The sequence below is a fragment of the Schistocerca cancellata genome, chromosome 11 (assembly GCF_023864275.1).
Source record: "Schistocerca cancellata isolate TAMUIC-IGC-003103 chromosome 11, iqSchCanc2.1, whole genome shotgun sequence".
NCBI classification, from domain to species: Eukaryota; Metazoa; Arthropoda; class Insecta; order Orthoptera; family Acrididae; genus Schistocerca; species Schistocerca cancellata.
In genome coordinates, this window is record NC_064636.1 from 83,766,995 (window position 1) to 83,911,173 (window position 144,179).

The 144,179-nt window shown below is 40.8% G+C and overlaps 1 protein-coding gene across 2 annotated transcripts; it reads left to right on the forward strand.

Moving 5' to 3' along the window:
- Positions 1-14,021: 14,021 nt before the first annotated feature.
- Positions 14,022-73,845, forward strand: LOC126108774 (zinc finger protein 391-like). Of its 2 annotated transcripts, XM_049914126.1 has the most exons (7): positions 14,022-14,662; positions 15,852-16,009; positions 37,616-37,696; positions 45,212-45,286; positions 45,368-45,442; positions 58,462-58,499; positions 72,391-73,845. In XM_049914126.1, the coding sequence occupies exons 2-7, from the start codon at positions 15,998-16,000 to the stop codon at positions 73,634-73,636; spliced, it is 1,527 nt and encodes a 508-aa protein (XP_049770083.1). In that variant the 5' UTR covers positions 14,022-14,662; positions 15,852-15,997; the 3' UTR covers positions 73,637-73,845. The 2 variants fall into 2 exon arrangements, with proteins under 2 accessions (XP_049770083.1, XP_049770082.1); XM_049914125.1 differs by lacking the exon at positions 15,852-16,009.
- Positions 73,846-144,179: the final 70,334 nt, after the last annotated feature.

A 144,179-nucleotide genomic window follows, 5' to 3' on the forward strand; every position in this document is an offset into this window, starting at 1 on the left:
AGGTATTAAAATCCATGGAAAACAAATAAAAGCTTTGAGGTTCGCCGATGACATTGTAATTCTGTCAGAGATAGCAAAGGACTTGGAAGAGCAGTTGAACGGGATCGATAGTGTCTTGAAGGGAGGATATAAGATGAACATGAACAAAAGCAAAACGAGGATAATGGAATGTAGTCGAATTAAGTCGAGTGATGCTGAGGGAATTAGATTAGGAAATGAGACACTTAAAGTAGTAAAGGAGTTTTGATATTTGCGGAGCAAAATAACTGATGATATAAAATGTAGACTGGCAATGGCAAGGAAACCATGTCTGAAGAAGAGAAATTTGTTAACATCGAGTATAGATTTAAGTGGCAGGAAGTCGTTTCTCAAAGTATTTGTATGGAGTGTAGCCATGTGTGGAAGTGAAACATGGACGATCAATAGTTTGGACAAGAAGAGAATAGAAGCCTTCGAAATGTGGTGCTACAGAAGAATGCTGAAGATTAGATGGGTAGATCATGTAACTAATGAGGAAGTATTGAATAGGATTGGGGAGAAGAGAAGTTTGTGGCACAACTTGACTAGAAGAAGGGATGGGTTGGCAGGACATGTTCTGAGGCATCAAGGTATCACCAATTTAGTATTGGATGGCAGCGTGGAGGGTAAAAATCAAAGAGGGAGACCAAGAGATGAATACAGTAAGCAGATTCAGAAGGATGTAGGTTGCAGTAGGTACTGGGAGATGAAGAAGCTTGCACACGATAGAGTAGCATGGAGAGCTGCATCAAACCAGTCTCAGAACTCAAGACCACAACAACAACATGGAATACTTAAAGGAGGCTTTGGGAGTAGACATGGTGGCAACCATTCAATTTTTGCAAATGTCTGGTCTTCTTACTGATTACGTTCGATGTCGTGAGTGCAGCGAACATGTGCGCCTGGTAAGTGTATCTGCTCGTCGTACTCAAGATTTATGCATATGGAGGTGTAGGAACGATCGACTATAGCGCTGAATTAGACGAAGAACATGGTTTGAGGAATCGAAGCTGCACTTGAGGGCTATAATAAAAATCACATAATATTGGTGTTTGAGGTATCCTGGTTTTGTGTGCATGAATGTCGTGTGAGTGAGCGTACCGTTTCAGACTGGTAGCGGGATGAAAGCAGAGCTCTCCATCTGCAACATCGTCGACAGGACTGACTGTGGACCTTTGGTACAGAGCCGAGTGGAGGGTCTGAATGCCGGCCGTGGTGGCCGTGCGGTTCTAGGCGCTTCAGTCCGAAACCGTGGGACTTCTATGGTCGCTGATTCGAATCCTGCCTCGGGCGTGGATGTGTGTGATGTCCTTAGGTTAGTTAGTTTTAAGTAGTTCTAATGTCTAGGGTACTGATGACCTTAGATGTTACGTCCCATAGTGCTCAGAGCCGTTTGAACCATTTGAGGGTCTGCGTCAGAGGCTGAGACGGTTCTGCGACTGTGTGGACTGCTGGATAGGTCAGGAGTCCACTACACACAGCAGGCGGCTACACGAGTAGCAGGGGTTGTGTGGCGTGGACTGGGCCGTTTTTTTTTTTCTTTTTTTTTTAAGTTAGATGGCCTCGGGCATGTACAGAAAGGGCAACAGCCTCAAAGGATGCGGGGCAAAATCAAGACATGCGGGGACCAAGCAGCAATCGGTATTGTAATTGTAAACTGTCGAAGCTGCATTGGTAAAGTACCGGAACTTCAAGTGCTGATAGAAAGCAGCGAAGCTTAAATCGTTATAGGGACGGAAAGATGGCTCAAGCCAGAATAAATTCTGCCGAAATTTGTAAAAAGGCACAGACGGTATTTACAAAGGATAAATTGCTGCAACCGGTGGTGGCGTGTTTGTCGCTGTTAGTAGTAGTTTATCCTGTAGTGAGATAGAAGTGGATAGTTCCTGTGAATTATTATGGGTGGAGGTTACACTCAACAACCGAGCTAGGTTAATAATTGGCTCCTTTTACCGACCTCCCGACTCAGCAGCATTAGTGGCAGAACAACTGAGAGAAAATCTGGAATACATTTCACATAAATTTCCTCAGCATGTTATAGTCTTAGGCGGAGATACCAGTTTACCAGATATAGATTGGGACACTCAGATGTTTAGGACGGGTGGTAGGGACAGAGCATCGAGTGACATTACACTGAGTGCACTATCCAAAAATTACCTCGAGCAATTAAACAGAGAACCGGCTCGTGGAGATAACGTCTTGGACCTACTGTTAACAAACCTGAACTTTTCGACTCTGTAAGCGCAGAAGAGGATATCAGTGATCATAAGGCCGTTGCAGCATCCCTGAATATGGAAGTAAATAGGAATATAAAAAAAGGGAGGAAGGTTTATCTGTTTAGCAAGAGTAATAGGAGGCAGGTTTCAGACTACCTAACAGATCAAAACGAAAATTTATGTTCCGACACTGACAATTTTGAGTGTTTATGGAAAAAGTTCAAGGCAATCGTAACATGCGTTTTAGACAGGTACGTGTCGAGTAAAATTGTGAGGGACGGGAAGAACCCACCATGGTTCAACAACAAAGTTAGGAAACTACTGCGAAAGCAAAGAGATCTTCACTCCAAGTTTAAACGCGGCCAAAACCTCTCAGACAAACAGAAGCTAAACGATGACAAAGTTAGCGTACAGAGGGCTATACGTGAAGCGTTCAGTGAATTCGGAAGTAAGTTTCTATGTACCGACTTGACAGAAAATCCTAGGAAGTTCTGGTCTTACGTTAAATCAGTAAGTGGATCGAAACAGCATATCCAGACACTCTGGGATGATGATGGCATTGAAACAGACGATGACACGCGTAAGGCTGAAATACTAAACACCTTTTTTCCGAAGCTGTTTCACAGAGGAAGACAGCACTGCAGTTCCTTCTCTAAAAACTCGCACGAACGAAAAAATGGCTGACATCTAAATAAGTGTCCAAGGAATAGAAAAGCAACTGAAATCACTCAACAGAAGAAAGTCCACTAGATCTGACGGGATACCAATTCGATTCTACACAGAGTACACGAAAGAATTTGCCCCCCTTCTAACAGCCATGTACCGCAAGTCTCTAGAGGAAAGGAAGGTTCCAAATGATTGGAAAAGAGCACAGGTAGTTCCAATTTTCAAGAAGGGTCGTCACCCGATGTGCAAAACTATAGGCCTATATCTGACATCGATCTGTTGTAGAAATTTAGAACATATTTTTTGCTCGCGTATCATGTCATTTCTGGAAACCCAGAATCTACTTTGTAGGAATCAACACGGATTACGGAAATAGCGATCGTGTGAGACCCAACTCGCTTTATTTGTTCATGAGACCCAGAAAATATTAGATACAGGCTCTCAGGTAGATGCAATTTTCCTTGACTTCCGGAAGGCGTTCGATACAGTTCCGCACTGTCGCCTGATAAACACAGTAAGAGCCTACAGAATATCAGACCAGCTGTGTGGCTGGATTGAAGAGTTTTTAGCAAACAGAACACAGCATGTTGTTCTTAATGGAGAGACATCTATAGACGTTAAAGTAACCTCTGGCGTGCCACAGGGGAGAGTTATGGGACTATTGCTTTTCATAATTTATATAAATGACCTAGTAGATAGTGTCGGAAGTTCCGTGCGGCTTTTCGCGGATGATGCTGTAGTATACAGAGAAGTTGCAGCATTAAAAAATTGCAGCGAAATGCAGGAAGATCTGCAGCGGATAGGCACTTGGTACAGGGAGTGGCAACTGACCCTTAACATAGACAAGTGTAATGTATTGATAACACATAAAAAGAAGGATCCTTTATTGTATGAATATATGATTGCGGAACAAACACTGGTAGCAGTTACGTCTGTAAAATATCTGGGAGTATGCGTACGGAACGATTTGAAGTGGAATGATCATGTAAAATTAATTGTTGGTAAGGCAGGTGCCAGGTTGAGATTTATTAGTGAGAGTCCTTAGAAAAATGTAGTGCATCAACAAAGGAGGTGGCTTACAAAACACTCGTTCGACCTATACTTGAGTATTGCTCATCAGTGTGGGATCCGTACCAGATCGGGTTGACGGAGGAGATAGAGAAGATCCAAAGAAGAGCGGCGCGTTTCGTCACAGGGTCATTCGGTAAGCGTGATAGCGTTACGGAGATATTTAGCAGAGTGGCAGACTCTGCAAGAGAGGCGCTCTGCATCGCGGTGTAGCTTGCTGTCCAGGTTTCGAGAGGGTGCTTTTCTGAATGAGGTATTGAATACATTGCTTCCCCCTACTTATACCTCCCGAGAAGATCACGAATGTAAAATTAGAGAGATTCGAGCGCGCACGGAGGCTTTCCGCCAATCGTTCTTCCCGCGAACCATACGCGACTGGAACAGGAAAGGGAAGTAATGACAGTGGCACGTAAAGTGCCCTCCGTCACACACCGTTGGGTGGCTTGCAGAGTATAAATGTAGATGTAGATGTTTTGTAGGGGAATTTGTGGGGAATATATAAAGTGTGGGAGCCCTTTGGGGGGGGGGGGGGGCGGATTTTATAGTCGAAATCGATGAGTCTCATTTTGGCAAAGCCAAGTACAACAGAGGGGAACCTGCGGTGGGATTATGGGTTTGGGGGTCTGTAGTTGCAGATCCAGAATGTGATGGTGCAGTTTTTAATGTAGTTCCTAATCGAAGAGAGTGTTGGTGAAATAAATTGAAGGTCATGTTGCAGAGGGTACTTTAGTTATTTCCGATGGTTTTTCTTCATATATGGATTTGAGGTATATGGGTTTTCAGCATCTTGTCGTCAATCATAATATTGAATTCAGATCTTCAACAACTGGGGCTTATACTAATAGTATAGAAGATTGTTGGTCAGCCATAAGATCTGTTGTAGGGAGGGGGAAACGACATGTTACGACATTACAGAGTCATTTAGATGAATATTCATGGAGGTGTCGAGTTCCCGATACATATTCCCGTTTAAGTGTTTCCTTAAACGTGTTGCGCAAATGTATCCTCCAAAATTTGTTAGTTAATTTCAGGTTGGGACGGTGGTTGGGGGGGGGGAGGGGTGGATTGATAATTAAGGAAAAGCGTGGGTTTGGTCGGGATTGTTAAAATATTGATTTGGATTTTTTGGGGTTGACCCATCATTCATCATTTTCTTACGTTAAGTATTTTTCTTCTGTGAATATTTTTTGATTAATTTTAGTTCATTTCGTTGATGTAAACTTCTGCGTTTATATATTTGTATGTATCTACATCCATACTCGGCAAGCCACTTGACGGTTTGTGGCGGAGGGTACCTTGAGTACCTCTATCGGTTCTCCCTTCTATTCCAGTCTCGTATTATTCGTGGAAAGAAAGATTGTCGGTATGCCTCTGTGTGGGCTCTAATCTCTCTGATTTTGTCTTCATGGTCACTTCGCGAGACATATGTAGGAGGGAACAATATACTGCTCGACTCCTCGGTGGAGATATGTTCTCAAAGCTTCAACAAAAGCCCGTAGCGAGCTACTGAGCGTCTCTCTTGCCAATGTTTGTGCGTATGTGGGTTTTTTGTGATGTTGTGTTTCTTGTGTATGTGGATGTGTGATTTTTCTTGGCTTCTTTAAATGCGAGCTTTGATTTTTTGCGGAGGAGTTGGTGTATGGTAAGTTTAGTCTTTTATTTTTATGTTGTACTGAATTGGTCTATTTTGATGTAGTTTTTTGTCGTAGTATATTGTTCTGCCTTAAGTACGGGTTTGTCAGCTGCAGTACGGAATACAAATTTTGCAGTTATTGTTCTTTTCCCCTTTCCTAGTACTAGGATCACTACGATTTTTTCGAGTCTATACTAGCACTACTGATACATCAAATTTCTATCTCGAACTTCGGTCGATATATACAGGTCAACTGAAGTACGGGATACTGGTGCTAGCTAGACGAAAAAAGCGACATACGTAACATTGGTATAATTTACCTACACAGATCAACTGAAGAACAGGATACAAATGTTATGTATGTCGTTATTTTTCGCCTACGCTAGCACTAGTATCCTGTTCTTCTGTTGACCCCTATAGTTCAACTGAAGAAAGGGATACAAAATTTACTGTTGTCGACAGCAAGACCATCATAGGTTTCAGTCCATAGTATTAGTATCGAAAGCAAAAAAGTTCTATCCCATACTTCACTTTACCTATAGAGTTAAAATGAAGTATGGGATACAAATTCTATGTCTGTCTTTTTCTTCGCCTTTGCGTAGTACAACTGAGGTACAGGACGCCAATATTTTGTACGTCGATTTCTTCGTTTTCGTTAGCACTAGTTTCCTAGTCTTCAGTTGACTATATAGGTCAACTGAAGTACGGGATACAAATATTATGTATGTAAATCTTTTCGCATTCGCTAGTAACAATATCTATATAACAATATCTATATAAGAACAGAATGGTGGTAGTAACAGAGGCCAAAAAAGCAACAGCTGTAACAGTTGTATCCCGTACTTCATTTGACCAATATAGGTCGACTGAAGGATAGGATACCAATACTAATGAAAACGAAGAAATCTACGTACGTTAAATGTGTATCCTTTACTGCAGCTAATCTATACAGATCGACTGCAGTTCAAGATACAACTCATTTAAATATCATCTGAACTGTTACATGCTAACGTTACCTCTATCCCTTTTTTTCTTTATTTTTTACAGAAGTATTAGGCCGGCCGGTGTGGCCGTGCGGTTCTATATAGGCGCTACAGTCTGGAACCGCGAGACCGCTACGGTCGCAGGTTCGAATCCTGCCTCGGGCATGGATGTGTGTGATGTCCTTAGGTTAGTTAGGTTGAAGTTCTTCTAAGTTCTAGGGGACTGATGACCTCAGATGTTAAGTCCCATAGTGCTCAGAGCCATTTGAACCATTTTTTGAACAGAAGTATTAGGACTCAAACAAGCGATATACCTAACATTATGTTCGAAATATTAAAGCATGTTGAATATGTCTACCATCTTTTTTCTCTGTCCTGCATTCCTTTGTTTACGAACACTCGTCTTTGCTGTTAAATCTGTGTAATAAATCATGTCTGGAAAAGTATGACTTCATTGGTCAAAGCTGACGTGTTTTATCCCATTCTTCAGTAGTCCCCGAAGATTTATAGATTCTGTTTCAAAGATTGGCAGTGTTGTTTTGCATCTCTTGATGATATACTCATATTTTCAGAGAGCCCAGAAGAACACAAACAGCACCTGCTTGAGGCATTTAAACGCCTTGACGAATACGGAGTAGTGTTGAACACCTCAAAGTGTGTTTTTGGCCACACAGAGGTTACCTTTTTAGGCCACCGGATTTCGTCAAAGGGGTCATTGCCGTTACTGGAGAAAGTAGACGCTATATTGAATATTCCACAGCCAGAAACTGCTAAAGAAGTGCGACGATTCTCGGGAGTCCTTAACTTCTACCATCATCATCTACCTCGTGCGGCACAATTCCAAGACCCTCTTACCGCAGTTTTCAAATGGTTACAATGGCTCTGAACAGTATGGGACTTAACTTCTTAGCTCATCAGTCCCCTAGAACTTAGAACTACTTGAACCTAACTAACCTAAGGACATCACACACATCCATGCCCGAGGCAGGATTCGAACATGCGACCGTAGCGGTCACCCAGTTCCAGACTGAAGCGCCTAGAACCGCTCGGCCACACCGACCGGCACCCCAGCTTTAGCTGATCCTAAGGTTAAAGGCCAAATGCCGGTATTGTGGACAGAGTCGATGGAAAACGTGTTCAGAGGGGCCAAGAAAAGTATAGCAGACACAGCCTTTCTTGCAAAATGTTCAAATGTATGCGAGTTCTTATGGGACCAAATTGCAGTGGTCATCGGTCCCTAGACTTAGACACTACGGGGTGCATTCAAGTTCTAAGGCCTCCGATTTTTTTTCTCTGGACTGGAAAGACATAGAAACATGCGCATTGTTTTAAAATGAGGCCGTGTTCATTGTCAATACGTCCCAGAGATGGCAGCACCGTACGGCAGATGGAATTTTACCGCCAGCGGCGAGAATGAGAATTGTTTTAAATACATAAAATGGCGACGTTTTCCTTACTTGAACAGCGTGCAATTATTCGTTTTCTGAATTTGCGTGGTGTGAAACCAATTGAAATTCATCGACAGTTGAAGGAGACATGTGGTGATGGAGTTACTGATGTGTCGAAAGTGCGTTCGTGGGTGCGACAGTTTAATGAAGGCAGAACATCATGTGACAACAAACCGAAACAACCTCGGGCTCACACAAGCCGGTCTGACGACACGATCGAGAAAGTGAAGAGAATTGTTTTGGGGGATCACCGAATGACTGTCAAACAGATCGCCTCCAGAGTTGGCATTTCTGTGGGTTCTGTGCACACAATCCTGCACGACGACCTGAAAATGCGAAAAGTGTCATCCAGGTGGGTGCCACGAATGCTGACGGACAACCACACGGCTGCCAGTGTGGTATGTTGCCAAGCAATGTTGACGCGCAACGGCAGCATGAATGGGACTTTCTTTTCGTCGGTTGTGACAATGGATGAGACGTGGATGCCATTCTTCAATCCAGAAACAAAGCGCCAGTCAGCTCAATGGAAGCACACAGATTCACCGCCACCAAAAAAATTACGGGTAACCGCCAGTGCTGAAAACATGATGGTGTCCATGTTCTGGGACAGCGAGGGCGTAATCCTTACCCATTGCGTTCCAAAGGGCACTACGGTAACAGGTGCATCCTACGAAAATGTTTTGAAGAACAAATTCCTTCCTGCACTACAACAAAAACGTCCGGGAAGGGCTGCGCGTGTGCTGTTTCACCAAGACAATGCACCCATACATCAAGCTAACATTACGCAACAGTTTCTTCGTGATAACAACTTTGAAGTGATTCCTCATGCTCCCTACTCACCTGACCTGGCTCCTAGTGACTTTTGGCTTTTTCCAACAATGAAAGACACTCTACTTGGCCGCACATTCACCAGCCGTGCTGCTATTGCCTCAGCGATTTTCCAGTGGTCAAAACAGACTGCTAAAGAAGCCTTCGCCACTGCCATGGAATCATGGCGTCAGCATTGTGAAAAATGTGTACGTCTGCAGGGCGATTACGTCGAGAAGTAACGCCAGTTTCATCGATTTCGGGTGAGTAGTTAATTAGAAAAAAAAATCGGAGGCCTTAGAACTTGAATGCACCTCGTATTTAAACTAACGTAAACTAACCTATGATAAGAACAACACACACACCAATGCCCGAGGGAGGACTCGAACCTCCGGTGGGAGGGGCCGCGCAGTCAGTGCCTCTAACCGCGCAGTCACTCCGCAGCCAAACGGCACTCGTTGCTGCCTTCCAACACCAATGCCCGATGGAGGAATCGAACCTCCAGCGTGAGGGGCCGCGTAGTCAGTGACATGGCGCCTCTACCCATGTGGCCACTCCGCGTGGCCCCTTCTTGCACATTCGGCTTCGGAAGCACCTCTCGCGCTGGTAGTAGACGCTAGCCAGACGGCAATCGGTGTTGCCTTGCAACAATATGTAGACAGAGCCTGGCAGCCTCTCGCATTCGTTTCACGAAAGCTATCTCCTATTCAGCAACAATGGACTGCAGCCGACCATCAATTGTTAGCTGTTTATGCGTCCATTAAATATTTCTGTCCACAGCTGGAAACTAGAGTTTTTGTCACTTTTACAGACCATCAACCCCTCACCTGTGCCTTTCGGTAAAATAGGCAAATGTTCTCCGCGACAATATAATCAAATGGAGTTCATTGCACAATTCACTACAGATGTACGACATATACCGAAAATTGACAGTGTCGTTGCAGATTGTCTATGCCAGGTGAGCAGTATCACGAAGACTGCAGATTTCGCACAGCTAGCCCGAGCACAGGAGTCTGACCTGGAACTTCGAGACTGTTTACAAGATGCCAAGTATGGCCTTCAACTTCAGCAAATTGACGTTCCTACTACAAACACAAAGCTATATTGTGACGTTCTAACTGGGAAAACTCGTCCATTCGTTCCTACCGCACTATGCAAGCAAACCCTCGAAAGACTACATAGTTTTTGTCACCCTGGCCTGAAGGCAAAGTTAGACTAATAGCTACCCATTTTGTGAGGCCCGGAATAAAAAAAGACTGTCGCACAAGTGTACAGTGCCAGTGCAGCAAGATTTCTCGCCATGTTTGTGCGCCGGTGGGAAAATTTCCAGGCACGAGAGCACAGTTTGCCCATATTCATATTGATGTAGTAGGTCCGCTTCCCCTTCAGAAGGACAGTGTTACCTACTGACAGTAATAGACCGATTCACACGCTGTCCAGAAGCTATTCCGGTAGATAACATTTCTATTGAGACGCTAGCCACTGTATTTGTGTCACACTTTATCACCCGTTTTGGTTGTCTGCTTCATATAACCATGGACAAAGGGCAGCAGTTCGAATCTGACCTATCTGCCCAACTTCGTAAATTTTGCGGCGCTGTGCATCAGACAACAGCAAGTTACCATTCTGCCAGTAATGTCATGACTGAATGTTGGCATCGATTGCTTAAAGCTGCCTTAATGTGTTTTGAATCACAATGAACCTCTGCATTACCACTGGTTTCGCTCGGCCTACGTAAAATGTATAAAGCCGATCTAGAAGCCTCACTGGCAGAACTGGTATATAGAGAAGTCCTGCGACTTCCCGGTGAGTTCGTGGACCCACACGCAATTTCACTGGATCATGATAATTCACCAGTATTTGTCACCCACCACAGGGGAAGGCTGACATAGATCCAACCGCGACAACCATCACGCCACGGTACATCGCAAACATTCGTACCCTGTGAGTTACGATCCTATACACACGTAATGTTGCAAGTAGAGATCATCAACCCACCACTCACACTGCCGTATAATGGTCCACATCATGTCGTCAGTAGAGGTGACAAAACATTTTATATCATTGACAATGGCAAGATGCATACCATTTCTGCTGATAGAGTGAAACCAGCGTTCGTCCTACTAGACTCTTCACATCTTCTACGCTCTCCATATCTGCGACACGATTAGGCGAAACCTCCGGCCATCACCCAGCAATCTCCACGGGTCAACAGAAACCTTCGATCTTACTCGTCGGCTTTGACCCGTGACGTAAGCGTGTTGTGGTGTGTGACGTCATTACGGCGCGGAGTTTGTTTTGCGATTGTGGCGTGTTTGTAGATGTCTTGTTTCTGTTTGTGGTGCTCTCTGGTGGTGTGTTCATGGTTTTCGTTTGTTTTAATTTAATGCTCATTGCTGTACGTCGGGTGAGTTTGTTATTGAGTGTATTTGGTTGTGGTTTTTTGTTTAGGAATGGATATGAAAGACCGCCTTAATAGTGTTCGGTTGAGGGCGATGATGGGCGACACAGCGTTAGAACTTATCAAGTTCTTACAACTATTCGGTTTAATCGCCGAAGTTGTTAAGTGTTCTCTTTGCCTTGAGGCGATGAAATTGGTTAAAGTTCCGGCCTCTCGGACCAGCGACGGATACATGTGGTGTTGCCGGAAAGATGGCGTATGGCGTTCTATAAGGCGTGGTACCTGGTTCGAGAAGTCTAGATTGGGCATGCGTGAGATTGTGCTTATTACATATTATTTTTGTTATAGATGCCCACAGAGTTTTTGCGCGTTTGAGACTGGTGTGAGTGAGAGGACTGTTTTAGACTGGTATTCCTTTTGTCGTGAAGTGTGTTCGGAATTTATTAAGTACAGGGGTAAGTTGGGTGGGCATGGGGTGCTTGTGGAGGTGGACGAGTCGCAGTTTGGTAAAAGGAAGTATGGGAGGGGGAAGTCTGTGGCTGGTCTTTGGGTGTGGGGGGCTGTTGTTCACGGGGGTGGGGGTACTGAATGTGTTTTTAGGGTTGTGGAGGGGAGGTCGAAGGCTGAATTAGTGGGGTTAATTGAGGAGTATGTAGAGCCCGGGTCCACAATAGTTTCTGATGCTTTTTCTTCTTATAGGGGGTTGGGTGACAGGGGATTTAATCATTTAGTAGTGAACCACAGTCTAGAATTTAAGAATTATGATACTGGGGCTTGCACTAACACAATTGAGGGGATGTGGGGGGCGGTTAAGTCAGTTCTTGGGAGGGGGAAGAGGCGCTCTTCCAACCTTCAGTCTCATTTAGATGAGTACTGTTGGCGGAAGAGTGTCCCAGAGGCCTATTGCATTTTTCGGGTTTTTTTAAGGGCTGTGGGTAAAATGTATAGGCCGAAAGTGGTTAGTTAGGGTGCATTTGTGTGTGATTGTGGTGGCCAATCTAGTTTCTGGGGCTGGAACTTTTTTGAGGTAAGTTCCGTTTTTTTTTGTTTTTAATGTATGTTTTGTGTCAACAGAAATACCTGATCTCACGCGTCGGCTTTGACCCGTGACGTTAGGGACCTACACATTGATCTGTAGCGTAGCACTGAATACGAGGTTAGGTTGGGAGTTTTTTTTTTTTGGCGGGGGGGGTCAGGAGGGGGGCGCAGCCCCCCCCCCCCCGCCTTGCCTCGAGTACCACTTGTTTATTATTATCTTTGTTTGCTATCAATGTTAGCAGATTGTTCTTGTGAAACCTTTGTGTCGTTTATGGTCAGGTCAACGGAATTGTTCGATCGTAATTTATGTGATCGCAAGCTGTTGTAGATGTATGTAGGTGTAAGGGAAGTGTTGGTTTTTTAGGTTGGTGTTGGGGGATGTGATCGGTAGGTTCTGTTGAGCTATATAGGTCAATGGAAGTGTTCGATCGTAATTTATGTGATCGGGAGCTGTTGTAGATGTATGTAGGTGTAAGGGAAGTGTTGGTTTTTAAGTTTTGTATTGGGGGATGTGATCGGTAGGTTGTGTTGAGCTACATAGGTCAACGGAAGTGTTCGATCGTAATTTATGTGATCGGGAGCTGTTGTAGATGTATGTAGGTGTAAGGGAAGTGTTGGTTTTTTAGTTTTGTATTGGGGGATGTGATCGGTAGGTTCTGTTGAGCTATATAGGTCAAGGGAAGTGTCCGATTCTGGATAGGAATGTGTTTTTTTGTATTTGGTCAGTTTTGTAATGTTGATTTATTTCGTTGTATTGCGTGGTTTTGTATGGCGGTCGGTGGCTACATTTGTGTATATTTAGTTTGTCCCCACCCAAAAACCCCTAATTTCCCACGGTTGTCCCGTTAGAGTCATTAGGCTTTTTGTGAAACTTGTGTATTTCAGTGTTTATAATACGTATGCGATGTTTTTATATCCGCCATATTGGAATTGTTGTTTATGGTCGTTTCCGCTACATTTGTGACGTCAAGGGTCAAAGCCGACGGGTAAGATCGGACGCTTCTGTATTTCCATCTCCACCGGAACCATCACCGGCTCCGATTGAACGGCAAACGCGTTCCAAACTACGGGTTCACTTCCCGGCACACTTCAGAGACGTCACTTCCAGTATCGTCCAAGGGCGCTCCGCTTTCCCGAAGGGGGCTGGTGTAGCGACGTCGGGCGTCAGCCGAAACAGATGTCAAACAGCTGATCGGCTTGCGTATGTCAACAGGGTTCACAAGCTGACCGCCAGGAGCGCTGATAGACGCTTTCTCCTTGCTGCAGCGCGCGCTCCATGAATTTCATAATTTGTTTTGACTTTTTAGGTTCCATGAATTTAATAATTTGCTTGGACTTTTTTAGTATTCTTGTTACTGTTACCGTTTCCTTACTTAGTTACCAAAAAACTGGTAATATTCGTGGCACTGGAAATGTTTGGTAATGTTTTTCCTGCTGTTATGTGAGCTAAAAATACCCTCTTGTCTAATATTTACGGACCCATACAGCCCAGTCATGGCTACAAAAATTTCAATTTTTGCTCGCCATTACAATTTCTATGTAGTGGCACAGCGAAAAAAAAACAAGATGCGTTGCCAATGTCGGAAAGCCGAATCATTGAGCATCAAGCGTTGTGTCGTGCGTCATAGCAAACCATTAAACAATATATTTCAGATGGTAGTTATTATACTTATTTATCGACGGAAACAGACATCTATGTTACATACTTAAAACGAATTAAACAGAGCTGACGTCTCCATTCATATTACTGACAATGTTTCTTCGCTTCAGACGTTGGCTATGCATGTTTGGGTTCAGAATACGTAGGCTTAGCCTAGGCCAGAAAACAGTTGAATGTAGCATAGCGTTGTAGAGTTTTGTAAATTATTCGAAACGAGTTGAGTTTTGTGTATCTCTAGTGCTGGTGAGTCGTCGTCGCTATTTGATAATCCGTGGGCTAGGTATAGATTAAAGTATATACTGCAATAACATATTTAATGTTGCAAAACCTCAACAAGTGCTTCACAACAGACGCAGACGTGTAGAAAATACTAAGCTTATCGTTGGCTTGACAATATTTTAGGGCGTAGATGCGTGTGTGGCTGTTCTCGGTAAAATTCAAAATTAAATCGTGACTTTTACGCGTCTACTGGCAATTCATAGTTACAGCAATTGCGTGAACTGGTGTGAATCCGAGAGTGATTAATCATATCAGGCTAATCAATGCGTGTGTGTGTGTGTCTTGCTGCAAGTGCAGTTGTTTGTCTCCGTTATCAACAGTGCCTGGGAACACGAACCGAATCAAGGAACTTGATGCCCGAGATTTCTGGTCGTCGGCCGATGTGTCACTTTGTAGTATTGCCATGAAGGAAGAACCTATGAACTCCTCCTCGCCGGACGACGAGGTGAGAATGGACCCCAATTCTTTTCTTTCTTTCATTTATCTATCACGTTCCGTAGATCCCTCAAGGAGAACTTTCAGGTACGTGGAACAAGCCGATGTATGATGATAAAAGAGACAAGGAACTCGTGGAAACATACTGTGTACCTATATTAATACCAAACTAGCCATACTGGTTTGGACACATGTGCGTTCCTGTTAGTTAATTTGCAACATATGTGAATAATATGTCACAAAATACTCGCAGGAGACCTGTCGATTGCCTGATATAGATTTTCTAAATTTACCCCGCAGTTTTAGTATTTCCGACTAAAAGTGAGTTAAATAGTGCAAAATGCGTTTAATAAGTCGCGTAGGGAAATATTAGACTATGCTACAGACCAGTCTGGTACCACAACCAGTAATCTGCATTTACAGTCGTGCGCTTCTCCACATTACAGCCATATTATCACCGTCAGATGTAATCTAGACATTGCTTTACACTAAGTGTCAGTCGGTATTGCACAACCAGTATTCTGCGTTTACATTCGTAGGCTTCTCCACATTACAGCCATATTATCACCATCCAACCAAACCTGGACATTGGTCTACACGAAATGTCAGTCGTTATCATACTCTAGCTCAATACTGCTAAATGCATATTCACGCATATGGCATCTCAGTTCAGCTGAGTAAATTAGAAAGTAGACCTTTCTTTGAGAAAGAACCTGCACATTCCTGAAACATACTAAGTAGTTCCTGTATATCTTCTATTGGTAATTTAACATTTACTTGACTACACTGGTATGTTTCGAAGTATATAGTTGTTTTAAATACAGAATCCCGTATACTGTACATTACCAACACTACTTCAGCCATTCTCTTAGGTGAAGTATGTTAAATCAGTAACTGGACTTCCATAGTGTATCAGGACGTAGGATGCCACCTCCCTCACAACTTCAAGAATTTTTATTAGTCAGTACATCAGTTTGATGTGGATAGTTAACTATCATTTGTTTCTCACTTGTGTGACTCAAATATACCTTTCTCTGTGCAGTAACTTCTGCTGGTAATTCTATGTATTTTAACAGAGAAAATGTGAAAGTTCACATGAAAAACTATAAACTTTCTAGACTTTTGGAAATAAGGTGACAGAAATACCATGCTGGGTAGTATCCGCCAGAATACAGTTTTGAAATGTCTCGGTGTTTCAGCATTGCCACTCACCTGAAAGCCTGGAGCTCTTTGTGTCTGTATAATATGCCATGGAAGTCTGCATCCATACTCTACAAACCACGAGTGCATGGCAGAGGGTACTTCCCATTGTACCTGCTACTAGAGTCTATCCCAATCCATTCACATGTGGAATGTGGTAAGAATTCCTGTTTAAACACCACTGTGCATGCTGTAATTAGCTTGATATTTTCTTCCAGTTCTCAATGGCACTGGTACATAGGGAGCTGTCATCGATTCCTAACTTTCTGATAGCTCATTGTGAGACCTTTAACAGGTTTGAGTGTGCCTCGCTCATACTTATTTCCTCCATTTGACTTTTTTTGTGTAACTAATGAATGAAATGAGATATGATCCATCATCTTTTTGTCGTAAGAAGGCAATGACTAGGAACTTAACACAGTACAGTCAGTAGCTGCACATAATGAACTTAATCCAATGTTATTGATAATGTTCTTGAAAACAAACCTGAAGAAGCAAGCCAAATGACTACAGTAGCCTAACCATTAAACATATAGACCAAAAGGGAAATTGTGCATTTAGCAGTAGTAGTTTTATTCATCGGCATTACAGATACGTATGATTCCACTTGTCTGCTTTCATCCATGACATCATCTGTATACCGGAAACTGCTAGTTCCAGTGTATACAGTATGGCGACAATGGCATAACTATATTTCCCACACAAAGAAACACGAGCAAAAATAAAAGTGACACAATGTTTCACTCCAAGGGTTAACGGAAACATCTGATTCCACCCATCTGCTTTTACCAGTGACGTCACTATAAATCTCAAAACTTTCACCACCACCACACTTAATCCTTCAACAAAAAAAAGGGTGCCTAGAAAATCATAATTGGAATTGAACGCTTCTCTTGACCTGTTATCCTCACGACATCTCCACATATAGCCGTCCCTGGTCTGAGACATCGGAACTTTAGGAAGCCTCGTTTCTTCATGACACACTGTACACTTCACGACTTCATCCAACAATCCGAATAGTAGAAGAAATTTTATTAGAGACAACGCACTATCCCCCATCATCGCCGACAACCGTGAACTGTTATCCTTGTCAGTCATATCCATACCTGCCAAAGACATAAACAAAGCAATTTACCAAAATTCACACACAACAAACAGAAAAGAACTACAAGAACGTCGACATAACGAAACCAAAATCGTTAACGCACTGAAAAATATTCCACTGAAAGCACAGTCACTACCGATACCACACATGTGCAATGCTACCACGCAAATGAACCCCATACGCCACGTAACGCACTACCCATAAACACACCACCAGACAGAACCACTGACCGCAACAATACACCACCTATGAGCACTCCACACACACAAACTAAACCAAAACCATCACACAACACAAACACACCACCAGAGAGCACCACCAATCACATCAAAAAGACACCTACAAATACGCCACTCTCACATACTAAATTCCATGCCTCATGATGTCACACATCACAACAGCCTTATGTCACAGGTAAAAGCCCATGGGTGGAATCGGATGCTTCCGTTGACCACACTCCCAAAAATAAAATTAAACTAATGATACAACCATGGAAAATTGGGGGTTTATGGTGGGGACAGCTAAATACACAACAATAAAAGAAACACTGTACCATCCTAAAACAAAAAAATTAAATTACTTCATTCTGCTACACCAGCAAAACCACAGTAATGGACATTTGTTGACCTAGATAGCTCAACCACAACTATCCATACCAAAAAACAATATGTACAATTTTGCGGTGGACACACAGTGTGTAGTGGGGCAATCACTCTGTTGTAGAAATAATTCAAAAGCCAAGATCGCTTTACTGGATAACTGGTTTCAACACACTAAAGGTGCCATTGTCAGGTCTGAATGTAGATTAACATCTGTAATCCATTTGGATATAATGATACATGAGGCAGATCAGCTGATGTAAAATCATTGTCACAAAATAATTAAGAAACAACTGCTCTCCTGGTCATTCGTCATTCTTTTACATATCTCATGGAAAAAGTGACCAGGAGAACAGTTTTTCTTAATTTTTGTGACAATGATTTTATATCAGCTGATCTGCCTCATGTATCGTTATATCCAAATGGTTTATAAATGTTAATCTACATTCAGATCCCATGATGGCACCTTTAGTGTGTTGAAACCGGTTACCCAGTTTAAGTGATCGTGGCTTTTGAATTATTTCTAATACCTACAATGTTGAAAAGTGGAATCGGAAATTTCCCTTGACTTATATAGTTCGACTGCAGCTACTGATACCAAAAAACTAACACAGACAACACCAAAAAGTGGAACCAAAACTGCACCAGCTCAAAAACCCAAATGCTCCACACCCACTTCATGAATTGAAACAGAACCGACCTAGAATAAAAAATACTACAGAGAAAACAGAATGATTATAGAGTAAAACGGAAACAAAAGTTACTTGCCAACAAAAGCCTCTGGCAATAACACTTAGGTTGCCCACAGTGTGCACACATGGACAGGCGCATGTGGCCCTGCATCCCCCCCCACAGCATGTGCATGCATGGACACACGCGTGCCCCCCCTCTGCCCCCCCCCCCTCCCCTCCACATACTCAGAGCTAAAAAGGTCTCCTAAAACACCCACTTGTGAACATCATTGCCATATCCATTTCTAACTAAAAAACAATAAAAAAATTTAAGACTTCTTTCCACACAACAAACACTGCACTAAACAGACCTAACAGAAACACCAAACACGTACATAAACAACCTTAGTTCAACTCACTGGAAACACTTACGCGACCCATGTTACTGCACCAACTACCTAAACTCAAAGCCACGTTAGCATAATGACAATCAAAATTCAAATGAACCCAATACCACATGTTAAACTGAGTACTTCCACATCCACCAGCAGAGGGCACCATCAAATACAACAATATGACATCTACAAACACAACCAACTCGGAAACACCGCATAGTAGTGATGTCACAAATCGCCCCACCATTACGTCACGGCTCAAAGCAGCGAGGTAGATTCGGACGCTTCCATTGACTCTATTCATCTGTGTGCCACTGTTGCAAGGATATTGGATGTGGCATAGTAATACAATTTAGGAACATCAAAAATAAGGTAATCCATATAAACAGGCGTGTATGTACTTACAGGTGTATTTTGACAGGGGTTTGAGACGTAATTGGCCACTGTCCTGTCATTTACTTGGAAGTAATTTCATGAAATGACAGAATACCTAAACCTGGATGAGGAGATGGAGATCAGAGCATCCACCCTCCCAAAAGCAAGGCAATCCTCTTTAAAAGAGCATGACCTCACGTGGTTCTTCCTTAGAGTACAATGTTGCTTTGCAAAAAAGTTAAGTAATAAGACTAGTGCCCTACTGCTCATATATTATTCAGTACCAGTCATGAACACATTACTCATACAGTGTTTCATAGTGTAACACTAGACACGCTATCAACTGCCATCAGGACCTCAATGAGAATGTTTTGTTTTGATTTTGTTTGTCACTACTTGCCATTTTGTGTACTGAAAAAATTGAGCCAGCATGCATCTGTAATGAGTGAGATTTTAAGTTCAGAAAGGGGATAAGGTGTTGGTATTACATATTGCATAGGTTTGGAAGTAAGTTTTTTCAGAAAAGAAAATGAAACCAAAGACAGTGCAAAAGCATTATCTGAAATGATAGATGTTTGTTTATTGTCATCTGAACGTTGTGATTCCAACCATCTGCTTCAACTGTGTTATGTCACGTGACTTCATGATCGCACAGTCTTTTTGAGTGGGGTCATGTTAGTCGATAGCCTGTTGTTGTATGGTGAGCCACATTCTTGGGTTGGATCTTTGTTTCAAAGTTGTTTTTTAGGGATCTCAGCCAGTGATTTGATGTTATTAGTTAAGTGTGGGAGGTTATCATTGAAAGAGTTTGTGCTCTTTTGCCAGTGAGTTACATTTATTTTCTATGTTACAGGTGATTCGGTATTATTAGTGCTGTCTGTTTCTTAGGGTCGGAAATTTAATAGTGTTTTTTGCCTTTTTTGTGAGTAATGGGTAAGACAAAGAAATTTATAAGGAGGTCTGTGTTCATTACAGTGGTTGAAGATATGTTGTCCTTAATCAAGTAGCAATAGATGCTTGTGTTGCTAGTGGGCGATTTTGTTTTGTTTTGTTTTGTTTTGTTTTGTTTCATAGGCTTTTGTACGATGTGATTTTATTTTGTCTTTATTCCAGTGTGAATGGTAGTGTGCTTGTTACAGCTGTTTGGGTATATCGAAATTGATTATGATGCAAGTACTCGTGAATGTTGGGGTCTTTCTTATTAGTGTTTGGTAAATGTGGTCAGGCTGTGGTTGATAGGTACTATGGATTTTGATTTACCATTGTTCATTAGGTTACATTTCTGATATTAGATATAAAATTAAGTTTTGGTTTGTTATACTGTGGACTTTGTTTTAGGTAGGTAGGAAAGTGAAGGTTTGGACAGTGGATTTGACTGTTTGAAAGTATTGCTTTTTGAGACTGCAGGCTTTATTTTAGCTGCCATATAGGCCAATGAAATTATCGTTAGGGTCAGGTGGGGTAATTGGAAACAGTTTTGAGAAGTCCTCACTATGATTTGAAGTAATTACTAAGTTTAAACTGCTTACTTTTGTAATTTGGAGACATAATAGGTTGAAATACGAACTCTACTCTTGGATTAATCAATTTATTGATTCTAACTGACATCATTATAAGTTTACATTTACTGTTTGTCTCACAAAGTGTGGGATGGGTATGCATTTGCCAGCTGGGTTAACTTCAGAGCAACATTGCTCTATGAGTTATGAACATTTTCCTGAGTGATTAAAACTGTGTTACAATTTCCCCAACCAACAAATACTAAAAATTATAAAATTAACCATTTTTCAAAGAAATTTATTAAACATTTCAAAATAAGCAATGTCTTAAAGAAATTTATCAAATAGCATTAAAACTGAGGTGGTAAGTAATGTACTCATTGTCAGCATATATAAACAGAACACACAAACACAAAAATGTATGGCTATGCTTTTCCTCCCCATTTGGTTGTAACAGAACCAAACACAAATTTGTCAAGAGTTTATAGTCTGTCAGGTAAACGACTCAGCTGAATGTTATCTCTTACAGCCATTTCCACTAATCTTAAACTGACATGGCTATTGTGCCCATTAGAAATCAAAACAGCATTTTGGTTGGGTATTTAGTGATCTGCGTGGCATTTTTGTATATGAGGAATAAAAGCTGTAGTGAACCACTGACAAAACTTAGGCTCCTTCTTCCATCCAGTTTTTGAAGCAACCAAGTGTCCCCGGACAGGTATTACCCAAAGTCCACCGAGTCTCAACTGTGTATAAATGATCAGTTGTGGCAAGTGTCATCTGCAGCAACACGGGCCAATATAGTTGTCGATATCTTATCCAGTGGAAGAATATATATTTTGTCTTCCCCGAGAGCTTTTATCCTTATTGGGTCACTCCCAAACCAAGACTCATCACAACTGTAAGCAAAGCATTAGTTCACATTGTTTTGGCCTACAAATTTAATGCAAATTATTCATTCAGTGTAGAATGTATAAACTACAGATAGATCTCTAGGATTCTGTTGGGACTTTTGACAGAGCTCAGGTTTCTTCAGAGACATATAGTGATTGCGTTTTGTAAAGGCCTGATACCCATCCTAACCAGGATGACCATCTTTACTTGGAGTTCTGTTTAACATATTGTTGTACCAATGACCTAAGTTCCTCTCTATCCTATTCCCATTTCTGCGTGAGCAAATAAACAGTTGGCCAGTGTAGTTTCGGTATATCTAGAAAAATTTTGATGTCGCCTGAGGTCTAATTTATCCAGTGATACCCTCGGATCTAAAGAAGTAGGTAGAATAATATCATGTAAATCCTGTGTAAAGGGTCAGATTTAACGTCTTTTTATTCTTTTATTCTGGGCTCGCAGAAAAATATCAATTTCACCCTTTTATTGGGTGGCATATGACTAATTTTTGGACAGCAAAGGCTGCTTCTGCTTTTCTAAATGTAACTTTATTTATAACATCTTGTATAGCCCAAAACTTCATATGGAAGAACGCCATCCTATTTCTTTGCAATCTCCATTCAGTCTCTGTACCCAATTACCCCACTTTGTAAATTTTTAGGGGTAAATGTAAACAAGCAGTGGTTATTATTTGACTTGAAATTAAGTAATTTCGTTATTATAATCTCATTTGAGAATGATAAAATAACTTAATAAACCATAAATATGCTCGATTTACAGATAGGGGAATAAATATAACTTTCTTTCTTCCCAAATCTGAAGCTAACAAACTACTAGACACATCAACATAAAGAGCTCAACAACTGACAAAATTTAACAATAAAAAAAAGAGAGCAAAATGATGTCAGAATAAAAAGAGGTTGGCTGAAAACAATGCTGCCTACAATTACACCAAATGTGTCTCCAGCAAAATTTTATACCTGCACTTTCCAGTTACGCATAGTTTACAAATACCCCACCTGATCCTGTCTGGTTTTAGAGTTGTGTGTACGCATTTCTTGGTACTGAGGCTTTTCTTACGAGGTATATGGGATAAGAGCAACTGGCAGTACACTGTTTTTGTAGGTGGGTTCCTGGCACTGAAGGCTGCATTTGGGCTACATAGGTCAAGTGAAATTTGGAGTACCAGATTTTTTGAGCTTACTGGCACATTTTAATTTGCTATATTTTAATGGACCAAGCTTCAAGTTTACTTTTTCATATTCCTTTTAGTTCTTTCACAGATTCAAATTATCCAGTAATTATGGCAAAAAGTATAATTATTTTATAAAAAAAAGTGAGGCGAGTTTGTGAACAATTTCACATGTAACTAACTTTTCTGTGGAAAAATTGAAGTGCACAGTGGAACAAGTATTCAGCCAGGTAACCTACTAAATGTTCATTGTGAGGCAGTGAAAATTATAATAGCGTCATCCTGTATCTGGTGGAATTTGTGTTTCTAATATGAAAATATGCAGTGTACATGTTTTCACATGTCAAAGATCTTTCCAAAACTTCCCCCCCCCCCCTCCCCCACAGAAGTGCTGGGACATTCTACATCTACATCCATACTCCACAAGCCACCTGACGGTGTGTGGCGGAGGGTACCCTGAGTACCTCTATCGGTTCTCCTTTCTATTCCAGTCTCGTATTGTTCGTGGAAAGAAGGATTGTCGGTACGCTTCTGTGTGGGCTCTAATCTCTCTGATTTTATCCTCACGGTCTCTTCGTGAGATGTACGTAGGAGGGAGCAATATACTGCTCGACTCTTCGGTGAAGGTATGTTCTTGAAACTTTCACAAAAGCCCATACCGAGCTACTGAGCGTCTCTCCTGCAGAGTCTTCCACTGGAGTTTGTCTATCATCTCCGTAACGCTTTCGCGATTACTAAATGATCCTGTAACGAAGCGCGCTGCTCTCCGTTGGATCTTCTCTATCTCTTCTATCGACCCTATCTGGTACGGATCCCACACTGCTGAGCAGTATTCGAGCAGTGGGCGAACAAGTGTACAGTAACCTACTTCCTTTGTTTTCGGATTGCATTTCCTTAGGATTCTTCCAATGAATCTCAGTCTGGCATCTGCTTTACCGACAATCAACTTTATATGATCATTCCATTTTAAATCACTCCTAATGCGTACTGCCAGATAATTTATGGAATTAACTGCTTCCAGTTGCTGACCTGCTATTTTGTAGCAGGTAGTGTTATGGGTCCTCTGCTGTTTCTTATCTATATAAACAATTTAGGAGACCATCTGAGCAGCCGTCATAGGTTGTTTGCATGTGATGCTGTCATTTATCATCTAGTAAAGTCGTCATAAGACGAAAACAAATTGCAACACAAATTATAAAAGATATCTGTGTGGTGTGAAAATTGGCAATTGAGCCTAAATAATGAAAAGTGTGAGCTCATCCACATTAACGCGAAAAGGAATCCATGAATCTTTGAGTACATGATAAATAAGTCAAATCTAAACACTATATATACAACTAAATACCAAGGAATTACATTTACTTAAATTGGAAAGAGCACACAGAAAATGTTGAAGGGAAGGCAAACCAAAGGGTGCGTTTTATTAGCAGAAAACTTAGAAGATGCAACAGATCTACTAAAGAGGCTGCCTACATTAGGCTTCTCCATCCTCTTTTGGAGATCCTTACCAGATAGGGTTAACGGAGTATATCGAAGAAAATTCAAAGAAGAGCAGCACATTTTGTATTATCGAGAAATAAGGGAGACAGTGCCTCTGACATGATACAGGATTTAGGGTGGATATAATTAAAACAAAGGAGTTTCTCATTGCGGTGGGGTTTTCTCGAGAAATTTGAATACCCAACTTCCTCCTCCGAATACAAAAATATTTTGTTGACACCAGCCTACAAAGGGAGAAACGATCATCATAATAAAATAAGAGAAATCAGAGTTCGCACAGAAAATATGGATGTTCATTCCCCGCGCAGTGTTAGAGAGTGGAATAATACAGAATTGTCGTGAAGGTGGCTCGATGAATGCCCTGCTAGGCACTTAAGTGTGATTTGCAGAGTGGCCACGTAGATGTAGATGTAGATGAGGAGTATTTCCGGGAGAGGAGGGTCATACCCAGTGGGTGCTGTTGTGGGGAGTGGAAGTCTCCAAATAACATCGTGAGACATTTTCCAGAGTATGACATTGGAAGTTCACCGAGGCTTTTTGCGGGTGATGCTGTGGTATATCGAGGGATTGTAACAATGGAAAATTGTACTGAAATGCAGGAGGATCTGCAGCGAATTGACGCATGGTGCAGGGAATGGCAATTGAATCTCAATGTAGACAAGTGTAATGGGCTGCGAATACATAGAAAGATAGATCCCTTATCATTTAGTTACAAAATAGCAGGTCAGCAACTGGAAGCAGTTAATTTCATAAATTATCTGGGAGTACGCATTAGGAGTGATTTAAAATTGAATGAGCATATAAAGTTGATCGTCGGTAAAGCAGATGCCAGACTGAGATTCATTGGAAGAATCCTAAGGAAATGCAATCCGAAAACAAAGGAAGTAGGTTACACTACGCTTGTTCGCCCACTGCTCGAATACTGCTCAGCAGTGTGGGATCCGTACCAGATAGGGTTGATAGAAGAGATAGAGAAGATCCAACGAAGAGCAGCGCGCTTCGTTACAGGATCATTTAGTAATCGCGAAAGAGTTACGGAGATGATAGACAAACTCCAGTGGAAGACTCTGCAGGAGAGACGCTCAGTAGCTCGGTACGCGCTTTTGTCAAAGTTTCGAGAACATACCTTCACAAAGGAGTCAAGCAGTATATTGCTCCCTCCTACGTATATCTCGCGAAGAGACCATGAGGATACAATCAGAGAGATTAGAGCCCACTCAGAGGCATATCGACAATCCTTTTTTTCCGCGAACAATACGAGACTGGAATAGAAGGGAGAACCGATAGAGGTACTCGGGGTACCCTCCGCCACACACCGTCAGGTGGCTTGCAGAGTAAGGATGTAGATGTAGATGTAGATTTTGCCACAGTAACCGCCAATGCCCATCAAGATGCAGCTTTCTGGTGCCACAGAGTGGCTGCTGACGGAAGCAGTTGGGACTTAAGTTCGATCACTGATGATGAAACCAACTGCCTGTTTCCATGTGGGAGCTAGATTCTGCACTGCCTGCAGCTCACGACATGTCCCCTCGCCACAATTGGATCTATTATATTATCCTACTATACCTCTTGGGGCGAAGCAAAGAAATTCTCCTCGTCGTTTTAAGTGTCATTTTGGCATCGGGTCACTTTCCCCACTTGCAGCAAGTGGTAGTTTTAATTCCTCTTTAAAACCTGGGAATGACCACTCTTACCTAATGTAAGGCCGCTTCATTCACCTGTCCTAATATCTTTTGGGTAGGACAACATTTTGGCACTAGTCCTCTGCCTAGAGTATCTAAATTTGGCCAAAGCGAAGAAGGAGTTGCTGAATCAATCGTGCTTAGCTTTATTATGTTTAAGTATTGATGATAATCTCTCAGGTTGCTTCTTCTTCTTCTTCTTCTTCTTCTTCTTCTACTTCTTCTACTTCTACTTGTGTACGCTTGTAAGAATATGTTCTTGTAGCAGTTTTATGTTTGATGTTTGTCTTTATATAAATAGTCTTGGGCATGATGTCATTTTCTGCCAGGCGAACTTAATTCCAGATTTTCATACACTTTCACAACAGATTCCAATATTCATGTAATACTAGTGATGACAACAGTTTATAGAACAACCGTTAACACACATTTGCTTCCTAGCATCCCTGACAACCAAGTGCGTCATCTGCATCGATATGTCAAAGACCTCGTAAACCTCCAGCTTCAGGCTAGAGTCATTTTTCTGATTTTAGTTTACACACTTTTGAGACAGGTTAGTGGCATTACAAAAACTAGAAAAATGTGGAACCTGAAGGTTGAGAATAACTCTAACAGTAACTATTGGTAATTATTTATGGCCGTATGATGTTTTTATTGTGTTAACAATGGTATATTTAATTTGGTATGGGTGTGTTTTCCACACTAATTGTCAGACAGGTGTTTGGAATTTTATGTTCTTCTACGAATAGGTTACATCTGTTTTATGTTCCCTATCAGGATTTACAAATAATAAAAGTAATTTTGGAGTGGACCTTTCTGCGAATCAACTATGCTTTTGAATTAAAATTTTCTGATGCAATTTTCATATTTCAAATTTGCCTATTTTCTATTTGGTGTAGAACTGACAAAATCTAAGAAGCATTTCAGTGTCTCTATCTCCTAAGTTTTTGGATGAGTCATAAAGTTCCAAAATGTGACTTAATTAATAATGTAATATTATTGCATCAGTTGTAACATTTGTCTTTTGGTTTGTTACTGAAATTAACATTGCTATTTCTGTGATGTTAATGCTTAGAGGTTTGTTTACATGTACTGAGAATTTTTTGTGGTTCAAAATGCGTTTTTTCTTAAAAATCGTGTAGTTGAAAATTTGGTTGTAATCCTACATTGAAGCTAATTTTTGATAATCTTTAACATCCATGTTATATTTCTTGTATATAGAATTTATAGGGGGGCAACAGATGTTATCTGTTGAAATATTGTTTGAACAGATTAAGTGGGAAGACCTACCTCTCCTGAAGATCATGAAGATGAACTATAAAGCTTTAATGAATCTACCAATACCATATCCATAACGTTATACTGGGTAGTTATTGTAGTGTTGCCCTCACTAGCTGTGTGGGGAATAACTCGTAGCAGACAGTCAATCTCTGCCTTGTCTTGATGTTGGAATACAGGTAGCTCCTTAGTCACTTTCAGTGTGGGTTCAGCATGTATCATTCCACTTTTGATAACCTGGCCTTTGTGGAAGTAGCTATACAACAGGCGTCATCTTCTGGGTATATTTTTTGACATTGTGGAGCCCTACAGTACTACTCGGAGGCTTCTTGTCTTCAGGCAGCTCCACAAATGGGGTTTTCAGGGATATTTTCATTCAGTCCTTCCTGTTGCCACAGTATTTTCGATGTCGAGTCCTCTCTGACTGCTTTGAGAAGCAGACTGGTATCCCTCCAGGTGGTGTTTTAAGTGTGACTGTCTTTGCTGTATCTGTCAATAGTATTAAGTCAGTTGTTGAATGCCCTGTCCACTGCTCCTTGTTTGTGGATGATTCCTCTGTTGTTATTCCTCTTTAGGGTCTGCAACAACATCATGTCAGTTGCAACTATCTCTTAGATGGTTGGGCAGAGAACAGACATTATAAGTATTCAACTGATAAGTCTGTGTGCGCTCTTTTTAACTGTTCCCATTCTGTTTTAAACTTCCCCGAGTCGAGAATGAGAAATACTGTTCTCGATTTTAAAGACTGTTCTCTATTTTAAAGACACTGTGAAGTGTCTGGTAAAGTGTTTTTCGACCCTCTTTTCATGTGCTTGGTGCTGAGTCAGTACACTGGCATTTGATCTATCATCCGATGTATCGTGTGTCAATTTACCTTTAATGTAACTCTGTCGCTGTTACTTATCTTCTTTATGTGGAGGTCCTGCAAAGAAGTATCTCTGTAGAGTCATGCGTAGCCCTTGAAAGACTTGAACTCTTCTTATTTATAGCTGGTATTGGTGGAAGGAAAAACAAGAACTAATCTGAAACTTTCTGGCAGATTAAAACTGTGTGCCGGACCGAGACTTGAACTCGGGACCTTTGCCTTTCGCGGGCAAGCGCTCTACCGACTGAGCTGCCCAAGCACGACTCACGCCCCATCCTCACAGCTTTACTTCTGCCAGTACCTTGTCTCCTACTTTCCAAACTTTACAGAAGCTTCTGTCTTGTGTGTGTGTGTGTGTGTGTGTGTGTGTGTGTGTGTGTGTGTGTGTGTGTGTGTGTGTGTGTGTGTGTGTCATATTATATATATATATATATATCTCAGAGAGAAGAATTTCTGCTCATCAAGAGTCGAGACACTGCCGAGCTGTGATGTAAAAGGCCTTGCCCACACCAGGTGAAGACTCTTACTCGCCATCACACCTTGCCAATTACTCGAACCCCACACCTCTCTGTTCAACTCCTCACAAACTTGAAACAAAGCGACAGTGCACAGTATGTCTTTTGCGATTTACTCCCCACCTAATACTACTGAACTACTGTTTCATCAGTCATCTTTCCGTGTCATAAACACGGAGTGGGAAATGCCATTTGTTCGACAGCATGTAACACCTCACTGGATCCCACATTTGACATGAAGATTATATGGTTGTCACACCTTAAGGACCGGAAAAGATGGTCCGTCAAAGCACTGAGTATTTTAAAATGATTTAGCCACAATTCACAAGGGCAGACAAGACTTGTCTGCTCTGATTTTTCAGTGTCTTTGTGCGATCTCGGCTCAATTAGGGATGCCCGGTGCACGGGTCTGCGAGACCGTCACGTGTCGGACGAGGTGCACCGTACCGAGTGTCTGCACTGAGAATGCTGAGCTGCCACTTCACATTGGGAGACAGCTGCTCATTGTGTGCCAAGGATATAAAACACTGCCCACACCATGTATGCCTGCATAACAAAATGAAACACATGCAGCCATCCTTTTGATGTTATTTATTACATAGCTACCAGTTTCAGTGATTTGATTCAGCATCTTCAGGCCTTAACTGATGCTGAGAGAGTGAACTGCAATCGTATACACGATCCCATTACTGGTCAACATCTATGAACTGAACTGGTTTCTGTAACTACTGTAACATTGATGATGTGTCTGCATCTGCCAACTGCCTGTTAGAGATGGGTATGGCTGGTTGTAACATTTTACAGCAAGGTTGGAGCAGATCTCCCAACTTGGCTCCTATAGAGACTCGTAATTATTTTTGATTTGACAAATTGTACGAAAGTTTGCACTCCCAATTTTACATTTCAATCTGTGTCTTTAACTCGGTTGACGGTTGTAGATACTGTTACAGTAGTCTACAGTAGTCAGTTCATAGAATCTCGGTCATTGACAGGATCGTGTATACAATTGGAATTCAAAATTGTTAAGGCTTTTGTGGCCACTTGTTGACAAACTGCCTATTGGCTTCTGTCCCGGGTTCTTCAGCCGACGTTCATCTAATGATTTTACTAACGTTTCACCAGTACGAGTGGCTGGCATTGTCAAAGCTTCACCCTCCCACTGGCAATGGAGGGTGAAGCTTTGACAATGCCAGCCACTCGTGCTGGCGAAATGTTAGTAAAATCATTAGATAAACGTCGGCTGAAGAACCCGAGACAGAAGCCAATAGGCAGTTTGTCAATTGGAATTCACCCCCTCACCGTCACTTAAGGTCTGAAGATGGTATTCTGAATTGCCAAAACTGGTAGCTATATATAAATAACATCGAAATGACTGCTGCAGGTATCCCACTTTATAACATTAAGTGAATTGCTGAAGTCCATCAAACTTTCACTCAGAAGGATGGACATTCAGAATATACTGCCGCATACCCTACTGTTGCTCGGCCTCTGATGGAAAGGGTTTTTTGTAATTGGCAACGAACGATGAGGCCCTGTAGGATTTGTGTGAATACGGCTGGTTTTAACATTTTACAGCAAGGTTGGAGCAGATCTCCCAACTCGGCTCCTATAGAGACTCGTAATTATTTTTGATTTGACAAATTCTACGAAAGATTGCACTCCCAATTTTACATTTCAATCTCTGTTTTAACATTTTAGCAAGGCGTCACAGCTTTACAATTGTGTATACAGATGACTCCTGACGAGGGGTCACCCTCAGCTATTGCATCGTCTTTCCCGATCGTGTCTTCTGGATTCGCCTTCCCCGTACCTGTACTGTATTTTCTGCAGAGCTCCGTGCGATCCTGAAGGCGTCGGATCAGATGAGGCGTCCGCAGAGCAAACAATTTGTCACGGCGTCCGCAGAGCAAACAATTTGTCACGTGATCTGATTCCCTCAGTGCCCTGCTGCAATTGTTGCTGCACACTTATTCGACACACAAATTGGTGCAGCCTGTGCAGGACCTACTACACTTCCCACAGCACCAGGAGGAGCAGGTGTCAGTTTGCCGGGTACAAAGGCACGCGGGAATTCGGGGGAGCAAACAGGCCGACAGAGCTGTAGAGGAGGCATGCAGGGAACGTACTAGTACAGGGTGCACCATTCCCTTCCGAGCTGCCTTTTGCTGGTGGGTCACTGGTCCCTGCAGTTACGGGAGGAAGAGTGTCAGGTGGTGACGGACAATAAGCTGTGCTTAGTGAAGCCAAGTGTCTGGCTGTGGGTGTCCTCGGACCAGTTGCAACCTTCTGAAATGCCTTCACAAAAGAAGATGGAGTAAATAATCCAGAATTCGAATCGAGAACAGCTGCCAACATGAGTAACTTAGAAGTAAATATCCTCGTAGTAGTAGTGAAGCAACTTAAATCACTTAAAGAAACCAACTCCTCTAGTCCAGACTGTATACCAATTAGGTTCCTTTCGGAGTATGCTGATGCATTAGCTCCATACTTAAGTCATATACAACTGTTCGCTTGACGAAATATCTGTACCCAAAGACAGAAAAGTTGCGCACGTCACACCAATATTCAAGAATGGTCGTAGAAGTAATCCACTAAATTACAGGCTCATATCAATAACGTCAATATGCAGCAGTATTTTGGAATGTACATTGTGTTTGAACATTATGAATTACCTTGAAGAAAAGTTCTGTTGATACACAGTCAACATGGGTTTAGAAAACATTGTTCCTGTGAAACACAACTAGCTCTTTATTCACATGAAGTGTTGAGTTCTATTGATTAGGGATTTCAGATCGATTCCGTATTTCTGGATTTCCGGAAGGCTTTTGACACTGTACTACACAAGTGGCTCGTAGTGAAATTGCGTGCTTATGGAATATCGTCTCAGTTATGTGGCTGGATTAGTGATTTCCTGTCAGAGAGGTCACAGTTCATAGTAATTGACGGAAAGTCATCGAGTAAAACAAAAGTGATTTTTGGCGTTCCCCAAGGTAGTGATATAGGCCCTTTGCTGTTCCTTATCTATATAAACGATTTGGGAGACAATCTGAGCAGCCATCTTTGGTTGTTTACAGATGTCACTGTAATTTACCGACTAATAAAATCATCAGGAGATCAAAACAAACTACAAAACGATTTAGAAAAGATATCTGAATGGTGCAAAAATTGGCAGTTGACCCTAAATAACGAAAAGTGTGAGGTCATCCACACGAGTGCTAAAAGGAACTCGTTAAACTTTGGTTCGCAATAAATCAGTCTAATCTAAAAGCCGTAAATTCAACTAAATACCTAGATATTACAATTACGAACAACTTGAATTTGGAAGGAACACACAGAAAATGTTGTGCGGAAGGCTAACCAAATACTGCATTTTATTGGCAGGACACTTAGAAAACGTAACAGACCTACTAAGGAGACTGCCTACACTATGCTTGTCCGTCCACTTTTTGAACCGTCCACTTCTTGAATACTGCTGCACGGTGTGGGATCCTTACCAGATAGGACTGACAGAGTACATCGAAAAAGTTCAAAGAAAGGCAGCATGTTTTGTATTATCGCAAAATTTGGGAGAGTGTCACAGAAATGATACAGATTTTGGGCTGTAAATCATTAAAAGGAAGGTGTTTTTCATTGTGATGGAATCTTCTCACGAAATTCCAATCACCAACTTTCTCGTCCGAATGTAAAAATATTTTGTTGACACCGACCTACATAGGGAGGAACAATCACCATGTAAAATAAGGGCACTCAGAGCTCGTATGGAAAGATATAGGTGTTCATTCCTTCTGCGCGCTGTATGAGATTGGAATAACAGAGAATTGTGAAGGTGGTTCGATGAACCCTCTGTCAGGCACTTAAATGTGATTTGCAGAATATCCATGTAGATGCAGTGAGGTGGCGCTGACCTGCCCCCGCATTGGGCACTGTTCCCTCACATGTGGCTTTTTACTGCAGTGAGAGGACTCTTGTGTGTGATGCCTGAGTCATACAAATCAGTGTGTGCCACATTTTAACTGGGCGCTTCTTATTTTGTGACAAATAGGCAGAAGCAAATTTAGGTGGGGATCTGCCCTCTATTTTATCTCACGATGAGACGAGAGTGGTGCAGCTTGTAAAATTTTGTGATATGTCTGGACTATGGCATAAGCTTTCAGGCTGGAGATTTTCATGTGTTGAGGACTGGCTGGTTCACACTCTTTTCTTCCAGTAATCAGCCAGCCACAGCAATCTGCTGTCTTTTTTAATTCTTACTCTTTACTGCTTTCTCCCTCTTGTACGTTGTTTGGATTGGACACTGTGATTTTTGTTGCTTTGTGGATATTGGGGGGCGGGGGGGAGGGAGGTGCACTTGCCCATGGTTTTATTCGCGTTTCTCGTGTTAGTAATTCTATGATGATTGTCCACATTCATCTCATTATATTTTATTACAGTCACTTACAGACCTTGCTGTTGTGCACCCTCTAAAACGTATCATCGTCATCGTGTCAAATGGGGTTGCTTACAGATCACCCATGTGATCCATGCTAGAATACTACTTGAGTGTGGGATCTGTACCAAATAGGATTAGCAGTGGATATTAAACGTATACAGGGAAGAGCAGCAAGAATAGTCACAAGTGTGTTTAATCCATGGGAGAGTGTGACTGAGGTTTTGAAAGAACTCAACTCGGAGACTCTTCAAGACAGATGTAAAATATCTGGAGGAAGCTTACTTACAAAGTTTCAAGAACCATCTTTAAATTATGAGTCTTTAGAGTGTACTACAACCCCCTATGTATGGCTCCCATGGAGTTCCTGAGGGCTAGGGTAGATCAATTATAGCATTCCCAAAGGCATTTCAAGTGACTCATCCTGCACTCCATGTGTGATTGGAATGGAAAAAAGCCCTAATAACTGGCACAGTTGGATACCCCCTCTGCCAAGCTCTTCAGTGTGTTGCAGAGCATAAATTTAGAGGTAGTTGTAGAGATAGAGGTAGATGTAGATGATGAAGCAGATGCTTAGTAAAAGTTGTAGTAAATGTTATCATGATGAATGTTATGGGGTTGTACAATAGAGATGTAACTGTTTCATAATTTAGAGAACCAACAGAAATAATTTTTATAGATTGTGTCAAGAATCAGTAGATTCAGGGAATTGACTTGTTTTAATCTTTGATTGGTTGTTGTCTTCGCAATCGGTTGTGTATGGGACAATGGGTGTGCAAGCTGAAACTTGTGTCCTGTGAAAATAAAGTTTTGTGAAATAAGGCAAAGATTGTTTATTTAGCTTATGCTATGTATGAGGGTAAGTCAATTACTATCCGCAAAGTAGTTATAAAATTTTATTGTAATCAAATAGGAAACTTACAAGAACATCATTTTTTGATATAGTCTCCTTGTTTTTCAACGCACTTGGTCCATCATTGTACATGCTTCCTGATGCCCTCATAAAAGAAGGTTCTCGGTTGAGCTGCGAGCCGGGAATGCATTGCTTCTTTCACTGTTTTATCCGAGGCTAATTGACGGCCCCTTAATGCCTGTTAGAGTGGACCAAACAAGTGACAGTCAGAATGGGCAAGATCCGGACAATATGGAGGGTGATCCAGTACTTCAAATTTGAGTTTCTGGGGCGTGTCAGCAGTGTGGACAGCAGTATGCAGATGGGCATTGTCCTGCAACAACACAACACCTTTTGACACCGTTTGCTTCAAATTGCAGGCTTTAGCCTGGCAGTAAGCATCTCACTGTAACATACACTGTTTATTGTTGTGCTCTTTTCCCCATAATGTAGCAGTACTGGACCTTGCGTGTCCCAAAAAACTGTAAGCATCAGTTTTCCTGCAGACGGTTGGGTCTTGAACTTTTTCTTGCACGGAGAATTTGGATGTTTCCATTCCGTACTCTGCCATTTACTCTCTGGCTCGTAACGATGGATCAATATTTCGTCACCACTAATGACCCTTTCTAAGAAGTTGTCCCCTTCGTTACTATAGCGATCCAAATGTTTTTTGCAGATGTCCAAACACATTTGTTTATGCAACTGTGCGAGTTGTTTTGGGACCCAAATTGTACAAACTTTATGAAACCCAAGTCTATTGTGGATGATTTCATAGGTAGAACCGTGACTAATTTGGAGACGATGTGCCACTTTGTCAATAGTTAATCATCTGTCTAAGAGAATCATTTCATCTGAACGCTCAATGATTTCTTCATTTGTGGCAGTAAATGATCGTCCAGCTCCTCCATCATGCGTAGCACTTGTGCGACCATTTCGGAATTTTTCACTCCATTTGTAGACACTCCATTGTGGCAAAACACTGTTCATGTACTGTACCGAAAGTCTTCGATGAATTTCGGCACCACAAAAAACGAATCACTGAACGTTGCTCTTATTTGGTGCAAATAGACAGCGGAGCAGCCATGGTTAACATCACAGCAGCGATAATGAAACTAACCTTGCAACTTGGAAATTGCAAAGATATAACAGAAAATGACCAAAGCGTGCGTTATCAATGTAAAATGACAGTACTACCAAAATAAACAAAAATATAACTAAATTGTGGATAATAATTGACTTACCCTCGTATAATGTTTTGGCAATAATGCACTGTTGACTGGATTCAAATGGGAATGATTTAACTAAAGCAATACATGCAGGTCTTGTTTTTTGTTGCTGTAAAGGGTATTCATATATTTGAGTGATGAGTGATATTGCTGGAATTCAGTGGTGTATTGCTTATAAACAATTTGGTTGAAATTCATACACTGTTATTTTTGTTTGCTCAGTTTTCCTGTGTTCAAATTCCAGCAGGTTGGAGTGTTATAGCTTTGGCCTTGTTGGTTAAATTTAATCCCTTTTACTAACAAATAATTTTCTTTTATATAGTATCTAAACTACAATGGTCAAAAAAACCTGCAACCATGTGTGATGCTCTTTTCCATATATGTTGAACATCTACTGCTATTCCTGTTTGGAGGAAGAGGAGGATATTAGTGTTTAACATCATATTGACAAAGAGATCTTCAGAGTCTTATTTGGTATGGGTCCCACACTCTTCAGCAATATTCTGTGATGGGTCACATTAGTGTCTTGTAAGCAATCTCCTTTGTAAACTTATTGCATTTCCCGAGTATTATTCCAATGAACTGAAATATGTCACTTGCTTTACCTATGACTAAGCTTATGTGATCAAAAGTATCCAGACACCTGGATGAAAAAGACTTAAAAGTTCGTGGCACTGTCTATAGGTAATGCTGGAATTCAATATGGTGTTGGCGTACCCATAGCCTCGATGACAGCTTCCGCTCTCGCAGGCATACGTTCAGTCAGGTGCTGGAAGGTTTCTTGGGGAATGGCAGCCCTTTTTTTGCCGAGTGATGCACTGAGGAGAGGTATCAATGTCGATCGGTGAGGCCTGGCATGAAGTCAGCATTCCAAAATGTCCCAAAGGTGTCCTATAGTATTCAGGTCAGGGCTCTGTGCAGGCAAGTCCGTTACAGGGATGTTATTGTCATGTAACCACCCCGCAACAGGCCGTGCATTATGAACTGGTGCCCGATCTTGTTGAAAGATGCAATTGCCATCCCCAAATTGCTTTTAAACAGCGGGAAGCAAGAAGGTGCTTAAAACATTGATGTAGGCTTGTGCTGTGATAGTGCCATGCAAAACGACAAGGGGTGCAAGCCCCCTCCATGAAAAACACAACCAAGACATAACACAACCACCTCCGAATTTTACTGTTGGCATTACACATGCTGGCAGATGAGGTTCACCAGGGAGTCGCTGTACCCACACCCTGCCATCGGATCGCCACATTGTGTATTGTAGATTCGTCACTCCACACAACATTTCTCCACTGTTCAATCGACCAGTGTTTACGCTCCTTACACAGGCGAGGTGGTGTTTGACATTTTCCAGCTTGATGTGTGCCTTATGAGCAGCTACTTGACCATGAAATCTCACCTCCCACCTAACTGTCATAGTACTTGCAGTGGATCCTGTGGCTGAGCGGTTCTAGGCATTTCAGTCCGGAACCACATGGCTGCTACGGTCGCAGGTTCGAATCCTGCCTCGGGCATGGATGTGTGTGATGTCCTTACGTTAGTTAGGTTTACATAGTTCTAACTCTAGGGGACCGCTGGGATCAGATGTTAAGTCCCATAATGCTTAGAGCCATTTGAACCATTTTTTTGATCCTGATGCAGTTTGTAATTCCTGTATGATGGTCTGGATAGATGTCTGCCTGTTACACATTACAACCCTCTTCCAACTGTCAGTCAACAGACGAGGTTGGCCTGTACGCTTTTGTGCTGTATGTGTCTCTTCACATTTCCATTTCACTATCACATTGGAAACAGTGGACCTAGGGATGTTTAGGAGTGTGGAAATCTCGTGTACACACGTATGACCCAAGTGACACCCAATCACATGACGACGTTCGAAGTCAGTGAGTTCCACGGAGTGCCCCATTTTGCTCTCTCATGATGTCTGATGACTACTGAGGTCACTGATATGGAGTACCTAATAGGTAGGTACTAGCAGGTGGCAGCACAATGCACCTAATACAAAAAATGTATATCTTTGGGGTGTCTGGATACTTTTGATCACATAGTGTATTTTGTTTTCACATCCTCAGAAATTGGTACATCAAGGTATTTACTCAAGTTGTCAGATTCCAACTATGACTCATTAATATTGTTGTCTTAGGATACTAGCTTTCTGCGTTTTCTGAAGTGCACAGTTTTACATTTCTGAACATTGAAACTAGTTGACAGTATTTGCATCTCTTTGATATGTTATTAGGACTGACTGAATATTTGTGCAGCTTTATCCAAACACTAGGTCCTGCTTCATTATAGATACATGCATTGTCTGAGAACAGTTTGAGGTTACTATTAGTATTGTCTGCAAGATCATTAATATACAACATGAACAGCAAGAATTCCAACACACTTCTCTCAGGCACACCTAAAGTTACTTCTGTGTCTATCTCCCATCTGTGTCCTCCTTACCGAATAAGTCTCAGTGCAGTTACAAACTTTGTACGATATTCACATGTGCATGTAAGACATGTGAAGTGTATCTGTTAGTAGCATTGCTGCAGTTTACCACTGTGTGACTCATTTGGAGATGAAGTTAGTTTTACATTGCAGTTTTCAAAGTGAGATATCTTCATTTTTTTTGTGTTTCATTACAGTAAGTTATGTCTTTTGCAGGCACCCAAATGCTTCACAGCTGCAAAAGTACACAGCAAGTGTGCTGCTAAATTTCCGGTCTCAGAAGTGACAGAAACTCCGGTAAGTGCCACATTCCTGTTACTGCTTCCAGGCAAAGAAAGAGAAAGAAGCCAATCTGGTCTTCACGCACTCTGCTTACATCCGCCACTTTTCAGTCACTTGTATCCTAAGTACCACTCCTCACATATCAGGTACTCACCATCACTCCACAACTGCAATACCAGATCAGACACATCCAGCATCTCGACTGTACCAAATCTTTCCCCAACTCCTCCTCCTCTGCCGCCATACATCTGTGGAACAAATCCCCAGTAACCTACGTCTTACACAAAACCACTATACATTAGAGTGTAGAGTAAATCTTTATCTGTTTGTCTTCTCACCATTTGTTCCTTTTTCTTTCAAATAAATAACTTTTTGAGAAGGCTTCTGCCTTGAGCAAACACAATTTTTTTTTCCAAATTCACCCAAATATGTTTCGCTGAAGAATCACCATCATCACTCGGTTCACTTTATTTTCAATCTAAACAAAGGGCGAAATTTCCACCTGGTACATGTAAAACAGGATGGGTCAGCAGTGGAATATTTTATAAACCACTGAAAGCTTACTGACACGATTCTGCTCGTAGAAAGTCTCACAATTTATTTTCCTTAATATTGTGGAACCAGTAGATTGCTACTCACTATACAGAGGAGACACTGACTCGCAGACAGGCACAACAAAAAGAATAGTACTCTTTATTTTGTGCCTCTCTGTGACTTGTATCTCCTCTATACAGGGTGTCCCATTTATCTTGACCACCCTAAATAACTGTTTGTCCAGATGCAAATTACAAAATGTTTCAAGCAAATGTTCTTTAGCTGTCAGGGGGACATCAATCAGCATGATGTTATAGTTTTTTTTTTTTTTTTTTTTTTTTTTTTTTTTTTTTTTTTTTTTTTTTTTACAGAAATATGAACAGCAGTATGACTTTTTAAAATGGCACCCTGTATTTTTTATTTGGTAATTCGTTTCCTCTCCTAAAGACCTGTTCAAAAATGTATCACTGTACCATTCACTGAAACACAACATTATTAATTACATAACACAACATTGACTTTGAGCCCGGGATCACAAACTCATCCACTTGCTGGAGTTGTCAAAAAACAAATGAAAACCAAGTAAAAACATAACACAAAATTGACTTTGACTCTCCAGTACTGTTGCCCAGGAGTAGAACATTCAAAGGTCTCAAAGTGGTGACCCTGAACACCAATACACTGGTGCACCGGTTGAATGAAAGAATTATTTACTGCTCCCAGGGTTGCTTGTTGAAGAGAATTACAAGCAAGCACAATACATTCCTGCATGTCCTCTGGAGTTGTTGGACTATCGCAACAGACAAAGTCTTTGATGCATCTCCAAAGAAAAAAGTCCAGAGGATTTAAATCGGGAGACCTAGCAGGCCAAGTAACTGTTCCTCCTCGACCAATCCATCTGGCAGGACACCTTCGGTTCAGAACACGACGTGCACACAAGGCATTATGTGCTGGACATACATGGTGTTGATACCACATTAGCATTCTCGTTCTTAGTGGCACTTCAGCCAGAAGAGGAGGAAGAATTAGTCCAGGAAGTTGGCATACACTTTGCCATTTAGACTATCATTGATGAAATAAGTGCCAACAATTGTAGTACCAAGCATCCCCCACCAGACATTAACCCTCCATGAACGCTGATGTCTCACGCGCCTGAGCCATCGTGGGTTGTCGCTGGACCAGTAATGCATGTTTCTTGTATTTACCTGTCCTTTGTGTGTGAAGTAACATTCATCGGTAAATAGAACATTGGAGAAGTTCAGGTTGGCGAGGATTTGCTGCTGTGCCCACTGACAGAACTGTACACGATTATGGAAATCATTCACATCCAATTCTTGATAGAGGTGTACATGGTAAGGATGGAACTGGTGATGTGTAAGAATACGATGTACACTGGTTTAGGAATGTATATTTCGTTTTCAAGCTGTTGTGCACTCACATGTGGATTCATAGAAATGGAAGCAAGAACATTAACTTCGGCAGCTTCGTCTGTGCTAGTGCTACGACGATTGCATTGTCATGGGTTGAAACTTCCCATTTCCTGAAGCGTCACAACAAGACAAGAAAACATCCATTGGGAAGGTGGATTCTTGTCAGGATATTGCTATCTGTACAGTTCCACTGCCTGTGTAGCATTCACCTAGCTTCAACAACAACAATAAAAGAAACGTTATGCCGATGCAGTTTGTAAGGACATCCTCTACTGCAGGGCTTCCCAACCTGTGGTCCGCGGACCCCTTAGGGGCCCGCCGGCTCTTTCTAGGGGGTCCAAGGCCACCTTTAACCAAATCATGTAAAATAATGAGTAAAATTATTGAATAAAAATGTGAAAATCAAATTCATCACTTTTTTTTTTCCGTGTGAAAAATGTGTGTGCGTTTACTTCAGGTCGTATCCCCAAGCAGCCTTCGTGGTTCCTAAGTGAGAACTTGTACACAGTCAAGTGTCGGAGAATGCGGCTTCACTGATAGACTGTTTAGCAACAATACGGGGGTCGTTTGTCCGCCGGCTCACGGCGCTAGATGCGCTGTAACATTTTACGCATGCGCGGAGCGAGCTTTGTCAACCAATCACAGAACTCTCTGGCACGTATGCTTCCCCAGGCATCATTAAATGTTAAACTTGCATTGTCAGTGCACTACCTATTTCATAAGTCAATTTTTCACCAGTTTATTACTTCTAACATGGATCGGCGGCTGATGTCAGGATCGTTGAAAAAGGGTGCAGTTTCTCCATCGCCTTCACAACAGCGGAAGTTTCCAGTTGAAATTAATGAGGTGGGAGGACGACCAAAGGAAGACTTTACATACGTTTGAACATTTTTCATTGGATTTCACGAAAAAGCACACACACACACACACACACACACACACACACACAGAGACTGTTACGAAATATGCATGCTCCTTACACAACAGTAGCCAAATAGTGGAAGTGAACAGACCATAAGCGGCAGCTTGTCAACAGCGAACAGTTTGGACGTGACGTTGATTGCTCTTGGAGGAAGACAGCTCCATCGTGAGAAATTTCAATTACCAAGTAATTTTAATCAGGCTATAGTGTGTTAAACAAAGGGAGTAAATCCACTAGTAAGTGTCTGGATACAGTGGGAATCAAATTGGATCGTTAATTTCAAGTTGTTTTCATTCATCTTTAAACCAAAGACTATTGATATTTCGAGGGGGGGGGGAGGGGGGGAGAGGGGGAGGAGCCATTGGGAACATAGCACTTGCATTAAGAAGCTTTCAGTTCCCATGGGTTTCGCTCTGAAATTTAAAGTTACTGTGCTTTTGACTGACTAGGGGTCCGCCATGGATTTTTGACTGAAGAAGGGGTCCGAAAGCTGAAAAGGTTGGGAATCCCTGCTCTACTGTATGCCTACTCTACACAACAGCATTTAAAAGGGCTATACTACTGTACTAAAGGTACCTGTACATAAGAAAACAGTATTGCAATTACTGCTTTGCTAACTTGCATTCCCACTAGATGAGTAGCATTTCTACCTTCTCTTCGTTGGTGTACATTCTACTCACACAACTCTTCAACTGACGATGGGTGACGGAGTGAAGGGTGTGTATTCTACTTATGTTTACATTTTTCCTCTGTCAGCATCAGCACATGGATGTATTCAGTTACCTCGAGTACCTGCACTAAGCGCTGGGAGTGTCAGTGTCAATGTTGTGTTATATAATTAATAACATTGTGTTTCAGTGAATGGTACACTTGGATACATTTTTGAATAGGTCTTCTAGGAGAGGAAATGAATTGCTGAATAAAAAATACAGGGTGCCATTTAGAAAAATCATACCGTTGTTCATATCTTTGTAAAAAACGAAGCTACAGTGAAGGCAATCGTGCTGATGGGTGTCCTCCTGACAGCTAAAGAACATTTGCTTCAAACATTTTGTAATTTGCATCTGGACAAACAGTTATTTAGGGTGGTCAAGATAAATGGGACACCTCGTTTAATGAGCAGCAGTCTGTCCTCTTCAAACAGTGGAAAATCCAGGATGGAATAATGACAGTCTCGTGAAAAGGGTAGTTGCTACTCACCATATAGCAGAGATGCTGAGTCACAGATAGACACAACAAAAAGACTACAGTTTTTTGTTGTGCCTATCTGCGACTCAGCATATCCACTATATAGTGAGTAGCAACTATCCTTTTCATAATATTGACATTAAACCGTCCTTTTCAAAAATATTGCCGTTATTCCATCCTGGATTTTCCATTGTTTCATTCATTTCCTTTGGTCATCCTCCTATTAGTGCAACTGATGAACATTTGTTAAAGAAAATACACAACACAGGATGAAATGATGTTTGGGCTCATCATTCTTATTGAAGATTCTTTTTGAAGATTAGCTTTGGTATATGCAGGACTCTCAATATAAAACACAGATCAGCAACTTACACTAATTAACAAACATTCTCACAATTCATTGGTGATGAACTAACATAATACTTCTCACCAGTCTGATATGCCAAGGGGCTTTACAATTTAAACAATCCAGTGCTACGTGACTAAGAAATAAAACTTTTGAGCACGGAGAAACATGGCAAGTAATCACTTCAGTTAGTGAGCAGGATCTGAACAACATAGTAATGTTATATTACTGTTCCCAAACAATTGTTAACTGAGGCCCTCATGCATCATGCATATTTATAGACTTACAGGAATCACGGATCAGTAAAATACATGCTTCTTAAATGTTAAAAAATGTAGTTGTACACTTAGAAAATAGCCAAAATATAGGTACTATTTCATGGGAGAGCAAAATTAACAAGATGATGATCCCCAAAGTTAAGTAGTAAAATATCAATAAACTGAAATTTTCTAGTTTGAATAATTAACAAACTAACAAGTCATTTTAGTGAAATTAGTCTTTTTTGTAATGAGAAAAACTGGGGCTATGAAACTGGTACTTAATTGGGGAAAGAAGTAAAGTTTAAAGTTTATAGATTCTGAAACATGATACTTGTTAATACAAATAACTTTTGAAATATGAAGGTTTTAAAAAAATGTAAAACATTAAATGAAAAGAGGAGAATGAGGGCTTTCAAATCAGCTATATCAATTCAGAAACAAACAAGTCTTACTCATTCTAAATTTTACTTCAAGATTGATTGTATGTGTGGTAATTCATGAACATTCCCTTAAAAATATTTCTAGGTGAACTAATCGCAAGAGTATACTCAGTAATTTACATAGTAAATAAAAAGTTGTGAGAATCCTTTCTTAAATAAGAATTGGATATTTTGAGAAACTATTGAATATGTGACACAGTTTGTGTTGGCAACATAGTTCTGTAGAGTCATGACAACATGGAAACCACAGAAACTAAGTGCAAACAAATTACGTAAACAATATACGCTGTCTCCCTCCTCGCTCATGTTCTGACATCCAATAAGAAGAAACATTTTTAAGAACAACTAGTATAATCTACCGAGAAAAATGTCAAAAGATCATTAACTTAGTAATATTGATAGCAGAAAGTAACATAAAATAATTGCAGTAATATATTATAACATTACCAAATCACAAAATAGCTGGAACACTAATAGTTTCATTTTAGAGCTAACATGTTCATTCAGTGTAAGTAATGTAGACGCTGCTGTAGAGAAATCCTGGTTAGCTGCTGATGACATGTGATGAGGCTATATTTCGCCCAACAGGTTGCTACATATGGAACAGTGTGCTGCAGGTTCCATGGAAGTGCAGGAGAATGTTTTCCATAGCACAATACTCCTCCTATCAGCCTGTATCCATGGCATGCTGCATGTGCCAAGCCGCCATTCACCTCGGTGACGGCATCTGTGGAGACGATTATCAACCAGGTGTAGCAAAACTGTGATTCACCCGAAGAGCCGACACGTTTCCATTGGTCGACAGTCGAATCCTGATGCTCCCATGCCCACTGCAATCATAATTTAAGATGTCATTGGGTCAACATGTGAACATGTAGAGGTGGTCTGCTGTGAAGTTTCATTTTCAACAATGTATGATTAATGTTGTGCCCCGAAACACTTGTGTGTGCACCAGCAATGCTCTATCTCAGCAGAGATGCCTCAGATCACCACCCATCCTACTTTACAGAGCAAGCAAGCCTCCGAACCCTGTGAAGAGTCGCGTACGGTCAACCGTTTAGCATCTAGTAGTAGTTTCACTGTCCTACCTCTTTCTGTAGATGCTCAAGACAGTAGCACATGAACATTCGACCTCCTTTGCCGTTTTTGAGATACTCGTTCACTGGCTCTGGGTAATAATAAGCTGCCCTTTGTCAAAACCGCTTATCTCAATGGATTTCCCCATTTTCCGCCCATATCTTAACTAGGGTGATCCCCCACCCATTTCTAGTTCACTTACATACGAGGGTGAGTCAAATGAAAACCTTACATATTTTTTAAAATATTGTTTATTGTGCAGAAGTGGTACAAAGTTGTATCACTTTTCAACATAATCTCCCCCACACTCAATGCAAGTCCTCCAGCGCTTACAAAGTGCATAAATTCCTTTAGAAAAAAATTTTTTTGGTAGTCCGTGCAACCACTTGTGCACCGTGTAGTATACCTCTTCATCAGAACGAAACTTCTTTCCTCCCATTGTGTCTTTTAGTGATCCAAACATATGGAAATCACTTGGTGATGAGGAATGGCGCCATTCCTTGCTCGCTCTCTTCGTTTCCGGTTGGTGGAAGTGAACCCAGGTTTCGTCCCCAGTCACGATTCTTGCAAGGAAGCCATCACCTTCTCGTTCAAAGCGCCGAAGAAGTTCTTCACAAGCATCAACACGTCGTTCTCTCATTTCAGGAGTGAGCTGCCGCGGCACCCATCTTACAGACGCTCTGTGAAAATGGAGCACATCGTGCATGATGTGGTGTGCTGACCCACGACTTATCTGTAAACACGCTGCAATGTTCTGTGGAGTCACAACTTGTTGTGCCTGACGTGGACGAGGACATCTTCCATTGAAGTCACACCATTTGCGAACTTCCTACTCCATTCGTAGACTTGCTGCTGTGACAAACGTGCATCACCGTACTGAACCTTCATTTGTCGATGAATTTCAACAGGTTTCACACCTTCACCACGCAAAAACCCTGGTGCAAGTCGCATGTGGGGCGGTCATCTTTAAACTGATATTGCGAAGGTATGTGTGCATCTGCACTATGCTGCCACCTACAGGCCATTCTGCACGCCGTTTGTAGCACGCTTACCAACGGCGCGAAATTTTGGTTTGTTATTACAAATTTAAGGTTTTCATTTGACTCGCCCTCTTATTTTTGTTGCCGCATCACGTGCAGTCACCACCACCATATGGCCATCCAACATTGCAGCGGGTAGTGGCTTACCAGTATATGCTGCCCTTGTACTATACATATTGTAATGTTGACTTGCTAAGAGTGTCTAATTAAATGTAAGAGAGGGTGTTGAGATCCCTACCTTGCACATAAAATAAATGTATTAATAAACAATTAATAATTTATTTGTGTTGCAGATGTTTGAGTTTGTGGCTGTCAAACAGGAATGGGTCGAAGATGATGTGAAGAATGATGACTGTAATGAAGCTCAGGTTGGTCTCCACGCTGTTGAGAGGTATGTGGACACATTGCCTCTCTTTGGTCAATCCATTAATGTGTGGTTTCTGTTACAGGAGCCTGAGAACGCAGTTGTAGAGGAAGATGGGATTCACGTCAAAACGCAACCATCTGAATGGCGCATATTGAAGGTAGGGTAGCTGGGATTGTAGTGTTTGAGTATTTCCTTTATTATTATTATTATTATTATTATTATTATTATTATTATTATTGACTTTTTTTTTCTCAGACTTAAGTCTGGTTAAAAATGGAACGTGACGCGGACCTCGGTCAAGCGTGACTTCCTTGTAACTGTGTGGTATATGTTATATTGCATTTAGGAACTTTCGGGTAATTGAACATGTATCAATAATTACAGATTTTTGTAGTTGTATATATATGTTTGGATGTAGCTGTATTGCATTGATGTACTGGTGAATATTGTGAGGTATGACTCCTGTAGTTGATAGTATAATTGGGATAATGTCGACTTTATCCTGATGCCACATGTCCTTGACTTCCTCAGCCAGTTGGATGTATTTTTCAATTTTTTCTCCTGTTTTCTTCTGTATATTTGTTGTGTTGGGTATGGATATTTCAATTAGTTCTGTTAATTTCTTCTTTTTATTGGTGAGTATGATGTCAGGTTTGTTATGTGTTGTTGTTTTATCTGTTATAATCGTTCTGTTCCAGTATAATTTGTATTCATCATTCTCCAGTACATTTTGTGGTGCATACTTGTATGTGGGAACGTGTTGTTTTATTAGTTTATGTTTTATGGCAAGTTGTTGATGTATTATTTTTGCTACATTGTCATGTCTTCTGGGGTATTCTGTATTTGCTAGTATTGTACATCCGCTTGTTATGTGATCTACTGTTTCTATTTGTTGTTTGCAAAGTCTGCATTTATCTGTTGTGGTATTGGGATCTTTAATAATATGCTTGCTGTAATATCTGGTGTTTATTGTTTGATCCTGTATTGCGATCATGAATCCTTCCGTCTCACTGTATATATTGCCTTTTCTTAGCCATGTGTTGGATGCGTCTTGATCTATGTGTGGCTGTGTTAGATGATACGGGTGCTTGCCGTGTAGTGTTTTCTTTTTCCAATTTACTTTCTTTGTATCTGTTGATGTTATGTGATCTAAAGGGTTGTAGAAGTGGTTATGAAATTGCAATGGTGTAGCTGATGTATTTATATGAGTGATTGCTTTGTGTATTTTGCTAGTTTCTGCTCGTTCTAGAAAGAATTTTCTTAAATTGTCTACCTGTCCATAATGTAGGTTTTTTATATCTATAAATCCCCTTCCACCTTCCTTTCTGCTTAATGTGAATCTTTCTGTTGCTGAATGTATGTGATGTATTCTATATTTGTGGCATTGTGATCGTGTAAGTGTATTGAGTGCTTCTAGGTCTGTGTCACTCCATTTCACTACTCCAAATGAGTAGGTCAATACTGGTATAGCATAAGTATTTATAGCTTTTGTCTTGTTTCTTGCTGTCAATTCTGTTTTCAGTATTTTTGTTAGTCTTTGTTTATATTTTTCTTTTAGTTCTTCTTTAATATTTGTATTATCTATTCCTATTTTTTGTCTGTATCCTAGGTATTTATAGGCATCTGTTTTTTCCATCGCTTCTATGCAGTCGCTGTGGTTATCCAATATGTAATCTTCTTGTTTAGTGTGTTTGCCCTTGACTATGCTATTTTTCTTACATTTGTCTGTTCCAAAAGACATATTTATATCATTGCTGAATACTTCTGTTATCTTTAGTAATTGGTTGAGTTGTTGATTTGTTGCTGCCAGTAGTTTTAGATCATCCATGTATAGCAAATGTGTGATTTTGTGTGGGTATGTTCCAGTAATATTGTATCCATAATTTGTATTATTTAGCATGTTGGATAGTGGGTTCAGAGCAAGACAGAACCAGAAAAGACTTAATGAGTCTCCTTGGTATATTCCACGCTTAATCTGTATTGGCTGTGATGTGATGTTATCTGAATTTGTTTGGATATTAAGTGTGGTTTTCCAATTTTTCATTACTGTGTTTAGAAACTGTATCAATTTAGGATCTACTTTGTATATTTCCAAAATCTGTAGTAACCATGAGTGGGGTACACTATCAAAAGCTTTTTGGTAATCAATGTATGCGTAGTGTAGGGACCTTTGTTTAGTTTTAGCTTGATATGTCACCTCTGTATCTATTATCAGTTGCTCTTTACATCCTCGTGCTCCTTTGCAGCAGCCTTTTTGTTCTTCATTTATAATTTTGTTCTGTGTTGTATGTGTCATTAATTTCTGTGTGATGACTGAAGTTAATATTTTGTATATTGTTGGTAGGCATGTTATGGGGCGATATTTAGCTGGGTTTGCTGTGTCTGCTTGATCTTTAGGTTTCAGATAGGTTATTCCATGTGCAAGTGTATCAGGGAATGTGTATGGGTCTGCAATGTAACTGTTAAATAATTTAGTTAGATGTGAATGTGTTGAGGTGAACTTCTTTAGCCAGTAATTTGCTATTTTATCATTTCCAGGGGCTTTCCAATTGTGTGTAGAATTAATTGCTCGGGTGACTTCATGTTGCAAAATTATCACTTCAGGCATTTGTGGTATCATCTTGTATGTGTCTGTTTATGCTTGTATCCACCGTGCATGCCTGTTATGTTGTACCGGGTTTGACCATATGCTGCTCCATAAGTGTTCCATGTCTGTTATGTTTGGTGGATTGTCTATTTTAATGTGTGTGTTATCCATTGTTTGGTAAAATCTCTTTTGGTTTGTGTTGAATATTTGGTTTTGTTTCCTTCTATTTTCACTTTTTTTGTATCTTCTAAGTCATTTGGCCAATGCTTGCAATTTCTGCTTTTTTTCATCTAATTGCTCTATTGCTTCTTGTTGTGAGATTTTACCTAACCTTTTTCGTTTTTTGTCTGATATTTCATTTCTTATAAATTGTGTTAACTGTCCGATGTCTTTTCTCAGTTTTTCTATTCTGATCTGTAACCTGTGTTGCCATGCTGGTTTTGTGGGTTTCTTCTGTGTGTTGGTTTGTTCTGATCTCTGCCTAGTGTGTATATTTAGTGTAGTGAGTGCTCCTATATAAACCAGTAGTTGTAACTCTTCCATAGTTGTGTTTTCATTTATTTTGTTGTGTATGATTGTGTTGATAGTTTTTATTGTTGTTTCGACTTGTGGGTTATTTGGCGGTCTATGCAAGAATGGTCTAATGTCTGTATTTGTGTCTTTGTATTCTATATATGTCAGCTGAAATTTCTCTTCTATATCTAACACGTGTCTCTCTTCGTGTTCTATTTGTGCTTGTGGCTGTCTTAAGATTTCGTTTTCCTCTGATTGTTTAATTGATGCGTGTTGGTCTTTGTTTGTTTGCTCTGGGATGTTTGAGTCCATTACTGTGTTTTCTTCCTCTTCTGATTGCACATTATTTTGTTCCAGTATTTGTTGTACTTGTTGTTTGATGTTTTCTAATTCTGACTGGGGTATCCTGTTATTTTTGATTATTACACGGATCTGATCAGCTAGTCGTTGTTCTGTTAAAAATTTTAATTCCGGGTATCTGGTAATAAATGTTGTGTATACTTGTGATCTGTATCCAGTTGTGTTGGTTCCTAGGTTTGTTGCTTGGTAATAACAGAACATGAGGTGTCGATTAACTTCATCTGACCATCTCATCCTCTGTCTGTTTTCCTTCTAGGGTGGTTGCAGGAAGCATATCCTGCAAAACACCTCTATTCGGATTTAAATCCTTTTCCAGTTGGCTAGCAGTGTCGTTACCATTGTGGGCGGGCATAGGGTTCAAGCGTCGTCCCCGACCATGACGGCACTTGTCCGAGGCTTCTTTAGTTCTGTCCTGAACCAAGTAATCACACTAAAAGGGGGGTTAGCCCTATTAGTGGTTTGTTCTTTTCGTCGCCTTTTACGACTGGCAGAACATACCGGAGGCCTATTCTTCTCCCGGGCCTCCACGGGGATTATTATTATTATTATTATTATTATTATTATTATTATTATTATTATTAGTAGTAGTAGTAGTAGTAGTAGTAGTAGTAGTATTGTTGACCATATATTTCCGAATCCAAGATGAGGTCGTTTCCCAAGATTTAGTGCTCAGAAGTAGGGTGACGTCTTGCATTTGCAGCATATGATCAGGAGTCTTTTTCTACCAAATAGAATCTAAAGCTTTCATTAAGCTGTAACTCTAGTCTTTGCCACACCTGCCGCATTAACCATGAACGTATGTCTGTTCTTTGAGCATTTTTTTTACGATAGCAGGAAGTGTTTCTTGTGGCAAATTTTTTTCCTCAGTTGTGTTTGACTCTGCAGATCCCACTTCTAAACTGCGTAGTAAAGTGTGTAAAGGATCGAAGTGTAAAACAACTCACAATGTTGTTCATTAATGACCGTGCAGACAATAGTAACATCAGACATTTTTCAGAAAATGCAGTTATCTGTAATGGAGTACTGTCTGAAAGAAGGTGCATAAATATTGCCAGATCTTGATAAGATTTCAAAATGGTGCAAAGATTGGCAACTTGCTTTAAATGTTCAGAAATGTAAAATTTTGCACTTCACAAAACGAAAAAAAACATAGTAACCTATGGTTATAATATCACTGAGTCACCCTTGAAATCGGCCATATCTTCCAAATACCTATGTGTAACACTCTGTAAGGATATGAAAGGGAATAATGACATAGGGCTAAAGATGTTAGTTTCGTGGTAGAATACTGAAGAAGTGCAATCTGTTTCGAAAGGAGATTGCTTACAAATCACTCATGCGACCCATCCTAGAATATTACTCAATTCCGTGGGACTCGTACCAAATAGGACTAACAGGGGTTATTGATCGTGTTCAGAGGAGAGGAGCACAAATGGTCACAGGTCCGTTTAATCCGTGGGTGAGTGTTACAGATATACTAAAGGAATTGAACTGGCAGTTTCTTGAAGACAGACATGTTAACAAAGTTTCAAGAACCGGTTTTAAATGTTGATTCTAGGAGTATACTACACTCCCACTCACTCACATCAGGATCGTGAGACTAAGATTAAAATAATTACTACTGCACGGAAACATTCAAATAATCATTCTTCTCTCGCTCTGTATGTGAATGGAACAGGAAGAAACCGTAATAACTGATACAATGGGGCATATCCTGTGCCCTGCAGTTCAGTGGTTTGCAGGGTGTAGATGTAGGTTCAACATAGAATTTTTCAAAGGGATGCAGGTGTCGTTATGATGCAAATTTCAAATTCTTGCCTGTTTGACGTTCAGCAGAAACAAACACTTGTATGTTGTCCAGGAAATGTGGAGTCACAGAAGCCAGTGATCAGAGGTTGTTAAAGGATGAAGGACTTCTAAAAAACGCAAAGTCATCGACTGGGAAAGCTTTCAGTGGCCCACAGAGTGGACGTTGTGATGTAAACTAGTCCCACCTATTACTCGGTACCTGCACAGATTTGCTGGATCACCATCTGAAAGTGCCTTTGTAGGACTTATCCTTAAAACAAATAGCCAGAAGCTGCTTTTTTTAAGATTCTTCCGATGATGATCAGTTTCTTACAGTCTGTAATTTCTGCAAACAGGTAGTTGTATGGACAGATGCAGAGCTTAATTGTTCTTGTTCTGTCAGAAAGCAAAAGAACACACAGTACAGATGAAGTGACAAAAGAAATGTTTCACGTGCCATTAACCCTCAAGCAAGCATGTCGATTTTTGTAACATGAGCGGGTGCAAGACGCATTTCGTACACATTTAAAGATCAGTTGTCTTCATGTTTCCAAGGTAAACATGAGTAAGCAAAATCATGGTGTAATGATAGTTAAATTAAACATTGATGAAATAAATGTACATTATGTGCTAAATCACTGTTTAACTAAAAATAATGAAATAAACTTTCATTTTATCATTTTGATGCCATTTATGACTCTTACCTCACAGTAATGTCACACTTGAACCTTTAAATAGTGGAGTTAATCAGATCACAGCCACCCGCTTATTAGATTGCCTCATTGTGGGGTTGTACCTGTTGCTCAGAATCAGTCATTTTCTTGCACAGATCATACATTTTTTCTCACCTAGCATGCCGTTTATTTTATATTACTGCTGCTCACAATGTAGCACTGGGTTAGCTGAAGCAATAATGAAGGTGTAGGAATGTGCTCACAGTTGTAAAGCAACAATGGAAACGTACAAGACAGTGTTGTTTGTGGAATGAAATTTTCACCATGCAGCGGAGTGTGCACTGATAGGAAACTTCCTAGCAGATTAAAATTGTGTACCAGGCCGAGACTCGAACTCGGGACCTTTGTCTTTTGTGGGCAAGTGCTCTACAATCTGAGCAGCCCAAGCGCAACTCACAACCCGTCCTCACACCCCTACTTCTGCCAGTCTCCTACCTTCCAAACTTCACAGAAGCTCTCCTGCGAAACTTGCAGAACTAGCTCTCATGGAAGAAAGGATATTGTGGAGACATGGCTTAGCCACAGCCTGGGGGATGTTTGCAGAATTAAATTTCACTATGCAGTGGAGTGTGGGCTGATATGAAACTTCCTGGCAGATTAAAACTGTGGTCCAGACCGAGACGCAAATTTTATTATCTTTTCTTCCAGGAGTGCTAGTTCTGCAAGTTTTGCAGAAGGGCTTCTGTGAAGTTTGGAAGATAGGAGACGAGGTACTGGCAGAAGTAGAGCTGTGAGGATGGGTCATGAGTTGTGCTTGGGCAGCTCAGATGGTAGAGCACTTGCCCACGAAAGGCAAAGGTCCCGAGTTTGTCTCTGTCCGGCACTCAGTTTTAATCTGCCAGGAAGTTTCAGTGTTTTTTGTGGTTGGCAAACTTTATATACGAAGGTGCGCATGTTTGAGAGTACAGTAGAAAATGTCACAGGACTGTTACTGTAGTCACAAATATTGTTCAAATGACCCAAAACACACATTTTGATGTATTGCTTGTAATTACAAAATATGTTTTCTCAGCATGAATTAAACAAACACTGAGCGAGGTGGTGCAGAGGTTAGACACTGGACTCGCATTCGGGAGGACGACGGTTCAATCCCGCGTCCGGCCATCCTGATTTAGGTTTTCCGTGATTTCCCTAAATCATTCCAGGCAAATGCTGGGATGGTCCCTCTGAAAGGGCACGGCAGACTTCCTTCCCTAATCCGATGAGATCGATGACCACGCTGTCTGGTCTCGTTTCCCAAACAACCAACCAACCAATTAAACAAAAGGAGAGGCAACACAAATGGTTCCCAAGGCTGGTCTAAAATACAGACTAGCTAACCTAAGTCTGTATCAGATGAAGACTTAAGTGTGGAATGAAGAATGAGCTAGAGTGCAGACTCACTGAAAATGGCACAGACTTTGGCCTTATGAAGACTTGCTCCAGAATGTCACTGAACTTCTTTAATTTATAACTGTTCACAAATTTAATACGTCAAAAAGTTCATCTTTTATTTGCTATTGATTTTTGTGTGTGTGTGTGTGTGTGTGTGTGTGTGTGTGTGTGTGTGTGTGTGTGTCAGTCATCTATTTTTGACAAAGGCCTTGGGCCGAAAGCTTATTTTGTGACAGATTTTTGTTGTACCTATCTGCAACTCAGCACCTCTGCTGTACGGTAACAACTATCCTTATCATAACAGTTTATTAATCAAATGATTTATTTGTGATTGTATAAAGAACACTGTGAATATGATATTTTTCTTTTCAATATTTCTGTGCAGAAACTAAAACTTTACACAAGACTAATTTCAGCAGCAGACATAATTCAACCTTATTTCTATAATAATATTGTTATAGTGATGCAACGCGAAAATCACTGTGTATTGGCATTTCCGTGTCTCCCTTCCCTCCCTTGCTACCAGCCGCACCTGTTCATCTTCTGAACCCTGCAGTTGTGTCCACATCACCTGAAAAGGTTTGTACCAGGATAGAGGCAACACTTGAGACTGTGAGCCACAACTGTGGTTGGCTGACTTTTGGGCCCTACCTTTCAGCTCACTGAAACGTCAATCAGAAAATAATATCAATCAAAGTCTAGTCTATGCACCCTGTAATTTATGGTTTTATTCACGCATTTATGTGCCATAGCTTGTTGGACTACTGTTATTGGACAATCCTCCATGTGTGTCCTCGGAGTCTTTCACAGAGGCGTGACCGAATAAAATCTTCAAATCGTCTTCATTTTCGAGCCGTGTCAGTTCGGATAAAACTCTCGAGCTGTCGATGGCTAGTTCCACCGTCGTCGTCAGGAGTAAAACTACTGACTGGAGGAGCTGGCACTATTTTTCACTCGCGTACCTGCGACCAGGGCCACTGGCACGTCAGTGTGTGCCAACATGACGTGTGTGAGGAAGGTGAGATGGACAGCTCGTAGCAGCTCCAGTGCACTGTAGGAATGACAGACATCAGGTGGAGCGAGGGACTGGTGCCACGTATCAAATGTGGAGTCTGACCTCCAGGTTGTACTCCTCATTCACTTGAAATGTGCGAGAAGGAATCACATCGTTGCTATTAAAGCTCACCAGACCTGCAACAGCTTTCACTGTATAACCAGGACTACAGCAGTGATCGAACCGTTACAAAGAGAATCTGCATCATTGTTTGTAAAGTTCACACCACACCCGCAGAATGTGGACGGACCTTGCTGTATCATTTGTGCACCCACCTTACTACTCACGGTAACTTCAACATTATTAATGGCCTTATACACCATCGCCTGAGAACTTCTAAATCTCGGCCTATAATGTGGCATCTCTGTTCACCATCCCGTGCTGTTGCACATTGTAATCTTACCCTCACATACATCACCAGTAGATTTTCATTCTCATAAATAGTTGATTCATTTCATAAGCTTCGAGAGGAGTAAGATATACAAATAACTTTTTTACTTATTTTCATTTTCTTGGTGTTGGCTGCAGTTCGTGATGTCTAGGGGTAGATTATTGAGGCTGAAATTTTTGACTTGTTGGCTTCCAGATGACTTAATAAGAGTTAAATAAGTCTGCTGCATTATTTCTGTTCCTATAACTTTTTTATTTTATCCCATTTTTCTGTGTCACGCTATCTTTACAATCTCTTCTTTAAAACAGAGATTTACATTGTTATTGCCAAACATAAAAACAAGTCCGATTTCATCAGAGCCATGCCCACTACTACTACTACTACTACTACTACTACTACTACTACTACTCCTACTACTCCTGCAGTACTAACAATATTCCAAAGAGTTTACAAAACAAATAGCGTTTACAAACTTTCTTGACAAAAGAAGAATCTTCAGCAACTTATATCATTATTTTTAAATGAGTCCAGAAATAAATTTAATAAATATCGTCAGATTGTGCAGTTAATAATATGAATTTTAAGTATGCTTGGTATTTCGTAATTTCATATGTTTCTAAAAGAAGAGTAATTTTAACTGTACATACAGAGTTAATACATATTGATTGTAATAAAGTAATTTCTTTTTATACATTTTAACCTGAAATATAATACAACATATACAAAATCATACGAAATTCATTTAGTTAAACAGCTGATATAATGTTAACAGAATCTTCTGTCGGTTCTTGGTAGAACAACATTATAATAAATGAAAAGCACCAGTTTGCTTTTGTTCTACAATATTACTTTTATTTTTAACTGGTTTTCCGCTTACAAGGCCATCTTCAGACATTTACTCAGTAAAATAATTTACTGAGTAAATGACTGAAGATGGCCTTGTAAGTCAAAAACCGGTTAACAATAAAAGTAATATTGTAGAACAAAAGCAAGCTGAGATAATGTTCACCTATTCAAGATTCGAAAATCTTCCTAATATCATCTACTTCTGTTAAAGAAAAGTATTGTTAGAGGAGAGGTGTCCCTTTACAACATGCAGCTGAATGGCCACTATGCCATCTTTCTAGATAATGTTGAAGTTATTAAGAGTGGTAAATTGGGAGCACAAGAGATCCCCCAAGGCCTGTCCGTGTTTTGCAGGTGTGTTGGGAACTTTACAGTTTCAAGCAATGACACAGCTTCTTATGGTAATGGTTGGATGATTGCTACAATTGTGTGGTATATTTGTGGTATATTTGTGATACAACCAAAGCCATTGCAGGTCTGGAGAGTTTTAATATCAGAGATGTCATTTCTTATTGCACGTTTCAACTGAATGAGGTGTACAACCAGGACATGGGTAAGTCGTATTTTATGTGTACGGTCTCCTTTGTTGTTACGGCCAGGAATCATCGTTAAATAAATGTATCAGATTCTGTTGCTGTATGCTATAAAGGAGATGGACTTTGTAAAAAAAATTAGTTTCTGGTTATGTTACCTTCTATTACTGAAACTGAAATAAAGTATGTTTCCTTTCCCTATCTCTCATGACCACACGTGCTACACATTGACCTTGCAAAAAGCCGAGAAGCGATTCTTCTTGGTGTTGTGGCTCTCAGGGGCACGCTGGGGTGCTCTCGGTGTGAGGCACCCCTGGGTAATTCTGTGAGCTGCAGCACACGATCTGCTCATGCGCAATACTTCGTTGATGTCACTGGGTGTGACACAATCGTGACACTCTGGTTTGACACAGAGTTGCACATGATTTTATTCTGCATATGGTCTGGGCAGGAGTTGATAAGTTTCATATTTCAAACGTGTCACTGACCCCAAGCCTCCCCCCCCTCCCCTCCCTGATGTCACTCTGTCCCTTGGTGGGCCGGAGCTGCTATGAGCTGCCCAACTCACATTCTGCGCATGCAGCATTTTGGCCCTCCGTGATTGGTGCCAGAGGTCTTAATGGTAGGTATATTAAGTCTTGCATATTATTTTTTGTATGGAAGTGGGCAATCAAGTGATGTGTTGCCTCGTAAAATTTATGCCATAATGCAGTAGTGAGTGAAAATGTGCAAAATATGATATGTGTCGATTTCTTTGTTTCCAGTTCTAGAAATTATTGAACTTTGTTGTTACATAAGTTCAGTAATATGCGTCTTCCAGTTAAATGTTTCTTTCACTATACACCCACTATTTGGGAACATTCTCCCACATTTACTGACACATGACAATGTTCTGCAATTATTGCTAATGTTATTCTGTATGTTGTCCAAAACCAAAACTGAATTTTCTCTCTCTCTCTCTCTCTGTCTGTCTGTCTGTCTGTCTGTCTCTGTGTGCGTGGGGGGGGGGGGGGGGGGGGGGGGGGGAGGAAAGCTTTACATTTAATAAAAACAGAAATATGTAATGCATATTTACAGAAGAACTGATGCACAAATATTACTTCCACAGTTCATTAAGAAGGTAGTTATCAAGGATGAGGAAAAATTGGAAAAAATAATCATGTATTATTTTTGATTTGCTTGCCACAGGCATTTAAATTTTTGCACACTAACATGCATGGGATAATTCCACAGCATTATCAGAACAAAAACATTTTGCAAGGCTTAGGTAAATGACATAGTCAATAACATCAGTTGCTTTTGTTAAGAAGTTTTTCAGTGGAGTACAAGTTAGCAACCAATAAATCCTTTAGGCTGTTCTTCATTGCTAGTGATCCTTTTCACGATTGATGGCATGTGCAGCTGAATAATGGACACCTTTCTGAATGAAAGTGATTTTACATGTAAATATAAATTTGTTCTTACTGCTCTTACTGGTGCTGTGCTCTGAGCTATTGGTTTGAAAGAGAAACATATCACTTTTGACAAGTTTCATTAAGCCATAAGTAAAAGGTGTGTCTCAAAAGCTCTGTGAACAGTCTCAGAAAATAAAGGAAACAAGAATAACAAACAAAATACTTTTACTGGTGTTCAAAGTAATCACCACGAGCTACAACACACTTCTTACGTCAGTTGTAAAGCTGTTGGAAACTGTCAGCAAGCACTTGTTACGGAGTCGCTCGAACCACTGTGGTCATGTGTTGGATATCTGAAACGTCTTTAAATGTTCGTGAACAATAGTGCTTACCTGTCTTTGCTTAATTCCAACTCATTCTCAAAGACAGCCACTGATTATCTGCAAGCATAGCTTTTGTGTCTTTGCAAAATGGAGCAGTGCTTTAACACGCAGTTTTGCTTCAGATTAGCAAAAATGGCGACGGGGATTCGTGGAATGCAGTGTCAGTGTACGGTGTTCAAGTAGTGACTAAAAAGTGTTTGTTTGAGTGGTTTAAACGCTCTCTAAATGGAAATGACAGTATTGATGACGACCCACATTCAGATCAGCACGTACAATCCCAGGCGACACTGAACAACTGTGACTGATGCTTGCATACAGTTGGTACCTGTCTTTGAGAATGAGACCAGAACAGTCAGAAATAAGCAAAGACAGTTTAAGCACTATTGTTCACTAGCATTTGCAGGTATTCAACAAGGCGTGACCAGGGTGTTTCAAGTGATTCCACTAGAAGCATTTAGGCACAGTTTCCAAGAGCTTTGCAACCAATGACAGAAGCGTGTTTTAGCTAATGGTGATTACTTCGAAGACCTGTAAAGGTACTTTGTTTGTAACTATTTATTTTCTTTATTTTCTGATACCGTTCACTGAACTTCCCAGAAGCATCTTGTAGGCTAAGAAGCAGTAGTTGATATTCCTAGATCTTAGCACGGGCTACTACAAAATGTTCTTGGGTTCCTCAAGAAATAACTTGCATTGCAGTGGTAGAAGCAGTCTTTCCTGTGTTGCATAGTGCAGCATTGCGAGTGCTCGACTGTGTAAGCCTGTTAGCAGTACTACTGGTTACTGGCATTTGTGTGTTTTACACACTGGAACAGCAAATATCTCACAAAACTCCGCCCCCCCCCCCTCTTTCTCTCTCTCTCTCTCTCTCTCTCTCTCTCTCTCTCTCTCACACACACACACACACACACACACACACACACACACACACACACACACACACAGTGTGTCCTCCTTTGATGTTTTCCATATGTACAGGGTTTGAATGTCATTCCTGGACATCAGTTTCCTATAGCAGAGTGATGCAATTCTCAAAGAAACTTGGGGAGAGATCTGTTTCTGTACGAGTAAAGAATTGGAGATAGTGGCAGTAACCACAAGTAGGAGTATCATAATGTTTTTAATTGGTTACTGTACTCTGATAGTGCAGTGCTGTGTCGATGTAATTTGCTTGCTTTGCAGATCAGTGTTAGCTAATTCTGCAATAAATCTGTTACAGGAAACTGAATCGGCAGATACAGCAGTGGGCAATGCAAGGTAAGATGCACTCTATTTGTCAGACATCGGAAATCCTCTTCACAGGAGGTAGCTTTGTCGACACAGCCATGAGATGGTCAGAAAATACATTTTTCATCACTGTACGGTGTTGCCTTTTTGTCACAAAAATAACCTTGTCGGACAGAATATAGGTTGATTCAAAAAGAAAGAACAGATTTCAGTTGTCTATTACAGACAAACTGTGAAAGATAGAAACACATTGCACATGGTACTGAACAGAGGAAGGTTCAAAGTTACGTGCTCGCACACACTCTATACCGTACACCCAATGCGAGCAGTGTATGTTGCTCGAGAAATATTGAAACTGTAGTCCATTTCATCCTGCACACAAATCAACAGGTCTCTGTTTATTGAACTGACAGCTTCAACAATTCAATTCCTCAAATCTTGAAGAGTAGCTGCCCTAAGCAGGACGAAGACTCAGTCCTTTATGTATCCCCACAGAAAAAGATCACAAGGTTGAGGTCTGGTGACCTAGGAGGCCAAAATCTATGAACGAGATTTTGTTGTCCACCTCTTTCAGTCTACTTTTGTGGGGCGCTGGTATAAGGTAGCACTGTACCTCAAGGAGAAAGTTAGCTGGTGCATCGTTGTGCATAAAAATAAAACTTTTTGAATTTTTGTGAAGTTGAGGAAACAACAAATTTTGCAGCATTTCCAGGTCTTGTCATTCCTGTCACAGTATCCCCTGCAAAAAAAAAAAAGAGGTCCATGAACTTTGTGAACAGAATCAGCACAAAACACATTCAGCTTCTGTGAGTCTCCTTCACACTCAATGACAGCACCAGGATTTTGTGACCCCCAGATTCCTACATTATGGCAGTTTACTTTACCTAAGGTCTATTCGTCCAAACAGATGAGTTGTTTGGAAAGACTGTCCTATACTATATCCTGAAGAACTGAAATGCAAAATTCTTACCTCCTGTTGCAGTTGCCGAGACACAATTGCTGCAGTACCTACAACTTGTAAGCCTTCATATGCAGACTTAGTTTCAGAACATGGCATGCCATTGTTCACAAAAATTGAAGTTCCTGTCCTGCCCACCTCGTGGGCTTCTGAGGGCTCCCTGTGAACTCTTCTCGGATATGTTTGACATTTTCATCACATGTGTGGCCAGCCAGTGCTCATCTCTTTGCATATGCAAACAACTTCCAACAATTTTTTTATGCCAATCGTAAATCTGCTCGTGCACAGGCGGGTTGTTGCCAAATCGATGGCAGAATGTACGCTGTACTCGAACTTCACGTAAATTTTGGCACACAAAATGATTTCTCTGGTGGTGTAGTTGCCGTGCAGCTATAAACAAACAACAGCGCAGGTGTATCAAAATTTTGAACCTGTGACGTGCACAATGTGTTTCTATGGCTGTTGATATACTTTCCGGGATGTGAGGTCGTGGTCCAAGAACTTTTCTGCTCCTTACGTTTTGTCCAGGACTGCGCTGGACTTCCTCAGAGGCGCTGCTCTGCTGAGTCTTGCCGACTGACTGGTCGGGTGTCTGAGAGCGACTTATATATTCACGTGGACACCATCATTTTTTCAGCACTGGCAGTTACCCGAAATATGAGTCGCTCTCAGACACCCGACCAGTCAGTCGGCAAGACTCAGCGGAGCAGCGCCTCTGAGGAAGTCCAGCGCAGTCCTGGACGAAATGTAAGGAGCAGAAAAGTTCTTGGACCACGACCTCACATCCCGGAAAGTATATCAACAGCCATGTCACCCGGTCGTGAAAGCCTTCATTCTACAATGTGTTTCTATGTTTAGTAACTTGTCTTTAATAAAGAATTGAAATTGTTCTTTATTTTGAATCGCCCTGTGTTATTCACCTCATTAAAATAGCTCACTGCTCTCTTTGGAGTGCATCAGATGGTGCAGAATTGATACTAGATGGTCATTTGACCCTCCAGCTGTGCCAGTCGATTGTACAGAATCAGGGCAGCAAGATGAGCCACAATGGAGACGTGACACAGTGGCAGAGAGGAACTACTGTCACTGGGTGGGATCGTGACCACACCGTGAATGAAGTTGCTCGATTTGTTCTACATCTGTATCTACATACATATTCTGCAGCCCACCATACGGTCCATAGCAGAAGGTACCGTGTGCAACTATTAGTCATTTTCTTTCTTGTTCCAGCTGGAAATAAACTGAGACAAAGACTGTCTATATGCCTCTGTACAAGCACCAATTTCTCTTGTCTTACCTTTGTGATCCTTGTGCAGAAGGTACATTAGTGGCTGTAGAATCGTTCTGCAGTCAGCTTCGAATGTCGGTTCTCTAAATTTTCTCACTAGTCTTTCCCAGAAAGAACATCACCTTTCCTCCAGGGATTCCCATTTGAGACCCTAAAGCCTCTCTGTAATGCTTGTGTGTGGTTTAAACCTACTGTTAACAAATGTAGCAGTCTGCCCCTCAATTGCCTCGCTGTCAACTAGGCGCGGATCCCAAATAATCGAGCATTGCTTGTATGTGGTCCCCTTTATGGATGACTCAGACTTTCCTAAAAGTGTTGAAATAAACTGAAGTCGACCATTTACCTTCCCTACTACAAATCCTTAGATGCTCGTTCCGTTTCATATCGGTGCAACCTGATATTAAATGACATTACTGTGTTAAGTGGGTAACTAGTAATGCTGTATCTGGACATTATACACATTCTATACGCCAAATCAGTTGTTTATATAGAGAACAATAGTGGTTCTATCACACTTCCGTGGGACACTCCTGACAATAGCCTTGTCTCTGACGAAGTCACCATTGAGGACATTGTTGCGAGTTCTGTTACTTAAGAAATCCTTGAGCCACTCCCATATCTGGTAACCTATTCCGTATTCTCAGACCTTTGTTAGCAGTCTGCAGTGTGGCACAATGTCAAATGCATTTTGGGAATCTAGAAATGTGGAATGTGCCTGTTGCCCCTCATCCATGATTTGCAGGTCGTCATGTGAGAGAAGGGCTAGCTGCATATCTCACGAGCGACACTTTCTAAAACCGTGCTGATTTGTGGATGAAAGCTCTTTCATATTGAGGAAATTTGTTATATTCAGACTGAGAGTACGTTCAAGAATTCTGCAGCAAACTGACATTAAGGATATTGGTCTGTAATTTTGCAGGTCTGTTCTTTTACCCTTCTTATGTACAGGAGCTGCTTGCACTTTTTTCCAGTTGCTCAGGATTTTGTACTGCGTCAAAGATTCATGATAAATGCAAACTAAGTAAGGGCCAAGTGCTGCAGAGTACTCTCTTTAAAACTGAACTGGAATGCCACTCCAGACCTGGTGACTTATTTGTTTTCAACTGCTTCAATTCCTATTCTACACCAGGGACATCTATTACTGTGTCCTGTGTACGAGTCAGTGTATTGGTGTAGGCTCTCCAACATGTCTACAAGGAATGGTGAACCAGTCAACCAATCTAACATTTACATCTACTTGGATACTCTGCAAATCACATTTAAGTGCCTGGCAGAGAGTTCATCAAACCACCTTCAAAATTCTCTATTATTCCAATCTCTTATAGTGCGCGGAAAGAATGAACACCTATATCTTTCCGTATGAGCTCTGATTTCCCTTATTTTATCATGGTGATCATTCCTCCCTATGTAGGTCGGTGTCAACAAAATATTTTCGCATTCGGAAGAGAAAGTTGGTGATTGGAATTTTGTGAGAAGATTCCATCGCAACGAAAAGCACCTTTTTTTAATGATTTCCATCCCAAATCCTGTATCATTTCTGTGACACTCTCTCCCAAATTTTGCAATAATACAAAATATGGTGCCTTTCTTTGAACTTTTTCAATGTACTCCGACAGTCCTATTTGGTAAGGATCCCACACCGCGCAGCAGTATTCTAAAAGAGGACGGACAAGCGTAGTGTAGGCAGTCTCCTTAGTAGGTCTGTTACATTTTCCAAGTGTCCTGCCAATAAAACGCAGTCTTTGGTTAGCCTTCCCCACAACATTTTCTATGTGCTTCTTCCAATTGAAGTTGTTTGTAATTGTAATACCTAGGTATTTAGTTGAATTTACGGCTTTTAGATTAGACTGATTTATCATGTAACTGAAGTTTGAGTTCCTTTTAGCACTCGTGTAGATGACCTCACGCTTTTCATTATTTAGGATCAACTGCCACTTTTTGTACCATTAGATATGTTTTCTAAATCGTTTTGCAGTTTGTTTTGATCTTCTGATGACTTTTAGTTGATAAATGACAGTGTCATCTGCAAACAACCAAATACGGCTGCTCAGATTGTCTCCAAAATTGTTTATATAGATAAGGAACAGCAAAGGGCCTATGACACTACCTTGGGGAACGCCAGAAATCACTTCTGTTTTACTCAGTGACTTTGTCAATTACTACGAACTGTGACCTCTCTGACAGGAAATCACAAATCCAGTCACATAACTGAGACAATATTCAATAAGCATGCAATTTCATTCGAGCTGCTTGTGTGGTACAGTGTCGAACACCTTCCAGAAATACAGAATCGATCTAAAATCCCTTGTCAATAGCTCTCAACACTTCATGTGAATAAAGAGCTAGTTATGTTTCACAGGAACGGTGTTTTCTAAACCCTTGTTGACTGTGTCAGTAGACCGTTTTCTTCGACATAATTCATAATGTTCGAACACAATATATGTTCTAAAATCCTGCTGCATATCAACGTTAATGATATGGGTGTGTAATTTAGTGGATTACTCCTACTACCTTTCTTGAATATTGGTGTGACCCGTGCAACTTTCCGTCTTTGGGTACGGATATTTTGTCGGGTGAATGGTTGTTGCAAAAATACCCTACAGACAGGGACCAGAGATGAGTGTCGTTCATTGTCAGTGAGTGCACATCTATCTCTATCAATTTCTGAACAAATATTGTTAAGAGAACTGCACTCAGTTGTGACGATTCACATTCTTTTGTTTCTTCGCTTGTTGTCCTCGAATCAACGCACTGGCTCAAAAATGGGTTGTGGAAGTAAAACTACTGTCTACTGTAAATGATGTAGCCAACAGATGCACAGTCTTGTTTCAGTGTCTTTTACTTTCACTTTCACTTTACTCAACCCACCAGTATTACGCAGTTACATGGCCAATGCACTATTGTTTAACTTTTGACAAGTGTCATTGATAGTTTGCAGGCGAACATCCACATACTGCTACAATAGTTTACTGTTGAACATCTTCGAGCAGTAAAAGCCTAACCACACAGTTCAGTCTTTCAAATAAATCGAACAGACACTGTTATTGCTTTAACACACGGCCTATTGGTGTAACACTTATTTCACTGTTAAGTTGATGCATTGTTGTCGTTCTAACCCACGCAGGTTCCTCGTTTGAAACTTAACCATGGACTGACTGTCTCATGACCAAACATTTGGTCCTTATACATCATTACAGTAATACGTGCTGAAACTACACATTGTTCGAAGTTTAATTTACAGAAATTACAATTAAAACTTAACTAATTAAATTAACTGAATACACCGAAAACTTCCTTCTTTTTAACAGTTTCTCCTACAACGAGGACTAAGCTGAAGTATTTGTTTAAATGATGAAATTCACATATGTAGCTATGCAAACAATACTTTTGACGAAACTGGAACTTACTTTGGGATTAATTAAGAGCTGGCTTTGCTAACATGTTTTCGACTAGAGCCAAATAGGTAGTTTAAGAATACTAGCATTTCATCTTCCAAATGTTTATAATTATTACAGAATTTACATTTGTTTATATGTCAACAGTAGAATTTAAGTTAAGAAACAATTATTGATTTCACCCTATAATGAAAGTTACTAATTAGGAATTGTCAAAATAAATTATAAAAGCAATTACATAACTAAAACTAGGCACAAAATTAGTTCTGGTGTTGTATTCTCTAAAACTGAGGCCCAATCTTTACCTTTTATGAAAATGCAGATTATGTTAATTATAATTAAATGAAAAATGAATTGTAAGGAGGCAGATCGCAAAACAAGAGGGGAAGTAAAAATTATCACAGCTTGCTTCATCACACAGTCAACGTAAGGAGTTGGCCACATCATAAAAGGCCGTTGCTCAAAGCAGTATATGAAGTTGGATGCCTTCAGTGGGCCAAACAACACAAACTAGGCAGTAGCTGACCAGAGGCACATATTGTGACTCGACAGGTTGCGATTTTCCCTCCTCTCAGATGAGGTTAGGTGTCGAGTGCATTGTTGGTTGGAAGAGGTGTTTATCTCGCATCATGTGTGAAGGGCTGTAGTTTGAGCCAGAGCTGGTTCTGTAGTGTTGTGGGAGCATTTTATGTACCGTGACTTGCGTGCTCTCATGAACTGAGGTGACTATCTCGATAAGGTGTCAGTAAAATATGAAATCTCACCTCCGTAATAATTAAAATAAGCACAACATGGTGGTTGTCATATAGGATTATCTCACCAATGTACAGCTAGAGCTCTAGCCTCACACATGCACCCCTTGAGCTAAGGAAAGCCCCTGGCTAACAGGGCACTAGGAGTATGTGCCGGGAGGGTGCGCTATAATGAATGAAACTTTGTCTTGCTAAACTTGCTTTAAATATTAAAATTATAACATTAAAACCAGATCATAATTAGTTGTGCCATATTTTAAGTTAACAAAATGGCAACAAATAATAGGTTACCATCTAAAATAGGTGTAAAAAATCAAATTACCTACAACAGTGAGTAACAAGTTTCTTACTATACCTTTTCTAGGAAAAGTATTGTCCAGGATAAGTCCACTGTTAAGTAAGAAATGTTGCTGAAAGGTTGTTTTCTCTGTAAACAGTAGCCTGAGACAAAAAGTAACCTACTCTATCAGAATGCAAGAATGTTATTTCACAAACTCTGGCATTTGTAAAGTTACATGTAATGATTGCCCTAACTGTTATATAGGACAGACACAGATATCATTTAAAGGAAGATATAAAGAGGATCTGGTAAGTAAAACTGGGGAAAATGTGTACAGTTCTACTTTCACAGGATTTCTGCTTCTTGTTCAACACCCACTGCGGAGACTAGAAAACTTGGTACTTTTGCATAAAGTAAGTATAGGTTACAGGTATGACTTGGTAGAAGAATTATAGATTCTTAAACATTTTACCCACAAAGATGGATCTATTTTGCAACTCAAAAATAGGAATTTGCTAGATAGTTTCAGACCACTACTTTCATTAACGTAACAAAGAAAAGGCTCGATCTTCCGTATGACTATAGGATATGTCATTTTCCTCACCTGTTAATGCTAATAGTACTTCGGTTTCTTCTCTGTTATGATGTAAATATACTCAAAGACGTTTCATGTTCAGTTTTTCAGACATGTATATGTGAGTTATACACTTTTACAGTCTTCCTTCCACCCACTACTGCTACCATCTCTCTGTTTGTTGACATTTTATTATTTTTAAATATGTACATAGCATGAGCTGGTTTTTAATGTTATCATTTTAATTTTAACGTTTTAAGCAAGTTTAGCACGATAAAGTTTCATTCATAATCGTGCACCCTCCTCACGTATACTACTAGTGACCTCTCCTGCCAGAAGCTTTTCTTAGCACAAGCATTGCTTATGTGACACTTGCGCACTAGCTCTACATTTGTGAGGTAATACTAAACGATAACCACCATGTTGTGCACGTTTTAATTTATTATAAAGCTGAAATTTTATGTATTACTGACATCTTTTGGCTATGTTTTAATGTACCTTTGCCACAACATGTCAGTTGTTTCCTTCTGAAGGAAATGTTTTTATGAACATTGAAACCACAGTCAAGAGATTGAACCTTTCCACTCAAACGTCGAGTGGTGCTCCACATTGTGAAATTGGTTTCCCCGCAAGCCTCATTTGACAGGTTTTTTTTCGGCTCTCACATGCTCAATTCTCAATTTTGACAGTAGTAGGCATTAATGGTGCTTAGTGTTGCCATCTAGGGAGACCTGTGTTAACTCGGTGTCAAACTGTAGCAGTTGTTGAAAGGAATGTTGGAAGTACTATGCTCAAGTTTGCATGCGTGCAATGGCTGTGATGTGATGTTGATGATGAGAGTGTTTCATTTCTAAACAATTCTACTGAAGATCACGATGAAAACTGTGGAAATGTGCATCTTTATAGTGATTCAGCATAAGATTCGTGGCAAATGTGGAGCAAAAATACTCTGACTTTACAGATTTTCCTTCTGACTATACAAAGTGTTGTTTTATCACTGAAACTGGTAATGTTCCATCATTTCCGGTTGATTTCTTTCAGTTAATTTTTACAAACAACCTATTTCAAGAAATTTAAGACCAAACGAACAGGTATGCCATGGCCAAAATACGTAAAGTGACATCACTTGCACAAGATCCTGTGTGGTGGGACTGGAGAAATATTGCCAAGGAAGAAATGAAACACTTCCATGGTGTGCTCCTGAATATGGCATTAAAAAAGTGTCAGAACTTGCTTGACTTTTTTTCAAGAGAATGTTTACAATCATCTGACTTCAAATCAGACTTTAATTGCAAATTTTCTGGACACTTCGTGTTTCTGGTCCAGAGGGTGCTGCACATATCAACACTCAGGTTCAGTCGCGTCTGACTAAAGTGAAGAATATGTTGGATTATTTGTCTCACTAGTTTCCCAAAATTTGTTGACCATATAAGTATTTAGCTATAATTCTTCAAGTTTTCCCGGTGAGGAGTTGTCATTTTGATTAATCGGTTTTCTGCCGGTTATTCGCGTCTCTCCTGCACGATATTTCAACTGTGTGACTCGCAGTCTTCAGGTGCTGTCTGATAGTGACTCTAGTGTGGAATGAGTCCAGTATTTATGCCTACATTGTGCTAGGTGTTCTCCCTGTGGTCCACGCTGCGTCTGGTGCTCTGTCTGTGGTGTGCGCCGACCCATAGCAATGGCTGTAACATTTTCATATAGCCGCTGCTGTTCCGAACGTTGTGTAAGTACTCTGTGGTTATTATCCATTGTCAATGTAGCTGAATTAAGTTGTGAATGGCGTCTAAGCTGTGATAGACATTTTATCTTCCGATTGTCATCATTTGAGTCCTTCCGTGAATTAGGACATTCTGTTACTGTGCTGTGTCATGTTCAGTTTTCCGTCCGAAGTTCTGGCCCCCCCCAGGTGCGGCTGCAGTGCTATTTTCAGGCCATTTGTGTTCAAACTATCGCTCCAGACTCGGAAGAGATACTGTGTCTGTTGCCTGAGGTGCCATTTCACATATGTCCTTTGTTATATGTACTGGGCTGTTATCTGTAATTCCCTCCTTATACTTGTGTCCCTTGGGGTATGGATGTTGCCTACATTGCGGCTTCAGAAGATAGTGTTGGGTTCCAAGCCGAGCTCAACTGGAAACCGGTGTCCCAGTTAGTGAGATTCTCTGCAACCTTAATCTCGGTATATTATTTGATGATGGTGTCCCTGTGTCTCAATGTTTGTGTTAGTCTTGGCATCATTATACTTCATAGAATGATTGAGTTCTAAACAATGTTCGGCAATCACTGACTTGGTTGACTGTCTGTCTTGTGTGCCTCTGGTGCTCTTTGCACCTGATGTCAACAGTCCTGGTCGTCTGGCCGATGTATGCCATACCGCATTCACATAGTACGTGGTAAATGCCCGGTTTCTGTAGACACAGGTCATCCTTCACACTCTCTAGCAGAGCCTTAATCTTGACAGGTGGATGGAACACATTTTTAATGTTATGTTTGCGGAGAATTCTACTGATCTGGCGAATGTGCAACCTTTCACGTTTCTTTTTGTATCTCCTCAGGAACCTCTCGTAGGGAAATGGGGTGCAGCACCTTTTGAAGATCCTGAGAAGAGTGCCCATTTTTGTAGAACATGGATTGTAGATGTTCTATCTCCATCACCAAATTATCCAGATCTGACAGAGTTCACGCCCAGTGAACCAGTGTTCTGAGTACACCATTTTTCTGTGCCGGGGAACCACCTAATTGTGTTCTCAAATACTAAAATTTTATCAAGGTGCAATTGTTTCTGTGCTAGGGTTCAAAGAGAGTTCATACTTACTCGTAAACAGAAAAACAGCCATACCAAGAAGAGGAAGAGGACTGAAATTGGATAGGTTCTGGGACTTCATACTAAATGATGCAAGCAATTCCCTTCCGCCGTACAGATTCTGTAATGCATGTAGATTCTGTAATGCATGTTGACACAACTCTCCAGTCATCTTTTACAGCTGTCAGACGACGTCACGACACGGCTGTAGCATGGCTACAGTTGAACAGTTTTGTAGTTTTGGCTAGCCGAGCGTGTTTGCTGTTAAGAATTGACCATCTTTGCCACCACGAGCACATACAATCTCACCCACAGTAAGAGACAAAACGTTAGCTACAAAATTAAACATTGAATCATAGTGTGATCCCCAGAATACCAACCTAATATACAAATATAGTTACACTGTGAGAGCTTCCTCATGGTGTGTGGTAGACGGTACTTCTATTGCTACTGTTCCATTCCTGCAAAGAAAGATTGTCAATAAACCTCAGAATGAGCTCTAATTTGTTGTATTTTCTCATTGTGGCTACAGGAGGAAGTAATATGTTGACAGACTCTTCTTGAAATGTAAGTTCTTGCCTGTTCAATAGTCAGCCTGTCGGTTATGATACTGCCTCTTCTGTAGCGTCAGCCGCTGTGGTTTGTTGAGCGTCTTGATGACCTTCTCGTGCCAACTATGCGATCTGTGAAGAAATGCACAACTCGTCGTTGAACCTTCCCGATTTCTTTTATTAATCCAGCCTGGTAAAGGACACATGCTGATATCAAACAGTCAAGAATAGATCTTAACAAGTGTCTTGTAAGCCACTTATTTTGTGGGTGAATTACATTTCCTAAAGATTCTGGCAGTGAATCTCTGCCTGGCAGTTTCTGTTCCTACCTCTCTTTTTTGTTGTGGGCATATCACTTTGGTCACTCTGATCATTTACGCCTATGTATTTTATGTTACTCATTGTTTCCAGTGATTTGTTCCAATAGTATAAACAAACAGTAATAGATTTCTGTGCCACTTTGTGCAAAACAAGTTTCATTTATTTAGGTTCAGCCTTAACTATTAGTCCCTGCACAGATCTTCCGTCCTTGGCAGGCTTTCACGCATTTCATTGCAGTCTTCTGGTTTGCAACTTTCCTACACAGACAACAGTATCAGTTGCGCAGATAGCCTTGTTAAGTCTCCAGCATTATCCACCTGATCATTAATATAAATTGTAAATAACAGTGGCTCTATGACACTCTCTTGACACCCTGTAGAAATTATCGTTTACACGTGTCGATTTTGTTCCGTTAAGAAAGATGTGTTGCATTCTATCTACTATGAAGTCTCAAACCCAGTCACAAATCTGGTCCAATACGTCATACACTTCTATTTTGCTCACCAAAGAACATTGCAGGAGCTGTACTGAATGATTTCTGGATGTCAAGGAACACGGCAGGAATGTGGGTACTGTTGTCTGCGACACTAAGGATCTTGTGATTGAACTGAGCTAGTTGTTATGTAACACCTCAGTTTGTAGAAATGCTAATGATTTGTATAGATATTCTCATTCCCCAAAGGTCATAATATGCGTGAGCATGAAACATGTTGCATAGTTCTAAGACAGGTGCGAATCGACAATTTTTGCCTACCAAATTGATAATTCCTCGATGCCTCAGGACGAGTCCTATCAACCGATACGACTATCTATAACTCTCCAAACCTTTTGCAGGCGACAGCTTCTAATGTATCCTACTTCATTAAAACATTACAAAAGTTGGAAACCTGCATGAAAAATTAATGGTGTCTGTGATTTACTTGACCAAACGATCCCCAGAACACTTTGCACCATGCTGGCAACAAAGCAGACATTGTTTGATTAATAATGAAATTCTTCTGGTGATCATAGTTTATATGTAGATCTTGTTCTACGATATGCTGACACATTTTTCTTGTAATTTTTGTTTTAATTTTTGGAGCTTCAGTTATACGAGGGCTATCCACAAAATACATTACGTTTTGGAATTAAAAATAAATAAAGTATTGGAAATTTTTTTTATTATATACAAATGAAAGCTACACTTCAATACTACTTTTCTACGTAGTTGCCATTTAAATTAAGGCACTTATAGTAGCGATGGACGAGCTTGGAAATTCCTTCGTCGTAAAATTCGGCCGCCTGCGCCTTCAACCACGTGGTTAATCAGTAACCCGGTAGAAATACGATTTTTGTGGATTTCCTGGAAAGAGGCACTACAATAAACTCTCAAAGGTATTACCAAACTCTGCACAAACTCAGAAGAGCAATACAAAACAAGCGCAGGGGAAAGTTGGGCTCAAAGATCTTGCCGATTCACAACAATGCCCGGGCCCACGCGGCAAATGCCATTCGTGAAGTTCTCGAATCTTTTAAGTGGGAGTTGTTTCCTCATCCGCCGTACAGTCCCGACCTGGCACCGAGCGACTTCCACTTATTCCCAGCAATGAAGAAGTGGTTGGCTATGCAGCGTTTTGATGACGATGCTTAACTTCAAGAAGAGGTAACCACGTGGTTGAAGGCGCAGGCGGCCGAATTTTAAGACGAAGGAATTTCCAAGCTCGTCCATCGCTACGATAAAGTAGTATTTAAGTGTGGCTTTCATCTGTATATAATAAAAAAAATTTCCAATACTTTATTTATTTTTAATTCCAAAACGTAATGTACTTTGTGGATAGCCCTCATACATATGTCATAGCTGTAAGTGGAGTGCCCACCAACACAGAGGCCACAACTTGTACATCAACTGAAACAGCGCTGCCCAGTGGCCTCCACCACATACCTATTTTTTTTAAAAATTAACAATTAGCTTACTGTTGCATATTACCATTTGGATTACATAGAATTGCTTTTATAACAATGAAAATAATCAATTATTGTTAATTTAATGTAAATGGATAGATACAAAATCTACTCTCCAAGCCATGGTAGGGGAAAACATAAACAAAAGGATTTAACTTTTACAAGCTTTTGAAGCCAGTGGCTCCTTTTCCTGGCAGAAGAGTTGAAGGGGAAGAAGGCGGTTGAAGGAAAAGGATTAGAGAAAGAGAGAGTGAGAGTGAGAGTTACCGGGCAGGATGCGTGCCCTGTCCGGTTAAGTCTCCTCTGACCCTGGGTTCTGGGTGACTTTTGTGAAATGTACTCCTTTCCCTAAACCTTTTCCTCTTGACCCCTCTTCCTTCTCCTACAACTCTCCTTCCAGAAGGAGGAGCCTCTGGCTCTGAAAGCCTGTAGAAGTTAAATCCTTTCGTGTGGTTGAGTAGACTTCCTTTTATCTATCCATTAACATTGTAGAACTGCTTTTGTTATTCTAAACCAATTTGCTAGATCATAAATTACTCAATTTTTTTAACAATCAGGGTTTTTTTGCGGCATAATAGTATTACTGTTTCTCAGTTTTATATTTATCAGATTTCATTTTCTCAAAGATTAAAATTTATTTCATTATCAGATTTTAATAGTTGACAACATCAGTTTATTTAGCATTGATCGGATTATGAAGTGAATTTTGCCTTTCATATTACTTTTAGAGTTTATGAAAAATTTGAAATTAAACTTAGGTAAACAACGGATTGCCCCACATATCCATATTTTATTTTCGCCATTGCTACATGTAAGACTGCAGTGAGGATAAAATTTTGTGAAGAATAATCGAAGTTAAAAAATATCTATGTAAAATCAAATGGCAATGCAGGGGCTGAGGAAATAAATTACATAGATGAAATATAGATCAGGTTTTATATTAGTGCTGTGTATTACGTTATTCAATACTGCTGAACATTGGCAGTTACATTAATACGAGTATAAAATGTCTTATCATTACCAAATGACTTAATGCCAGCTCTGCAATTTTTCAGGTTTATCCCACAAGGCCAGGATGGTTGTACTATTGACAAATGTGCCACCATAAGCACCAGAACAGACGAGATACCGTGTAGTGACAGTAATGAAAGCAATACGCACCTACTCTCAGGCCAGGTGGTGGGCTCTGAGAGGCAGAGGAAGCTTGGGACCCATAGAGACAGCTATTCTGCTACAAGTACTGTGTTGAGCGACGGATTCTGCAAGGACTCGTTGGACGCAAATTCGAACTGCTACCAGGTGAATGACAGTTGCGGGAGGCTCTCCCCGTCGACGAACGGCAGTGTCGTCGAGCAGCCGTCACTTTTGCCTGACGGAGGTGACACCTACACGTGTGACGTCTGCCGGGAAGTGTTTGTCGACAAGAGGGTCTTGAGGACCCACGTACAGCAGCACCTGCTGAAATGCGACATCTGCCACAAGACCTGGAACGATGCCAACGGCCTCGAGTTGCACTACCGGACACACACGGGCGAGCGGCCCTACTGCTGTGATACTTGCGGCCAGAAGTTCTCGCGCAGAGATCATCTGAGGCTGCACAGGCTGCAGCACACTGGTGTGCGTCCCTACCGCTGCGATACCTGCGGCAAGGCATTCTTGCGCAGCAACGGTCTGAGGCAGCACTCGCTGCAGCACACGGGTGAACGGCCTCACGAGTGCAGTGTCTGCCACAAGCGGTTCACCTACGGCAGCAACCTGGCACAGCACATGCGCGTCCACACTGGAAAGCGGCCCTACAGTTGTGACACTTGCGGCCAGACATTCTCGCACAGTGGTCAGCTGAGGCTGCACTCGCTGCAGCACACGGACGAGCGTCCCTTCCGCTGCGATACGTGCGGCAAGGCGTTCTCGCGCAGCAATAATCTGAGGCAGCACTTGCTGCAGCACACGGGTGAGCGGCCTCACGAGTGCGGCGTCTGCCACAAGCGGTTCACCAACAGCAGCAACCTGGCGCAGCACTTGCGCATCCACACGGGTGAGCGGCCCTACCACTGCGACTACTGTGGCAAGTCGTTCAGACAAAACAGGAACTTCAAGGTACACCTCCGTATGCACACGGGTGAGCGGCCGTACCGCTGCGACACCTGCGGAAAGTCATTTACGCGAAGTAGAAGTGTGAAAGTACACCACCGCCCGCACACGGGTGAGTGGCTGTCCGCCTGCAACGCGTGTGGCAAGGCGTTCGTCAGTGGCGACACCTCGCAAAAACCTGGGCAGGTCCAAATGCGACAGGAGTCCTGAGACTGCACCACTTTTGAGGAGCGCTTTGCACGGAGGACCAGTCTGAACCGGCATTTGTGTCTCCGTACTATCAGAAATACCACCAAAGATGTTGTGCCGACAGAGTGAAAATGAGTTTTTATAAACTTGCTGTGCACCTTACAATTTCACACTGAAACATCCCCATTCTAATTATTACTGTTGTAAGAGGAGTCCCATAATAAATTCAAATCACATCACATTATCACATTAATTATTTGCAAGTGCTTCAGGAAGAATGTGAAGCTTATTTGCAGGTTTAAATTTTTTTAGAACGTAATGTGACACATTGTACTTAATTTCGTATGTTCAGTCCTCTTATAATATTAGTGGTCTGATCTGCTTACTACTGAAAACAAAAGTAAAGAGTACTTTTTATTTTGAATATTACAGCATCTAATTTTGTTTTGTATAACTGGATAATTGTTAAATAAAACTCAAATAGCACTTTAAAATTCATTTCCACATTTATTGCATTAAACTTCTACAAAACCTTATTCACATTAGTGTGCTGTCGTAACTATCTGAACTAAACTGCCAGTACTTTTACTGGCCTGCAGTGTACCCTGGTGGCAGGTACGTACAGTTTACTCGTTTGGCAGAGGCAACCACCTAAGCGTAAATATGGTTTGAAAAATATAAACCAGTACATTCATTATAGACTGTAAAATTTTTATTGATCTACAATTAAATCATTGTGGTGCCCATGACAAAATACAAATTCAACTTCTGTACTTAAATTTAATACATGTTCCTTCTTTTAAATAAAAATTTACATCATAAATGTTCTTAACAATTAATTTTACAAAATGTTCATTTTAAACATTGTTAAATTATACTTTCTCTTCCCACCAGTTGTGGTTTCTTATTACAATTCATATTATTTTATATCAAGTTTGTATTTACTGAAAATGATAAATATGGCATCTGTCTACATTACAAACAGTTATACATACAATTTTGCTAAATTTGGTAATAGATTGCATTAAAGTAATTTCGATATTTGCATTTGTTTACATATTGGAACCGATCAGGGTTGGGTGATATTCAAAACCAGTTTATTGTGTACAACAGTACCTCCATCACAGTCTGTTACATTACAACACTGTGAGCCCCTGGGCAGGGCTCTGGTCGTCGTGCACATTGATTGGTTGGTTCTGCTAACATTGTTCAATGGACTCACATAGGTCTAACTCAAAAATTTTGAAAATAAAACACTCCAGTGAATCAAAGTGGGTAGAGTGATGTAGTTATCTGTGGAAACTGTGGTGAGGGATCATGGCTACCAAATGCGACTTGGCTCAGTTTCCTCCTTACAGAGACAAAGTGAGGACTACATACAGTGTTCCTCAGTGACATGCCAAGATTTTTTGAGATGCAGCAATTAACTGGCGAGTGATACACATTCTACTTTTGCATTTAAAAAAAACTGAGGTAGCATTCACAATTTGGGAAGCCTTGTGGGATGAAGCTGTGCTATCCTGCTGAGAGTTTATAACTGACACAAGATGATACAGGAGGACCAAGGAAATGTCAATGACAATGAGCCCATAGGATATCTATCAACATCAGAAATTCACAAAAATTCGGAGGAACTGCAGAAAGTTTTAAATAGAGATCAATGCCTGAGTGTAAGAATGGTGTCGGAGAATTGTAGCAAGCTGAAATAAAATGTTTATCACATTTTGGGAGATGAAATAGGGATGTGAAAAGTGTGCAGATAGAGGGTCTCAAATAACTGACCGATGAACGGAAGGAAGTCCATGTGCGGAAGTGCTGAGAATCATTGGAATTCTGTGGAAGTAACCATAATTTTTGGGGAAGAGTTGGGACAGATGACAAGATAGGGTTTTTGAATGACAAAGCAGAGTGGTGCTTTGACCGAGCGAGGTGGCGCAGTGGTTAGCACACTGGACTCGCATTCGGGAGGACGACGGTTCAATCCCGTCTCCGGCCATCCTGATTTAGGTTTTCCGTGATTTCCCTAAATCGCTTCAGGCAAATGCCGGGATGGTTCCTTTGAAAGGGCACAGCCGATTTCCTTCCCGATCCTTCCCTCACCCGAGCTTGCGCTCCGTCTCTAATGACCTCGTTGTCGACGGGACGTTAAACACTAATCTCCTCCTCCTCCTCCAGAGTGGTGCTTGATATATCACCTCACCTGAAGAAGGCACACATGAGCAAATCTGGTGCGAAGCTAATGCTCATTGTCGTTTCTGACACCAAAGGTATGATTCACAGGGAATTTCTGCCTCAAGGACAAAAGTTAATGGCCAGTTTCATACTCAGGTTTCACCCAGGTGTGGGGTAGGGTAAAACGCTCAGGTAAGAGACATCACAAACAGGATTTAGCATCGCGGCAATGCACCGAGCAACACTGCACTTGTTATGGAAGAGTTTCTCATCAGGAACAGACTGCCTCAGGCACTGTACCACCCTGACTTCTTTTTGTTTCAGAGGATGAAAGACAAGCTTGAAGGGGTACCCTCACGAGATATCAGAAGGGTAAAAAGAGGCTTTGATGCCCTGTCTTAAGGAAGTTCCCAGTGATACTGTCCAGGGGGCCTGTGTGGACTGGATGAAACTGTTACAGTGATGCATAGATAAGATTTTTTACATTAAAAAGCAATAAACTTCTTTAAAAACATTATTCTCGAACCTTTTGGGACAGAACCTGTAAACCTGCTGTGCATCTTATGACAGCTTCACATCAAGTGAGCACTTTGACAAGGTTACGGCCACCGTGCATGTTGCTGTGGAATGCTTGGCGGCCAGTTGGTCCCCATGATGGAATTCAGTAGATTTACACAATCATCAACATGAAAACCAACTTTCTCCATGCCAGAGTTAGTGTACACATGGGTCCATAGCTGCTGCAAATTCTGTGAGGAAACAAATTTTCCTGTGTAGGCTATTGTTTTATTTTGAAAATTAAAGTTTTATTTCATAATACAGCAATTAGCTAATATTGCCTGCTTGTGCATTATCAAACTACATCACAGTAGAAATTATGTATATAGTCTGCTGCATTCCAGAAACACCAGTGCAAGGGATGCAACATGTGATGAATTCAATAAGTATTAAAAAAAAAAAAAAAAGGCACTGCACCAGCATACATAACACACTGATAAGTTGACATGCATCCCATTTCATTTGAAGATGCTGACCGCTGGACACGTCTCTCCACTTTAATAGTACAGTCTTCTATTTTAACATGTTTGTTGGCACAGTGATAAAACTCTGATATAGGTTGTACTTTTTCCAGTTTACATATGGACTTCACATTTAGATGATAGCTTTATAGTGCCCAAAGGTGTTAAATTAGTTAAATGTTAAATACAATGATTATTTTCAAAATAAGCAACATACTACACAGGAAAATGATTTCCCTGAGGAAACTCCAAAGTTATAAAATATCCCTATAGACAACTGAAAATAGCACACCTCATATGAAAATTCACTTTCTAAAACATTTGTCTGTAATCATGTAACGGGACCCAGCGTAACTATTAGTAATGTACCACCAATCAGATGGAAAAAGAAATCAAATATAAAAATCACAAATTTAACCAGTAAACAGATGCCAGGATGTGGTAAAAATTGTGTAGGGCCCCCGTAAGCATGTAGAAGTGCCCTAACACAATGTGACATGGACTCGACTAATGTCTGAAATAGTGCTGGAGGGAACTGACACGATTAATCCTGCAGGACTGTCCATTAATCGATAAGAGTACAAAGGGATGGAGATCTCTTCCCAAGAGCTCGTTGCAATGCATTCCACATATGCTCAATAATGTTCACGTCTGGGGAGTTTGATTGCCAAAGAAAGTGTTTATAAACTCTGAATTGCGTGGAGCCACTCTGCAGCAATTCTGGACATGTGGGGTGTCGCTTTGTCCCGCTGGAATTGCCCAAGTCCATTGGAATGCACAGTGGACATGAATGGATTCAGGTGATCAAACAGGATGCTTATGTACATGTCACCTGTCAGTCGTATCTAGACATATCAGGAGTCCCATATCACTCCAACAGCACACATGCCACACCATTACAGAGCTTACCGTATTTACTCGAATCCAAGCCGCACCTGGAAAATGAGACTCGAAATAAGGAAAAAAAAAAAAAAAAAATCCCGAATCTAAGCTGCACCTGAAATTTGAGACTCGAAATTCAAGGGGAGAGAAAAGTTTTAGGCCGCACCTCTAAATCGAAACAAAGTTGGTCCATTGTAATATAAGACACAATTTAGGTCGAATGAATGACGATACAGCTACAGTAGTTTGGTTCGAGTCGTAAGCTTAGCAGTTAAGCTTTACCACGTAGCCATTGCTATGCGTCAAGCGCTCCGTCCGTATTTATACGGGTACCCTTCCTTTTTCACGTGCTTCATTTGGTTTGAATCGATTGCTTATTTTGGTTTGATCTGATAAGTGCCGTTTTCTTTGTTATAGGTGTTTGCATCACTCTTAAGCTGAAAATGCATTACTGCACTGTGTCATGCATTGTTTGTCGCATTCTGATAGTGCGTGTTTGTTTACGGCCTGTCGCGGCTCGCGGCATGGCTTGCTTTTGTGCGCGCTACCGCCACGTACAATTAAAAAAAAAGAGAGGAATCGTCTCATTAGCGAAACAATGGCAAGAGACTGCTATTTGTTGTTACTTACACTGCTGCTTTCTTTGATAATGATCAACAAGAATAAAATAATAGACTGCGTATGATAGAACAAGTTCTGAACGAGAGTTAGGCGAAAATTTTTCTCCGTTTGAAAATCTTTGCGGCCATTTCTTTATTACATCAAATTTTGCACAGACATTAGTCATCTGAGATTTAAAAATCTAGTCACTTGCCGTGCTTCATTTCTGACTGTATCACTATTAGGCATAAAATAATACGAATATAAACATGACACGATACGTATATTCTTCTGCGTTTGCTGTTGTCTCACTCTAGTTTCGTAGTTTATTAGGCAGACAGGATTTAAATGAGATAGCAGCAAACACGAAAGAATACATGGCAAAATGTTTATATTCGTATTATTCTTACGGTGAAGAGAATACTGTATGTGATTCAAATTTCATCAGGTTCCTATTAGCAACCATCTCTTCTCACAGATAGGAAAAAATTCAGAACGTAGAGTTGGCCATATTGACAAACATCCCAAACAGTCTTGCCAGTCAGATTTTCGTAGTACACTGAAATTGTGCTACATTCGAAGATGAACAATACGGAATTTGTATTTACTTCGTTGGATAATTAATGAAAATGCAGTGGTCAAAACTCGCGGCGGAGAAAAAAAGCTCGTCTTCCACTTTTTTTTTAAATTTATTTACTGACGCAGAGGTTTTGGCGCCAGTATTTATCTTTGTGCCGGTTTTTTGGATTACGAAAACCGGAAAAAAAGTGCGGCTTAGATTCGAGTAAATACGGTATACCAGCTTGAACAGTCCCCTGCTGACATGCAGGGTCCACGGATTCGTGAGGTTGTCTCCATCCCTGTACATGTCTATTCGCTCGATACAATTTGAAACGAGACTTGTCTGACCAGGCAACATGTTTCCAGTCATCAAAAGTTCAATGTCTGTGTTAGTGGGCCCAGGTGAGGTTTAAAGCCTTATGTCGTGCAGTCATCAAGGGTACACAAGTGAGCCTTTGGCTCTGAAAGCCCATATCAATGATGTTTCGTTGAATGGTTCACAAGCTGATACCAGTTGATGGCCTAGCATTGAAATTTGCAGAAGGGTTGCACTTCTGTCACATTGAACAATTCTCTTCAGTAATTGTTGGTCCTGTATTTGCAGGACCTTTTTCTGGCTGCATCGATGTCAGAGTTTTGATGTTTTACTGGATTCCTGATATCACAGTACACTCGTGAAATGGTCGTACGGGAAAATCTCCACTTCATTGCTACTTCAGAGATGTTGTGTCCCATTGCCTGTGTGCCAACTACAACACCACATTCAAACTCGCTTAAATCTTGATAACCTGCTATTGTAGCAGCAGTAACCGATCCAACAACTGCACCAGACACCTGTCTTATATAGGAGTTGCTGACCACAGTGCCATATCCTGCCTGTTTACATATCTTTGTATTTGGTTATAATAGAAGGAAAATTCCACGTAGGAAAAATATACCTAAAAACAAAGATGATGTGACTTACCAAATGAAAGTGCTGGCAGGTCGACAGACACACAAACGAACACAAACATACATACAAAATTCAAGCTTTCGCAACAAACTGTTGCCTCATCAGGAAAGAGGGAAGGAGAGGGAAAGATGAAAGGATGTGGGTTTTAAGGGAGAGGGTAAGGAGTCATTCCAGTCCCGGGAGCGGAAAGACTTACCTTAGGGGGAAAAAAGGACGGGTATACACTCGCGCACACACACACATATCCATCCACACATACAGACACAAGCAGACATATTTCTGCTTGTGTCTGTATATGTGTGGATGGATATGTGTGTGTGTGTGTGTGTGCGCGAGTGTATACCCGTCCTTTTTTCCCCCTAAGGTAAGTCTTTCCGCTCCCGGGACTGGAATGACTCCTTACCCTCTCCCTTAAAACCCACATCCTTTCATCTTTCCCTCTCCTTCCCTCTTTCCTGATGAGGCAACAGTTTGTTGCGAAAGCTTGAATTTTGTATGTATGTTTGTGTTCGTTTGTGTGTCTGTCGACCTGCCAGCACTTTCATTTGGTAAGTCACATCATCTTTGTTTTTAGGTATATCTTTGTATTTGAATACACATGCCTATACCAGTTTCTTTCGCACTTCAGTGTAGTTATTATACAATCCAGATTTCGGCCTTATGCCATTTTTAAGTACAAAAACATATTTGTATGTCATCAAAGTGGTATGAAATATACATTCTTGCCGTGAAAGCATCTGGCCGTATAGGCCAGATCTGTCATTAGCAAAATTGAGAACATTTCTAAAATTCCTGCTTCATACCATTCTGATATCTTTTGACACACAGGGTGTTTCAAAAAGGACTTTCCAACTTTGAAAATTCATATAAAGTAATTCATAGTACCTACAGAGGTGATTGTAGTGTCAATTTGTGGGGAAATACATCAAGTTTTGTCTCACGTAGTTTGCTAGTACCGAATGGTACTGTAAGGAGTGCTAGCGGCAGTTGCCTTAACAAGGGCTGCCTTCACTGGACCCAAGTGTGCTAGCTGTGTGTTTTGAAGAATCAAGGTCAGTGCCAACAGTTCAGCATAATTCTATGCCAAGTATGCCAAAGATCCTCCTAGTAGGCCTATAAATTATGAGTGGCATAAATGTTTGTAGAAACAGGGTGCTCGGTAAGACACGGGAAGTCATCAGGTTGTCCAAGCACATCTGATGACGTTGTTGAGCAAATGAGACAATGTTTTTTCAACAGCCCTACAAAATCAATCCAGAATGTATCTTGCAAACTGCAAATTCCACATACAGCTGTTTAGTATGTGTTGAGAAACCATTGCATTTGAAATCATACAGATTGATGATTGTACAAGCAATAAGAGATACTGATAAAATTGCTCAGAAGAACTTCTGTGCAGATATGTTAAATCAATTACTTGAAAATGAACATTACTTGGACAAAATCATCTTTTCTGATGATTCACCTTTCCACTTAACTGGCTGGGTTAACACACACAAGTGTAGAATTTGGAGCAGTGAAAATCCACATCAAGCATTGCAACTGTTCGTGATAGCCCTAAACTGAACGATTTTTGTGCATTGAGCAAGAATAAAGTGTACGGCTCCTTTTTTTTCTGTGAGAGAACCATCAACGGGATAGTGTACCTGGATAAGTTACAACAATTTTTGGTACCACAGATCGATGAGAATGATCAAGAACAAAACATTTACTTCATGCAAAATGGTGCACCACATCACTAACTGGCTGACATCTGGGATTTTCTCAGTGACTGCTTCCAGGTCAGTGGATTTGCTGTGATGCACCAGTTGCATGATTCCCAGATGTGACACCAAATCTTTTTTTTTTTTAATGGGGATTCATCAAGGATATCATGTTTGTACCTCCTGCACCAGCTTCTCTACCTGAACTTACCTGAATTTATGGCACCACTGAACAAGTTACACCTGCAACGCTACAGCGAATTGGGGAAGAAATTGACTTCCCATGGGACGTGTGCAGGATAACCAACGGAAACCACATAATAGGCAAAAACAGACAAATATTTGTGATGCTCAAGAATACAAATATCGTTGCTGGTCATATCACTTGCAGGAATTTCATCTGTTCATTGTTTTAATCAGACTGAAAATCAAAGACACAAAATCAAACAAATTTGTTCCTGAGAGTGAAGAACAGTGAATATTGTAGAACATACTCTATTACATGGATAAGAAAGAATAAGAATCTGTTACAAAAGGAAAGATGAAGAGAAAAAAAAAATACTAGCACGTAGCAGGACATAAATTTACTTACTTAGACTCCATAACCAGATGTCTGTAACAACAACGCAACTGCGTGCAACTCTGAGCATTGGTATAGTTTATGTAGGATCTCCCAAAGACCTGTCACCACCAATATGTTAACTGATATTTAATTGTAACAAATCGTACCAAAAGGGATGTTTGCAATAAATCTTCAATGTGCATTTTCCTTGAAATAGCATACTGTCGTAACACGCAAGTTACGATATAGAAACAACAAAATACTATGTACTATGCAATCTAATATGGTTTCTCCAAAGTGGAAATTGAGGGATGTCACATGACCCGATCTGAATGCCAGTTTCAGCTTCCCTATTTTAGTCATTTGTACACTCTCTCTCTCTCTCTCTCTCTCTCTCTCTCTCCAGCCAAAGTGTATCTTTGACAGGAGAGCAGCCACAGTACCCCTTGTAATGTATATGTAAATAAAGGTGCATGTGCATGTTTCCATAACGATCAGGCTGTGGTGGTATTGCACTAATGAATTTCTGCCCTTCAAATGAATTTCCTGTTTGCCAAATAATGTAATGCAATTGGCAGGCACTGAGTTGCAGGAATAGCATCTACAAAGAAAAGTTCTTTTTCTTAAATAAATCTGTAACTATTTGCAAAAGTATGTCAAATAAGTGACCGTCCATCCTCAGAAATTTTCGATAATCATTTGTATCACTTTTCCTTAGCTCACTTAGTAAATTTTTGTGTGTCAGTCTTCCTCTCTTCGTATACCATTCCTATATTCATCTACACTTTCTCTTTTCTGTATGAGAATGCGAAGCCAGACTGAGAGCCAAATAACATCTGGCATCCATATCTGCCATGTTTGCACACCCGGGACTTGACACAATATCGATTCACTGTCTGGAGCCTATCATCAATATATTTCACAATGTCATTGTGCAATATTGTTATTGTGGTCTTCAGTCCAGAGACTGGTTTGATGCAGCTCTCCTTGCTACTCTGCCCTGTGCAAGCTTCTTCATCTCCCAGTAACTACTGCAACCTACATTCTTCTGAATCTGCTTAGTGTATTCATCTCTTGGTCTCCCTCTACGATTTTTACCCTCCACACTGCCCTCCAATACTAAATTGGTGATCCCTTGATGCCTCAGAACGAGTCCTACCAACCGATCCCTTCTTCTAGTCATGTTGTGCCACAAACTCCTCTTCTCCCCAATCCTATTCAGTACTTTCTCATTACTTGCGTGATTTACCCATTTAATCTTCAGCATTCTTCTGTAGCACCACATTTCGAAAGCTTCCATTCTCTTCTTGTCTAAACTACTTATCATCCTTGTTTCACTTCCATACATGGCTACATTCCATACAAATACTTTCAGACGACTTCCTGACACTTACATCTATACTCAATGTTAACAAATTTCTCTTCTCCAGAAATCCTTACCTTGCCATTGCCAGTGTACCTTTTATATCCTCTCTACTTAGATCATCATCACTTATTTTGCTTCCCAAATAGCAAAACTCATTTAGTACTTTAAGTCTCTCAATTTCCTAATCTAATTCCCTCAGCATAATCCGATTTAATTCCACTGCATTCCATTACCCTCGTTTTGCTTTTGTTAACGTTCATCTTATATCGTTCTTTCAAGACACTGTTCATTCCGTTCAACTGCTCTTCCAGGACTTTTGTTGCCTCTTACAGAATTACAATGTCATCGGCGAACCTCAAAGTTTTTATTTTTTTCTCCATGGATTTTAATTCCTTTTCCGAATTTTTCTTTTGTTTCCTTTACTGCTTGCTCAATATACAGATTGAATAGCATCGGGGAGAGGCTACAACCCTGTCTCAATCCCTTCCCAACCACTGCTTCCCTTTTGTGCCCCTCGACTCTTATAACTGCCATCTGGTTTCTGTACAAAATGTAAATAGCCTTTCGCTCCCTATATTTTACCCCTGCCACCTTCAGAATTTGAAAGCGAGTATTCCGGTCAACATTGTCACAAGCTTTCTCTAAGTCTACAAATGCTAGAAACGTAGGTTTGCCTCTCCTTAATCTATCTTCTAAGATAAGTCGTAGGGTCAGTATTGCCTCACACGTTCCAACATTTCTACGGAACCCAAACTGATCTTCCCCGAGGTCTGCTTCTACCAGTTTTTCCATTCGTCTGTAAAGAATTTGCATCAGAATTTTGCAGCTGTGACTTATTAAACTGATAGTTTGGTAGTTTTCACATCTGTCAACACCTTCTTTCTTTGGGATTGGAATTATTATATCCTCCTTGAAGTGCCATATTGTTGATATTTTAGGTGCACCTTCGTCATGGATGTCGATATAGGCCATAACAGCAAATAAGTCATTCCTAGAGTGTTCTTTGAAGTGGCCTGAGTTGTTATGTGCTGTGATACAAGGTAGAGTGCACTCCTCAGAACGACGTGGCTGGTTGATGTGGAATTGGCAATGCACATGTGGGGAGAGCCGTGGGTAGTGGTAGGAGTTGCGGGCAGGTACTGTAAGAGAAATGTAGAGTGCTGAAGGGGAAATGCCATTCTGAACTGAAGCTTATGCTCACATTTTTTCTAAACATTAAGTGGACCCCCTCCATGCCCACACTTGCATGGTGACCACTCACAAAAAGATCTGCTGTCTCCTCTGCTTTGATTAGTATCGAAAAAGAATTCCATTGAAAATGCAAGAAAAACAACGATTTATTTTCGTCTGGTTTTTAACCATTTGTAACTTTAAGAGAAGCGTCATGTTTGGTGAATTTTGAGTGAAACCTGCATTTCCCTTGTCATGTTAAAATTTGCTTCTTTTACCAACAGTGTTTACACAATGTCACCTCACTAATGTATTGTGCAGACACAGGCACAAGAGAATTCTGAAACCGTGGTTTATTAAGTGAGGGACTGATGAAAAGTAAGGTCAATAGCTTATGAAACAGCACATGCAAAGTACAAAAATAAATGTGTAATGTCTTCACTTATGCTGATCCAAACCCCACAGCAATTCTCACTTAAACAACTATTGGTAGACTTTACAGTTTTTTTTATTCGTATCAAAGGCATCAATTGCAAGGAAATTAACAGAAATCAACAGTTATGAAACATGTAAGTAGACAATAGACATTAACGTGTAAATGTGAAAAACGACAAAGAAATCTATAATTAACTTGCTTTTGCCCAAAAGTGAGCTATGTTCAAAGCATTACAATTAGCATACAGTTAGAAGTAATTGTACATAAATGAACATTCATAAGCACACTAAGTATAGACTAACAGACATTGAATTAAATTACCTTCGCCCAGAAATGGGAAACGTCGAAGGCATTAGAACTGACCAGCATCAACTCTTCTAGGGTGCCTTTAAAGTTACATTGTTTCATCAAAAAAAGTATGTAGTTAGTGGAATACAACAGAAAGGCAATGAAGTTTTTTGTAATAACAATATGCCAAATTGCCTCTGCTTGCTACCATTTGACAAAATCTCATTTCAGTATCTCAAACCATTTATGAAATACCCTTTTATCGCTGGCCTGCACAACTGCAAATGAGTGTGTTATATCAAATAAATTTTCTCGAGACTGGGAAAGAGGTCTCCCCCCAAGTTTAGATGAAAATCCAATACGTTAGCTACATTTCATACGTGAAACATGTTATGTAACGTGCACCAAACGCAAAATCACAGTGGCCTCTATTATTCATTGCAAACTTTTTTTAATTTCATGCAGCATCAAACTTAAATGCAAATAATACAATAATTATGACCATTAATGAAATTTCAACAAGAAGTTGACTTATCAAAGCCAGCCGCGGTGGCCGGGCGGTTCTAGGCGCTTCAGTCCAGAACCACGCGGCTGCTACGGTCGCATGATCGAATCCTGCCCTGGGGAATGGATGTGTGTGATGGCCTTAGGTTAGTTAGGTTTAAGTAGTTCTAAGTCTAGGGGACTGATGACCTCAGATGTTAAGTCCCATAGTGCTCAGAGCCATTTTTGATGTATCAAGCTGTAAGTAATGCTGATAGTATCTGTAAAATTATTTGATAAAGATGGCAGGGGTTGCACCTCAATTCTGTCATCACAGCACGTCACTGACCAGCTTAAAGCAGGCAGACAATGTTAGCCTCTCCTTCCAAACAAATAAATGAACTTGCCCAGTGATTTGGATGAAAACTGGTCACTGTGCATCAGCCATCATATCTTGTGCAGAATCTACTGGTACTAGCATATTTTTTTGGAGTAGTACTTGCTTTGATGTGATAAAACATTTTTGAAGGAAAAGCATTTTAAGTAACTAGTGAATATTCGCATAAGGTGAACCCCACTATTCCTGGAAATTTGTTACGTCCAGGTCACTTCTGCAGCCATTAATGAATGGCCTATTCAGAGCTATGGCACTTGTCTTTCTGAAATGAAGACATGTCTTCATCAAGTGAGTAACCAATTTTTACAATTTGATTTTACTAGTATGCAAGTGGCTAAAGACCTTGTTGCAGTGGTAACGCTGGCTGCCATCAGATCACTGAAGTTAAGCACTGTCGGGCTGCATTAGCACGTGGATCGGTGACCATCTGGTCTGCAAAGAGTTGCTGCCAAGCGGGGTGCACTCAGCCCTTGTGAGGCAAACTGAGGAGCTACTTGACTGAGAAGTAGCAGTTCCAGTCTCGTAAACTGACATACGGCCGGGACAGCAGTGTGCTGACCACATGCCCCTCCATATCCGCGTCCAATGACGCCCGTGGGCTGACAATGACATGGCGGCCGGTCTGTACCGTTGGACCTTCAGGCCTGTTCGCACAGAATATGCAAGTGTGAAACTACAATTTGGTTTTGTTTTACTAGACAAATAATTGACAGCATTAGTTGGTCTCATCTTGGGCCCAACGGTTTTACATATTTATTTGAAAGTGTTCTCTCACTTTTTATTACAGATTAAAGTTACTGTCCTTTTTTCCCCCCTAAGGTAAGTCTTTCCGCTCCCGGGATTGGAATGACTCCTTACCCTCTCCCTTAAAACCCACATCCTTTCGTCTTTCCCTCTCCTTCCCTCTTTCCTGACGAAGCAACCGTTGGTTGCGAAAGCTAGAATTTTGTGTGTGTGTTTGTGTTTGTTTGTGTGTCTATCGACGTGCCAGTGCTTTCGTTTGGTTAAGTCGCATCATCTTTGTTTTTAGATATATTTACTGTATAGTCTTTAATTTCTGTGTGCCATTTCAAAGTTTCTGCAGTCTGACGTTTACTGTAATGGTCGAAAAAATGGAAATCTGCTGAATGAACGAGGTTCGCATTTTTGTATCTTAAGTACATTGCAGCAAAGATAAAAGAATTTACTAAGTGCCACAGATCCGGAAAATTCGTAATCTGTTCTATAGAATAGAAATCAGGACATTAATAGACAAAGTTTCTACAAGATTAACAGTTAGGGGGGTACCTATGGGTTAAAAGGGCCCCACACATGAGTGACAGATCACCATGATCCGTCGCATGCAATATCGCCTGCAGTCGGTCGCTAGCCTTGACAGCTGACAGACGAGTGATTTGACTAGCAATTTCAATCAGTTATACAAACGTCACTGTGTCAAGAAGTTCTGCTGGGGAAAATTAACTGCTACGTTTAGCAGCATTTGCTGCTTATTTCTGCATCCCCACAAATACCCTCAAAACATAAATTTAATTTTTTTTTCTTTATTGTGATTTCATTTCGCCACCCCATACAGGCAGGGGAGGGCTATCAGTGGCACAATCTGCCGCTCTTCAGCAGAGTGACATGAGAGCTAATACAAGAAGAAAATTATACATATAAAGGCGATAAAAAGGGGGACGTCAAAACAAAGAGGAGATAATGGATGTAAAAATACACTGACATGGAGATGTTCAGGGGGGGGGGGGGGACAATTAAAAAAGTCGACATAAAGTTAAAAAACACAGTTGGCAATATGGAGAGCACAAAAAAAAAGACACTGGAGTCACACGCACAGGTTAAAAGTTGACCAAAGTATTAAAAAGACTCCAGAACAAGACAGGAGGGAGAGGCCTGAGAGGATGGAAAAGGAGGGAGAGAGCGAGGTGCAGCAGGGGTGGGGGAGGGATGAAAAGAGGAGGGGTGTCAGGGGGTGCACCAAGAGACGAGAGACAGGAGACAGGTGGGGCAGGAGATGAAGAGGAAAGACAAGGCAGGAGGGAGTGTAGAGACACTGAAGGGCAGGACAGGAGAGGGAGGGGGTGTAGGAGGGGAAAGCCACTCAGGAGAAGGGAGGCGGAGCCCTGAGGAGGAGGCAAGAGGAAGATGGGGTTAGAGTTGGTAGGAAGGGTGGACGTCAGGGCAAAGCTCATCATCCGGGAGGGGTAGATGCTGGAAGTTGCTTTGAGAAAGGTGGTGGAGGGTGTGGAGATGGAGAGAGGGTGGGACACAATAGTGAAGGCGTGGCAACAGGCTGGTGGTGGAGAGGTAGGAAAACACCAGGGGTTGAGAGGGATCGAGGCGGCGCACAATATACAGGGTGCGGATGTGTTCGAGGAAAAGGAGAAGGTGGGAAGGGAATGAGGTCGTACAGGATGAGCGTGGGGGACAGAAGGCGAGGCGGAGTGCAAGGCGTTCGAGGATTTGGAGGGCTTTATAGAACCTGGGAGGGGCGGAAATCCAATCAACGCTGGCATAACAAAGGATGGGGCGGATCGAAGATTTGTAGGTGTGAAGGATGGTGGAAGGATGCAGACCCCCATGTCCGGCCGGACAGGAGTTTCAGAAGGCGGAGTCTGTTGTGATGGTAAGGAGATGGTTTAAAATAAATGAGAATTATAATTTATTAAACTTGTTTTGAAACACTTTTCTTGAAAACTAGGTTTCTTCACAGAATACATTACATTTTTCACTGAAGCCAAATGGGTTGTGTAGGCCCAACTGCTTTCTAGTGTGCTAAAACAATTCATTTTATGTTTATTAGCCCTTAGTTCCTTTGTGTTCTTTAGTTATAGTTTAACTGCAAGTATTTACACAGTTTACTCACTGTGCCTACAGCGATGTCAGCTGCAGCACTACTGATTACTGTAGCTGTTGTTATAAATTGTATGAAGGAGACTTACACTGAGGTGACAAAAGTCATGGGATAGCGATATGCAGATGGCGGTAGTATCGTGTACACAAGGTATAAAAGGGTAGTGCATTGGCAGGGCTCGCGTTTGTATTCGGGTGATGCGTGTGAAAAGTTTTCCGATGTTATTATGGCCTCATGATGGGAATTAACAGACTTTGAACGCAGAATAACAGTTGGAGCTAGATGCGTGGGACATTACATTTCAGAATTGTTAGGGAATTCAATACTCCGCGATTATTGAATTTTCATTCTTATTAGTTTCAGTCTAAATTTTCAGTACAATCACATAGTGTTCTGTACCTGATGAAGGAACCTTTTTTATTAAACTTTTTTGATGAGACTGCTCAGTCGGATTTCAAAGAGAACATTACTATATAGCTGTTTTAAATAATAATATTTACTCACATTCCCAGCAGTAATGTCAGATGTTCCATTTTTAAAGAAATGTATCTTTGCACAAAACATACACTTTTTATGTATTATTACAATCTGTTAATTGACTAACAGTACGAGTCTCTGACTACCAATGCATTCTGTGAAGACTGCACATCAATAGCGCTTTCCATTTCCACAATACTTGCGGTGCAAGTTGTAGGTATAGTTTGGGTTCAGTTGGTTATTAGGTCGGGTATCTGGTCGGTTAAGAGTAATTACACCTTTTCCTTCACACGGTGGTGGTTCTGAAGCAGTCCCACAGCAGTCGTGAATATGAAGGTTTACAGAACAGTAACAAACAGTTGTCTGTGTACTCTCTACCACTTCCTTGCACATACCATCTGATATGTGGTACTTACTGGAATTAAGGAAAACATGGAAGGGAGGACCCACCAATATAACTTTCTTTTCACACAACCTGTTTATTTAACACTATATAAACTATGTTTTACAGATAATCAAAGCATTTAACTGTACAATTTTCTTTAACAAAATGAACTAATTTGCAGAATTCTTTTGACCTTAAACCTTAAGTTGAACAAGCTTTTAATCTTTGGAAAGAAATCTGAAGTGCTGTATTGCAAAATAGCAAACAATATGACAATGATTACAAGACGGCCAGACCTGCAGCCCGCCCGTTATCGGGTGAAACGGCGGTGTCTAATACTGCGCTGGACAGAGTCTGTCTTATTAAATGCCGTTCTGCAACACATGAAACTATATGAGCACCATTGATGACAAGGGTGATTCAATTACTCAAAACCCGATAGCTTAACTTTAAGTTAACTAATTTGAAAGCTGCATGTCGAAAGGTTCGGGTTTAAGATGAGCACCTGTGCTTAAAGGTTAAACAGATTAGGAAACAATATGATAAAGATAAGGCTTACTTCAAAGCAACCAACCTCTTAATTTCAACCGGCAACCGAGGTGCAACTGGATCCCAACTCGTCCCTTCTGACAATTTTATTTTGACTAAAGCCCTGGTGACAGTTGGCTGTTAATATTTTCAAAGTTAAGCTGATTGTCAGTTATGAAGACCGCTCTGAAGGAACATCTTAAAACATTACTTGTGAACACTTATTACAAGAGAAATCACTCAGCAGAACCACAAGATCCAGCTAAAATACACCAATAATGACCCAGTCATTCAAACACAGAAACAAACAGCTTAGTACAACAGGTTGTTCAGATTATAACTAATGACTGACAAATGCTATTACAATCAATTAATTGAACCGGTTAACAGCTAAATCTAACCAAAAGGGCCCGCTTGTGTTTAACAGAAACCTGTGCCTAAGTACAATTGTTCCGGCTGATTAATTAGAACATTAATGATCGGGTACAAACGAGAAAGGAAAGACAATATAACAGTGGGACAAATTTTAAAATGACAACTAGTGTCTTAGTACAATACCAGTGCCTATATTTACGACCAAAGAGCCAACCGAGTAAAACTCTGAGGGTTGGGTACAAACCAGAAAATAATGAGGGCAGGTAGATTATGAAACAAATCACCACGAGGATTGCAAAATGTTACTCTCCTTTATCAGCAAGCATTTCCTTGGATCCATGGAGCGTCACAGAGGTTACTGAGTGGTGCCGATGAAAGCCAGGGAGAAGACGGCAGCCAGGCCACGAACGGTCGTCCCACACGAATGTTGCCAACCAACTGAATGGATTTCGACCTGCTGCATGTAGTCAACGCTGACCCCGGTGAAAAACTCTGGTACCTTCACTCTCCACAGGCCACCCTTGCACAGCTCGTGGCTTCAGCCACTCGGACCTCGTGACCACCTCTTGTCGTGACGCTACTGCCAATCCTCAAACTTCATGCCTCCTGCTCGGGTCAGCGTATGTGTATCATCTGGAAGGAAGGTGACATTCTTTTTGAGAAACACTGTTAAGAAAGTTTATAGAAGCGGCATTTGAAGCTGACTGCAGAAGGATTCTGTTACTTCCAATATACATTACATGTAAGGACCACGAACATAATATATGATAAAATAGGGCTCATACGGAGGCACATAGGCAGTCGTTTCTCCCTCGTTATGTTTGCAAGTGGAACAGGAAAGGAAATGACTAGTAGTGGTAAACGGGGTACCCTCCGCCACTCGTTGTGAGTTGGACTGCAGAGTATTGATGTAGATGTAGATGTACCCTTCACGGTCATTATTGTTGTACCTGATGAAGCCAGTGTGGATTTTCAGCTGCTCAATAGTGCTTTTCCACAAATTTACGTTACCGTGGTTCGTAAACATTGCTTCATGGGTAAAGTGAACACGTTGGAAAAATGTAGTGTTGTCTTCCAAGCAATGTAGAGCAAACCAACAAAATTCTATACGACTTTTGAATCATGTTCTTTGAGTGCCTGATGTGGTGACAAATGATAAGGATGGGTAAGATGCGAGTGACACTCCTCTGGATGATCCTACATTCTTTCACAATACACCTCATGCCATTATCTGCTATATAAAAAATGGTTCAAATGGCTCTGAGCACTATGCGACTTAACTTCTGAGGTCATCAGGCGCCTAGAACTTGGAACTAATTAAACCTAACTAACCTAAGGACATCACAAACATCCATGCCTGAGGCAGGATTCAAACCTGAGACTGCAGCGGTCACTCGGTTCGAGACTGTAGCGCCTAGAACCGCATGGCCACTCCGCCCGGCTGCTGTATAAAAGTAGCATGTCCAATTTCTCTTCATTGGAGTAAATGTCTGCATGGAAGGAATGTTGAAGCAGAAATGTGAAGTTCATTTCCAAAAGGTACAAAATCTGAAAAATTGAAACGTAATGAGATGCCAGGTATCGGCACTACTTAGAAACATTACCTATGTGATAGAAACTTATTATGCCAAAACTGACCATAGCTGTTTTATATTTCCCCTAAGACTTGCTATTCATGGCGAGGAGTACCAAATCCAGTATTATTCCGTTTCCAAGAAGAACCAAATCCTGGCAGCCAATAGTTGTTTTTCTTGGTAATGACGTCACACACAACATGGCCACCATCTGTTTACATGACATTATGCATTGTAAGGACATGTGGGGCCTTTTTTATGTTCATTATGAATTTTTAACTAAATTATGGAGTCTGATCTATCAACTGAATAGGCTACTGTGAATCACCAGTAGAAGCTCCAGATCAACAGTTCCCAATCTTAACACGATTTTCTGTCATAAGGTACCAAATCCACTTTATTTAAGCAATAACAAATAAACAAATACTTGGAGTAATGAGTCTCAGCTTCTATCTGAATATAACAACACAGCAATAAAACATATTCTGATGCTACTGTGGTTGTAAAACGTTAGATTTTATGGATTTGGTACCTTTTGGAAATGAGCTTCTCAAATGACCTGCCTATAGACGACAAAGTTCCTGCTACTTCAGCAGTGGAGATGATTAAACAGTCACAATGGGTTGTATGAATAAAAACGAGAACATTCTCCAGAGTTGATACTCAGAGCAAAAGAACCATGGAGGTAGCTCCATGAAAAGAACATTCTCAAAGAAAGTTCTCAGATTCGTATGAATAAAAACTAGGAAGCAAAATCTCTTACCGTGTTGTACTTACTCTCTGCCACCCCTCCTTACTGAGTAAGTTCTCAGCAAAGATATTAAAACCCAACATCTTCTCAGTTTGTTTCGTTTGCGTGTGTTTTGTGATACCGGAAGTTTTCTCAAGTTATTTCTGTGCCGAAATGGAAGACTCAGAATTAGCCTTTGTCAACATTATTAAAGATTACCCCGCAATCGTCAGTAAATCGCCAACTCCGGCCGCAAGAAGAGAGAAGGCGGATTGTATTAAAGAAATACAACACCGTTATATGGTTAGTTTCGGGAAAGAAATTACGGACGGGCAGATAATGAAGATACTGCACAACATGAAATCCCGTGTCAAGGCCAAGACGGATGTTAATAAGACAGGAAACATTAAGATTTCCCTGAAAAATTGGGAGCAGACATGTTTAAAGTTTTTGGACGGAGATGACTGCAACCCAACTATCCACAGAGTTCCTGGTAAGTCCCATACTTTCCGATTTTTTTATTACGTGCTTAATGCTTTGAAATTGTGATTCAGAAAAATACGTATTTTTAACATGTGAAAATGAAACAATGTTTGGTAAATTTCATCTACTATATCACTACTTTTCAGTAAAAGTATCACAGTGTACTATGCATGAAATTGGACGAACCCCTCCCACATTTCTGCGTAAACCTGTTTGGTATATTTACTAACTAGAAACTGAATCCTGACACACTGTTATTACTTTTTTTAAATTTTTATTAGGAGCTTGTACAGTAGGTGGTGGTTCCACCTCTGTCATCACTTCACCACGGAATTCGGAGGTAGCTGACACAAACTGTACATTGTATGAACAAAAATCAATTTTGCAGCTGCCACTAATTGTTGCAGCCGACCATATGGATCTCATGGGCCCCGAAGTCGTCATACCTTCTCAATCGCCTGCTTCGGGGCATGAGAAAGTGCCTAAACGTCGGAGATTAAGCATGGAGACAGATGAGACACCTAATATGTCTACTTCAGAGCTGCTAAGGCTGGTGCTATTGTACCAATTGGACATACTGAAACGAAAGCAGCAGAACTTGATGCGTGATGAATATAAGCAATAAAACAAATTGTGTAGTGTCTTATTTACGTACCGAATTTTATTAATAAAAACATCTTTTTTAAGTGAATGTTCATTTATATTCCTCATTTACCAAATTCCATATCCTCTTACAAAAATTATTCAGTACAAATTTCTTTTCAATGGAACAATAAGAGTAATATAATCCAATTTGAAATGTTAGAGAAGTGTATGCACTTATATTGTTGTGTCTGGCCAGTATCTTCACTACATCATTGAAACAATTTCTGGTAAAGTAAAGTAAAAAGAGTAACTTGTTTTACTGTAGCATCTGGCAAATACCTTCACCATTAATTTTGGAACAGTAAAGGAAAAAAGAGTAAGTTTTTGCTATTTTAAATGCTGCAGGTTCGACAGTTGTGCACTTATTTACTGTAGCACCTGGCAAATACCTTCACCACATCCTTGGAACATTTTTGGTAAAGTAAAATAAAAACTTGTGCCATCAATCTGCTGAAGTTACAGTACAGAAATTACATTAAGATTCCAGCAGTTCATGTTAACCTGTTGTGTCCAAAGCTATTTACAGTAGTATCTGAAAATTCTGTTCCAGTTTGAATAATTACATGTTAAACAATTTTTGTTGAAAGTAAAATCGATGATAGAGAATGAAAAAAAAACCACACTAAACAGCATTTTATTATGTAACATCAGAGCACTGTGATTTATTTTCACAAGGGAATAATTATTGTAATTACAAAAAATATACAAATTGGGTTTAATTATTCAATGTTTGGACAGACTCCCATACATTACAGTTGTTGTATTACATTTACAATTTCCCGTCTTCTATTTGTTCCTCGTACATGTACGTTTGCTGCTTCCTCTTCTCCCAGTACTGGAAAATTGTTGTCATCAGAGTGAAAATCTCATTCTGGAAACATCCCCAGGCTGTGGCTAAGCCAAGTCTCCTTTCTTTCAGTAGTGCTAGTTCTGCAAGGTTCGCAGGAGAGCTTCTGTAAAGTTTGGAAGGTAGGAGACGAGGTACTGGCAGAAGTAAAGCTGTGAGGATGGGGTGTGAGTCATGCTTGGGTAGCTCACATGGTAGAGCACTTGCCTGTGAAAGGCAAAGGTCTCGAGTTCGAGTCTCGGTCGGGCACACAGTTTTAATCTGCCAGGAAGTTTCATGCAGGGAGTCGGTGGACTGTGCATACACCAGATTTGGAAGAACGGGTTCTACAGGACTATGAGATGAACTATAGTACAATCTCCAGGCAAGTGACCCACCAAAATGGCGTAAGACAAAGTAGGATTATGCGTATCCTGCTTGACAACCACTGCTACCCCTATCACCCGCAAAGTGTGCAAGTTTTGTCAGTAGTGGATTTACTTCTACATTTGCACCAGACCATCACAATTATGGTATATCTGTCATCAATCCTCTTTTCCAACGAATCAACCTTTACTAGAATACGCATAATTAAACTCCTTAACCGTCATCTGCCAGCTTAATACAATCCTTGGGAAATTGTTAGGTGTCTCATCAGCATCAGTTCAGCATCAATGCGTGGGCAGGGATTCTTGGTGACCACATATTTGGACCAGTTATTATTCCACAATGCCTCTACAGAGGAACGTACCTAGACTTCCTGTGGAATAGTCTACAGGGGCTGCTTCAGAATGTCCCTTTGGTAGTACGGCAGGTTATGTGGTTTCTGCATGACGGAGCACCACCCCACCACCAAATTACAATTCACTGACACCTCAACAAGATCTCCAGATGTTCGTTAGCAGTTGGAGGCCCTGTAGCACGTCCTGCTAGATCACCAGACTTAAACCCCCTGCATTTTTATCTCTGGGGCCATCTGGAAAGCGCCGTGTATGCTGAACGTGTTATTGATGTGCAGACCCTCCAACAGTGTGTTCACGATGTCTGTGACGCTATTGAGAGAGAGGCTGGAAAATGCAAAAGACTGTGGCAGCCCATGATGCGACATGTAAACGTAGGCATTGCATCCCATGGAGGCTATTTTGACCATCTGTTGTAGTGTAGATGAAACAGCTCTGTACTGTGTCCCAGGATGATTTGTTGTCGTTACACACACACTGTCCATTTCTTGACAAATGTTCACAGGACCTTTTTTTCTTCACTTCCAAGCAGGAATCAATCCGTGCAATTTGTTGGTTTTATTAATGTTCAGCCTGTATAATAAAACCATAATGACAGTCATTGCCGTTTATCAATCACAAAACTAAATTTCAATTGGCAAGGATAAATAAATTTCAGATAAAAGCAGAATCCACTTTTTGCAGGTCTGCTGGCTGCTAGGACTGTAAAATTATGAGAATCCTCCACAGATAAAGTAAAAGCAATTTCCTCATTTACTGGAGACTCCGATCTACCATTTCCTGGTGTATTTATACAGATTCGGTACAGTAAAAAAAAAGGCGCGATGTAGCGTTTTATTTTATCGAATTAACTAAAAATATTGTTTCCTGATAAGAGCCAAACGCTCACGAACTTTGCATGGTGTGGAATCTACACCACGTTCTACAATTCGAGCAGTCGATCTCCAGCTCAAGAGACTAACCATCTCATCGTAAAATGCGAAATATGACCGTTCGCATTCGATAGCGCTGTTTGGCCTCATGGAAATCCCTCCTCAGAGAGTTTCACCTTTATCTGAAATACAACAATATTTCGAGTGGCACCCAATTTAAATGTAAATAGAAATATTTAGATTTATACATTACTTTTATCTAAAAAGCTACCCCCATCCTTAAGTGATTGGGTGTTTGTTCACATCCACCTTCAGTCATAGTTTTGCTTAACTGGTCGGTTGTTGGTTCGTATCCACCTTCAGCCATAGATTTCGCTAGTTCCGTAAAAAAATCACTGTTTCAGAACCTCTTTCTATCTAGCAAATTTAAGATATCCTTTTCCTCTATTACATGTTGTTGTTGTGGTCTTCAGTCTAGAGACTGGTTTGATGCAGCTCTCCATGCTACTCTATCCTGTGCAAGCTTCTTCATCTCCCAGTACCTACTGCAGCCTACATCCTTCTGAATCTGCTTAGTGTATTCATCTCTTGGTCTCCCTCTACGATTTTTACCCTCCACACTGCCCTCCAATACTAAATTGATGAACCCTTGATGCCTCAGAACATGTCCTACCAACCGATCCCTTCTTCTTGTCAAGTTTTGCCACTAACTCCTCTTCTCCCCAATTCTATTCAGTACCTCCTCATTAGTTATGTGATCTACCCATCTAATCTTCAGCATTCTTCTGTGGCACCACATTTCGAAAGCTTCTATTCTCTTCTTGTCCAAACTATTTATCGTCCACGTTTCACTTCCATGCATGGCTACACTCCACACAAATACTTTCAGAGACGACTTCCTGACACTTAAATCAATACTCGATGTTAACAAATTTCTCTTCTTCAGAAACGCTTTCCTTGCCATTGCCAGTCTACATTTTATATCCTCTCTATTTCGACCATCATCAGTTATTTTGCTCCCCAACTAGCAAAACTCCTTTACTACTTCAAGTGTCTCATTTCTTAATCTAATTCTCTCAGCATCACCCGATTTAATTCAACTACATTCATTCCATTATCCTCGTTTTGCTTTTGTTGATGTTCATCTTATACCCTCCTTTCAAGACACTCTCCATTCCGTTCAACTGCTCTTCAGTCCTGAGACTATTACATACAGCATACGAATTACTTCCTGCTCGGTACAGTATTTGTCCTCCTTGGCTGTACAAAACCTTGTTTCCTCCATATTACGAGACAGTTAACATGATATGAGATGACACAACACAAAACCTGACAATCCTATAACACTTCAAAACAGGCTGTGTGTTTATATGGGAACGAAAACGGATTGCAGAACTGGAAAACCAGCAACAATAACCACATAATCATATACATGGTGTCAATGACTTTACCGTATATGCTGAGGATATAGACACCATATATACAGATGGCAGTAGTATCATGTACAGAAGGTGTAAAACAGCAGTGCATTGGCATAACTGTCATTTTTACTCAGGCGACTCATGCGAGAAGGTGTTCAACATGATTATGGCCACACAATGGGAATTATTGGCCTTTGAACGGAGAATGGTAGTTGTAGCTAGACGCATGGGACATTTCATTTAGGAAGTTATCGGGGAATTCAGTATTCCCTGATCCACAGTGTCGATTGTGAGCCGAGAATACCAGATTTCAGACATTTCCTCTCACCATGTATAACCTCTCTTTTAATTGAGAACAATACAGATGATCGATAATATCTGTAAGACTTAATACCATTGAAAAAGTTTTAATGAAAATTATCGATTTATAATTACTCATCAGAATAATGCCCACAGCAAAGTAGTGCCTCAGGGAAGTCAAAGAGGGTTCAAAGCGGCTACTTTTGTTTCTAAATTCTACTATACAGGGTGTTTATAAATGAATATTCGGGTTTTAACGCTTTATAATATTTATTACTTTAAATTTACAGTTATAAATAATATGTCAAATGAAAGAGCAACTCAGTTTTACCAAGAACCTTACAAATGTTCAATGTCAGCACCATTTGTCACACGGCACACATCAAGTCTATAGCCCAAGCGTTGGATAGGCCGCAGGGGGCCCAATGACAGGGCTTGCTTTGCATGGCCTCCACGTTCACCCGACCTAACGCCATGCAATTTTTTCCTTTGGGGCTTCATCAAGGATCGTGTGTACGTGCCTCCGCTACCAGCAGACCTCCCTGAATTAAGAAACCGGACTGAAGTAGCTGTTGCTACAATTGCTGAAGACACACTTATCAACGTTTGGGAAGAACTCGGCTACAGACTTGATGTGTGCCGTGTGACAAATGGTGCCCACATTGAACATTTATAAGGTTCTTGGTAAAACTGTTTGAGTTGCTCTTTCATTTGCCATATCATTTATAACTGTAAGTTTAGTGTAATAAATATTATAAAGTGTTAAAACCCCGATATTCATTTATAAACACCCTGTAATAGCCATCCACGGGTTTTGTTAGTTCTCCTGTCTTGTTTTCTGCACTCTGAATAAGTCTACGTAGCTGCGGCGTGCGATATACACTACGTGATTAAAAGTATCTAGACACCTGGTTGAAAATGACTTACAAGTTCGTGGCGCCGTCCATCGAAAATGCTGGAATTCAATATGGTGTTAACCCACCCTTAGCCTTGATGACAGCTTCCACTCTCGCAGGCATACGTTGAATCAGGTGCTGGAAGGTTTCTCGGGGAATGGCAGCCCATTCTTCACGGAGTGCTGCTCTGAGGAGACGTGTCGATGTCGATCAGTGAGGCCTGGCACGAAGCTGGCGTTCCAAAACACCTCAAAGGTGTTCTATAGGATTCAGGTCAGGACTCTGTGCAGACCAGTCGATTATAAGGATGTTATTGTCATATAACCACTCCGCCACAGGCCGTGCATTATGAATAGGTGGTCGACTGTGTTGAAAGATGCAGTCACCATCACTGAATTACACTCCGATAGTGGGAAGCAAGAAGGTGCTTAAAACATTATGGTAGGCCTGTGCTGAGATAGTGCCACGTAAAACAGCAAGAGGTGCAAGCCCCCTCCATGAAAAACACGACCAGACCATAATATCATCGTCTCCGAATGTTACTGTTGGCACTACACACGCTGGCAGATGACGTTCACCGGGCATTCGCCGTACTCACACCCTGCCATCGGATCGCCACATTGTGTACCGTGATTCCTCACTCCACACAACGTATTCTACTCTTCACCGTCCATTGTTTACGTTCCTTACACCAAGCGAGGCGTCGTTTGGCATTTACTGGCTTGATGTGTGGCTTATGAGCAGCCGCTCGACCACGAAATCCAAGTTTCCTCATCCACCGCCTGTCATAATACTTGCAGTGGATCCTGATGCAGTTTGGAATCCCTGCGTGATGGTCTGGATAGATGTCTGCCTATTACACATTACGACCGTCTTCAACTGTCAGCGGTCTCTGTTAGTCAACAGACGAGGTCGGCCTGTACACTTTTGTGCTGAACATGTAGCTTCACGTTTCCACTGGAAACAGTGGACCTAGGGATGTTTTGGAGTGTGTAAATCTCGCCTACAGACGTGTGACATAAGTGACACCCAAGAACCTGACCACGTTCAAAGTCCGTGAGTTCTGCGGAATGCCTCATTCTGCTCTCTCACGATGTGTAATGACTACTGAGGTTGCTGATATGGAGTACCTGGCGAGGGGGGGGGGGGGCAACACAATGCACCTAATATGAAAAACGTATGTTTTTGTTTTTGGGGGTGTCCAGATACATTTGATCACATATTGTAGCTGCCATTTCCGTGTGATGTGCTACAGAAGGGTCAGGGCATTTCTGTTAAACTGCAAGAAAACTTAATTTATACAGGACAGACTTACGTTGAAATTTATACTGAGGTCTAGGTAGATCTTTACCGTCAGATCACGGACAAGAATATCTGAGGAATTGTGTGCGTGTGAGAAAGTAGCGCTCAGTATTAAACTCTATTACATGCCGAATAACCGATAACAGGATCTGTGGACTATGCAAAGGGACGTTAAATTGAATATAAGAACGGAATTGGGTATTTAGCTTTGTGAAAGTAAAAGTGTACAAAGTTCTAATGATTGTATCAAAGTATAGTATAAGACCATAGTCCTTGCTATAATATCTTTGAGTGACTTTTTAGTTGCCGTAGTTGAAAAACGCAAACATTCATGATCATTTAATTTTTATTAAATGTTGTTAGTAAAAAATAAAGTGACTTCCACAAAAACGGGCGTATTAGTTCAAATGGTTCAAATGGCTCTGAGCAATATGGGACTTAACTTCTGAGGTCATCAGTCCCCTAGAACTTAGAACTAGTTAAATCTAATTAACCTAAGGACAGCACACACATCCATGCCCGAGGCAGGATTCGAACCTGCGACCGTAGCGGTCGCGCGGTTCGAGACTGAAGCGCCTAGAACCGCTCGGCCACACCGGACGGCTGGCGTATTAGTGAACGATAATCATTCGTAAGCTGCAAACTGTATCTCTGGATGACGGGAGGTTCGATTATGAAGTATACAAAACGTAAATTGTGACTAAAAAGCTGTTTAACATTTCATTTCCAGTCGGGCAGAAATGGCACAAAGTCAGAAACAGTGTGGATAAGTAGTAACGTCGGAAATAGGAAGTTGAAGTACTAACTAAAATCCAAAGACGTAATTAATTATCTTGTCTTCGGCAACACAGCAACAAATGAACAGTGATCGACTGTGCAAAAAGTCAACATTAATTATTATTATAGAAACCCGAAATTTAGTCACCATTACAGCGAAGATGTGTCTGGTTGGTCCAACTGCGGTGTAGATATAACGAAAAGTCGGGCATATACAGTAGATAACAACATCAATATCTTACGTCAGAGAAGGCGAAGACAGCAGATCGACGGACAGCGCAATAGCCAACATGACAGAGAGCAGCAGCGTTTGCATAGAGATGTCAGTGCTAATATACAAGCAACACTGGGGTGCAATAACTGCAGACAAACGCATCCGTTAGGACAATGTTGCGAAATTTTGCGTTAATGGTCTATGGCAGCCAACGACCGATGCGAGTACCTTTGTTAACAGCACGACATCGCCTGCACCTACTCTCCTGGTCTCATGATCAGATAAGTCCGAATTTTTGTTGGTAAAAGCTGACTGTAGGGTTCGAATTTGAAGCAGACCCCATAAAGCCATGTACCCAGGCTTTCAAGAAGGCGCTGTGCGGCTGATGGTGTCTCCATAACGGTGTGGGCTATGTTTACATAGAGTGGACTCAATCTTCTGATCCACCTGAACCGATCATTGACTGGAAATGGTTATGTTCAGCTATTTGGAGAACGTTTGTAGCCACACACGGACTTCATGTTCCCAGTGATGGAATGTTTATAGACGACAATGCGCTGTCTCACTCGGCCACAGTTGTTCACGATTGATTTGAAAATCATTCTGGACAACTCGAGGGAATGATTCCGCCATCCAGATAGCCCGACCTGAATCCCAGCGAGTATTTACGAGGGGCGTTTGAAAAGTCTGTGCAAAGTCCGAGAGATTCCACCACCGGCGCGTATCGAGCTCATGTATTTGTATTTGTATTTGTATTTCTTTATTGGTCCTGTAAATCGTGTTTAGGTACACATTTTGCACAAACGATGTAGGACAAGTCAGGTTGGTACATTATATACAACATCATACACATTGTTATTTTGAAAGGATAAATAATTAAAAATTATTCAATACATGTTGAATATTGATGACAAATTTAATATAATTAAATAAAATGATAGACTTATTAAGACTATTTGAGCAGTTACACTACACTTTTCTGGTACTCTAAAAACTCGGAAAGAGAATAGAAGCAGTGGTCAAGCAAGTAGTCTTTCAGTTTCACTTTAAACTTTTGTAAATTTTGCATCTGTTTCAAATAGAATGGCATGTGATTGTACAGGATTATGCCTGTATGATACACTCCTCTCTTACAAATGTTTGTGCTTACTCTATTGACATAAGTAATGCTTCTGCCTAGTACCATGAGGGTTGTAATCACAGTTATACTTGAAGATATTTCCATCTTTTAAAATACTTCCTTTTGTGTAATTTAATATTTCATCCATATATAAGCAAGGAAGAGGCAGTATATTGAGATTTTTAAATATTGGTCTACAGGAGTCTCTGTACTTAGCATGGTTTATTATTCTAACAATCTTTTTCTGTAGCCTAAATGTTTTGTTTGTACCTACGGAGTTCCCCCAAAAGATAGTGCCGTACATCAGCAGTGACTGAATACTGCCATGGTACATTGTGATCACAGATGCATGGCTTGTATTTTGTGCAAGGATTCTTACCGTGTACGTAAGTGTGTTTAGCTTTTTATTTACATGGTTAAGATGTGTCTCCCATTTTTGTTTGGTTAGTAGCATCTTTGGAAAGAACGCACGCCGAGTTTCAGCCATATTGGTCAATTTCTTTGTGTTTGGCATTCGTGTGAATCAAGGAACTCGAGTAATTTTCAAAAAATGGACGAAAAAGAATTTCGTGTGATCATTAAACATTACTTTATGAAAGCCAAAACGCCTTAGAAGACTAAAGAGAAGCTTGATAAACATTACGGTGCTTCTGCACCTTCGATTAGAACAGTTTATAAGTGGTTTCAAAATTTTCGGAGTGGCCATATGGGCACAAGTGATGCTGAACGTTCTGTACGCCCTGTGGAGGTTGCGACTCCAGAAAGAATTGATAAAATCCAAGATATGGTGATGGATGACAGAAGAGTTAAGGTGCGTGAGATTGCTAGGGCTGTGGGCATCTCGAATGAACGGGTACATAATATTTTGAATGAAAATTTGGGCATGAGAAAGCTATCCGCAAGATGGGTTCTACGATTGCTCATGCTTGACCAAAAACGGAATCATGTGAAGTGTTGCAAGGATGGTTTGCAGCTGTTCAGGAAGAATCCGAAAGACTTTTAGTGTCGTTTCGCCACTGTGGATGAAACATGGATACATTTCTATACTCCTGAGACCAAACAGCAATCTAAACAATGGCTTACCAAGGGAGAACCTGCACCAAAAATGGCGAAGACCATTCCTTCGGCTGGAAAGTTTATGGCGACTGCCTTTTGGGATGCGTGAGGGATAATCCTCATCGACTATCAGGAAAAGCGTTAAACTATGAAAGGTGAAAATTATTCATCCTCATCGGACCTTCTGGAAACAGAGCTGCAAGAGAAACGCCAGCGATTGGACCAAAAAAAATCTTTTTCCATCTCGACAATGCACCAGCACACACATCAGCAGTTGTGGTCCCAAAATTAACAGAAATTGATTCCAACTCGTTTCACATCCTCCCTATTCTCCAAACTTGGCTCCCTCAGACTACTATTTGTTCCACAATTTGAAGAAATGGCTGGTGGGACAAAGATTTTATTCAGATGAGGAGGTGATTGCAGCAACTAAAAGCTATTTTGCAGACTTGGACAATTCATTTTATTCAGAAGAATCAACAAATTAGAACAGTATTGGACGAAGTGTATAGGTATAAAGGAGACTATGTCGAAAAATAAAAAAGGTTTATCCCAAACACGTAAGTAGTTTTTATTTTTGCACGAACTTTTCAAACGCCCTCGTATGTGACATTATTGAGAGATCAGTTTGAGCACAAAATTCTACACTGGAAATACTTCCGCAATTACAGATGACTATAGTGGCAGCATGGCTCAATACTTCTGCAGGTGCTTCCAATGACTTGTTGAGTTCATGCCAAGTCGACTTGCTGAACCATGCCGGGCAAAAGTAGATCTGACACAATATTAGGTGGTATCCCATGACTACTGTCCCCTCAGTGTATACCTCAGTCCGACCATCTGATACCAAAACAGGTTATGTTTGCATGCTTCTCAAAATCATATTTTACTATCACAGTTAACTGGGAACAAACGACCATACACACTTTCACAAATGAAAATGCTCTCCTGGCATTACATCTACATCTGCACTCTGCAAACTACTGTGAAGTGCATGGCAGAGGGTATGTCCCATTGTACCAACTATCAGGGTTTCTTCCCATTTCATTCAAGTATGGAGAGGGGGGAGAATGATACTTTAAATACCTCTGTGTGTGCAGTAATAAATGTAAGCCTTTCCTCACGATTCTTATGTGATCAATACGCAATCTTGAAGTCTTTCTCAGGGCAGTTTATGTCTACCTTCTGCAAGTTCAGTCCTCAGCATCTCTGTGACACTTTCCCACATGTCATACAAACCTGTGGCCATACATGCTGCCCTTCTCTGTATACATTCCATGTATCCTGTTAGTTCTATTCGGTACAGTTTTTACATACTTGAGCGATATTCTAGAATTGGTCACATGATTCATTTGTAAGCAATCTCATTCATAGGCTGACTGTATTTTGCCAATAAACCAAAGCCTATCACCTGCTGCACCCACCAACGAGTCTATGTAATCATTTAATTTCATATCTCTACAAAGTGTTACATCCAGGAATTTGTATGAGTTGGCCGATTCCAACTGTGAGTGACTCTTTGGTATTATAATCAAAGGATATTATGTTTTTATCGTTTTGTGAACTGCATAATTTTACGTTTCTGAACATTTAAAGCAAGTTCCCAATCTTTGCACCACTTTGAAATTTTATCAAGATCTGACTGAATATTTATGCAGCTTGTTATAGATAGTACTTAATTGTAAATAGCTGCATCACCTGTGAAAGGCCTGATGTCACTATTAATATTGTCTGCAAGGTCATTAGTATACAACATGAACAACAAGTGTCCCAATACACTTCCCTGAGGGTCATGCGATGTTACTTCTACATCTGATGATGACTTTCCAGCCAAGATAACATGCAGTGTCCTTCCTAACAAAAATTCCTCAATCCACTCACAAATTTCGATTTATATCCCAAATGAGGGTAGTTTTAACAATAAATATGGATTTGGTACTGAGTCAAAAGCATTGTGGAAGTAAAGAAATTCTTCAAGTACGTGATTGCCTTAATCAAAGAGTACAGTATGTCATCTGAGACAAGTGTGAGTTAGGTTTCACATGATCAGTTCTTTCAGAATCAATATTGGTTGGCATGGGGAAGGTTTTTGTTCATTATATTTGAGCTCAGAATGTGTTCCAAGATTCTACAAAATATCCGTGTCGAGGGCATCATAAGGTAGTTTCATGGATCACTTATACTACCCTTCTTGTAAATGTGTGTGACTTATGCTCTCTTCCAACTACTGTGTGTGGGTTTTTGTTCAGAGGTTCTATGACAGATTATAGTTACAAGAGGACTAACACAACCACCAGTTCAGTATAGAATCGACAGAGATTCCATCAGGCCCTAGAGTTTTGTTAAGTTTTAACGATTTCAGCTGTTTTTCCCTTGTAAAGGAACATGTGAAAATGAAATTGAGCATTTCTGCTTGCGCTTTGCCACCCCCAGTTTCAGTTCCCATCTCATCTGTGAATGAGTAGGCACTAACTTTGGTGCCACTAACAGCTGTTACCTACGATCAGAATTTCTTTGGGTTTTGTGAAAGACCATTTGAGAAAATTCTGCTACAGTAGTCACTTGAGGCTTCATCCATTGCTTTCTTGATAGCCAATCGCATTTCATTCAGCATCTCTATATCTATAGCCCTATGCTATGGTTTACACCTATTATGCAGTACTCTCTGTTTATTTAGAAGTTTCATAACAGTGACTGTATACATGGGACTGTCTGTGCCATTATGAACTGTTCTACTGGGTAAATATCTGTGCAGTGCATGGTCCACTACTCTTTGAAACTTTTGCCACGGTGCATCTACATGCCCCTGCCCTACATCTACATCTGCATCTGTACTCTGGAAACCATCGTAAGGTGCAGGGCAGAGGGTACCTCCCATTTGTAACAGCTACTATGGTTTCTTCCCATTCCATTCACGTATGGAGTATGGGAAGAATGACTTATTAAATTTCTCTGTGCATGCAGAAATAGTTCTAATCATATCCTCACAATCCCTATTTGAGCAATATGTAAAGGATTGTAGTATATTCCTAGAGTTATCGTTTAGAGCTGGTTCATGGAACTTTGTTAATAGAATTTCCCAGGAGAGTTTACATCCATCTTCAAGAGCCTTCCAGTTCAGTTCCTTTAGTAACTCTATGACGTTCTCCCATAGATCAGACAAATCTGTGACCATTCATTCTACTCTTCTCGGAATATGTTCAATATCCTTCATTGGTTCTATTTAGTATGGGTCCTACTTGCTCTACCAATATTCTAGAACTGGTCACAAGAGTGATTTGTAAGCAATCTGCTTTGTAGACTGATTGCATTTCCCCAGTAGTCTACAAACAAACTGAAATTTAGCACCTGCTTTACCCATGACTGAAATTATGTGATCATTCCATTTCAAATCCGTACAAAGTGTTACATGCAAGTACTTGTATGAGGTGGGAAAATCCAGGAGTGGCTCATTCACGTTATAGTCGTAGATACTACGGTTTTTCGTTTTGTGAAGCGCATTTTACATTTCTGAACATGTAAAGCAAGTTGCCAATCTTTGCACCATTTTCTAATCTTATTAAGATCTGACTGAACATTTATGCAGCTTCTTTCAGATAGTGGTTCATTATAAATAAATGCATCACCTACAAAAAGCCTGAGGTCGCTATTAATACCGTATACAATGTCATTAACATGCAACATGAACAGTGAGGGTCCCAACACGCTTCCCTGAGGTACACCAAAAGTTATTTCTACATCTGACGATCACTCTCCATCTGAGATGACATGCTCCATTCTCCCTACCAAAGAGTCCTTAATCCACTCACAAATTTCACTTCATACCCCACATGATAATACTTTTGACATAGATGTGATACTGAGTTTTAGATTTGTCAAAGGCACTTGACACTATAAATCATGACAAATTGCTACACAAGCTAGAAAATCTTGGCATTAGGGGAACAGCTAACAACTGGTTCAGCTCTTATCTTAAGAACAGGGAACAATATGTGGAAATAGATAAAGAAAGGGACAATGTCATTAGGAAATATAATTCCAAGTTACTGACTGTTAAATATGGAGTGCTACAAGGATCACTAATGGGTCCTATTCTGTTCTTACTCTATGTAAATGACCTAAACATAAGGAATGACAGTAGTAAAATATTTCAATTTGCTGATGATACAAGTGTCCTAATTACAGGAAACTCAGAAGAAACTCTTGTAAAAAACATAAAAGATGCCACTGACAGGCTAACATGTTACTTTGAAGACAATGACTTAATAATAAACATTGAAAAACTGTAGCTATGGATATACACACAGCACGAACAATAAATCTGATATCACTCAACCAGTAGTTATATGGAGAGACAATTGCCAAAACAACCTGTACCAAATTTTTCGGATTTCATCTACAAGACAACTTGAAATGGAAAGCACATATTGACCAAATGAACAAAAAATTAAATACTCCTTGTTTTGTGTTACATACATTAAAAATTGTACCAGCTACAACACCCTTCAGTGTGTATATTATGCACTTGTACACTCTCACCTCCGGTATGGGATTATGTTCTGGGGAAATTCTGGAGATGCCATCAAAACATTCAAAATTTATATATATATATATATATATATATATATATATATAATAGAGGGAAACATTCCACGTGGGCAAAATATATCCAAATGTCTGCTTGTGTCTGTGTATATGCGGATGGATATGTGTGTGTGTGCGAGTGTATACCTGTCCTTTTTTCCCCCTAAGGTAAGTCTTTCCGCTCCCGGGATTGGAATGACTCCTTACCCTCTCCCTTAAAACCCAAATCCTTTTGTCTTTCCCTCTCCTTCCCTCTTTCCTGACGAGGCAACTGTTGGTTGCCAAAGCTAGAATTTTGTGTGTATGTTTGTGTTTGTTTGTGTGTCTGTTGACCTGCCAGCGCTTTTGTTTGGTAAGTTTCATCATTTATATATATATATATATATATATATATATATATATATATATATATATATATATATATATATATATAAGAATAATGGAAGGGGTAGATAATCGCAAATCATGTAGACCATTGTTTCAAAAAAGGATGATCTTGCCACATCCTTGCACATATATACTTGAAAATATAATGTATTTAAAGCAAAACTTACATTCAAAAAGACCACTCATCACTCAAAACCACACAATACACAGCTATGATACAAGACAAAAATTGGATGTACATGTTCAAAGCGCCAACACAAAGTTATTTCAAAACGGCCTTATCCACCCTAGTATCAAACTATACAGTGCCTTACCAGGTACTATTAAACACATTCAAACCATTGGTCACTTCAAATCTAAATTGAAGTTGTACTTGGTTGATCACTACTTTTACACAGTAAATGAATACCTACAAAACTAAATTTTTCTATTTTAACCCAATGTAGTCTCATTCAGAAGAACATTTGTATTTTACCTCTCTGTATATAGTGTAACAACATTTATTTAAGTATTCATCATTAATTGATATATTATTGTGTGTTATTATGTACAAAGGAATATTATATGTAAAACTGTTAATATTAACATAAAAATTGAAATATCTCTTGCACATTGTGCAGCTGTAGATGAAAATGGATCAATATATCAATAAAGCAAGTCAAATACCTCTCAGATATCAAAATATACTGCATCTACCTGACTGGCTTGATCCAAAGCTTTCTGTACATCACATTATAGGAATCCATGCTGGTTGGCATTGAGGAGGTAGCTCTGTTCAAGATACCTCATTATGTTTGAGCACAGAGTATGTTCTAAGATTCTGCAACAAATCGATGTCAATTACACTGTGGTAGTTTCGTAGATCACTTCTAATACACTCCTTGTAGGTGGGTGTAACCTGTGCTTTTTTCCATGAACTGGGCATGGATTTTTGTTGGAGTAATCTACGATATATTATAGGTAATTACATGCAGAAAAGGAGCTAACCCATCTGCTAATTCAGTATAGAATTTGAAAGGGATTCCATTGGGCCCTAGAGCCTTGTTAATTTTTAATGATCTCAGCTGTTTCTCAATACCACTGACACTAATACTTATTTTATTCATCTTTTTAGCGGTATAAGGATTAACTGGGGCAGTTTTCCTGAGTCTTCCTTTGTAGAGGAACATTTGAAAATGGAGTGGAGCACTTCAGCTTTTGCTTTGTTATCCTCAGTTTCAGTTTCTGTCTCATTCGCTAGGGGCTGGACACTAACTTTGGTGCCACTAACAGCCTTTACGTACAACCAGAATTTCTTTGGGTTTTGTAAAAAATCATTTGAGAATATACTGCTATGGTAGTCATTGAGCGAATCGCACATTACTCTCTTGCTAGTCAAATGCGTTTCATTCAACATCTCTCTATCTATAGCCCTAGACTCATTTTTACAGATATTATGCAGTAATCTCTGATTCTTTAGAAGTTTCTTTATTGTGATTGCCTCCCATTAAGGGCTGTTCTACTGGGTACATATCTATCCAGTGCTTCATAAACTATTATTTTAAACTAGAGCCGAAGTCCCTCTACATGCTCTTGCCCTGTGCTAAAAGTTTCAAGTTCCTCATTGAGATATGATACTACCGGTTTTTTTATCTATTTTACTTAACATGTACAGCTTTCTGTTTCCTTTATTTGTCCTTTGTACTTATCGTTGTTACCACAAATGCGTCATTGACACTGATACCAGTTTTAGTGTGAACATCCTCAAAGAGATCAGGTCTATTTGTTGCCATTAGATCCAATATATTTCCATCATCAGTGGGGCCCCCAACTATATGTAGTTTTCAGAGAAGGCTTTTAGTAATGTTTCACAGGATGTGTTATCACACTCACCACTAACAAAACTGTAATTATCGTAAGCAACTGTTGGATGATCAAAGCCTCCACCAATGAATACAATTGGGGAACTTACATACAAGTGAACTGAGGTTTTCTCTAAAGTTTTCAGTTACATCAGGAGATGAGTCTAGTGGGTGACAGAAGGATCCAATTATCATTTTATGCCCACCCCCGATACTGAGCCTTGCCCAAATAATGTCACATGTAGCCTCTTGTCTACACGTCCCATTAGCCTATCCGTTTGAGATACGCTTAAATTTTCCTCAAAAATCTCACTGCTGGCAATTTGCAGTTTTCAACCAGCTTTATGTACCTGGTGGTATATGAGAGTCACGGCTTTTTATGACTGTTACACAGTCTGGCTCTTTGTTGTGAATGCTTTGGCAGTTTACCATTACGATTTTAATACTCTCATTTGTGGGAGGCGTTTCTTTTGACATTACATTGACACTTCTGGTTTTCCTACAGCTATTGTTATATGGACTGGATGGAGAGTCGTCTTATCTAAAAAACCTTGTGTGCACCCCACAAAGTCAGCTGCCTGAGTGGCAGCCTCTGATGTGTGGTGCACACTTGACCCATTTAGGTGGACCCTAAGGTTTTCAACCCTTTGGCGCAAGTCCAGGAAATCTCAGCCTAGCTTGTCAGAGAACTTTCAAAGTCTCTAGTTCAGTCCTTACACTCAACTCACAACCAAGGATCTACGATCAGTTCTGGGGACAACGCTGCAAAATGTGAGCTTTGATGAAAGTCCATGCATCTTGTCAGTCAGCCAGTTGCTGGAATGATGCAAGTATGACCTTGAAGCCCACACTTCAGGAATCTTTTGTTCAACTGTGCACCACAATCTGCAATTGGCTGCATCCTTTTTCCTCAATGGCTGCTAGAATAGCCTCTTCAATGTGTTGAACGAAGCCTCCAAGCATAGACACTGAGTACACCTGTGTCCCTTCCTCTTCCTTGCTGCCATTCCCCTAAGGAGTATCATTATTTAGCATTCTTTTGAACTGCGAACGATTAATAGATCCTTGTCACTTTGCGTTTACCTTTTTTTGATACAGGACAAAGTAAGTTGCCCCAAAAGAGGTGAAGTGAGTCCCACTGGTTCAGTTTCTTTTCAGTAAAAGACAGTACCTCAAACTTGTTGGTTAGGGAGACTGATACAACACCCTGATTCCTGCTGGTCCCTGTCCATCCTGTACAGTGTCTGCCATTGACACACCACTTGCAGTCAAATGAACGAGTATTGACAGATCCACAGCAGGGGACTGTAGTTGAGTTACCTCTGGTACCAGTATCACAGGTACACGATTCTCGGGAGCTCTTTGAACTCACAGATTGGCAGCATCAGCAGCTGCCAATCATCTGACAGTAGTCAGGGCGATTTCCAGCTGCTTATGTACGTCAACCAATTCATACTGTGTTCGAGAACAGCATTCACAGTGGGGATGCATTTTGACTGGTGCAACATATTACAAGCTAGTGGCAAAATAACATTAAAATAAGCCCACTTGTTATCTTAAAGTGGATAATTCCCTATAAATATTGAAGCAAATATACAAAACACGTTTTCTACTAAAACTACAGAAAAATCTGTGGTAAAAATTACAAGTTGCCTAAAACTTTTTTAGGTTAATGGTATGATGGTATGGTATTCTCTTGTCATGGGTTAAGCCTCTTCCACTTTTCTCTGTCCATAGCCAGTCTTTTCATTTCTGAATATTTGCCGGCTTTGATATTGTCCAGTATCTGATATCTTCTTTTTTCCTCTCCTCATTTTTCCCTCCACCATTTCTTCTATTCTTTCCTTCAATAAACAGTCCCTGCTCAGACAATATCCAATCCAGTTCCGTTTTCTCTTTCTGATGACTTTCAGCATGTCTCTTTCTTCTCCAACTTTTCTTTGCACTTCTTCATTCCTTACTCAGTCTTCCCACTTCACTTTTTCCATTCTTCGTGTCGACATCTCTAGTGCCTCCAATCTTCTTTCATCTTCCTTCCTCAATGTCCAGGTCTCCGCACCATGTAGTGCATCGCTCCAGATGTAACATTTGGCAAATCTTGTCCTCAGACCGTTGTTTAGTAGTCCACAAAGTAATTTCTCTTTCCTTTTGAATCCTTCTTTGCCACTGCAATGCTTTTCCTAATTTCTGTTGAGCAATACATATTATCCATTATTACACTTCCCAAGTAATTGAAGTTATTCACTTGCTCTATTTCCTCTCCCCCTATTTTCATATGGCATTTTCTCCCCTTTCCTCCAGTTACCATGGTTTTCGTTTTCTTCTAGTTAATCTTCATTCCATATTCTTCTAATTTTGTGTTTAGATCATCTAAAATTTTTTCCATCTCTCTTGCACTCTCTGCCATCACAACCACATAGTCTGCAAATGTTATACACTCCACACTTGAGGTTAATAATATTCGCTAAAAAATCTAGAAAACAGAATTAATGTGTGATAAATATAAATAACTTACAGTCCCCCTGAAAGGGAAGACTAGATGTAATGCAGTATGTTATGGTACATGCTACAATAACTAAATCAGGACCGAGCGAGGTGGCGCAGCGGTTAGCACACTGGACTCGCATTTTGGGAGGACGACGGCTCAATCCCGTCTCCGGCCATCCTGATTTAGGTTTTCCGTGATTTTCCTAAATCGTTTCAGGCAAATGACGGGATGGTTCCTTTGAAAGGGCATGGCCGATTTCCTTCTCAATCCTTCCCTAACCTGAGCTTCGCTCCGTCTCTAATGACCTCGTTGTCGACGGGACGTTAAACACTAACCACCACCACCACCACCACCACCACTAAATCAGAAACGCCTATTTACTATGAATTAGTTTCTGCACAGGGCAATGGTTTTATGGGTTAGTTTGCTATGGCTTTAGGGTTGCCGACAGCCATAGAAAACAAATCTATACAACTGTTAGGAATGCACATCGATTCCAAAGTTAACTAGGATGAAAATGTAACTCAGGTAAGCAAAAAGATTTCAAGAGCCTCCTACCTCCTTTCCAAACTTAGAGATGTGATGGGTATGGATTCCTTAGACTAATGTACTTTGGACCCTTAAACTAACATATTACTAATGGCCTTCTCATCTGGAAACACACATCTTAAACTACCAAAATTTTGAAAACACAGAAAAAAATGTTATGCATATAATGTGTAAAACAGATCCCAATGAGCATTATCGTCCCCTCTTTACCAGATGCAGGCTATCAACAGTTATAAACTTGTACATACACATCTGTGTAGTATGTGTAAAAAGCAATGGCATGAAAGGAACATTAGGGAAGAAATTCGTGCCTCGACACTAGAAAGAAGGCAGATTATGCATACCAAGGTACAGATTAACAAAAACGTTTAACTCATACAACGTGAACACTTTAAAAACCGTCAATAAGCTGTTACAAACTGCTCAGCGACGCCATCAAAAATTCTTAAAGGAAGACTCTACAACTGGTTATCAGACAACTTATTTTACTGCATCAAGAATTTTATGATATGAGTAGTACTGAGATCAGTTTGTAAAAGGGACTATAGTTACTTTTCATTCTGCTTACGAGGGCTTACAATTTAACAAAGTAGTGTACAATGGTTATTGGCATGTAAAACAATAGCTATATTCACCATCTAAAGAATGTTTTGTATCATTTATATGACATTTATATAATCTTATATTAGGATAGGCGTGCTATAGTTAAAAACTTTAAGAGAGTACAAATAAGTTTGAATCTATAATTGACGATAACGGCACATGTATATCGCCACACACGCAAATGTTCGAAATATCACAGTACATCATAATACAAACGAGTTTTGATACAAGCAATGGAAAAATTATGTAGAAGCGATGCGAACAGTAAATATATACTGTAAATTAGAGGTAAGTAAACTGAAACATCTAACTGTTTCGAAACAAATGAAAAAGTACAATGTAATGTTTCGAAACGCTATTTCGAAACAATGAAACAGTTTTGTAGTCGTACAGACCTACACATTGTATCATCTTGAGTGTCTACCGTACAAATATTGCCATATAAACACAAATGAGGTGTGAGAACGCGAATCACATCGCGGCAAGTATGAAACTTTGTCAGGTGTCTTGGCAGTTTCGTATTTCCTGCACCAAAAGCAGTGCTTTCGTGACATGTGACTTTCATACTTTCCCATCGGCTGAGGGCTGATGTTTATATCTCTGACGTAACAGATTTCGCCAAACTCGTTTTCCTGTGTTCTAGTGCCTAATTTTGATAGGTTTTATATGTGACAATCTGTGTGTGCTCTTGAAAAAGCATATCATGAGATATAATTTATTGAAGTAGCATTCTGGGAAGTCCCTGAATTAAGAAATTATGTCCCTATGGTATACAGTACTTTATCCATAATTTATTTAGCGACTGGATAGTAACAACAATAGAGACACTTATCTTTTTGCAACATTTAGTCAGCATGAATTATAGCTAAAAATGTGCTTTTAGAAATTCTTCATATGGGCAGCAGCCAGAAGTTATTGAGTCTTGTAAACGTGGAAATTAAGTGACACAAAACTGAAAAATTTTGGTATCAGTCTAGTGGTCTTAATTCGGTCATATTTGTTATACTGCGTGATAATATGGACCAGAGCAGCGAATATACATATACAAACACGCTATAAAAGGATCAGAAGAAATCAGTAACATGTATTGCACTGCTGTTACCCAGACATCTTGCAGAAATAATTTCAATGACTACTGAATACTGACAGTTCCCTGCATGTACCTATATAGAAGAATCATGTTGTTAAAGATAAACAGTGTGTTTACATTAAACAAAGAATGGACCAATTATCACACACGAGAAAAAAATTATTATATCAGCATTTCAAGACATAAACTTGCTGATAAAGATCCCACAAAGATATTATGCTTATTATTAAGTAATCTAACTGAGAATGTGATGAATGTGGAAGCATTAACGGACTTCAAAAGAAAACTTAGAGAGTACTTGAAGACAGTAATTTTCTTCATTGCGGAGAAATATTTGGAGACGAGTCCAAAAGAACTAGAACAATAATTGTGGCTCTAAACCAGTTTGAGTAATGTTTTTATTTATAGAATTGATTACAAACTTGTAGATTTTTTTGTGAGCCTTATATTTTATTAATTTTAAACATACAACTGTAGAACATTCCAAGTCTCTAATTGTGATTACATTTTACTCACAACTATTCTGATGTATTCGATACAACTCTAGACTTTGGTCAGAAGGTAAACAAGCATGTTGTCTGTTTGGAATATGTTCAGCAAACAGTCACAGCACAATGAATATATTAAAGACATGAAATGCACCTACCGAAAAACCTTGAGTCAGCTCACAACTCAAAAGATGAATCAGTATTATTTAACTTTTTTCAGCTACTCCTTGTGGTCCAAGAAGTATAGCACTCCTTGTGAATGATTCACATTTATGAGTGTGCCACTCACACTTTTCTTACTCTCAGTTAAATTTTCCATTGTTTGTCACTAAGAGCATGATGACATAGCGACTGATCAAAAAATTACCATAACAGACTGCAGTATATAACACATTGGTCAAGTATGGCAGTTTTTCATTTAACATTCACAAGTCAGCTGGATAAATCTCATAACATGTACACTTGATAGAACTGGAAAACATGTTAAACATTTCAAGGTAACTGAAATGCGGAATTCGGTATGTTTCCTTGAAGTATGAAAACCAGACTAAAATTTAAAACAATTCATACAGTGTAATGCCTTTGTGGTACCTATTTCATAGAAGATTTGGCTCTACACCACTTACTGTTCTTGCTAAAGAAGTTTGTATGAGTTACAGGTATATGGAGTTCCCTCAAGTACTCACAGCAAGCAGATATATTATCATTTTCTTATAAACTTCCCCAGGAAATCACAAATGAAGTTAAGCTGCTGTTGAAATGCAATTTATGATACACAAGGATTAAGATGCCTATAGTGTAATAACCAAAACATAGCACATGTACCAAATTAAACACACAAACATATACATACATAAATCAGATAATTATTCTGAAACACATAAGTAAATAACATATTCAAAAAATTAAACTCGCTGAATGGTGAGCAAAAACGTGTCTTCTGTGTGCAACAAATTTGTGAAAAATGTTCTTGTAAGGTAGCTACATGTAAGATTGTGTAGGCTAAACAAAATACAGTCAGATACAAATTCTGTGCACATTGTCCAGAAGAGAACAATATCAATTGAAATTTTACTGTTTCATTTCTAAATACATCAACTGTACCTATTCTAAGTTGTAATTTAGAAATGTCATTTTTGATACTTTTTCACTTGGAAGACGGAATCGTCTGTCTGTTATTGTTTGCCCCTGCTTTGAAAATATGCCCTTACTTGGAACAGAGATGGCCATAATACAAAGACGTCATTTTATTATTTCAAACAATGTAGGAAACGACACATGATTATCTTTCCACCACAGCAATATGACTTGTGATCTGCGTATCAGTGACATCTTCATATATATATAAAGCTCGACTATACTTGCAGCTCGTGGATTGTTTACACTTTGAATCAAGCCTCCTACAGCTTGGTCAAAATATTGCCAAATGTTGCCACACTGAGGATGGCGAGGGTACTTTGCAGAGGCTCTTTGATTTTCAAAAGCCTGTCAAACTTTTCGCATGTGGAATTCTATCTCGTAGGCCAATCTAGTTTCGGTGTTAAAATAGGGAAGCCTATTTGCTTCTGAATATGGTGTAATTTCTCAAATGTTTAAGGACTTCTTATGAAAAATTCTACTGTTAACGTCACTTTTGTCCTTAGTTCAAGGCTTTCTTGCGCAATTATTTTTGTGTATGTGCAAAACAAAGTACATGCCACCATTTGCCCATCATCACTGTCTTCACCAGATCAGGTGCATTATCTGTAGTGTAAGTACAATTTTATTGGTAATAACCCAAGTTGAAGTCGCATTTTGTAAGTTCCTGGAACTGTTGTCAGCTGTCATGGAATTTAAAACTAGATAACAAATATGACTTCAGATTGCAGTTTTCATCAATGAAGTGATCAGTCACAGTCGCAGTGGACATGTAGGGTGCAGCTTGCACTGCAGATCTTACTCACACTAGTGTGTTGTTGAACACCCGAGAGAGTAAATTGTTGGAGAGTGTTTTTCTACTGGGAGGTACATGGTTTTCATTTAATAAATAAGTCGTTTTTCTAAACTCTACACTCTCAACTACATTAAACGGAAGACGATGACTGTGGATATTGTATCACAGACACAGTCCCTTTGACTGTTCAGAGATGTCACTAAACCCACCCAAAGATGTAAACAACCATGCATGAGCAGTGCCTATTAGACGGAGTGGTCCGACAGCCGATCAGTTCCAGCCATTCCAACAGGAAGGAAGTACATGCCTCGTTTAGTCTGTAGTTCAACCGTGCCTAGACGGTCAATACCGCGGTTCGATCGCGTCCACACTGTTACTTCTTGCCAGGAAGGGCTGTCAACGAGGGAAGTGTCCAGGCGTCACGGCGTGAACCAAAGCGATGTAATTCGGACATGGAGGAGATGCAGAGACACAGGAACTGTGGATGACATGCCTCGCTCAGGCCGCCCAAAGTGGATGACCACTACCTACGGCTTGTGGCTCGGAGGAACCCTGACAGCAACGCCACCATGTTGAATAATGCTTTACATGCAGCCACAGGACGTCGGGTTACGACTCAAACTGTGTGCAACAGGCTGCATGATGCGAAACTTCACTCCCAACGTCCATAATTTGCAACCACGACACAATGTAGCGCAGTACACATGGGCCCAACAACATGCCGAATGGACTCCTCATGATTGGCATCATGTTCTATTCATTGAAGAATGTCGCATATGCCTTTAACCAGACAATCGCCGTAGACGTGTTTGGAGCCAACCTAGTCAGGCACGAACACCTTAGACACAGTTTCCAGCGAGTGCAGCTATGTGGAGATTCCAAAAAAAAAAAAAAAAAAAAAGTTGTAAGCACTATGGGACTTAATATCTGAGGTCATCAGTCCCCTAGACTTGGACCTATTTAAACCTAAGTAACCTGAGGACATCACATACATCCATGCCCGAGGCAGGATTCGAACCTGCGACTGCAGTGGCAGTGCAGTTCTGGACTGAAGCGCCTAGAACCGCTCTGCCACTGTGGCCGGCGTGGAGGTTGCCTGCTGTTTTGGGGTGGCGTTATGTGGGGACGACGTACGTCGCTGGTGGCCACGGAAACCGCCGTAACGGCCGCACGATACGTGAATGCCAACCTCCGACCAATAGAGCAACCATATCGGCAGCATACGAGGTGCATTCAAGTTCTAAGGCCTCCGATTTTTTTTTCTAATTAACTACTCACCCGAAATCGATGAAACTGGTGTTACTTCTCGACGTAATCGCCCTGCAGACGTACACATTTTTCACAACGCTGACGCCATGATTCCATGGCAGCGGCGAAGGCTTCTTTAGGAGTCTGTTTTGACCACTGGAAAATCGCTGAGGCAATAGCAGCACGGCTGGTGAATGTGCGGCCACGGAGAGTGTCTTTCATTGTTGGAAAAAGCCAAAAGTCACTAGGAGCCAAGTCAGGTGAGTAGGGAGCACGAGGAATCACTTCAAAGTTGTTATCACGGAGAAACTGTTGCGTAACGTTAGCTTGATGTGCTGGTGCGTTGTCTCGGTGAAACAGCACACGCGCAGCCCTTCCCGGACGTTTTTGTTGCAGTGCAGGAAAGAATTTGTTCTTCAAAACATTTTCGTAGGATGCACCTGTTACCGTAGTGCCCTTTGGAACGCAATGGGTAAGGATTAGGCCCTCGCTGTCCCAGAACACGGACACCATCATTTTTTCAGCACTGGCGGTTGCCCGAAATTTTTTTGGTGGCGGTGAATCTGTGTGCTTCCATTAAACTGACTGGCGCTTTGTTTCTGGATTGAAAAATGGCATCCACGTCTCATCCATTGTCACAACCGACGAAAAGAAAGTCCCATTCCTGCTGTCGTTGCGCGTCAACATTGCTCGGCAACGTGCCACACGGGCAGCCATGTGGTCGTCCGTCAGCATTCGTGGCAGCCACCTGGATGACACTTTTTGCATTTCCAGGTCGTCATGCAGGATTGTGTGCACAGAACCCACAGAAATGCCAACTCTGGAGGCGATCTGTTCAACAGTCATTCGGCGATCCCCCAAAACAATTCTCTCCACTTTCTCGATCGTGTCGTCAGACCGGCTTGTGTGAGCCCGAGGTTGTTTCGGTTTGTTGTCAGACGATGTTCTGCCTTCATTAAACTGTCGCACACACGAACACACTTTCGACACATCCAAAACTCCATCACCACATGTCTCCTTCAACTGTCGATGAATTTCAATTCGTTTCGCACCACGCAAATTCAGAAAACAAATGATTGCACACTGTTCAAGTAAGGAAAACGTCGCAATTTTAAGTATTTAAAACAGTTCTCATTCTCGCCGCTGGCGGTAAAATTCCATCTGCCATACAGTGCTGCCATCGCTGGGACGTATTGACAATGAACGCGGCCTCATTTTAAAACGATGCTCATGTTTCTATCTCTTTCCAGTTCGGATAAAAAAAATCGGAGGCCTTAGAACTTGAATGCACCTCGTATTGGCGACGCATTCGTCTTCATGGACGACAATTCGCGCCCCCAAAGGGTACATCTTGTGCATGAGTTCCTTCAGGATAACGTCATCGCTCGAGCAGAGTGGCCAGCATGTTTTCCAGATATGAACCCTATCTAACATGTCTGGGATAGATTGAAAAGGGCTTTTTATGGGCGACGTGACCCACCAACCACTCTGAGGGATCTACGTCAAATCGCCGTTGAGTATGGGACAATCTGGACCAGCAGTGCCTTGATGAACTTGTGGATAGTATACCATGCCGAATACCGGCATGCATCAATGGAAGAGGACGTGCTACTGGGTTTCAGAGGTATTGCTCCCACCTCCAGTCCTGTTCGTGTTGGTTCTTCTGTCTTCGGCTATGACCTTATGGAGACCGGTGTGGGATTATTTTATGAAGATGGATCCTGAGAAAATTAAATGTAACTTGTGCTCTGCAGTGTTGTCGTTTAAAAGTAGGTCAGCTTCTTGCTTAAACATACGTTTGTGACATAAGGATCCAACAGTTAATTTAAGTGAAACTCGTTCAAAACCAGTTTTTGTGAATTTGGGCAGTGACGAAGCCAGTTCAGTTACCACAGAAACTGTTCAGGAATCTGTAATTTCAGTGCCTGTGCGTCAAGATGAACAATCTGTGCAAGATTCAGTTCTGGGTAGCTGTGGTAGAGAAACAAAGATTACTGGATTTGTATCAAGACTTCATCCAAACGAGCCAAAATAGACAAACATATTTTAAGAGTTGTTGATAAAAGATGTCTTCCATTTAATGTAGTTGAGAGTGTAGAGTTTAGAAAAATGACTTATTTATTAAATGAAAACTATGTACCTCCTAGTAGTTTACTCTCTCAGGTGTTTGACAACACACTAGTGCGAGTAAGATCTGCAGTGCAAGCTGCATCCTAGACCTCCATTGCTACTGTGACTGAACACTTCATTAATGAAAACTGCAATCTGAAATCATATTTGTTATCTAGTTTTAAGTTCCATGACAAGCATACAGCTGACAACATTTCCAGTGACTTCAAAAATGCGACTTCAACTTGGGGTATTACTAATATAATGGTAGCTTACACTACGGATAATGCACCTATATGGTGAAGGCAGTGATGATGTGCAAATTGTAGCATGTACTTTGTTTTGCACATACACTAAATTTAATTGTGCAAGCAAGCCTTGAACCAATTACAGCCACAAGGGTAAAAGTGAAGTTAATAGTGGAATTTTTTAAAGAAGTCCTTAAGCATTTGAGAAATTACACAATATTCGAAAGCAAATGGGCTTCCCTATTTTAACACCGAAACAAGATTGTCCTACGAGATGGAATTCCACATATGAAATGTTTGACAGGTTTTTGAAAATCAAAGAGCCTTTGCAAAGCACCCTCGCCATCCTCAGTGTGGATTCACAAACAAAACTGTCCAATGAAGACTGGCCAGTTATTGAAAAATCTTGCGAAATACTATCTCCTTTCGAGTCAGTCACAACAGAAATTAGCAGGGGAAGAAATGTAAGCTTGTCTTATTAAGCAAAAGTTTACAAAGTCATTGTCTGAGACTGAAAAATTCAGATTACAGCATTGAAGCCATTAATATGGTAATTGCTAAACTTGATGGTGGAATCTGTAACCGCCTCGTTCAAAAGTTTGCAGATAGACCAGCTGCTTGTGAAGCAACATTATTGGGTTGTTGCTTCAGGAAGGAAAGATTTCTAAAAACTGGGCATCGATTGAAGGAAACAAAGGAGGCCATAATTAACTAGTGTAGTGCAATACAATAGAAACCCACTTGGCGTTCTACAGCCAAACCAGTTGTGGTGAGCACATACAACTCTAGCAGTGGCAACATTTGGCAAGCTGTAGGAGGCTTGATCCAAAGTGTAGACAATCCACGTGCTGCAAGTATAGTCGAGCTTTATAAACATACAAATGTGTCACTGATACACAGATCACATGGTCTATTGCTGTGATGGAAAGGAAATCATGTGACGTTTCCTACATTGTTTGAAATAATGAAACGACGTCTTTGTATTATGGCAATGGTTCCATGTAAGCGCTTATTTTCAAAGCAAGGGCAAACAATAACAGACAGACGATCCCGTTTTCTAAGTGAGAAAGTATCAAAAATGATATTTCTAAACTACAACTTAGGATAGGTACAGTTGATCTACTCAGAAATGAAACAGTAAAATTTAAATTGATATTGTTTTCTTCTGGACAATGTGCACTGAATTTTGATCTGACTGTACTTTGTTTAGTCCACAAAATCTTACATGTAGCTACCTTACAAGAACATGTTCCTCAGATCTGTTATATACAGAAGACACTTACGTTTTGCTCACCATTCAGCGAGTTTAATTTTTTGAATATGTTATTTACGTATGAGTTTGAGAATAATTATCTGATTTATGTATGTATATGTTTGTGTGTTTAATTTTGTACATGTGCTATGTTTGGTTATTACACAATAGGCATCTTACTACTTGTGTATCATAAATAATTCTCAGGCAAATCAACAATGATACTTTTGTTTTTGGCGTTCAGATACTGTGATAGAAATTGCATTTCAACAGCAGCTTATCTTCATTTCTGATTTTCTGGGGAAGTTTATAATAAAATGAGAATATATCTGCTTGCTGTGAGCGCTTGTGGAAACTCATATACCTGTACCTCATACAAACTTCTTTAGCAAGAAAAGTAAGTAACATAGAGCCAGATCTGCCATGATATAGGTACCACACATTTTCCAGTTCTATCAAGTGTACATATTATGAGCTTTATCCATCTGATTGTGAATGTTAGATGAAAAACTGCCATACTTGGCCATTCTGTTATATGCTCCAGTCTGTTATGGTAATTTTTTTGGTCAGACACTATGCAATCATGCTCTTTGTGACAAACAATGGAAAATTTGACTGAGAGTAAGAAAAGTGCGAATGGCACGACCATAAATGTTAATTCAGTGCCTCGCTTCCCAGAATGCAATCACAATAAATTGTATCTCATGATATACTATTTCAAAAGCACAAACAGATTATCCTTCACAAAACCTATGAAAATTGGGTACTAGAATACAGGGAAACGAGTTTGGCAAAATCTGTATGTCAGACATACAAAGTCTGTGCTCAGCCAGTTGGAAAGTATGAAAGTCACGACACGAAAGCAGTGCATTTGCTGCAGAAAATACGCAACTGCTAAGACGCCTAAGTGAAAGTTTCATACTTTTTGCAATATGACCGGCGCTCTCGCATCTCATTTGTCTTTATGAGTATTTAGGCAGCAGACACTAAGGCTAGGCGCAAATTGAGACGCGTACAGCACGTGTGACGTGACACGACACTACAGCGCGACACGCACGTGCCACACGGGTCGCGCGGGTGCAGCGCATACTGCGACGCGTACACCACACCTCGCACGCGCCGGCTGGCGACGCTCTGCGCTGACAGAACCGAAGTGCGCGCAACCTGTTATCTTCCTCAAACGATTTTACAGAAACTATTCACTGAAAATATATGATTTTTGCATTACTTGTAGCGTGGCGAAGTGCCCATCACCTCGCTAATTACCATTCTTATTGTGATGAACAAATTTTAGTACAGTGTGTTAACTGTAAGACGGCAGAGTTGTGAGGGGAGTGCGGGGAGAGGAGGAAGCAAGGATTGGCTGGCGAGGGGAGGGGAGCCGCTGGTGGGAGGGTGGGGGACAAGGCACGCCTACCAGTTGCAGTGCTGGCACTACAAATTGCGCGTCATGCTCACACGAAAGCAGACGCAAGGCTTGGAAGTAAAACTCGCTTTAAATGTTGTTTGTAAACTATATATATATAAATGAATGCATGTATGTTTGTCTACTACGCGCACACAAACGATTCATCCGATTGCAATGAAACTTTGGTGAGTTGTTCTCCAAACGCCCGATAAGAGTAATGGACAATGTTTCAACAGTTATGTCCATGTAACATGCGTAGCGCAATTGATTAGGTAAAGGCTTCTCATGCAATGGACGTGGGTTCGTTTCCCAGTGCTCGCAACTTTTTTATTTCATTCCCCACAATGTTAAACTATTAATTATAAAATTTAAATATATTTAAACAGGTCATATAGTATAACGTAACTGTCAATCCCTATATATAAAAATGAATGTATGTATGTCTGCCCGCTGTGCGTTCCCAAACCATTCATCCGACTGCGATGAAATTTTGGTGATTTGTTCTCCGTACACCCACGAATGTACTGTAATATGAATGTGTTTCGAAATAATACAGTAACCAGTGGTGTTTCCATATAAAGCAATATGGTAGCAAGGAAAAATGAAATGTAAGGTAATTCGGACGAAATAGGGGGCTCTTTCAAAGTGATCCCGAACAAAATATCTGAAGTGGAAACTCACCTTTTCTTGCCAAGCGTTTTTGGTTATACGCCAGGATGATTTTTGGAAAACTGTTTCAATCTTCCAATGCTACGCATGCTTTGTCCTGTGTATGTAGCAGCTCTCACTGAAGATTTGTAAATTGGGTTAAGCAATTTTTTTCTGTTCCCTTTCCCTTTCGCAGCATTCAATCACACGCAATATAATGTTGCGAGCATCGCTACGTAATACTGGTTTCCTTCTAACCGTAGGCCTACCGGTAGGGGTTGTTGGCGACTCCCGAGATGGGCCAGCAACTGCCTCTTCACTCATTTTGATAATGGCCGGCCGAAGTGGCCGAGCGGTTTAAGTCGCTACAGTCTGGAACCGCACGACCGCTACCATGCCTCAGGCATGGATGTGTGTGATGTCCTTAGGTTAGTTAGGTTTAAGTAGTTCTAAGTTCTAGGGGACTTATGACCACAGCAGTTGAGTCCCATAGTGCTCAGAGCCATTTGAACCATTTTGAACCATTTTTGATAATGTTTAGCACAACTGCACAATAAAAACACGCAGAACAGTACAGCGCAAAACAATAACGAAGCAGACGACAATGGCTACCTTGTACAACACAGTCAGCCACGTAATGTTGGCAGCAGTCGAAACTGCGTGCCTACCGAAGCCTCCCGACGTTTACCGACTTCTACCGATTCAGGACTAGGGAGAGGACTGCCATCTAAAAGTTTACACACTGTAAGACACTCCACAAAACTCAAAAAGTTTGTAACGAAAATTAGGGGTCGCTATGATTTTGCGTTTGGTGCGTATTACACCACATTGCTGCGTATGAAATTTATCTAACATGCAGAATTTTTTTTTAGGCTCGGGAGGAGGTCTCTGTTTGCCTCCGATCTCGAGAAAATGGATCCCGTGTTGCGCGCTCACTTCCGATGTCACGCCCGCGAGAATGAAATACTCGCAACATCTCTCGTATCTCCTAAACCGCTCGAGACATCGAAACGAAATTTTTGTGAATGATAGCACACAAGGAGGAGAGTGTTTTGCCAATTATTAAACACACGGAACTTTCTTATCTATGGTGATATATTAGTACTTACGCTTCCCTTTTTATTTATTTCACTCCAGTGACTGTAATTTTTGAAGTGTTATCGACAGCTAGCGAAACAAGAGCTTCATCGTATGAAAATAAACATGAAATTTCTTCTTTTATGTTACTGCAAACCGACACTATGAGGTTTTTCGTAAGCTATTGAGCTCTGTGATTGCCAATAACTTGTTTAATGAGGCACTCCGTTTCGGAATTCTGTCTCAATAGCTGCTGTGAGATGAGTTTGGCAAATTACACTGTGACAAAGGACGTACAATTAAACCAGTCACCAAGAGAAATGTGGCCGTTACAAACGGTGACGCTTCTTAGAATGAGAAAAGATTAACAACTCACACAAAAATGGATTGCCAATTCCGTTGGAATTTTGATGGAATCCACGTAACCCATCGTATTTTTAACACTGAGCGACTGGAATGGAAACTTACCAAAGGATTTTATTCCTTCTCTTGATCTGAGCAGTGTTAAAATAATGACGAGCGTTCCTTCAGTCGGAATGATAGGCACATGCCAGATACTGTTCACTCACCTACGGCTTGCCAAACTGACAATGCGTGATCGCGAATAAAATAGTTGTTATTGAGAAAAATAAACAATTGATCTGTCGCACAACACAATGGTCAGTGTATTGTCAGTAGCGAAGGATGATGCGCGCGACAGGAATGCACAAGCTAGCCATGTGTACCCTGTGAGTTGGCAGTTCGAAAAACATTGTCATGAAAGTACATTTGCCTTTCTCAGCAGTACATTTCAACAAATTAAATATATCGAATCATAACACTGTTTTAGGATATTCCTACTTTCGTAATAATACCGACCATTTTCTTCATTTGTGTAGCCTGTTGTATAATTAGTTTATTAATGCTGATAATGTGCATGCAACAATTGAAATGCTTTTTCTCATCACGGCGAACCAATTAAAACATTGCTATTTGTGAGTGCTTTTCGACTGTTTCTAGCTTGCAGTGGAAATGTGATGTTCACATGCATGTAGTACAGTGTGTCGTATTATATTAATACATCCATACCCAAGTATTCACAGTGAGACTTCTATACTTCAGATCTTGGACGTTTTTTACCAGGAGCACAAAGGGATCACACCTGTGGAGCTTATCCCTTTCTAAATTTTTGTAACAGATTGTACAGATTCGCCAGCATACTAGGCAGCGAAGAGATAACCTTGTTTTACTTTCCTGCCTCGTTTTTAATCACATGATTTTATAATATGCATTGCTTCCTTAATCACTACCCTCTGTCACTTCTGGCGATCTGAAAACATCACGGAGGGATATGATACAATTCCAGAGGCCAATGGCTCAACAGTTACTGAAGTATGCATTTTTCTTGACAGAAGAAAAACAAAACAAAACTATACATATATAAATAACAGAAAAGTATAATGTACTAACGAAGAAAGCTGGAGCGCTTAAATGGCGAAAAACGAAACACTAGCCAAAGGCAATGAAATTTAGTACACAGTAAGGCAAGATTTATCGTATGGGCAAAGCTACCACTGCTCATATGCGCCGTTCCGATGTCAGCATATGGCCGGGCTGCTTTCCAGCTCCCAGCCTCAAATTCCCCACGCTGCTAGCGAAGCACGCGCGACGCAAGAAACTGCCGCAACCACAACGCCGCGCGACCTATCGCAGGCGCGTGTCGCGTCCCAGTCGCGCCGCGTCGCAGTTTGCGCGGCCCCACTTGAACCTGTGATGTTACAAAAACGCGCGCTGCGCTGCGTCGCGCCACACGCGCTATACGCGTCTCAATTTGCGCCTAGCCTCAAGTTGATATAATGTGAGGGCCTCTACGATTACAACACATGAACTATTTCAGTGTTTCGAAACAGCTGTGTGTTCCACTTCACCTATTTGTAAGACGCAGACCATATAGTTTGCATTCTTCAAAAATTTCTTTATGGACAACGCGGTATCTCCCTTAGCCAGGTTTGTTTAATTTGAGGTATATAAGGAACACATTGGCAAGTACGTTGCAGGGTGTGAAGTATTCTCTTCATAAGTACCTTGCTGCATACGAGTAAATAAGAATCACTTCAGGGTATGAACGCACTACGAGCTACAAGTATTTTCACATTCATCAAGACGTCGAATGATCGTACAGTTACGCACCTCATGAAAATCTACCATTTAATTTCAACATAAGGCGCGGACCACGTAGTCCACACCTACCAAAAATTATGCAATTTTACTGTGTGAACGTATCATTAGACTTCTTTTTTTTTTCTTTATTGTAATTTTAAGCACCTCATACAAGGCGGGCTGTCAGCAGCATGTTACGCCGCTCTTCAGCCTTAAGTGGTACAATAAGATGACAGATAGGTGACACAAACAATAGAATAAAAACGGCGGGCAAAAATGTAGATACAAAAACAAGAAACATGAAGCCGTTCACGCTGGACGAAAAAAACACTAACACTTGTTGACACGGCGCACATAACACGGACGACTGCGACGGCACACGTGAACAGTGGAGGCGTGACGACGACAGAACACTAAACACAGACGAAGGCACACACGAGACACTGATGGCGATGATCTCCGGCGCGCGAATGTCCACTGAGCGTGTGCGAGTCCGGGGACCTGCCAAGAGTGGAGGAGGAGGAAGGGGAGTGGGAGAGGGAGAGGGGAGAGCAGAGATGCCATGGGCAGGGGAGAGTGGGGGAGGGAGGAAGGGGGAGGGGAAGCCCGGGGGAAGAGGGGCGGAGGAAGGGGGATGGGGGAAAAAGGAAAGAGAAGGGAGGGAGGGTGCCTAAAGGAAAGGAAACAGGAAGTGGCGGGGGAGGATCAAAGTTGGTAGGAGGGGTAGATGGAGGGGAGGAGGACATCATCAGGGAGGGGGAGCTGGCGGAAGCCACCTTGGGAGAGGGTAAGGAGGGTGGAGAGATGGAGACCGGGTGGAACATGGGAATACACGCGCGGCAGCAGGCGGGGGTGGGAGAGGATCGGGGAGATGAGCGGGTGAGGAGGATCGAGTTTACGGGAGGTGTACAGGATCCGTATCCTTTCAAGGAAAGAATTCTATTCTTATTTGCGATATATAATGAACACGTTAGCAAGAATATTGCTGGGTGTGAAGTATTCTCTTCACAAGTTTTTAACAGATATGGTTCACTTATTCCAATTTCCTTAAGCATTTGGAAATAAGTAATTGATATCGATAAGGAGATATCTCTTAATTTTAGTATTTTCCTGCTCAACTTCTTATTGCGAGATCCAATACACAGCTGATGCGTGCTGCACTGCTGCTCGGCGTCGCCGACAGATGTTAGCGCTACGCAATGCCGGGAAAACATGGCGATTGGCCCACCATTTTCACCTCGTCTCTTGTCGCCGTCTGCAGTTCGTGACTACCTGAAATCGAGCAGCCAAATTGATCGTACGCAGTGTGTTAACTTTTGAGACCTCCGTATGCGATCAAGTAATTTGTCAAACTCTACTATGTATGCCAAACATTTGACAATATAAGTAGTTATTTGACGTTTTCGACAAAGATCGCGTTTGAAGTTTTTTTTTCGAGAAATTTTGATTGACGGAGAGTGTGACAGACTGGCGGACGTTGTTCGTATCGGTGTTTCGCCGCATATGCTTAGTGTAAAATAGTTTTATTACATTTTTCCCTACTGTGTTGCAGTGGCAGCTACCGGAGCATTCGATTGGTGCCGAAAGAAAATATTAGGAAATTTCCGTTAATAATTCCATAATATATTGTATCAAATGAAATGCTAGGGAAACAGAAAAGCCGGCTAAAGTGGCCGTGCGGTTCTAGGCGCTACAGTTTGGAACCGAGCGACCGCTACGGTCGCAGGTACGAATCCTGCCTCGGGCATGGATGTGTGTGATGTCTTTAGGTTAGTTAGGTTTAATTAGTTGTAATTTCTAGGCGACTGATGACCTCAGAAGTTAAGTCGCATAGTGCTCAGAGCCATTTGAACCATTTTTGAAACAGAAAAAAACCCACTTATGACAGCTGCTCGCTTCTTACACGCAGTAATAGTTTCGAATTCCTGGAGAACATGATAGGGAGCGTTTGTATACGATTCCGAAAACAGAGCGAGGGATGGGGGGTGTGGAAGGGGGGGGGGGGTGGTGGAGAGTTTGCTTTACTCTCTTTTTCTCGCTTGTGCCTGAAAAATAAAACATAATTTTTTTCCTTGTAATTTCATCCCCTGCCCCATGAGCAGGGGCAGGCTGGCAGCAGCACAGTCCACTGCTCTTCAGCCAAACGGTTTTACAAAAAAACATGAAAGGCGAACGCTTACAAAAAAGGGGGACATAAAAAAACCCAGTAGATGGAGATGATGGGAGTTAAAATATACACCAATATGGGGACATGCACTGGGAAAGAGTTAAAAAGTCGAAATACAGTTAGAAGAACACAGCTGGTAACTTGTTGTGCACTGAAAATCACAAGAGTCAAACACAAATTAAAAGTCGGCCACAGTATAAAGATCACACAGAGGTGCTTAAAAAAAAAAAGAAAAAAAAAGACAACTAGAAACGACAGAACACTCTCAAAGAATAAAAAACGCTGGCCTGGACCTGCAGGAGGGAAAAAGAGGGGAGGGTGATGGGAGGTGAGAGGAAGAGGAAAAGCGGGTCAGGGGGTGCACGAAGAGGCAGGAGATGGGCAGGGGGGGGGGATGAAGAGGGAAGACAAGGCAGGAGGGAATGCAGAGACACAGAAGGGGAGCACAGAAGAAGGAGGGGGTGTAGGAGGGGGAAAGCTGCTCATGGGAAGGGAGGGGGAGGAGAGGGAGCCCTGAGGAGGAGGGAGGACGATGGTGGGGTTAAAGTTGGTAGGAGGGATGGCTGTCAGGGCGAAGCTCATCATCCGGGAGGGGTAGGTGCTGGAAGTTGCATTGGGAAATGAGGTGGAGGGTATGGAGATGGAGAGAGGGTGGGACACAATGGTAAAGCCGCGGCAATGGGCTGTGGGTGGCCAGGGAGTGTGGGGGATCGAGTCAGCAGACGATATGCAGGGTGCAGATGTGTTCGAGGAAAAGGAGAAGGTGGGGGTAGCGGATGAGGTCGTAGAGCAGTGGTTCCCAACAGGTGGTCCGCGGACCCCAAGGGGTCCACGAGCTATGCCACAGGGGTCCGCAAGATGGTATTAGAATAAAAAATATATTAAATATACCGGATGATCAAAACGTCGGTATGAGTTTGAAAACTGAATAAATCACGGAATAATGTATATAGAGAGGTACAAATTGATACACATGCCTGGAATGACATGGGGTTTTATTAGAACCAAAAAATACAAAAGTTCAAAAAATGTCCGACAGATGGTGCTTCATCTAATCAGAATAGCAAAAATTAGCATAACAATGTAAGACAAAGCAAAGATGATGTTCTTTACAGGAAATTCTCAATATGTCCACCATCATTCCTCAATAATAGCTTAGTCGAGGAATAATGTTGTGAACAGCACTCCGGAGTTATGGTGAGGCATTGGCCTCAGATGTTGTCTTTCAGCATACCTAGAGATGTTGGTCGATCACGATACACTTGTGACTTCAGGTAACCCCAAAGCCAATAATCGCACAGACTGAGGTCTGGGGACCTGGGAGGCCAAGCATGACGAAAGTGGCAGCTGAGCACACAATCATCACCAAATGAAGCACGCAAGAGATCTTTCAGCCGTCTAGCAATATGGGGTGGAGTGCCATCCTGCATTTTGGTTCTAATACAACCCCATGTCATTCCAAGCCTGTGTGTCAATTTTTACCTCTCTATCTACATTATTCCGTGGTTTATTAAGTTTTCAAATTTATACTGACTTTTTGATCACCCGGCATTTGGTATGATAACAGGTTTTTTGTTTTGGCCGCTTCCTGCATGAGCAAAGCTTTAACAAACGCTAACTTCTGCGTCTAGCGTCTTCCTAGAGCCAACTGACACTAGCACACTCTAGCGCAAAACTAGAATTAGATAGAAGCAAATAGTTGTGCTGTATGCCGTTAGACTGCGTGAGCTGCCTCTTTGCAGATGACAACTCGCATTTCAGACGACAGTCGGCCAGTGCTTTCACAGACCGTGTTGTTTGCATATTCAATGTTCTGTATTAAGACAGTATGTTTGTAAAGCGTTCATGAAAAACAAATATAGGAATCGGCTCGACATGCGGTCGGATTTCAGAGTGAAAGTTTCAAGTTTGCAACCTAATATTTCAGAAATAATAGACTCAAAGATCATACTGAACTCATCTCATCAAGAGCTGAAAATTAAAACTAACTGTATACTGATGGAGTACTCTGTTGTAACTGTATTTTTTTTTTCAAGTATATAATACCTTGTATTAAATTAGTGTTTTCTTTTTTTTCACACATGTCTGCTCAATGCAATCTCAAGTGTAGTTCACTTGAAAGACCAATACAATCAAATGTTGATGGTGTTAGGACAGCAACCAGCCACAAATTTACTTTGAGTTCCTTTATTCAAAGGAAACCGTTACCGGTTTCGAATCGTTGTGATTCATCATCAGACGGTTTACACGCTTTCTTTCTGACATTTGGTGTGTTTTTATAGAGACATTTGGTGTGTTTTTATAGAGTAATTGACCTAAAATACAAGTAAAACATAATTATAAACACGCCACACACAGATGGTTGCGTTACAGTTGCTGTCCTAACACCATCAACATTTGTCTTCAAAAACAGCCACGGTCTCCAACATGTCATCATATGACAAAATTGCACCAATACAATCAGTTTTAATTTTTTCGTACCATTTTCAGTTCATACTCAATTTTTATTTTTTTAAGGAGTTTGTTATACTAAACACCCAGATTTGAAGACAAAGATGTAGAGCAATAATCAAAAATTTAGCAATAAGAATGATGGCGAAATTGAGAAAGTTTTAAGCTCAATATTTTTTCAATAATGAATAGGGCAATGTTTTTTCTAAGTACCAAAAATAGAAAACGTATAAAAAGACTCTTAATTTGCCTTTTTTAGGTACTTGATACTGTGACATGACAAGGTACCAATCATACTCGATGAGGGGGTCCTCGAGAAAATTTTGTTGGGAACCCCTGTCGTAGAGGATGCGTGTGAGATACGAAAGATGGATATGGAAGGCAAGGTGGAGTGCACGGCGTTCTAGGATTTAGAGGGCTTTATAGAACCTGGGAGGGACGGAAATCCAAGTGGCACTGGCATAACAGAGGGTGGTGGAAGGATGCAATCCCCTTGTCCAGCTGGACAGGAGTTTCAGGAGGCAGAGTCTGCTGTGGGCTTTGTGTTGGATTGTAAGGAGATGAGGAGTCCAGGCAAGGATGGCAGTCAAGGCTGAGGCTAAAGTATTTGAGGGTAGGAGTGAGGTGGATAGGACAGCCATACATGGTTAGCTAGAAATCATAGAGACAAAAGGAGCAGGTGGTGTGGCCTATGATGATTGCCTGGGTCTTTGAGGGTTTGATACGAAGGAACCATTGGTTGCACAGAGTTGTGAACTGGTCAAGGTGGGTTTGGAGGATATGTTGGGACTGTTGAAGGGTAGGATAATGGACCAGGAAGGCGGTGTCATCAGCAAATTGGAGGAGATGAACAGGTGGGGGATGTTTGGGCATATCAGCAGCGTACAGGAGATAGAGGAGAGGGAAAGGGGGGGAGCCTTGGGGCATGATAGGATAGAAGGTACATGATTTGGAGTTGGAATTGTTGATAGTGGCATAGGAGGGACGACCGGAGAGGAAGGAAGCAATGAGACCGACAAAATTGATAGGGAGAGCACAGGTCTGGAGTTTGAAGAGAAGCCCGGGATGCCAGACACGGTCATAGACATTCTGGAGGGCTAGGGAAACAAAGACAGTGGAGCGACAGGAGTTAAGTTGGAGGGAAAGAAGATTGGTAAGGTTAAGGAGCTGGTCATCGGCTGAGAAGGTAGGCCAGAAGCCACACTAGGTAAGGAGAAGGAGCTTGTGCTGGTTAAGGTGGAGATGTATACGGTGAGAGAGGATGGTCTCGAAGACCTTACTGAACGTGGAGGTGAGACAGTAGGGACGATAGGAAGAGGTATCAGAGGGGAGTTTGTTAGGTTTAGGGAACAGCAGGACACGGGAAGTCTTCCACAGGTTGGAGTAAAAGCCATTGGAGAGGAGGACGCTGTACAGGGTAGCAAGGACAGCCAGAAAGGACGGGGGGAATTCTTTGAGGTGACGGTAGGTGATGCAATCATGAACAGGGGCGGTGTTGCGTTTGGAGTGGAGAACGAGTGTTATGTCGTGTGCGGTGATGGGAGTGTTGATGTCTCAGAGGGGTAACTGATCCAAGTACTAGAAACTAACAGCAAGCGGTGGGACAGAGGTATCAGTGCAGTCAAGGACGGTGGGGAAGAGGGAGTAATTAAAATGGGAATCATCAGGAATGGAGAAGACTTCGGAAGCAAAATGGTTGGCCTTACTGAGGTTGTCAGGGAACGGGCGATTGTCATGGAGAATAGGGTAAGGCAGTGGAAGGCTGACCATTACTTGGAGGAGTTTATAGGGAGGGTGGAGTTGAGGCGTGTGCAAGTCTGGCGCCAGTCCCGGCGTTTGTTTGCTGTAAGGAGGTTCGGGATGTGTCACTGTAACTGCCAGTGGCAGATGAGTGTATCCCGGTCACTGGAGCGGAGGAAGAAGCAGTATAGCCTGCGGAATTCGCAAAGAAAAAGGACAGCATGTGGAGGAAGCGTAGGGCGGTGAGGGTGGATAAGTTTGGTAGGGACGTGGGCCTCCACAGCGTCAGAATAATTCATAACAGCAAATCCGAATACCTATCTCATACACACAAATGTACACGCTAGAGCAAATTAAATGTCGACCGCGCAGTTCTTCACTGCTCGTAGGGTACAATGTACTTTCAGTGGCAATCTTGGGCTGTGTTCACAGTGGCGTAGACAATGGTCGTCAGACGCCGTCGCCAGAGGTAGCCCGATACCTTCGGCCGACAGATCGGTAGTGGTGCGTCCGATTTCATTCGTCAGTTTTAGCTGGTTCCAGGAAGATACGTTAGTTTAGGTTATAATCTATTTTGTGTGTGAAGTAGTTTAAATTTTAAGCTTTTGGGGTGTGATGGGTGCCACGATGTCTCTGCACTTGGAGACGAGTGCTACAATGCGACGTTTGCAATTAAAGAGATGCCGGATGCATGTAAATGAGTTATGTTTGTCTTGAAGAGAACATGGAAAGTACTGTACACTCTGTCCAATGCTACAAAAGTTACTAACGCTTTAACTTTGTGACGCCACATTCCTCCTCTCACCACTGATTAGTGTCAGAAGCTAACAACATGCCGCAAGTAATCTTTAACTTATGTATTACATAAATATGCAGCTTCAGTGACACATCACATTAAGGTTCTCTCCAGAACAACATTATTCAGAGTATGGTTTATTATTTTAGAGTAGCAGAATGTACGACTTCAGTGTATAAAGCTTTTGCCAATGAGGTTTTTGTTGTTGTGGTCTTCACTCCTGAGACTGGTTTGATGCAGCTCTCCACACTACTCTATCCTGTGCAAGCTTCTTCATCTCCCAGTACTTACTGCAACCTATGTCCTTCTGAATCTGCTAAGTGTGTTCGTCTCCTAGTCTCCGACTACGACTTTTACCCTCCACGCTGCCCCCCAATGCTAAATTTGTGATCCCTTGATGCCTCAGAACATGTCCTACCAACTGGTCCCTTCGTCTTGTCAAGTTGTGCCACAAACTCCTCTTCTCTCCAATTCTATTCAATACCTCCTCATTACTTATGTTATCTACCCATCTAATCTTCAGCATTCTTCTGTAGCACCACATTTCGAAAGCTTCTATTCTTGTCCAAACTATTTATCGTCCATGTTTCACTGCCATACATGGCTACACTCCATACAAATACTTTCAGAAACGACTTCCTGACACTTAAATCTGTACTCCATGTTAACAAATTTCTCTTCTTCAGAAACGCGTTCCTTGCCATTGCCAGTCTACATCTTATATCCTACTTCGACCATCATCAGTTATTTTGCTCCCCAAATAGCAAACCTCCTTTACTACTTTAAAGTGCCTCATTTCCTAATCTAATTCTCGAAGCATCACCCAGTTTAATTCGACTACATTCCATTATCCTCGTTTTGCTTTTGTTGATCTTCACCTTATATCCTCCTTTCAAGACACTGTCCATTCCGTTCAACTGCTGTTCCAAGTCCTTTGCTGCTACGAGCACATAATGACAGACAAATTTATGGTTTCACAGCAGCTACATCTACGTCTATACTCTGCAAACCACCGTGAGGTGCATGGCAGAGTTTTCATCCTGTAGTACCAGTTATTGGGGTCTCTTATGGCTCCTTTCACATATGGTGCGCGGGAAGAACGCTTGTCTGAAAGCCTCTGTGCGTGCTGTAATTATTCTAATCTTATCTTCACGATCCCTATGTGAGTCATACATAGGGGTTTGTAGTACGAATGTCATTTTTAATGTAAGAACCGATTTGTATTGGAGTAAGACAAGCTTTATTTATGAACGTAAATTGCTTCACAAACTACAATATGGACATTTTTTCACTGTTCATCGTAGTCACCATGCACATTTCAACATTTGTCAAGTCGTGGCATCAGATTGTGGATCGCAGAATCAAATAACTCTCCCGCACGACCGTTAAATCAACTAGTAACAGTTCCTTTCAACATCTCATCACTTTCCTTTAGTTTCGCAAACAGATGAAAGTCAGATGGTGCTTAGTCAGGGCTATGTGGTGGGTGAAACAGTCAGGGTTCCCAACCATAGAACTTTCTTCCTCGTACATAAACAATTGAAAATTTCGTACCTTGGCTTTCAAACCTCGTATATTTATCAAGCTTTTAAAATGTCATATAACCAAAAATAAGACATATTAAATGAGTGTGAATTTAGCAGGCATTTGTTAATTTAAAATTTTTTGATTAAACAAATAGAATGTTACAGTGGCCGCATTACTTGTCTCGGCTGTTTGGGCCTGGGGGAGGAGGGGGGTTTGAGGCGATGAGATGAGACATACTGGAATGCGGTAAATGATTAATATCTATTATCAACTATGATATAATTTTATTTCACTATCAGAAGTAACAAGGATTCAAAAAAAGCGCATTATACATTGAGGTTAAATGAGAATGCACATTCATGAATAATTTCACAACAAGGTATAACAATTAGGTGATAATTTATTAGTTTATGAAATTACACAGGTAAATGATATAATATTATTATTTAGATGATCTTTAAGGCACTTTAGGTAACTGTGTTGTTAGCTGACTGGAATATATTCCCCTCTCATTAGCGAGAAAAACCTCTTCGTTGCTTTGCCAAATGTTTGGTGACATTGAAAAGTTTTTCTTTCCTGGTCTGCCATTAAAGGTGAGACTTAGGCCTCAGACCACCACCACAGATTACTCAACCGTGGCGCCATCTAACCTACATTTGCATACAGCTTTGAAATTTTTTGTGGTATTTTCTAGTCTTAGTTTATGTTTCCATATATAATATCAGGTACATCCTCAGCCTTACTGACATCGTTATTATTTATTTTGCCGTATAATTTTTCGTTAGTCGTATGGCTGTATATGTCTTTTGTCGGTTCAAAATGGACGCAATATCCAATACGTGTTAGTCCTTTCACGCTCTCTGCATCAAGAAGTGTCCCGTTCACACTTTCCACAGTCAGCCTGTTTCTTATGTCTGTTTTTATCAAATTAACCTTACTGGAAACTCGATGCTGACAATGAAAGCCGTCTTGTCTGAGATGGCTTAAGAATTTTGTGGGCCTCCACTTCAACAAACGACTGGATGTTACGAAAATCAAAACTGGCGTTTATTCAAATGGTTCAAATGGCTCTGAGCACTATGGGACTCAACTGCTGTGTTCATAAGTCCCCTAGAAGTTAGAACTACTTAAACCTAACTAACCTAAGGACATCACACACATCCATGCCCGAGGCAGGATTCGAACCTGCGACCGTAGCGGTCGTGCGGTTCCAGACTGTAGCGCCTTTAACCGCTCGGCCACTACGGCCGGCCTGGCGTTTATTACTGTGTTTAAAAAAGTTATAAATATCACGAGCTAGTTGCTCTACACTTTCAGGTAAATATGTACACAAATGGGCTGAGTGACAAACACATTTCTCTATTGCCATTCCTTTAAAACCACGTTGTAATCTAATTTTTATGGAGTCGTTTTCACCTATCATGACGTTACACCCCTCTGAGCCATGGCCTATAACATTTTTCAGTGAGACATTATAGCTGGTGAATGAATCGATAAGAGATCTGAATAAGCTCTCGGCACTGACTGTTGGAATATCATCAGCATCGGTTGTTTCCTGAAAAACGTTGTGCTACTCCCAAAATGTGCTACATATTTTTTGAGCTTCTTGATCAAAATAGCTTACCAAAACGCAAGCAGTTTTGACCGTCGAAATGGCGGTTATCTCATCCGTCATGACCGAAAATATATTTTTTGTAGTTTTTGGGTTAATTCTTCTTTATGACCTTCTTTAAGAATGTTCTTTACCACTGCTGTTACTTTAGTTCGTTTGAGCTCTATTTCTTTAATTAATGTAGAGTCCGTCACACCTTCTTTTAATAAAGATATCCAGTGGTCAGCAACCGAAAATGCAATGTTATGGTCTCCACAAAAAAAAGGTGAGGCAGCAGGTTTAATTTTTGCACGTGCTTTTTCTTTATTTTGAGGAGTTGTACCTTTTTGGAATCCAAGGGATGTTAATGTTTGCGTTTTTGCGCTAGAACCAGGTTTGTTGTTTATATGTTTTTTTTTTTTTTTTGGTAATGGCGTGAGTTTTCAAATTAGATATTTCAGCAACCATCGATGTTCCTGGGCAAAATACACACTTAGCTTTAGCAGAATCCTTAAAAGCCAAATCCTTTAACCACTGATATCTAAAATTTTGTGAGCGATGCTGTGATGTTTGTTACGTTCCTTTTTTCTTGTCTAGCGGCCTTTTCTGGATATTTTTCTTGGTGGAGTAAGAGTACACGAATGGTCGCTGTCTTCCTCACAATCCCTTATATTTGTAGGTAACTAGATAGCACAATACTACACAATAAAGTAAATACTACATACGGCGAGATGGGCTATTGGCAGTGCCGGAAACACAACTGCGCTGAACTGTTGATGCACTGTGAGCTCAGAGCGCCGTAACGATCTGCTAATTTCTCTTCAGAGCGTTATATATGTGTTCATGTTGAAATATGTGGCTACTTCATTATCGGTAAGCATCGGAGGAAGGGGCCATCATCCATTTTTGGCTGAGAAATACTCAAAGACCTTGTAAAAAATAACTAGACTCACTGATGGCGCTGCAGTCGCGGGATAATTTGAACCTTCGGCTGGACGCCATTATAGTGGTTGTAATCTGATGTGTTGTGTAGTACTGTTGTTTATGAAGACCCTGATTCAACGATGTATATTTGTTGGGACGTACATACAGTATTTGTTACTCGTAATTCTACTGTCTGTACGTTCCAATCAAAAGAAGAACAATGGTGAAGAGTTGTGCAGCGATTAATTGTACAAATAAATTCGAGAAAGGAACGAATATTACATTTCACAGGTATGTGGATATTTTAAGTTGTTTTGTATGTCAGTGTACTTGCTTAATAAATGTTTTTGTAACACGGTATTAGCATAATGTGTGTGCATCTATTTGCAGGTTTCCTTTCTCAAATCATAGCTGTTACAAAAATGGTTACACGCTGTCAGGAGGCAACATTTCCGACCGACAGAATACCATTTTATATGTTCTGATCATTTTGAAGAAAGTTGGCTGATCTGTAGTGTTTTCGTGGTCTAGGTTAGGTTGAAACTTGATAATTTGGTCGTGACTTGCCAAAGCACTATGCCATATATAACGCACTTCTCGTCATAAAATCTAAAGCAAGGTAGAGTCAGAAAATATCTATTAATATAGTGGGCAAATCTTCGAGTATTTTGATGCATTTTGCGTACATCTATCGTAAATGAACTACGAAAAATGCTAGGAGTCCAGTACATAACTTTTAGCTACGGCATGTAGTACGTAAGATAAATTCATAAACAGTGACTAGTTGCTGTTTGTTCATAAGTTAAAAAGTATATTGTAGTAACGTATTTAAACGAGGCATTATGTTTGTGACCTAACTCAAGGGAAGGCATTTTATAACCAAAAGTGATGTATAAACATTCGAACTCCGCGCGCCGTTACCACTAATGGCCGCCGCCCAGCTATTCAATTTGTCCGCTCTTCACAGTCGACCACTCGTGCGGTTGTGGGGGCCTGGAAATACTTTCGCTTTTGTGATAGTCAGAGACTACAAATACTGAGAACGGAATTTGTTCCTCACGGATTCCCGCCTAACTAACCATAGAGTATACTGCTTTTTCTTTTAAATGATATCTTTATTTAGAGGCAGTTCAAACTAGACTTTCAGTGTATGACTGCAAATTTTACGTAATTTTTTTTGTAACTGAAGGCAACTGAAACTAAAATTAATATCAGTGAGAAAAAAATTATTTTATTTCCATTGGACTTTCTCCTGCTCATTGTCATTTACTCTACTGTACAAAATTCGAAACGTAGTTAAAATGAATTCCATAGATAGGCTTTATCAATTAATTATTTTTTATGAATTGCAAATAAATAAAGATTGATTAACGTCATTATTACAATGAAACGTTTAACTTTTTTAGTAATAGGAAAGTCACAGGCATGTTGTGTTTATGTCAAAATTTTAGAAGTTTAAAATGTAACTAAAAAGTACAACAATCTACCAAGAGAAGCGCTAATTTTAGATAACACTGCGCCATATTTAGGAAATGAACGATTTTAATGCATTACCATGGAGAATAGATCTATTCTCCTTGAATATTACATTCAACAGTTTTTCAATTGCTGAGTAACAATCTGTTTTACATGTGTCATTTCCATGCAAGTTAGAAGTATAACTTATAATACGCATGGGCATGAGTTACTATCCCTTGTAAAGTTTTTCTGGTTTCCTGGGATGATGGGGAAACGCGGCAAGAAGGATCCAAAGCAAAACCCAACGCATAACAGTGGAAAGGTTCCTTCGTAGTACTGCCAATGGGCACGCAGTCCTCGCTTATTGTGTTGTAAACAGCGAGAAAGTACACACATTTGCTGAAACAGCGTCTTTGTGCGAGTTCATATTAAGTTACAGTACTTTTTCATATCAATGAATATGAATATGAATATGAATATGAATAAAGAAAAAAGTAAATCACCAGGCGACACAGTTATTCAATGAGTGAGACATGAATTACAATGAAAACCATGTAAAAATTTATTTTAACACTCAGAACAGATATAATCATCAACAAGTCAGTTGCAGGCACTGCATTCTTCTGATCTCTAGATTTCAGTGCCATCATCATCATTATCATCATCGTCATCACTATCATCATCATTAACACTATTGCGCCCATTCATTGTAGTGCCGCACATGGCAAATCGCATTCGTTGGCAGCAGTGCGTAAAACTACGGAACGTTCCGGGCTCTGACGACGAGCTCCGAGAAAAACTGAGGGAGCTCTCGCAGGAAAGCTCCTGTGAAGTTTGGAAGGTCTGAGACGAGGCACTGGGGGAACAGAGGACGGGTCATGAATCGTGCTTGGGTAGCTCAGTCTGCAGAGCACTTGCCCACGAAGGGCAATGGTCCCCAGTTCGAGTCTCGATCCGGCACACAGTTTTGATCTACCAGGAAGTTCCAATGTGTGGAATATTGCTCATTTAAACAATTTACAGGATACAATTTGGCGTATGGAATATAGTTCATTTACAGAACTTGTCAGGAAATCGTATGCAGCATGTGGAATATTTAAACAACTGCGGCGCTTTTTCATTCCAATCGCATAAGCAAACGCGTAATTAATCTGTCACAGATCGACAGATTGCTTAACACTAGATGTACCATGTGGGTCATTTTTGACCCACGACGGTTTGTCGAGGGTCGTAGCCCCCCCTCCCTCCCCCTTAATCATTGCAGGACCAAATGCTCCCGTCACTTTTCATCATTTATGGGGTTGTTCAACGCACCAATATTTCATCCCCCTAGCTCACCTAGAAGTATGAAAAATTTACCTCTTGTACCAGTACTACCATGTGGTTCATTTTTCAGCCATACTCATTGATATCAGTAACACCGGTTTTCAGACACTAAATAGTTTCTGGGCGTGCCCCGACGTTACTCACGCGATGTTAGAGTATATTATGATACTTTGGGCCAAAAATAACGTGAAATACGAAGAATTCTCAGGTGGAACATACTTTACATCAGCTTTCCGTTTTATATGGACTGGCGACATGCAGACCTATGGAGTGATACTGGGAAGCTACAGAATAACATATTATACAGAATGAGGTTTTCACTCTGCAGTGGAGTGTGCGCTGATATGAAACTTCCTGGCAGATTGAAACTGTGTGCCCGACCGAGACTCGAACTCGGGATCTTCGCCTTTCGCGGGCAAGTGCTCTACCATCTGAGCTACCGAAGCACGACTCACGCCCGGTACTCACAGCTTTACTTCTGCCAGTATCTCGTCTCCTACCTTCCAAACTTTACAGAAGCTCTCCTGCGAACCTTGCAGAACTAACACTCCTGAAAGAGAGGATACTGCGGAGATATGGCTTAGCCACAGCCTGGGGGATGTTTCCAGAATGAGATTTTCACTCTGCAGCGGAGTGTGCGCTGATATGAGACTTCCTGGCAGATTAAAACTGTGTGCCCGACCGAGACTCGAGCTCGGGATCTTCGCCTTTCGCGGGCAAGTGCTCTACCATCCGAGCTACCGAAGCACGACTCACTCCCCGTTTCATATCAGCGGACACTCCGCTGCAGAGTGAAAATCAAATTCTGGAAACATCCCCCAGGCTGTGGCTAACCCATGTCTCCGCAGTATCCTTTCTTTCAGGAGTGCTAGGTTTGCAAGGTTCGCAGGAGAGCTTCTGTAAAGTTTGGAAGGTAGGAGACGAGATACTGGCAGAAGTAAAGCTGTGAGTACCGAGCGTGAGTCGTGCTTCGGTAGCTCAGATGGTAGAGCACTTGCCCGCGAAAGGCGAAGATTTTAAGCTCTAGTCTCGGTCGGGCACACAGTTTTAATCTGCCAGGAAGTAACATATTATACAGTTTGGAACCCCCCCTCCCACCCCCCGTCCCCATCTAAACTGCTGTCTGGGGTACTACTAACAGTTCTCTTACACGACAGCAGATTTCAGGCGCCTTGCCCTTACAGAACGTCACGACTGACAACTTCTCCACCTCTGTGAAAGTGGCAGATGAGCTGAAACAAAAAGGAAGAAGTTTAGTTTGCGCTCTTCGGAGATCACTCAAGGAGGTCCTTCCTGCAGCGTGAAGTGGACCACACATGGTATGCAATACACTTACAGGTCAGGCGACAATTATATCACAGCAGACCAAGGGAAAAAGAAAAAAAAATAATTCTGTCAGAGACAGCAAAGGACTGGGAAGAGCAGCTGAACGAAATGGACAGTGTCTTGAAAGGAGGATTAAGATGAACACCAACCAAAGCAAACCGAGGATAATAGAATGTAGTCGAATTAACTCAGGTGAGGCTGAGGGTTTTAGATTAAGAAATGAGACATTTAAAGTAGTAAATGAGTTTTGCTATTTGCGGAGCGAAATAACTGATGATGGTCAGAGCAGAGAGGATATAAAATGTAGACTGGCTATGGCAAGGAAAGCGTTTCTGAAGAAGAGAAATTTGTTAACATCGAATATAGATTTAAATGTCAGGAAGTGTTTTCTGAAAGTATTTACATGGAGCATGGCCATGTATGGAAGTGAAACATGGGCGATAAACAGTTTAGGCAAGAAGAGAATAGAAGCTTTCGAAATGTGGTGTTACAGAAGAATGCTGAAGATGGGTAGACGATGTAACTAGCGAGAAGATGCTGAATAGAACTGGAGAGAATAGGAATTTGTGGCGCAGCTTGACTAAAAGAAGGGATCGGTTGGTAGGACGTGTCCTGAGGCACCAAGGGATCACCAATTTAGTACTGCAGGGAGGCGTGGATGGTAAAAATCATAGGGGGGGGGGGGGGGGAGCATGAGATGAATACGCTAAGCAGATTCAGAAGGATGTAGATTGCAGTAGTTATTTGGAGATGAAGAGGCTTATACAGGATAGCGTAGCATGGAGAGCTGCATCAAACCTGTCTCTGGACTGAAGCCCACAACAAACAGCAGCAGTTTATTAGAATGTTGCAGTCAGACCCATCGTTTGCCAAAGTTCCAATATAGTTTCGTTCTGACCCAAAGTTCCCTGTCCATTTTGTTAAATGCAAATTTTGTGTCTCTCTGTATAGTCAAAAGATCATAGTAAGTGGTGTTATGACATTCTTGCAGTGTCATATAAAA

Bases quoted from the DNA above. Each gene is read 5' to 3' on its own strand.
- LOC126108774 (XM_049914125.1), top strand. From the start codon at position 14,621: ATGAAGGAAGAACCTATGAACTCCTCCTCGCCGGACGACGAG. The intron at 45,443-58,461 runs GTAGGGTAGCTG...AATCTGTTACAG, and splicing joins CTGAATGGCGCATATTGAAG to GAAACTGAATCGGCAGATAC. The intron at 58,500-72,390 runs GTAAGATGCACT...GCAATTTTTCAG, and splicing joins ACAGCAGTGGGCAATGCAAG to GTTTATCCCACAAGGCCAGG.